The sequence below is a fragment of the Enhydra lutris genome, unplaced genomic scaffold, assembly GCF_002288905.1.
Source record: "Enhydra lutris kenyoni isolate GAN:26980312 unplaced genomic scaffold, ASM228890v2 scaffoldscaffold92, whole genome shotgun sequence".
In the NCBI taxonomy this organism is placed as follows: Eukaryota; Metazoa; Chordata; class Mammalia; order Carnivora; family Mustelidae; genus Enhydra; species Enhydra lutris.
The window spans coordinates 917,855-1,056,133 of NW_019154176.1; the positions used below are offsets into that span (position 1 = coordinate 917,855).

The 138,279-nt window shown below is 53.4% G+C and overlaps 6 protein-coding genes across 12 annotated transcripts in view; 1 reads left to right on the forward strand and 5 right to left on the reverse strand.

The window, feature by feature from the left end:
- LOC111162458 (chromosome unknown C19orf57 homolog) overlaps window positions 1–11,695 on the forward strand; it is a 21,250-nt gene extending 9,555 nt beyond the window's left edge. Inside the window, exons 5-11 of one of the 3 annotated variants that reach the window (XM_022526891.1) lie at window positions 79–160; window positions 396–506; window positions 3,548–4,846; window positions 8,314–8,424; window positions 8,671–8,759; window positions 10,775–10,867; window positions 11,085–11,695. In XM_022526891.1, coding sequence (XP_022382599.1) covers window positions 79–160; window positions 396–506; window positions 3,548–4,846; window positions 8,314–8,424; window positions 8,671–8,759; window positions 10,775–10,867; window positions 11,085–11,241 — 1,942 coding nt within the window. In that variant the 3' untranslated portion in view covers window positions 11,242–11,695. The remainder of the gene's footprint in view (window positions 1–78; window positions 161–395; window positions 507–3,547; window positions 4,847–8,313; window positions 8,425–8,670; window positions 8,760–10,774; window positions 10,868–11,084) is intronic. The other 2 variants (XM_022526892.1, XM_022526893.1) reach the window with 2 other exon arrangements.
- A 2,072-nt stretch (window positions 11,696–13,767) lies between these two features.
- On the reverse strand, window positions 13,768–16,435 carry LOC111162567 (nanos C2HC-type zinc finger 3). Its single transcript, XM_022527064.1, has 2 exons — window positions 15,970–16,435; window positions 13,768–14,033 (listed from the first exon to the last, which is right to left on the reverse strand). Exons 1-2 carry the CDS (start codon window positions 16,433–16,435, stop codon window positions 13,966–13,968), a joined length of 534 nt encoding a protein of 177 aa, XP_022382772.1. The 3' UTR covers window positions 13,768–13,965.
- A 31,354-nt stretch (window positions 16,436–47,789) lies between these two features.
- On the reverse strand, window positions 47,790–66,439 carry LOC111162501 (zinc finger SWIM-type containing 4). Of its 3 annotated transcripts, XM_022526958.1 has the most exons (15): window positions 66,062–66,439; window positions 63,913–64,114; window positions 62,066–62,422; window positions 61,298–61,446; window positions 61,041–61,191; window positions 59,698–59,865; window positions 58,944–58,955; window positions 58,352–58,669; window positions 56,893–57,030; window positions 56,290–56,544; window positions 55,639–55,774; window positions 53,170–53,324; window positions 51,791–51,954; window positions 50,219–50,300; window positions 47,790–49,807 (listed from the first exon to the last, which is right to left on the reverse strand). In XM_022526958.1, the coding sequence occupies exons 1-15, from the start codon at window positions 66,212–66,214 to the stop codon at window positions 48,948–48,950; spliced, it is 3,300 nt and encodes a 1,099-aa protein (XP_022382666.1). In that variant the 5' UTR covers window positions 66,215–66,439; the 3' UTR covers window positions 47,790–48,947. The 3 variants fall into 3 exon arrangements, with proteins under 3 accessions (XP_022382666.1, XP_022382664.1, XP_022382667.1); XM_022526956.1 differs by lacking the exon at window positions 58,944–58,955 and having other exon boundaries at window positions 58,352–58,711; XM_022526959.1 differs by lacking the exons at window positions 58,352–58,669; window positions 58,944–58,955.
- A 6,225-nt stretch (window positions 66,440–72,664) lies between these two features.
- On the reverse strand, window positions 72,665–75,725 carry LOC111162512 (chromosome unknown C19orf53 homolog). The gene is made up of 3 exons (XM_022526977.1): window positions 75,485–75,725; window positions 75,352–75,407; window positions 72,665–73,113 (listed from the first exon to the last, which is right to left on the reverse strand). The coding sequence occupies exons 1-3, from the start codon at window positions 75,579–75,581 to the stop codon at window positions 72,970–72,972; spliced, it is 297 nt and encodes a 98-aa protein (XP_022382685.1). The 5' UTR covers window positions 75,582–75,725; the 3' UTR covers window positions 72,665–72,969.
- LOC111162511 (methylthioribose-1-phosphate isomerase 1) lies at window positions 75,351–82,413 on the reverse strand. 2 transcript variants are annotated; one of them, XM_022526976.1, is made up of 7 exons: window positions 82,219–82,413; window positions 81,904–82,142; window positions 80,907–81,082; window positions 79,632–79,808; window positions 79,329–79,553; window positions 77,718–77,847; window positions 75,351–75,407 (listed from the first exon to the last, which is right to left on the reverse strand). In XM_022526976.1, the coding sequence occupies exons 1-6, from the start codon at window positions 82,348–82,350 to the stop codon at window positions 77,720–77,722; spliced, it is 1,077 nt and encodes a 358-aa protein (XP_022382684.1). In that variant the 5' UTR covers window positions 82,351–82,413; the 3' UTR covers window positions 75,351–75,407; window positions 77,718–77,719. The 2 variants fall into 2 exon arrangements, with proteins under 2 accessions (XP_022382684.1, XP_022382683.1); XM_022526975.1 differs by lacking the exon at window positions 75,351–75,407 and having other exon boundaries at window positions 77,620–77,847.
- A 1,225-nt stretch (window positions 82,414–83,638) lies between these two features.
- Window positions 83,639–95,706, reverse strand: LOC111162563 (coiled-coil domain containing 130). 2 transcript variants are annotated; one of them, XM_022527061.1, is made up of 11 exons: window positions 93,628–95,453; window positions 93,408–93,463; window positions 93,118–93,321; window positions 91,827–91,880; window positions 90,524–90,606; window positions 89,138–89,193; window positions 87,734–87,794; window positions 86,809–86,951; window positions 86,554–86,726; window positions 84,455–84,593; window positions 83,639–84,321 (listed from the first exon to the last, which is right to left on the reverse strand). In XM_022527061.1, exons 3-11 carry the CDS (start codon window positions 93,118–93,120, stop codon window positions 83,855–83,857), a joined length of 1,179 nt encoding a protein of 392 aa, XP_022382769.1. In that variant the 5' UTR covers window positions 93,121–93,321; window positions 93,408–93,463; window positions 93,628–95,453; the 3' UTR covers window positions 83,639–83,854. The 2 variants fall into 2 exon arrangements, with proteins under 2 accessions (XP_022382769.1, XP_022382770.1); XM_022527062.1 differs by lacking the exons at window positions 93,408–93,463; window positions 93,628–95,453 and adding an exon at window positions 95,661–95,706.
- Between the last annotated feature and the right edge of the window lie 42,573 nt (window positions 95,707–138,279).

The following is a 138,279-nucleotide window of genomic DNA, read 5'->3' on the forward strand; positions in this document are numbered from 1 at the left end:
CCTCCGTTTGCCTCACCACATGCACTGACAGCATCCCAGGACTTCCGAACCTCCCCTGTTTTGTCTTTTTCCATCCAGCTCCCATGATGAAGAAGCAGGAGCTCCCTCCAGGCTCCTCGGGCAACCAGAAAAGGAGCCAGTTCCTTCTCCTCTTTCCCAGGTGAGCCTGTTTTAGGGTCTCATGAATGAACCAATGACACTGCCTCCCTTAAGCTGGAATTCTTGTCTCCATTCCTCACCAGAAGGCTGACAGGTTGGTGAGACTGTGCGCTGGGGATGGAGGGCAAGGGCTGCATTTGAGGCTGCAAGAAAGAAACTGGTTTGGCATTTGTTTTCTGAAACCTCATTCCTCCCCTTATCTTTATTGCTGTTTTGTTCTTGTTTCCCCTTCACAGAACCCAGCCAGGAGGTTTGTCCCCCAGTTTGCAAAACCCAGGAAGACAGTGACAGGACAAGCAGAGCCGAGAGAAGAGGACCTCTGGGACGGAGCCCCTAAAATCAGCCAGGTCAGCCCGTAGACACAGCTTCTTCTTGGCCCATCCTTGGCGCTGACTTCAGCCGTGGTCTTCTTTGGCGCTGGCTAGACCCGCACCGGTCAGCGTGCCCCTTTCCAGTGCACCGCGCTACAGATGTCTGTGGAGTGCGCACCAGGCCTATGCGAGGTGCTCAGGACGGCTGTGCCTGCAGCAAAGCAGTCAAGGCCACAGCCCTCTTCCCCAGGATGCATAAGAGTAGTAAAAATGCAGAAAGACAGCCCATATTCTATCCCTGAACCCCTTTGCTTCTTGGAAGATTTTGTGTGGTTTGGGGGAGGAGGGTGGGTCTTAAAATATACTCTCTCGTCCTTTCCACTGTGAGCTCTGAGGGTGATGATGTCTCTGGCAACAGAGGCCCCTGCACAAGTGAGGGGTGGGCATTCCCAGCAGCTGTGTTTGTAATCATCCCAAACTGGGAACACCCCAGATATCCTTCAGGGGGTGAATGGCTAAACACGCCATGGTACACAACCCAGTAATTAAAGAGCAACAAACAAGTGAAACGCAACAATCTGGATGGACTTGCAGGGCATTGTGTGGAGTGGGAAAAGCCAGTCCCGAAAGGTGATACACTGCAGGGTTCCGTTTGCATGACATTATTGAAATGAGAAAATTATAGAGATGGTGGGGAGGTTAGTGGTTGCAGGGGGTTGGAGTGGGGTTGGCAGGGTGGAGGGAGGCGAGTGTGGCCACACATGGCAGCACAGTGATCCCATGGTGGCGACTTTTCGTATCTTGTCTGTGTGGTGGATGCACAGCCTCCACCATGAGAAGGAACTTCCTACACACATCCAAACAAGCATAACTCAAACTGGAAAGCCAAACAAGGTCGGTGAACTTTATCGACGTCAGCATCTGGGTTGTGATATTGTACTTGAGTTATGCAAGATGTTACCCCTGGGGGAACCGGGTAAAGGGCATGAGGAGTCTTTCCCATCATTTCTCATAACTGCATATAAATCTACAATGATCTCACAAAAAGTTTAATTTAAAAACAAGAAGCATTGGGGTGCCTGACCAGCTCGCTCAGTGGAGCATGTGACTCTTGATCTTGGGGTTGTGAGTTCAAGCCCCATGTTGGGAGTAGAGCTTACTTAAAGTTAATTAACTAGTAAGAGGGGTCCTAGCTTCACTGTTGACTGCGGGAAACACTGTGTAACTCAGCAGCTGGTTGCCAGTGGCTTCTCCGAAGCCAAATTGACAGGCTCTGGCCTTCAGTGGTCTGATACTGGCAGTGCAGACCCTCCTAGAAAGGCTGGGCTTGATTGGTGTAGGGAGTAACTCTGGCAGAGGTTTCTCCCTCAGCACTGGTCACTGCATGAGAGAAGTGTGGGAAGGTGGACAACTGCTGTCTATAGAGTGCCCTTGGGTACAAACCTCTGTCCCTACCTACCAAATGTAATTATTTGCTGTCCAGTTTGGAGGGAGACTTGATGGCATGGATGTGAGGGGAGGGAGTCAATGGAGGGCTGACTCCATGGTTTGGGGCCTGAATAGCTAGAAGGATGGAGTTATTGTTGTCGAGACAGGGAACCTCTGAGGGCACGCTCAGGAGCTGGTGTCAGCCATGCATCATCGGAGATGACTGGGAGATACCAGGTGGAAATGTTGGCTACCAGCATCCAGAGCTGGGGGAGATCCAGGGGCTGCAGTGCTTCTGGAGGTTTAGGCCTGAGAGCCTGGATCAAGCTGCCATCTACCTAAAGGACAGTTACATATCTACGTCCCAGCCAGAACCCTCCTTTCCCACCCTGCTCTGGTCATCTCTACCACTGTTAGGGACATTTCACTTCACTTCCTTCTCCCTCTTGCTCTTTTAAGTCTTTATCTTGAAATAATTATGAACTCCTAGAAAGTTGCAAAAATAGCACAGACCCAAGTGTCCATCAGTAGATGAACAGATAAACAAAATGTGGCATATCCATATGATGAAATATTATTCAGCCGTGAAAAGCAAAGACATTCTGACACCTGCTACAATATAAGTGAACCTGGAGGACATTATGCTCAGTGAAATAAGCCAGCCACAAAAGGACAAATACTATAGGATTTCATTTATAGGAGGTCCCTAGAGGAGGCAGGGGCTCTTGGGTGGCTCAGTTGGTTAAGAGTCCAACTCTTGATTTTGGCTCAGGTCATGATCTCAGAGTCATGGGATCAAACCCCACATCGGGCTCCGTGCTGGAGCCTGCTTAAGATTCTCTCCCTTCTCCCCCACCCCTCATGGTGCACACACACTGTCTCTCAAAAAAAAAAAAAAATTGTACAGGGAGAGAATAGTTGGTGGATACCAGGTGCTGGAAGAGAAGGGTGGGGAGTTGTTTCATGGGAACAGAGTTTCGGTTTGGGAAGATGGAAAGAGTTCTGGAGATGGATTGTAGTGATGTTTGTACAACAAAGTAAACGTACTTTATGGTGCTGAACTGTACACTTCAAAATGGTTAAGATGCCGAGTTTTATGTAATGTGTATTTTACCACGAAAAAACAAAACACTTCAGAGAGGTCTGTGTGTGCTCTCCTCCCGTTTCCTCCAGTGGTAACATGTTCTATAACTAGCATCTTTTGCTAGCACCAGGCAATCAACATGGGCACAATCCACAGGCCTCCTTGATTTTTGTATCCTTGATCTGTCCAAGAGCCTCTGTGTGCCTGGTGCTGGTGGAAAGGAGCTGATGGAAGGAGGGATTCCTGTGCTTCCTCTTGCCCGTGCAGCCCCTGGTTCTAACTATGGCCAGCACTGGTACTGAATGTTATTTGGGGATATCATGTGCAGCGTCTGAGACTTTATATGGGGGGTAATTACAACTGGAAAAGTCTTGGGACACCTGAGTGGCTCAGTCAGCTAAGTGTTCAACTCTTGATTTCAGCTCAGGTCTTAATGTCAGGGTCATAAGTTCAAGCCCCACATTGGGCTCCACGCTGGGCATGGGCCTACTTTAAAAAAAAGAAAAAAATCTTTAGAAATGGTTGATAATTGAAAGCTCGAGGCTGAGTGTTTTTCTCTCCACAGGAGACACCACCAGAGCCCAGTGCCCAGCAGGCCAGAAGCCAGCCGTGGGAGGAATCCCTAGGGCTTGCTCCCTGGGAGGCCAGGGAGCTGAGTGCCCAGACCCAGAGAGACAGCACCCACCCTGAGCACAGAGACCGAAAGCCCATGACACATGTGCCTGGCAGTGGGAACCCTCAGCCCTCAGCCTCCATTGATGCCTCTCCAGAATGGGGGACAGTGCCCTTGGCCTCCAAGAGGGCCAGCCAGGACCACGTGTTGGAGCAAGTAACAAACACACCAGAGGGTGAAAGCCGGGAAGGGTGTTGGGTTCTAGGCTATCATGGCCAGAAAGGTCCCCGGCTGAGCGGTGGTGCTGCAGAGAAGGAGTCAGAACAAGGGGCACTCCAGAAAGCAAGTCCCCGAGGGGGAGTAGGGGCTGACCTGCCTGAGGGGCATCAGGAGGAAGGAGACAGTGTCGTAGGTCCTATCACTCAGGGCCCGGAGCCCAGATCTGCAGCCCAGGGCCTCCCTGACACCTTGGATATAACCAGTGAGACTGGCAGGGAAGCAGAACAGAGTTGTAGCAGCCCAAGACACTCCTCCCTTGGGACCGTTGTCATCAAAGATCTGAGCACACACCCCACTGAGCCAGAACAGAGGGCTCTGGAGGTTATCGGGCCAGATGAGCAGGCCAACACGAGGGCACCTACTTGTCCCAGTGGGAAGGCCCCTGATAGAGGCTGCAGTGGGACCCTGCTCAGTGGCACACCTCTCACTGGGGGGACAGGACATAGAGGGGAGGCAGGGTGGGAAGACAAGCTCCCTGGCAACATTCTAGGGGGCCCTGCAGCCTGCCTGGCTCTGGGTCACAGGATAAGAGAGCCCACGATAGGTGCAGATTTCAGTCTTCTAGCCTCGGAAATGGGCCCAAGTATTAATCAGACAAAGGTGCCTGGCCTGGATCGAGAGGGGCTGGGAGGTGTGTGTGCACTGCCTTTGCTGTTGCAGTCCACAGGTAAAAAAGCAGTTGAGTTAGGTCGCCAGAGCCCTGAACAAGACCTTGAGGGATTCAATCTGTCTCTTGGAGCCTTTGCTCCACCGGTGCACAGAGAAGCAGTGGGTGGCCCTTCGCAGGAGACCAGGGCCTGCCAGGACAGCATAGATGTCCCTGCGGACCCCACAGGCTGGCATGAGCCCCCTCCTGGCTCTGCAGACCAGGCTGTGTTGGGAGAGTCCCCAGCCATGGAACCTGACTTCCTGCCAGACAGCCAGATACGGAATGCCCTGGAAGCCCCTGACTTCGAAGCCTCACCTGAGCAGGTAGGAGCTTCCCCATGTTGTGGCAGACCATCCCAGGACAGGTGTCAAGTGGCCATGAGCCTCTTCCAAACCACCCAGTAGGGGGTGCGTGGAATTTGGGGTGCATGACAATCTGTTTTTATGCCACACATATCTAGAGGAATGAGTTGCAGATTTGGTGGGTATGGAGTCAGTGATTTTCCAGAAAGGACAGACCTGCCTTTCTGTAAGGGGTCTGTTTGGGAGCTGAAGAGCCCCAGGCAGTGACCTGCACGTATTTTGTCAGCCTAGGCAGAGTTAATGGAGGTTCTCCCTTTCTTGACTGGAGCCCCCAGTTCTCTCCACACTTCAGGGCCTGACTCTGGCGGCAGGTTTCTGAGAGATACACAGAGACTGCCTGAGACCTTGAGCGATAACTTTGAAAAAACCAGCCATGTCAGGACTGGGCTTAGGGGAGAGGACTTCAGTCCCCAACTGGAAAGAGCCTTTGTCCACCTTAAAGGTCATTTCAGGGTCCTGATACGATTTTTTTTTTTCCAAACATAGAATTTTGCTTTCCTGCTGGAATTTGTAGGGACTCTGCTTTCCTTTAGGGATCTGCCTGCTCAACAGGCAGTGGGAGAGCAGCCTAGCATCTCCTTCCGCAGCTGCTGAACCTATGCAGGCCATTGGCATTCACCTGTCTGGGGCAGGTGGCAGCCTTGCTCTGGCCCCGCCCCCAGGGAAGCGCCACATCCCTCACCACTGGCACACGGGGTTCTGGGTTAAGTGCTTTGCAGTCACACCCTGGGAGGTAGGTGGTTCTCTTTCCACATCCTGGGTGTGGTTAAGAGGCTGAAGGAGTCCAGGCACCTGCCCAAGGTGACACAGCTAGGAGGGAAACAGGCTGGGTCTGCTCCCAGGTTGGCCTGATTCCATACCTGTGCCTCAGATACCTTGTCCTGGAGCACGGAGCCCAGCTTGCTTCACAAACAGCGGCCTCTGTTTTTCTGGCTGTCCTGTTGAGATCTTTAAAACATTAATTCAGTTACATGCTTATCAAGGGCCTGCTCTGCCAGGAGTCAGCAGATTAGGTGTGGTCCCTGCCCCTGCGAGGTTTGTGGTAGTACCGTTCCCACCTGCATCCCAGAGTGGCCATCCTGTACCCTATCATTTCAGCACTTAAAGAGTCTTTTCATACGACATGGCCCTGAAACACAGGCATAGTGTTTCCTCTGTACCGAGCCGAAGAAAGCCAGCTGCTCCAGCCGCAGAGGGGAATGTGGCTGGGTTGGGCAAATGCGGGTCTCCAAGGTGCCGCTTTCCCAAGGGAGGGCCAGGGGTCATTTTTGGTGCTTCACAGTGTTCACCTGCCAGGTGACGTCAGACCAGGCCCTCCCTGCTACACGGGGGCCCCCGACTCCTTGCGCCACCCATTTCTCAGTTGCCAGATGAGCAAGATCATGGGAAGCAAGTCACAGTGCAGTCCAGTCCTAGGGTCTGAACACAATCATCTAGGATATGTAGGCGTGCAGGTGTGGGCACAGCTGAAATTTTATAACTGGAGTCTCATCCATTGAACAATATAAATCCCTCCCTTGGAAAGAAAAGGCTGCTGGTCAGTGGCTAAAGGAGAAGCGGTTGGGACATTTAGCGGCATCCAGCCGGTAAAGGAGCAAGTCCTTCCTGATGGGCTGGCTACCATTGACTCTGGGCTTTAAAACACCAAGGAATCCGCAGGCAGGGAATGGCAGACAGCCGGGGTGGTCAGACCTGACAGGCCCTTCAGGGGCAGAGGCGCTGCCCTGACAAGATTGCTGACGTCCAGACACATTTTGTTTTGATACCGGGCGTTCCCAAACATGTCAGGGCGACCTCGGCATGAGCAGGTTCCCACAGAAAGGTACCAGATAGAGCCTGGCAGGAAGGCTGGTGGACAGGGACACTTGGGAACAGAATCAGGTGGATGGAGAGAGTGGCAGCAGTGGCCTCCCACCAAGAGGCCCTCCCCGACCACAGTGGGTCAGCTGTGAGCACTGCTTCGGAGGAGGCCTCACAGAGGTTACACAGCAGGGAAAGACCAGTGTCAAACCCAGGTCCCCCTACAGGAAAGCGTGGTATTTTCTTTTTATAGTAGCTCCCTTAGGATGTGACACTCACCACAGGGCTGGTGGAGCCTCTGTATGCCGCATAAGGAGTATCACTTAAAAGCTGATTCCAGGGCGCTTGGGTGGCTCAGTCGGTTAAGCATCTGCCGTTGGCTCTGGTGGTCCTGGATGGAGCCCTGCGTTGGGCTCTGTGCTCAGTGGGGAATCTCTCTCTCCTTCTGTTGCTCCCCCTGCTTGTGCTCTCTCGCTTGCTCTCAAATAAGTAAATAAAATCTTTTTTTTAAATTGTTTTAATTTTTTTAAGGTTTTGTTTATTTATTTGAGAGAGAGAGAGCATGAGCAGGCTGGAAGGGCAGAGGGAGAAGCAGGTTCCCCACTGAGCACGGAGCCCACTGTGAGGTTGGATCCCAGGACCCTGGGATCATAACCTGAGCCAAAGGCAGATGCTTAACTGCATTAACCAGGGTGCCCCAGTAAATAAAATCTTTAAAAAATACAAATTGATTCCAGGGCCCTCTTGGGTCTTACAGTGATGGCTTCCAGCACATTCAGTACAGGGACTGCCCTTTTTGTGTCAAACGTGTACACAGCCCAGGTGGGAGCAGTGGTTGGAGTGTTAGGAGAGGTAAGAGTCCTCACGGCTGAAAATGGTGCAGTGAGGTGGGTGAGTTGTATTTTAAACCAAAGAACCACTTACCTGGAACAAGAGGCCAGATGCCTGGGAGATACTGTATTGTCTACAGCAGGCTTCCGGTTCGGCACTGCTGCCAGATAGTTCTCTGTGATGGGGCTGTCCTGTGCAATTTTGGGTGCTGAGCAGTACCCCTGGCCTCTACCCACTGGATGCCAGTAGCGGTCCCCCCACCAGAGTGTGCTGACCATCATGAAGCACCTTGGGGTGATCGTCCCCCAGTGAGAACCATCGGGCTACAGGCAGTTCATCGCATCTGTTCTTGAGACTCAGGGACGATCCGGCTGTAAGCTGTAGCTCAAGCCGTCCATCCCATCCCCCACCCAGCAGGGGAGAGGGGCCTGCTTTTGAAATTATGTCTTTGGAACAGATCCCTTCTTACTCCACGACTTTGTCTCCTCAGAAGAGGCCGTGGACTGGCCACTCCACCCCAGCCTCTTTGCCTCTTCAGAGGGACCCATGTCCCCTCCATGACTGAGCTTGACATTTTCCATGAAAATTAAACCACGGTTGACATTTAGAAACTTAAGCTTCTCCGGTTCATCTGGCTCTCTCCCCTATTAATTATAAATTTCTCCCTTACCATGTATTTATAAAATCTTTCCCTGACACAAAATAGGTGGCTTACTTAGCCGGCCTCTTCCCCTCAACACCAGATGCCCACTTCGCCCCAGTCACCATCACGGAGGGTCCTCTCTGTACCTTTCTAGATACTGCAGGATGAGCAGGAGGCAGTGCCACGCCTCAGCCGCCAGGAACAGAGCCATCGTCCAACACGGATCAGCCCTACAGAAAGCACAGGCTCGGCAGGGGATACCAGGGTCAGGCCTAACATTGCCCTGTCTGCTCCTTCTGAGTGGGGAGGGCGAGAGCAACCCGGGTTGGTGGCCCCCAGGTTTAGCTGTAACGGTATCCTGTCCCGTCACTCATCACTTTTCTGCAGGGGTCTCTACCTCTGTGCTCCTGGCATGGCCCAGGAGAATTGAGAGGTTCCCTGCATGAGCTCTTCCTTCCCCGTGCGGGGCTCAACCAGCTAGGCCACTCACGTGTGTGTGCCCTCTTTACAGTTGTTTCCTCCCGGGAGCAGGCTGGCCTCTTGCTGGCCTGGCACAAGCCCACATGCTGATGGAAGGCTTCTCACGGAGCTCCAGCTGAGGTAGGCAAGGGGGAGGCTAACCCAGGACTCTTGTCCCAGCAGCAGTTGTCCCTAAGTCCCTGGGAGGGGAGAGTGTCACTGCTTTCCTGGCACTGGCACCCCGACACTCTCCCTCCATGGGCCTCCGTGAGGGAGCCGAGCCCCTTCTTTCACACTGTGCAGCCCTCATTCTACCCAAGTGCAGCGCTGGTGATCCTCCATCTACAGCTAAACCGGAGTGTCTCCCCGGGGCCCCTGGGATAGTACCCCCAGTTCCATAGGTTGTTTTAACAAACTAGGTGTTTTTCTGGAGAGAGGATCTAGAGCTTACCCTGAATCTCTGTGGAGGGGAAGGGGACCCAGACAGGGGTTAAAAACCACTGGTCTTGGGGCCTCTCCCCACTCTGGCATCCAGAGGGCCCTGCAGAGTTCCTGACTTGTCCCATCACCTCACTTGGCTCAGTGCCCTGAGGCAGGCTGCTTTCTCTCCCTCCTGCAGGCCATGGAGAGGGAGAGAGAGAGAGAGAGTGTGTGTGTGAGTGAGTGAGTGTGTGTGTGTGTGTGTGTTGGCAGGTCCTCTGTCTCCACCGCAGAGCCTCTCATAGTCCCTCACCTCCCTTTTTCCCAGCCCTGCCAGCCGTTAGCACTGGGTGACAGTCCTCTCCTGTTACCTTGTACTTGAACTGGCCTCTCTGCAGAGGCTGCAGCTTATCGATTATTCATGGCCAAGTTTCTGTTTGTGTCTGGCAAGAGGTGTGGAGGAGGGGTGAGGGACACAGCCCTTGGCAGAGCAGGTCTCCTTTCTCTTTCTCCTCCTCCTCCTCAGGGTAGAGGGTGACCACGTTCTCACCTCCCGCGCATGCACACATTTGTACATAGTACCTGCTGTACCACTTGTTGCCACACACATGCGCGCCGGCACGCACACACACGCACACACACACCCTGCACGGGATCAGAGGCAGTTTAGCTAGAGCGGCTCTACTACTGTTTGAGCAAAGAGAAGGGAGCTTCTTGTCTGAATCTCCAGTGGCCTCTGATATGACCCACATGGACATGTGGAGGCCCCCAGGCAGGTCATGGGTCTGGCGCAGTGGCCTATGGCTGAGTGAGACAAGCATTGGCTAAGGCCAGGCCCACATGCCATCTCGGGGTGACTGCAGTGGGTGGAGTGGAGCTGGAGTTCCTGTGGTGACAGCCCAGGAGACACTGGCATGCTGGGGTGGAGGAGGATTTAGGAACAGCTGCTGGCCGAGTCCAGGAGGGCAGCCCTCTGCCCACACCCACAGGCTGCATGCATTAGACACAGGGGTGCTGTGGTGCTTCTGCCCCTTCCATGGATACTAACGCCATCCAGTGCCAGCTCTTCAAGGAATTGCTGTGGGCATGGGCAGACAATGTGGGACAGAACACAGCTTCCCTCTGGTGGGGGTGGGAAGGTGAGACAAGCAAATTAGTCAGATGGTGGAGTGTTGAGGAGAAAGACAGTGAGGAAGGGGTTAAAATTTTAAAGTGTTGATCAGAGAAGGCTCCCTCCCCCCATCAGGAGGAGACTTTGGGGAAAGAACATTCCAGGGCCCTCAGAAGTGCTCAGGGAACAGCCAGGAATTCATTGTGGCTGGAGCAAGGGGGAAGGGGAAGGAGAAGGGAGGGGATGGGGGTCCGGAGGTGTTGGCAGATGGTGCAGGGGCTTTGAGGAGGGATGCTGGGCTGGGTTTCTGTTTTCACACCCCACTCCACCCCAGTGCTGAGTGGGGCACAGGCTGTAGGGGCAGGAACTGGGAGCCAGAGAGGCCCTGGCAACAGTCCAGACGGGGACCGAGGTGATGGGGAGAAGAGGCTGGATTCTGGGTGTGCTTTCGATGGTAGAGCCAGCTGGGTTGGCCATCAGGGCTCTGCCTCTGGTGGCTTCATATCTGGAAAAGGTATTAATATCTGGAGAAGACCACTCCAGGCCCTCCAGAAGCCCCCAGAACAGAGTTTGGCAGAGCTGTCCAGTGAGGTCAGACCTCCTGTCTTCCCTCCTTTCCCGCCAGGACCTGTGTACGCATCAAAGGCTGTGAGGCTGCCAGGATGGAGGATGCAACAGACACCGTGCTGGGTCTCGTTGTTGAGCTCTCCCACCTGAAGTAAGCCCTGGGCTGGGATCCACGGAGGAACCGGCTGGGAGGGGCGGCAGAGGGGATGGGGCCTTGGGGGATGGCTGGGAGGGCCCAGTGCCTGCCTCTGCTTGTGTGTGTGTCCGAGAGCTGTGAGTGTTCGTGTGTGTGAGCTTGTGCGGGGGCGTGAGCAGCCACTTGGGTGTCTGGTGGAGCCCACACAGCTCCCGTTGACGCTTCCATGCAGCCGGCTGATCATGAGCACCCACCGGGACCTGGAGGCCCTCAAGCGCCTCAGCTACCGGAAAGCGAAGGCGAGGCTGGCAGGGAAAGCCCTGGCACCCTATACATCAAAGGGGGCTGGGAATCTCCCTCCAGGGGAGCGGTCCTGGAGGGATTTGTAGATTACTTCCAGACACCACCTCAGAAGCACCTTGTGCTCAGCGCCTGTGTGCTTCTGCTCTGCGCTGGCCCCAGAAGTGCTGCTGCCAAACAGCTGGGAGCAGTCCCTCAGCAGACCCCAGAAAGCCTGCGGGGCCCTGTGTGCCCCCTGGTTTATCCTGTAAGATGCTCCAGCAGGCCCTAGTGGGCCCCGGAAGCCTCCCCTCAGACAACCCGGAAGTCTGCTTCCCATGGGAAACCTAAGAGGCCAGGCCCATGTCAACAGCCTCTGAGGAATGTAACTTGTTCCCTCCTGGGGCTACAGCAGAGGCCACAGGCACGAGGCTGGCTGTGCCCCCCGCACTCCGGAAGCCAGCTGCTTCTGAACAGAGCCGAGCCACCCAAATGTTTATCTGGATTTGCAAATTTCGTTCTTTATCTTGGAGGTTCAGAATTTGTTTTTCTCCTGGTAGAGAAAAGGGCTCCCTTTGTTGGTGGTACCTCTGTTTCTCTCCAGATTTCCATTTTATCTTTTCTGGTTAAACCATTAATAAATCATTCCCTGGTGTGGATCTGTGACCTGCTATTTGGGTTTGAGGTATTTTCAGTTCTTTAATGTTCCGCCCACAAACCTCCCTAACCACCTCTTTCTCCTTTTACTTCTCATCCTCCCCAGGAAGGCAGGTTGGGCTACTACAGGGCCCGGTGAATCAAGGGGTTCCCCACAAGTTACTGAATGTGTCAGAGTCTCCAGGAGCGGGTGGCTATGTGTGTGCACGTATGTGTACACATTCAAGCTCAGACACCCCTGTATCTGTGGAGAGCAAGCCCACTGAGACATCGTAGCCAATCACCCAACTGAAGAGTTGGCAGGTTTGCTTTTGGTGCTCTGATGGGCTTAGGTGGCCTTGCCCATCCTCCAAAGCACAAGCTGTTTCTAGGCCCCAGACTGGAAGGAGGCGGGCCTGGGGGACTGTTACTGATACACCGCTAGTGCCCGCAGGGTGCTGAGGGCAAGGCTTACACATCCCTGATGATGTTGTCCTAAGAGGTGCTGCTGCCAAACCCATTTTATAGAAAACTGCTTCTAAATTGCTTACCAAAAGGTTGGCCAGACCTGAGATTTTATTCGTCCTTTGGCCTGTGACTCCCACACCCCAATTCCTACAGTCAAGGCAGGTTCCCCCCCTCCCACTGCCTTCTTAGACCCTGGGAAACCCCATTCTGGAGGGAAGCGAGGCGGGGTCAAGGTCCTCCACCCCTTCTGGCTGGATGTGCAGCTCCTTCCTTGAACCTGCCAGGACATGCCCGTTCTCCTGGTTCCCTGGGTCTCAAACCCCAGCAGCTCTGGCGTATACAATCAGCACTTGCAAAGAGCTGGGGGCAACTGGGATGTTGTGTCCCCTAACTCAATTAGAAACTCTTAGGGCTGCTAAGGAGCCCTCCTCTGTCTTTCTCTTCCTCCCCTCCCCTGGGCAATAGGCTATCTTCAAGGGTTGTCTCCCATCCCCAGCTCACCCCAGTCCTCCTCCTTGGGTGGCCTCAGGAGCCAGTTCAAGTCCAAAAGCCAAGACCAGAGGGTCCTCCAAAGTCCAAATCCTACTCCCACTGGGAGACAGTGTGGGCTACTACGGATGGAGCCCAGGTCCCCTGGCCAGCCCTTGGCTTGGGGAAGAATTTGAACAGACACTTGCCACTTGCTGCCCTCTGGAGGCCAGAGGAACGGACAGGGAGGAGGGATTCCCACAAGCACAGCCCTGGCCTGGGAGAGCTGGATCACACTGCCTGGGAGGTGATAGTCTCCATCTCCTTCCCTTTTCTGCCCAAGCAGAGCCAGATCACCTCCATGGTGCCTCCTGCCCAAGGTCTTGGCTGGCCCAACCCCCCAGGACATATTCCCTTCTTTGCCTAGCCTCGCCCTCCCCTCGCCCAGTCCTTCCCTTTATCTGAAGGGTCTGGCATGTGGCTCTATGGCCCTGGTTGCTGCGGCATCTGTGAGGACCTTATCATTCACTGAGGGCCTCTTTGGTCAGGATGATTTGAGGGAGGAGGAGGGAGGGCTCGGTCTAATTGTCTCTCAGATCCCCTCTCAGATCAGGCCCCCCACCTCCAGTGTGGAGAATTCTACCCATGTGGCATGTCGTTGTGTGAGGGATGGCTGGAAGGGAGTTTGAAAATACCAGACATCATAGAAATGGCTTCATGGGCTAACCTAGTGGCGAGTGCCACGCTCAGAAGTGCTGGGCTGGGGTGACCCCGCAAAACCCCACAGTCCCCCTGTGGTGCCCACTTCCATTTCTCAGCATAAAGCAGCTCACCCAGTGCTCCAGGATGAACCAAAATCCAGGTAACAGGTGGGGAAAGTGGGGGTCAGAGTAACATCTGGGGGGCTGATGAGTGCAACCAGGATGGAAGAGCAGTGCCCCAGACCCCCTGGAGCTGTTCACGCTCCCTCATCCCAAGACCTGGCCTACTCCGCTGATCCATTCGTAAGCATTTATTGAGGGCTGACTGGGCGCCCAGTGCTGGGGAGGGAGGGCCAGGGGATCTGAGGGCCACCTCCTTCCTCATGGGGGTGCTTTCAGCTGTGCTCCCAGGCCCTGCTCTCTTACCAGGCCTCCAGGCTGGGGCAAGGGCCCAGGGCCAGGTCCTTGCAAGGTGGATCTTCCCCAAAAATACATCCTCCATGGAGCCTGGGTCCCCACACCAGGGGAAGGCAGCATCTCCATCCTCCCTGCACCAGTCTCCTAGGCAGAAGTGGAGGGGCAGCAGGAAGAGGGCGAAGATCCAGCTGATTTCCCAGCACCTTTGGAACCTGGATTTTTAAAAGTGGAGGGGAAAAGGAGAAAGACAGTAATAGGGTATGATTCAGTGCTCCCAAAGGACAGGTCAAAACTTTAGAACTGTTGGGGCTCTAGCGCCACCTGGAGGCCTCTCCTGGAATAGCACCCCTGTGACACTCCAGGCCGGGCCAGCCCAGGGTGGGATCCGGAGCTGGACACAAAGCACAGAAACTCTTAACTCTGGCTGGCTGTGCTGCCCCCTTGCGGCCGCAGGGCTCCGGGAACCCCAGATTTGTTACACCCAGAACATAACAGAAGGCTGGCCTACCAGGATGGTGGTGAGAGCTGCTCCACTCCACCCTCCATGCCTGGGGAAGGGAACTTTCCTGTTCCCTCCAACTTAAGAGAAAAAAGAAGGCTCTGAGACCATCATCTCTATGTCCCTTCAGCTTCCCCCACCTCCCAGGTGGGCTTCACTGAGTCTCTTGGGGGAATAGTATCTACTTGTGGAGGCACTCAATTCTTCCAACAAATGTTCACTGCACAGCTGCCGGGGGTGAGGGTGGGGTCATCCCGCCCAGTCACCTCCCTCAGGGAGCTCACACTCTGATGGGGAGGCTGTACCCACACAGGGCACCCAAAAGGGCAGGAATACGGCGCAGTCAGGCCCACCTACCCTGTTGGCTGACTTATGCAAAGACAAAGTTGCTAAAACAATTTCTGTTTTAAAACCCCACCTTTCGCATCTACAATACCATGTTCGCTCAGACTACTCAAAGCCTGCAGCCTCCTTGCTCCCTGGCCTTCCCACATGGCTGGGAGCTGGTTAGTTAGAAATGCAGGTCCTGGGGGCCCACCCAGACTTGCAGAAGACATGCACAACTGGAATCCTCATTTGATGAGACCGGGTGACCCCACACGGTGGGCCAAGCCGTGCGGGGAGAGCCAGACCGCAGGGAGGCTTCAGCCCCAGCTTCCCCCGCCCCCCAGCTGATGCACACACAGTGAACTCACAGTGTTCCTCTCCAAACACACATTTCCCCAGGTGCCAGGCCTCTCTCCCTCCTTGCTGCCATGGACACCTCTGCCTGGAGGACTAGTGTTCTGCCTTCCAGCACTCTTAAATCTGTCCCCGCAGTCCAACCAGTCAGCCAAGGTCGAACACACTCTAACATGCAGACCTCGTCTTGCCCCTTCTGTGGTTCCCTAGCGCCCAAGTCCAAGACCTATAGACTTTTCTCCTGTCCCCCAAATCTCTGACCCGTCCCTCTCTTCCACACATACACACACATTTTGTTCCAGATACACTGAATTTCACCAAGTTCCTGAACGAGCCCCAGTGCCTGGGCCACACTTCTAGCACTCCATCAAACCGAATTAGACTTCCAGAAGTCACTTTCTCCAGGAAGCCCTCCTGGACCCCTTCATCTGGATCAGGTGCTTTCTTTAGACTCCTCCATTCAGCACTCATCACAGTGTTCTAACTGCCATTCTCCCTTCTACCCTTTTCCACTGCTGGCACAGCCCAGCACTTGGCACAAAACACACACACGCCATTTGGCTAATGAGTGAACAAAGGAGGAACATGAGGAAATGGGTTCAGAGAGGCTGAGAACTTCTCTCAGGCTGCACAGCTCCTAAGTGCCAAGCAAGACTGGAACCCCTGCTTTCCCTAACCACAGATCCTGTCACAAGTCCTCATAGCCTCCCAACAGAGCACCCATGCCTGGAAAAAGACAGCAACTTCCCCATGGACCCAGAGAGGTCCCCTGCCCAAGGCCACACATTAATCCCAGCTCTAGCTTATTCACACTGGGCAACATTTCTAGAATATTGTGCTAAGTTTTCTACACTGATTTTCTACCCGCCCCCCTAAAGTGGGCACAGGGGTTAATCCTACTTCACTAACCCCAAGGGCTTAGCCACAAGCCCAGGGCTGGCCCCCTCCACACCAGGTCCCCCAGCCACCTGCACACGCTGCAGCTCCTGCGCCGCCTCGGCGATGCCCTGGATCCTGCATCCTTGCCTTGTCAGGCCGGGACACCTTCTTGCCAGCTGAGTTGCGAGTGGTGTAGCTGTAGACAGAGGTGTAGCCCTGGCCAGTAAGCGGGCAGAAACGGCGTGTGTGGGCACGGTCACGCGTGGCACCGCACTGGGGGCACACATAGTCACGCAGGATGGGACACAGCACGCGGCCCGCCTCATCCTTGAGCACGTGGGACTGATAGATGGCCCGGGACTCGCCGTTGTGTTTGCAGAAGGAGCACAGGCGTTCAGGAGCCGGTGACGATTCCAGGCTGGGTCTCTGACCCTCTGCTCCTGGAGTTGGCTGTGGCTGGGGGTCCAGCCTGGTTTCAGGCTCCTCTTCCCCACGCAGAGCCCCCACCAGGCGTGCCAAACCCAGGTAATCTGTCCATAGGTCAAAGGTTCCCATAGCTGGGCAACGCGTGCCAGGCAGAGGGGGCAGAGAGAGAATAAACCCTGCCTGCCCAAAGCTCGTCTTTCTACCCCTTCCTCTCTGCTCCTCCCTTCCCCTCTCTGGAGCCTTGGAGTCTGGGCTGTCAGTTCCAAGGGGGTGTGAAGGGGGAGGAGCAGGCTGTGGGAGGTTCCTTATTGTCACAGGGGGGCTTGCTGCTGCTCCCCCATAAAGGCACCTGTGAGGGGATGCATGGTCTCTGGGTGGGCTGGGGGCAACAGGGGGTGACAGGACAGTCTGCAGGGGGCACCTGCAATTGGGAGGCACACATCCCCAAAGGGCTTTGGGAGGGCTACCCCTGCCTTCACCTCTTTGGAGGAGGCCTGTGAGGCCTGCCACTCCTGCCCCACAGGCTTCCACACCCCCACCCCAAAGACAAGCATTGATGTAGTCAGTAACTTAGTAACTTCTTTCTTCCTTCCCTTGGGCTGGGGGAGGAGCAAGGTGCCCCTGGGCTCTTTGGGGAAGGGGGGAGCTACAGATGCTCCAGTTGTCTCAGGAAGGGGGATGGTGCCTGGCTCATTGTTGGGGAAAGGACAAGGATTAAGGCCCCTAGCTCAGGTCTCCCTCAGGGAGCTTTCACACCCATTATCTCAGCAGAGCACCCATTTAATGGATGAAGTCACTGAGGTATAAGGCCTCCTGCCCACACTTATTCACAAACACAAACACAAAAGCCTGTCTCCCCCATTCAGTTACCATAGCCCCCAGGGCTAGGTGCTGGCCCTAAGGTAGACAGGAGGTGAGACAAAACATTAAGGTGGGGGGGGGAGCAGAGACACAGGCTGGGCTAAGGATGGGGCTCCCAGCACTCATCAGTGCCTCATTCCTCACCCCCTCAAATGAGACCTCCAGGAGTTACCCAGGTGGGGAAGAGACTGGCAGATGGAGGGATCAGTGGGACACCAAGGTGTTAAGTGGCCAGAGAGTCGAGGGTAAAGTAGGGGTCTGTGGGTCCTGGGCAAGGAGAGGAAAAAAGCTGGGCCCAGGACTTGGATACAGAGAAGAGGAGTTATGCTGCCTGCCCACCCCATCCATCCATCCATTCATTCATTCATTCATTCATTCAAGAAACCTTTACTGAACCCTCTAGGAACAGGGCTCACCACCCCCTCAGAAAGATTTTTCAGATGCCCAACCCTGAGCTTGCTATCTGCCCTCCAGACTACCCCCCCCAACACACACCCAAGGATTTATCCCCCAAATCAGGCCTGTGTCCATCAGGATCCCAAATGCCAGCTCCCCCCAAGGGGTGAGAGGCTGAGATCAGAGCACTGTATGAGTGAGTCTTGTTCCCTAGCCCATTCCCCTCCGGCTGTGTCCGGCCCAGCCACAGTGACATTCATCCCTCGGTGGGTCTAGCCTCCGTCCTCACAACCCACCGACAACAATGAATGTTGATTGTGACCTTCACTGTGGCCTTAAAAAAGGGGATGCTCAGGTTGGATCTGGGAGATATCCTGGCCCCCCAGATCTGGAAGGTAGGGGTTATGATGGGTGGATGGCAGTTCCAGGCCTCGGGGTCCACTCAACGGTCGATGGTTTGTCTGAGCTGCCCAAACTCACCGACAGGTTGAATGTTCCCCCAAACCCTTGGCAACTTCTCCAGGGGGCCAAGACTGGGGGAGGAGGGGCAGAAAACCTAGATAGGGATAACATGGGGAAGGAGAGAGGAGGGAGGGAGGAACCTATTGACTCAGTAAGTCAGCAAGCAGGACCTGTCTGCTCCAGGACCTGGAAAAAGCACAAGATAAAATATAAATAATAATTATTGTAGATATTTCTGTAGCCTTTGCTACACATATGTAGCAGCACTGGGCGCCGGGCTTGCTTTTTGACACATTTACTCAAATCATCTTCAAAACGGCCCTAGAAGGTGCAGATTACTTCTACGTGTCAGTTTGAGAGTCTGAGGCCAAAGGGCTCTGCTAGTGAGAGGCAAAGGAGCGATTGCCAGTGGCCCCAAGACATCGGGCTGCCTGGCGGTTATTGCCCCCAGGACATCGATGAAACAAAGAGATAAACAAGTCATTTTAATACAATGTAATACCTTCCGTGAGTCTCCGTGTTCTGGCACTACTGTTTATGAATCACAACAACCCCGGGGGGGTTGTTTCCCTGTGCAAATGCCGGCCAGCAGTGGGGCTACTGTCTGGCCCTCCCCAGGGTCCACTTGCCCACAGGACCAGGGAGAAGCCAGAGGACTAGAGCGGACACCTACTGGCAGCCTGGAGAGTCTTGACACCTTAATTCAGGCCCTTCTGAGGTTAGTGCCCATGCAAACAGCAACGCGGGGAGGGGGTGCTGCCCTCTTGATGTGGGGGTACAGGGTTGCTCACCCTCGGGCTTCAACATAGGCGTCTGTCAAATCCCTGCTCCAACTCCGACTACGCGAAGATGCTGCCCCTCTATTCCCTCACCTGTAAAACGGGGCCCCAAGTGCCTCCTTCCAGGGGCCCACTGATTTGGGCGCCTGTCCCTTAGGGTCCCCCCTCCCGGCACGCAGTCTCAGGAAAGGCCGCCCCCACCTGGGTCTGGGGACCCCCAAGGATTGCCTGGGGAGGGGCCTTCAAATTTCCAGTCCCTTCCCACTTCCCTGGGGAATATTAAGTCCTAAAGGAACCCCCTGGAGTAACCCTAAAACGGATCAGGGATCCCAAGTGTGCTGAGCTTAAATGAACCCCAAAACGCCCCCTGGCGGAGGCAGATTGAACCGGCACAACTCTCCAAGCCCGGTCCCCAAGATCCCCACCCAGAGCCTGCCCACAGAGACAGGCCCCTCAGAAGCCAGGCCCTTCCCTAAAACCTGGCCCTGAACGCCCACCCACAGGTGGCCGGTTCTGAGGACCCGTCTTTTAAAGCCCGCCCGGACAGACTCCCATGAAGCCCGCCCCCAACTCAACCTTCATAAAACAGCCCTCTAAGCCTATCTTCAAAAGCCCAGCTCTCCGAAGGCCAGCCCCCAGACCCCGCCATCAAAACCCACCCCTTCTCGGCACACTGCGGGCCTCAGGAGCACCTAAGGCCACTGAACCCCGCCCCTCAGAAACCGCCTCTGAATCCTGCCTGCCTAGACTCCCACGGAGTCCCCAGGGCCACTCCCTTGAAGCCCAATGCCCCTAAGGTCTGCCTTGACAGGACCTGTCCCCAAATCAGAAACCTGTGGAGCCGGAACCCCTAAACATTCGCTCCCCGTGGAATTCCCTTACCTCATGAAGCCCCTTCCCCAGAGCTCACCCTCTGGCCCCTGGGCAGGGGTCCAGTCATGTTCCCACACTTGTCTGGAGTTCAGGGTAGAGAGTGCTCCCCCACGGCCCATCAACCCAGCCCACAGGGCTCCATTCAGGCGATGGGGTGAGGACTCCCCTTTGCCAGGCTCAGAATATCTAGGTCCTTCTAAGGGAGCATGTGGAGTCTCCTGCCTTGAAGATCCAAGTCCTAAAGACCAGAATGCCTAGAACTCTTAGGGAGAAGGGTAGTTTAGGAGGGCAGGGTTCTAATAATGTTTTACAGGGGCGCCTGCGTGGCTCAGTGGGTTAAAGCCTCTGCCTTCGGCTCTGGTCATGATCCCAGGGTCCTAGGATTGAGCCCCATATTGGGCTCTCTGCTCAGCAGGGAGCCTGCTTCCTCCTCTCTCTCTCTCTGCCTACTTGTGATCTCTGTCTGTCAAATAAATAAATAAAATCTTTAAAAAATAATAACAATAAAGTTTTACATACATCACTCTATTATTAGGATACCCATTTTATCGATGAGGATAGTCAGGCTCTGAGAGTTTGGAACAGAACTTTGTGATGACTGTAAAGCTAGAAGGAGGGGTCATCGGGCATGAGGTACTGGCCACATTGGTGGGGAACTCCTCAAGACATCTTTTTTCTGGGGCGCCTGGGTGGCTCAGTGGGTTGAGCCTCTGCTTTCGGCTCGGGTCATGATCTCAAGGTCCTGGAATCGAGCCCCACATCGGGCTCTCTGCTCAGTGGGGAGCTTGCTTCCCCCTCTCTCTCTGCCTGCCTCTCTGCCTACTTGTGATCTCTCTCTGTCAAATAAATAAATAAAATCTTAAAAAAAAAAAAAAAAAAAAGACATCCTTTTCCTTCTGTGCCTCCTCTCTGGCTTGCTTCCTTGAGGGCTCTGACCTTGACCTACCGAGGAGAGAAGTCTCTAGAAGGGTTGACCTCAGTCAAGGGAAGGACCATCAGAGGTACCTGGTCTACAGGGTCAGGACTGGGATAAGAAGATAAGGTTTCCAGCTAAAGGAAGGGCTGGGAGGAAACCCTGCAGTCCCTACCCGCCTTATAGGGGTCTGGCTGCCTGCCTTTGTCTGCGGTGGTCAGTGCAGCCTTCTGCCCTTGCCCTCCATGTCTGTCTGAGTCTGACTGGACTTCATGAACCAGTATTTGGGTCTCCCGCCCTAGGTGTGCTCATATCTCTGGCTGTCTGGGTCTGCCTGTGTGTGTCTGCCTCTTTACACCTGATCTGTGTCTGTCAGCCTGTCCCCTCCATGTCTGGGGCTGGCCCTAGGTGAAGGATGGCCTCTGTCTGCATCTCACTCTCTGGACTTGGGGCCGTTGGGAAGGTAGGAGAGGGGAGGCTGACTGTTCTTCCTGTCAGGCATCCTACCACCCTTCTGGAAGGCCAACCCGGTTTCCATTTGACTCTGAAGCCCAGCATGGGGGTGCGGAGCTGTCTCCTCCTACCCCCAGGTCCTGGTGCGAGGGAGGAGCACTCTTCAGGGCCTTATAGCTCTATTCTGCCTCTTCCTACTCCTTAGTCCTTGGGGTACCCCCCCCGCAACATACACACACTCCGCCACATCCCAGCTTGGGAGGATTTGTCTAGGCAGGGGGTTGGGAGTCATGGGATGAGGGGAGCCATCCAGAAGCCACATTGACCTGCCCCCACCCTCATGCTCACCCTGCGCTCCGGGAAGGCAAGGCAAAGGCAGCTGGCGTGGGTCTAGGGGTCAGAGTTGGAGGTGAGAGGTCCAGTGGAGCCAGATGGGGAGACGATAGAAGGAGGCAGCTCTGCTGTCAAGTTGAAGAACAGGGAGCAGGGGCATGAGGTCAGAGACACAGAGCTTCCAGAAGGTGTCTGGCACCCTGTGTGTCCCTGGATATATGTTCATGCACGTGTTCTTGTGTGCATGCCCCTGGATGTATGTCCCAGTGTGCAAGTGACCCGGGTGTGTGCTCTTGTGTGTGTGGATAGACATTGGTGGGGACATGCAGGAGGAGCTGGGGAGGGCCTGGCAGACAAAGAGGCCATGATGGAATATGTAACAAAAGTGCACCTGGGGGTCCCCAGCTGGGGTCCAACGGATGGCCCAGGCTGTGTAGGGGAGGGGGCTCCTCCTTTCCCTGCTACCTCCATGGCCTCTCAGGTTCCCGCCTGTCCTCCCCATGCTACCCTCCGGGCTTCCTCTCCAGCTGCCTGACCTTTCAGGTGGGGTCCTCTGCCAAGGGGTTCATCTGTCCCAAGACCTGAGGCCACCCAGTGGGCTGGGAGCCTGAGTTTCTGTCCCAAGGCCAGCAGATATGGGGCCAGGGGTGGGGGAGGCAAGAAGGCTCGGGCTTCTTCAGGGCTAGGGTTGGGCTTGCAGAGGGGCCTTGAGCAGGTTGATGGGAAATTCAGACACTTCTGCTGAGGTTCATGGAGCAGGGGGACCCTGGGTCTGGGTCCAGATGGACTCCATCTACCATAACACAGGCAGCAGCTACCGACGGACCTGTCACCAGGGGGCTGCAGTGGGCTTGGGTTCCACACTACTCGGGTGGGCTATTCTGGGGCTTCTGCGGGTGTCTGTGTATCCAGGTGGGTGTGCGCTACAGTGGGTGCCTGTCTCAGCGCCAGCGGCGTCTCTGTGTTGGCACAAGTGTTGGCACTCCCGTGGGCTTCTGTTTGTGTGTGGATGTCAGTGTGACTGTGGGTGTGTGTCAGGCTAATTGTGGGTAATTGCAGGTCGATGCGTGAGCCAGGGTGTGTGGGCGTCTGGCATCTGTCAGTGTCACCGTGGGTGACTGTCGTCTGTGTGTTACCTGATTGTGGTGCCCCCCATTCCTCTCCCTAAAATGCCAGCTCCAGGAGGGCAGGGATTTTGATCTCTGGCATCCCCGGGGCTAGAACAGGACCCGGTACATAGCAGATGCTCAGTAAACAAGTGTGGGGTTTCTGGCCATCCAGGCGACTGTGCATTTCTGCCTGTGCCTGTCATTTGCCTGTGGGTCTGTGTGCCATCGTGCATGCGATATTCTGTGTGCTGGCATGATGGCAGGCGTCCAGGGGTATAATCAAGTGTTAGGGTAAGTGACTATAGGTATAGTTACTGATAGACTGTTCATATCTGCATTGGGTGATTGTTATAATGGGTGTCTAGGAGGTCAGTTTTACCATGGGCAACCATGTGTCCTCATGTGCAATTGTGCTATAGGGGGTATAGGTGTGTATGTGACGATTACAATGACCTGAAGTCAGCATCTGTACAGGCCTCGTAGCATCAATGTGTATGTGTTGGGTATTCGGGTGCCTGGGTGACAGTGGTGATGGTAAGTCCCTGCTCAGGCAGGCACATGGATGCCAGTCCTTGTGGATAATGGTATCTATCTACCCCCGTGTCTGGGCATTTCATATATCTGTGGTAGTCCAGTGACCCTGGGTGACAGCCCTTGGGTGCCCGTGCAACAGCGAGTGCTCCGCGTGTGCAGTAGAGAGCCATGTGTGTGTCCGGGTTATGTGCAAGGCTGTGTCTACACTGTCGCCACCGTCTGTGGCGGCCGCATTTTTCAATGTGCAGTGTTTTCCAGCTGTCAGCCCTGGATGTCCTCCTCATTGTGGGTGATGCGTGCGCCCACGTGGCAGTCTTATTGTGAGGGACTATGTGCGCGAGCGTGTGTATGAGCATTCCTGCAGGTGATGTAATAACGGGGATGATGCCTGTCCACGTATAAAGTGTGGATTGGGAGACTTTGGGATTTGGGAGTGTCTAGCCGTGGCTCCGTAAATCTATCTGTGAGTAGTCCGGGGCAACGGGGAATGGGTGGGAAAGGAGATGGGGAGGATGAACTGCACTGGGGTGCAAGGGGGCCGCTTCTTAGCTCCTATCAGCCAATGAGAGATCTTCATCCCGCACCCTCGGCATGCCCTCCAGGGCGAAGTCCCTGTGAAAGGGGTCCTGTCGCTTTAAAAGGTCTCCTCAGCAGTGGGATTCTGGGCCATTTTTCCTTTCTATGGCTAGTTTTGGAGGGCGTGTTCCTGTTAGCAAACCTCGGCCCCAGTAAATACCCTGCAGCCGCCGCCCGTAATGACAGGACGGCGGGGAGCCCTCGGAGGGCGCTGAGGCTCCTGCAGGCTTCGCCGCCGCAGCCCCAGGACCACGGCCACAGCCAGGCCCTAGCCAGGCCCCCGCCGAGATCGATCTCCGAAGGGCCCGCGCAGGCCCGCGCGCCCGTGAACTTGGCCGGGGCCGCCTTTCCGAACGCGCGCGCTGAGCCGGAGCCTCTCCCAGCCCTGGATATCCAAGGCCCCCACCCGCTCGGCTCCCCCAAGAACAAAGCTCGCCGCCGCCCGGCCCCGCGGCCTCCCCGTGGTCAGGTGCCGGGCGGCCCGCGCTCCGCGTCCCCTAAGCCCCTCATCATGCGTCCCCGCCCCGCAGGGGCTTCTCGGCCTCCCCTCCCCCCCCCCACCCGGGGACTAGAGGGCCTGTCCTCTTTGGGGGATTTGGCCTTCCCCGCTCCCCTTCTCGGGGAAGGCTAGACGCAGAGATGCCGCCGGGCCCTCCCCGCCCCCCTTCTCCAGCCTCCGCAACAATGGAGGGCCGGGCCGCAGAGGCCGGGGCGCCAGCCCCCGGGCTGCGAGCAGGTGCGCGAGGGGGCCGCAGCCGGGTCCCGCCGCCGCCCCGCCCCGCCGCGCCCCCTCCCCGCGGGCGGCACTCCCGCCCGCCCGGCGCCCGCGCTCACCTCGTTTTGGGCCGCCGCCGCGTTGCCCCTCTGCTTTCCAAACCAGCCCGGAAAAGCCCCCTGAGTCGAGGCGCCTGCACGGGAAATTGCATTTCGGCGGCGGCTTCAGGGCTGGGCGGGGGGCGGGGGGGGGCAGGCCGCGGGCCGGGGGAGGGGGCCGCGGGGCTCCGGCGCCGGCTCGAACCCGCGGCCGCCGCCTCCCTCCCGCCCGCCTGTCTGTCTCGGTGACGTGCCCGCGCTCCCCGCCGCCGCCGCCCCCTCCCTCCTCCCTGCGCCGTGCGGGGCGGTCGGTCCCGCGGCGGCCGTGTGTGTCCTGAGGCCTCCTGCCAGGCGCACCGGGACGCACGCGGGGATGCCCACGGGGCGTCAGGACGCAGATCCCGGGGCCCGCGCGGGGGACACGGGGGCGCGAGCGGGCACACGCCGGGACCCAGACGCACGTAGACCTCAAAGGCGCACGGGGAGCACACGCGCACAAAGGCACGCGGACCACAAAAACAGGGAAGGGTGTGCAAGGGGTTTCCAGACACATACCCATGGGAGGGGATGTCAGAACATGTAAGGACACTGGGGTACCGGCCACACGAGGATATCCATAAAACCTAGCTACACACACAGACCCAGGGAGCACAGAGACACATGCAAAATGCAGACACATTACTTGCACAGGACGAGAGGATTGTCGTCAGAACTGAAATACACGGGGGGTTGGAGTGGCAGGGACGGACACACAAAATACTGACAGGCACGTGCACAGACTTCACCTGGCAGGGATGGCCTCAGAGCGCGTGCCGCGCGTGTACACACACACACACACACGGACAAGAGCACATACCACAAGATAGACAGGGATATACACAAAACCATCCTAGCTCCCCACCTACCAGGTGCACAGTCATGGGAACACCCCGGTGCACAATACCTGAACACGCATGGACATACACACAGAACAGAGACATGTCAGGCACACAGACACACAAGAATGTGCACAATACTCCTGTACAAAGGGCAGAGAGATACGCTAGAATTCATCGAACGGACGCTCATCCCCAAGAAACCCACCAGGCAGGTCCCCAGCACCACGGGGTGGGGGGGGCATAAGGACACGGGAAATACAGAGACTCTTGGGGACATGCGTCCCTGCGGCCATCTGGCATAGGCACATACACAGGCCAGATACACAGGCCACATACAGGAAGCCAACTCAGAAGTTGTACACACATCGGGGCTCCCCTGATCTCCTGGAGATGCTTACATGCTTACATGGAGCCCCCCATTCCCTCCCCAGGTACTCAAACACCCCCCAGTGGGAAATGGACACTTGCTGAGGCTCCATCCAGGGAGCCACATGCCCATAGTCCCATAAACTCCCCAACACACACACAGTCCCTGCCTGCTGTGGCCACGGTGGCTGGTGGCTGGTGGAAGGAGGTCACCTCAGGGCAGACTGTGGAGCCAGTGGCCTCCCATTGGCCAGGGCTGAGCAGACAAATTTCTCATTCTGTTTATTTATTCCCCATCCCAGTCTGACTGGGGGCCAGAGAAACCTTCCTGCACCCCACTCAGGCCCAGGCTTTAACCCTTGTTGGGCCATGGCCCCGCTCTACCTGGCCATCCCCTTCCCCATTCTGTCCCCCAAGACAGCCCTGCCTGGCTCTCCCTTTGACAGGTCCACCTCCCCACACCCTGCCCCCTTCCTCAGGTCTCAGCCCAGAAAGCCAAGCTCCAGCTGGCTCAGGCAGGTGGATGGCTCTAGGCAGCCCCCCCACAAAAGGCTTCTAGGGTGTCAGCCCCACTCTATCCCTAACTCCCCCTGAGAGGGAGGGCATGCAAGGAAGAGGATGAGGGTAAATAGTAATTGGGCCTTAGTGGGTGGGGTCATCTCCCTAGCGCTCCCCTCCCCTAACTGAGAAGGAATATACAATATTCATTCATTCATTGACAATCAATTCAGACTCTTCCTGGCGAGCCAACGAAGTGAATATTGTCCTTTGCCCCAGGTGGCACAGCCCAGAGGCAGCAGAGCCACGATCCTGGGCGAGCTTTGGCCATCTCCTTTCTTCCAGGGTTAGGCCTGAAGAAGCGCTCCAGCAACTCTAAGCTAAGCTTCCCGAGGCCACCAGCAGGGGGCAGCAGACTCCAGAGCCCTCTCCTCGTGAGGGAGGGCCGGGAGCTCCCGTCGCCTCCCACACCCCTTACTTCTCAGCAGCTGGGGACTGCGCCTGCATCCTACCCCCCAGGCTGGAACCTCCATTGCCAAAATCCAGCTGGCCCAGAAGGAAGGAGCTCTTCTTAAATAGAACCCCCCAGGAACTGAGGTCCCCGCAAACGGCGCCCTGGCACGTGGTCCCTCTTAATGGCTAGCTCTACTCCTTGCTGCAACATGTTTGTTGGGCGGGCAGCCTCCGCATTCCTGAACTGGGTCAGACTGGGAGAGGATTCCAGGAGCCGAGTCTAGTGGTCAGGCCCCCCCTTTCCCACTTCCTCCCCCCAGAGTCCTCTGAATATCCTCCAGAGCCCCGCACAGGATGGGAGAGGCAGTGGGGGAAGCCCCAGTGCCCCAACCGCCTGGTTCCTCTGGGCGTGGGAACTGCCCTCCCCAGCCCAACCCCAGCCCCCAGTTCCTGGGGCCCCTGCCAGTGCTGACTCATAGGGGACCCACGGCTGTGACTCAGCAGCGGCTCTTCTTGAACCTCCCCCTGAGAGATTTCCCACCCCATGTCACCTTCTGTCCACTCAGGGGTCTCCTTAGAGACTCGGATGTGGGCCAGGTGGGGGTGAGAGCCAGAAGGCTCTGCTCAGCCAGGAGGGCTCAGAGCCCCAGCCCCAAGAGGTCCACAAGGTTGTGGCCATGGATGCGCCTGCCAGGTCAACAGGGTATTGGGTGGTGGCCGCTGGTGCCCAGAGATGGAGGGTGTGTAGCTTGCACACTCAGGACACCTTCCTTTGTGCACCACCGGAGCCTGGACAGGGACAGTCTGGACGAGGCTCCGGGCAGGAGTTTTTCCTTCCAACCGCGAACCAACTTTTCCAGCCATCTTCTAGGTCCCCGGAAATGGCAGCTCTATCATTCCAGCTGCTGGGGCCAAAACCTTTCTCAACGAAATGTGCCCATGAACACCTTCAGTTCCTGTCCCTCCTAAATGCTCTGGGGCCCCCACCAAATCTCTTCCCGGTCCCATGCAGCCACCACCTCCCTGCTCCCCTGCCCCAGCCTCATACAGTCTGGTCCACCCACGGCAGCCCGAGGGCACCTGGGAACCCCAGAATTAGGTCGTGTCCCTCCTCTGCTCAGAATTCTCCATGGCTCCCATTTCACTCAGACCTAGCTCCCGTGCTCACCACTGCCCTGCACACTCAATCCTGTCCCACCCCCGCCACCCTCTCTCCCTCCGCTCCTTTCCTTGCTCACTCTGCTCTGGGTACATGGGTCCCTGTTGCTCAGACACACCCAACATAGTCTGGTCTCAGGGTCTTTGCACTGGCTGTTCCCTCTGGGAGAGACTCTCTTCCCCCCGATACTCCACTAAGCTGCCTCCCTCAGGTCTCTCTGCTCAAATGTCACCTCCTCAGTGACATCTTTCCTGCCTGTTTCAGATCACACCCCTTTGCTTTATCCTGCCCTATCTTTTCCATCACTCTATCACCTTTGACCACACTGTATGTTTTACCGCATATCTCATTTGTCGTCTGTCTCCTGCACTCAGGTGTCTGTTCCTTTGGGGCAGGAAGCTTTGTCTTGATCATTGTGGCACCAGAGTAGAGTCTCAGACAGTATCTGATGCATCGATGTATTGATAATTACCATGTTCCTGGCACGCTGAGGAACAACATAGACGTGGCACCCGCCTGCCACGGTCACAGAGCTAGCTAGTTGTAAGAAGGAGTTTTTAGAGAGCTGGAGGCGCACACGAGTGCAGCGGAGGCCTGGGGGCCAGCCTGCATTACAGGGTGCAATCGGGGAGGGCTCCTGGGGGAGGTGGGGTCATGCAGGGCCACAACGGCCGCAGAGGAGTTTAGATTTAAGTAAGACAGGAAGATTTGGAGGGTTTTTATTTTTAGTTCAGTTTCTTGAGGTAGAATTTACAGAGAGTAAAATTCAGCCTTTATACAAACTATGAGCTTTGATAAATAAATAGATCTGTGCAGCCACTGCCTGAATCACGAAAAAGCAGAGTCTTTGAGAGGTTATAAACAAGAACACGAGGTCACGTACACCAGCTCAAGCACCTTGCCAAGGGTACAAGGTTGGAAGCGGAGGGTTGGTGGAGATACAAGTGTGGCTGTCCAGGAGGAAATACATGGGACCGGACTAAGGGGGCTCTGGGGGACAGGTGGGAGTGGACAGCTTCGGGAGCTGGGGCCGACAGGGCTGAGGGATGGACCAAGTGTGGGGGTGAGGAACCAAGGAGGAAAGGTGGGGGTCCGCTGGGGTGGGGAAAGTCGGAGGCCCCTGTGGCAGGGGCACTCTGGGGAAGGCATTCAGAGAAGGGCCATAAATACACGGTGCCCAAAGCTATGCCTGGGGAGGATAGCACTTGGGAGGCATTTCACAAAGAGGACTGAAGAGGATGAGGGACACCAAGAGAACATAGTGTCCTGAGGCCGAGGCAGAAGAGACCAAGGAGGGAGGCCTGGGTGGCTCTGTTGGCTAAGTGTCGGCCTTCGGCTCAGGTCATGACCCCAGGGTCTTGGGATCGAGCCGTGCATGGGAGTCCCTGCTCTGGGGGGAGCCTGCTTCTCCCTCTCCCTCTGCCTGCTGCTCCTCCTGCTTGTGCTCTCTCTGTCGAATAAATAAATAAAATCTTAAACAAAAACAAAACAAAAAACAAAAAAACAAAAGACAGGTGACAGGTGTCAGGTGACAGGTGCTACCCAGAGATGGAGGACAGTGGTGACTGGGAAGTTGGTTTGACTGGGCAACTTGGTGTCAGTGGTGTGATCCGGCAGCTGCTGAAGAAGTCCCCCAGAGGGAAGGAAATGGGTAGCCAGCAGAAGGCTCCTGCAAACCACAAATGTGAGCTGCCACACGTGTGATTTTTAAAAACTTTTAGTAGCCACATTAAAAAAAGAGAGAAGAGGTGAAATGAATGTTAATAATGTATTTCATCTAGACTAACAGATCCAAAATAGTATAATTTTGACATGTAATCAAATAAAAAATAATGAAATTGTTTATATATATATATTTTTTTTTTTGAAATGTCATCTCTACAACTCAACGTGTGGCCTGAACTCACAACCCCGAGATCAAGAGTCGAGGGCTCCACCGACTTTGGCCAGCCAGGTGGCCCCGGTTTATATTCTTTTAAGGAAAAAAAATAATCCACACTTAAGACTCATCTCCATAGCCCCATGTGACCAGTGGTAACCTCCCCAGAAGGCTCGGGTCTAGGCAAAACCCGATTTTGCCCACTTATGACTCACCTCTCTCGCATCTCCCTAATACCAGCCCTATAAGATCCTGTCTTTATTTAACATGTTGATATTTTGGGGGGCACCTGGATGGCTCAGTCAGTGGAGCTTGTGACTCCTGATCTTGGGGTTGTGGGTTTGAGCCCTGGTTGGGTGGACAGATGACTTAAAAATAAAATATTTTGGCACCTGGGTGGCTCAGTGGGTTAAGCCTCTGCCTTCAGCTCAGGTCATGATCCCAGGGTCCTGGGATCGAGTCCCGCATCAGGCTCTCTGCTCAGCAGGGAGCCTGCTTCCTGCCCCCCACCCCACCCCGCCTGTCTCTCTGCCTACTTGTGTTCTCGCTCTGTCAAACAATTAAATAAAATCTTAAAAAAAAAATAAAATCTTTGGGGCGCCTGGATGGCTCAGTTGTTTAAGCCTCTGCCTTCAGCTCGGGTCGTGATCTCAGGGTTCTGGGATCGAGTCCCACATTGGGTTCTCTGCTCAGCAGGGAGCTTGCTTCCCCCTCTCTCTGCCTGCCTCTCTGCCTACTTGTGATCTCTCTGTGTCAAATAAATAAAATCTTTAAAAAAATAAAATCTTTTATGTATATGTATGTATACATACATACATATATATATGTATATATAATTTATGTATTTACTTGAGAGAGAGAGAGAGAGAGAGCGTATGCGCACAGAGAAAGAGGGAGAAGCAGGCTCCCTGCTGAGCAGAGAACCTGATGTAGGACTTGATCCCAGGACTCTGGGACCATGACCAGAGCCTAAGACAGAGGTTCAACCAACGGGCCCACCCAGGCGCCCAAAAAGAAAATCTTTTAAAAAAACCAAATAAGGGTGCCTGGGTGGCCCAGTGGGTTAAGCCTCTGCCTTCGGCTCAGTTCATGATCCCGGGGTCCTGGGATCGAGCCCCACATCGGGCTCTCTGCTCAGTGCGGAGTCTGCTTCAGCCCCCTGCCTGCCTCTCTGCCTCCTTGTGATCTCTCTCTCTCTCTCTCTGTCAAATAAATAAATAAAATCTTTGGGGCACCTGGGTGGCTCAGTGGGTTAAAGCCTCTGCCTTCGGCTCAGGTCATGATCCCAGGGTCCTGGGATCAAGCCCCGCATCGGGCTCTCTGCTCAGCAGGGAACCTGCTTCCTCCCCTCTCTCTCTCTGCCTGCCTCTCTGCCTACTTGAGAGCTCTGTCTGTCAAATAAATAAATAAAATCTTTAAAATAAATAAATAAAATCTTTAAAAAAAGATTTTATTTATTTATTTGACAGAGAGAGAGAGAGAGAGAGATCACAAGGAGGCAGAGAGGCAGGCAGGGGGCGGGAGCAGACTCCCCACTGAGCAGAGAGCCCGATGTGGGGTTCCATCCCAGGACCCTGGGATCATGACCTGAGCCAAAGGCAGAGGCTTTAACCCATTGAGCCACCCAGTTGCCCCTTTTTAAAAAAATTTTTTAAAAATTAAATTGATTGTAGTGGTGGCTGCACATTTCTGTGACTCCATTAAAAACACCGAATTGTATACTTTGAATAGGACAATCATAGGACATGTGAATTTTATCTCAATAAACTCTTCTAAAAAGTGTTTCGGGGTGTCTGTCTGGCACAGTCGGTAGAGCATGTGACTCTGGATCTTGGGGTTGTACATTCAAGCCCTGCGTTGGGCGTAGAGATTACTTAAAAATAAAATCTGTAAAAAAACCCCCCAAAAACAAAAGTTTCATCTTGACTGAGTGTGTGACCCCTGTGAATTCTGGGACCCAACCTTGCAGAGTGCCTCACTCTCCTTAGGTTGAGGATAGCTAAGGTGGGGAGAAGGCCCCATGGTAGGCAAGCGGGGAAGGCTGGGGGGAGTGGTGGTGAAGGGGGGGAAAGGAGGCCAGATGTGCCCACAGCACCCCTTTTCCTGCCAGAGGATTCCCTGAGCTGTAGGCTCCTAAGCAAGGGAAGGAGGGGAGCGGGAAGGATGGCTCTTCCTGGGGTTTCCACAAAGCCTGAGTCCAAGGGCCCCTGCCTGCTGGCGTTACCAGATGGCCTGACTCAGTTTGTCCACAGTGTGCATGTGACCCACTGTTGTCCCTGGAGTGACTCAGGCGGCCTGGAACCCCAATCCCAAGGGGACACCCCGCTGCCCACGGTCACTTCTCACAGACATGGCGGAAACAGGCTGTCTCCACAGACTGGCCTCCCTGGCCAGGCAGGCCTCCTGGGGGAAGGCCATCAGGGTCTTGGCCTCACATCCCAACCTCCAGAGGACCTAAAGGACCGGAGGAGGGGGTGGGAAGCTCTTCTCAAAGAGCCTTTGTGGGAGCGGCTGGGGGGGCTGCTGGGGGACCCCGCCCTGCATGACTCACGCCTCATTGCTGGGCAGTGACTCACGCCCAGGCCCCCCTCTGCCCGCCTGCGGCAGGTGCTGCCAGCTCCCACTTCGGGATGGGGGCCTTTGCAGCCCCGTCCATGCCATCCTACAGCAGGCCTGTGACCCACACCCATTTCCATAGGCACCCGCCCTACGCTGACCTCCTTGCCCTCCAGAGAGGGCTCAGACCACCGAGAAAACTTCCTACACTCCTTCCATTCCTTGGAAGGGGGCAGACCCCCCGGTACTGAGATGTGCCAGCCTCTGTCTCACTATTGATTCCTAGATCCTCAAACCACTCGGGAGGGAGAGAATTCTTGCCACATCCTTTTAAGGTGGGGAAACTGAGACTCCATGAGATTACGGAATTTGCCCAGAGACACAGGAGATCAAACCGAGTCGGGGATACCACAGCTGCTGCCCTGGAGTGTAACTGGGTAATAATGCCAGCTGCCTTGTGCACCTCTGGTGGGTTACTGCATCCTGCAACGTCGCCTCCATTTTACCGATGAGCAAACTGAGGCAACGAGCGCGTCAGTCACAGACCAACAGTGAGAAGCTGGGTCGGAATTCGAACCGAACCCGAGAGCTGGGGCCTTGCTCCACCGCTTCCCCATGGGCCGCGGGCACCCACTTGGGGGCTGGAACGCCCCTGCCGCCGGGCCCCTCCAGCCGCGGGGGCCGGCAGAAGCCGGGCGGCCCGCCAGGCTGCCGGGCGCGATGCCCGGCCGCATCACGCCGCGGTGAGTCACCGCGCGCGCCGGCCCCGCCCCCCGCGCTAACAAACAGCAAGTTGCCGGGCAACCGCCGCCGGGGGCCCGCCCCGTCAGCACGCGGGAAGCGGGTTCGAGCCTCCCGCCGGGTGGAAGCCGTGCGGGGCTCAGGGACCTGTGGCCTTACCGAGATTAAGGACCCCGATCATGCCTGCAGTCCTGGTGGGAGCACACAGGAGGGCTCAGGAGACTGCTGTGGTTCCGTGGGGGTCGGGGGACAGAGGGTGCGTCGCCCAAGGCCGGTGCGGGGTCAGGGGATGGTACTGTGCACTCGCGGTGGGGTGAGAGGAGCCCTGAAGAGCTGGGCCGGAGCTGTGGCCAAGGGGTCGGAACCATTTTTGTAGAGGGATTTAGGGTGCCTGCCTGGGGTTAGGGGATCAGGAGGACTAGTAGTGGGAAATTTTGGCTTCTCCTCATCCTCTCCGCGCCCCCTCCCCTTTAAAGGAGTTAACATTTAATGAATACATTGTGTTCCAGGCTGGTCTACACACGTGTGTACCTATGTATATTACCTAACTTAATGTTCACAATTGCCCTCTGACAGTTCACAGGTATTATTCCCACTTTACAGATGGGGAAACTAAGGCTCAGAGGCAAAATTCTTTGCCAGAGGATGGGGAGCTCCAAGTTTGAATCCAAGCAGGGTGTCGTGGGCTCCCATGCCTCTCTCAGCCAGGTGCATGCACGACCCATCCAGGCCGTGGTCCTACCTGGGGGAACTGGAGCAGAGGTACGAGGCCAAGTCCACCCCGAAGTTTAGGTGGGACATGCAAGGGTGTGGTGGGGCCTGTCGACAAGATAGTTGAATGTCTTCCCCTCCAGATGCTGTACCAGGCTCCATCCCGGACTGCCAGGCTATCTGAGGGCAGGGAGAAAGTTTCCAGAAGCCTGTTATCACTCCACTCTGGTTCCCCAGGACATCACCAAGCTGCCCACTGGACCCCTAATGGGTGGGGAACAGAGCAGGCACCAGCACTAGAGCAGGGTGGGGTGCACATGTGCCTCTCCCGACCCCCTCACCTCCACTGGGAAGTGACCATCTGTCTGGAAAGGGATCACCTCTGCATCATTTAAGAAAAAAATATATATTTTGGGGGGACACCTGGGTGGCTCAGTGGGTTAAGCCTCTGCCTTCAGCTCAGGTCGTGATCTCAGGGTCCTGGGATTGAGCCCCGCATTGGGCTCTCTGCACAGTGGGGAGCCTGTTTCTTCCTCTCTCTCTCTGCCTGCCTCTTTGCCTACTTGTGATCTCTGTCTGTCAAATAAATACTTTTTTTAAAAAAAGAAATATATATATATATTTTTCTCAAACGAGTGCATAAATTGCTCACATGGTTAAGTAGAGTACAGAAGAGTATACGGGGTTCCTGGAGAGTCTAAAGTTAGAGGGTCATGGAGGGAGGTAAGGAGGGCTTCCAGGAGGAGGTAATGCCCTAGGATTTCCAGGAAGCTCCGGAGCGGATAGGTGAGTGTGACTGGCTGGGGAGAAGTGGGGATCCGACAAGCAGGGCCTGTCCTCAGAAGAGGTGGGGATCACGGAGGAACTTTCTGTTCGGGATGGTAGAGGGAAAATGTGATTTGATTGTCTCCGGAGAAGGGGTGGAATGGGTAAGGCCAGAAGCAAGGAGATCGGGGAGGTGTCTGTTGGGAGTGTTTTCACTCCAGAGATATTGGTGGTTGCCAGATTCAGCAAATAAAAATACAGGAGACCCAGTTAAATTTGATTTTCAGGTGTAGAACAAGTAAACTACTTTTAAAGTATAAGTATGTCCCAAGTATTGTGTGGGACTAAAAAATGATGGTTTATCTGAAAATCCAAATTAGGAGGGTGTCTTGTGTTTTCTCTGCTGGGAGTACTCCAAGGTCTCAAGCTCCCTATTCTCCGCCTCCCCAGGGATGGGGAAAAGGTAATAGCTAACAATATTGCGCCAACGCACTTTGAGGGGAACACTATCGTCCCATTTTACAGATGGGTAAACTGAGGCCCAGAGAGCTTTTGGTAACCCCTCTGTATAATGAGTGACCCAAGCGAGCCTTGTTGGTTGCAGTCCACCAGCGGGTTAAAACTGGCACACCCCCTCCTCCACGGGGTGGGGGACGGGGTCAGGACACTAAGGTTCCCTCGGCTTCTCGTGGCCCAAAGGCAACAGAATCCTCGGTCCCCTCCCGCAGCCTGGGATCTGTGCCACCCGCCGCCCCTTGAGCCCCTCCTCCCAGGACACCGAGGCAGTGGGAAGGACCGGAGGCGGCCTCTGGGGGGCTCCTCTCTCCGGCTTCGGCTCGGCCTCGCCCTCCTCCAGGCCCGCAGGATCCGCCGTCTGCGCCCGCCGGCAGGGGGAGGGGGAGGGTTATTTTTACCTCCCTCCAGGCAGCCGGGGCGACAGGAAGTGAGCGCGCGGCCCGCCAGATGTGGGGAGCCAGGCAGCTGGGAGCAGCCACAGCTGGACTGGTGGCCGGCCGGGGTCGGGGCGGGGGAGGGGGAGCATGGGGAGGCGGGGTGTGCGGAGGGAGGATCCCAGGCGTCGGGTCCCCCTTTGTTCCCCGCCGCCCTAGCCTAGCGTCCGAGGTACCCCCTCACCCCCATCCCCCGCTTCTCCTGGTGGTGGCCTCGCTGTCCCCAATCTGTGCCCCGGTGCCCTCGGTGTTCTAGGGTCCCGGGCGGGAGAGGCGGGGGGAAAGTGCTCCCCGCCGTGGGGACCCCCGGGTCCCAGCGGAGTGAGGGGTGGGAGGGGGAGACGTCCTCTCGTCGGCCCCGCCTGCCACCGCCATTGTTTACCCGTCGGCTGCCTCCTAGGAAACTTAACCCGCCCGCGGTAATTTTATTTGGGAACTTCGGCCAGTTGCCATAGCAACCCCCAGTGACGTCAGAGGGGCTGGGGCCCGAAATCCCCGGGAAAGGGGGGGATGGGATTACGGGGGAGACCCTCAGGAGGGCCCCTCTTTAACCCTGCGCCTGCCAGGCCCCAGTCTGAGGGGAGAAGACAGCCTGATGGGACACCTCTTGGGCGCCCCCATTCTGGCGCGGCGCCAAGTGAGGGTGGCCGGCCAGGCCCTGATGTCATCTGGTGCTGGGTGGGTGGTGAGTCAGTACTCCGGTGGGGGCTGGGCCAGGCCTGGGGGCTATTCCTGTCTGACTCACCCCTCCAGTGCCCCGGAGCAACACCCAGACCCTGCCCTAGGGATTTCAGGCGCCAGGCTGGGGGGAGGGGGTCCCCACAGGTCTCTGGGGCCTCTGCTTCTCTGAACTCTAGGTGGGTAGGCCTGGGCTTTCCTGGTGCTCCCACACGGGTGGGGGGCGCTGAATGGAAGGGTGAGCGGCGGCGAATCGGGCCGCCTCATACTGTCCTTCTCCGGAGCCCCAGTGCAGGGTACAGGTGGTGGGATCCCTGCTCACTCCTGTCACCAGGGCGATGGGAGGCAGGGGCCCTGACTGGCAAGGAGGAGCGCGCGCGCGCGAGCGCCAGGGGGGCTGGGCTGGGAGGAGCCACGCTAACCACAGTGACGTGGGACTTCCTCGGCAGGGCCTGTTTGATGTCTCTGTGTGCTGCGTTGCCATGGGGCCCGGCAGGCAGCCCTGCCTGTGAGCTGGGGTGACCTACAGGGCGGCTGGGTCTATCAGGGTCCCTTGACCCAGCGCCCCCATCCCAGGTCTACAGGAGTCCCTCGACCGGGTACAGCTCTACGCACACACTTATCCAACTTTCACCCCACCCAGGCCCTGGGCCCAGAGGGTTCTCATCTCCTCTCAGAGCCTTGTGACAACTGCAAACTGTACATTTTCGAGATGAAGAAACTGAGGTTCATAGAGGTGCGATCATTTGGCCAAAGATATTCAGCTAGAAAGTCAGGGAGCAAGCATTTGAAAGTCGGTTCTTCTTCCACTCTGCTCCCCTCCTCTCTCCAGCACACTGGTCTCCTCACTGTCTCTCAAATCCCCCAGCATGTTCCTGCCTCGGGACCTTTTCACTGGCCGTTCCCTCCACCTTGGACTTTTCCTCCAGATGTCTGCAAGGCACCTCCTTCACCTCCTACAAATCTTTGTTCAAATGTCACCTCCTCCTCATGCAGCCTGTCCTGACCTGGTCCCCACCGGCTCCGTCCTCATCTCCTTTGCCCCCTTCTGTCCTCCCTTAGCACCTAGCACCCAACACGCAGTATATCTTTACGCTTATCTGTTTCTGTGTGTGTTTATTTCCTCTACAGATATCAGCGCCATGACGGCAAAGATTTTTTTCTGGCTTGTTCTCTGCTGTGTCCCCAGTGCCCAGAACAGTGCCTGGCACCCAGCAGACACTCAATGAATGTTTGAAGAATAAACAAATGGGCGTGTGTGTGTGTGTGTGTGTGTGTGTGTGTGTGTGTGTGATCCCTGTCCCACTTGACCACTTAACCTGGTCTCACCGGGCCCTGTCCCCCTACCCCTCCCTGTCATGACAAAGGATCATCTGGCCAGTTTGGAGAGCTCCTATCCCTGTTGGCTGCTGTCCCTGGGTAAATTGGCCAGCCCAGGACCAGGGCATGTAGGGCAAACGTCGGGGGATCCAGAGGGAGGCTGGTGGCACTGGGAGGTCCCTCCAAGCTTGTGCTGAGGGATGCTTAGTGAGCTGGGGTGGTCTGAGCCATGGGCAGGTAATGGCTTATACAAGGCCATGGCACAGATATCCCTGGAGGACAGCATGGAGGAGGCATTTCTCCTAAATGTGTGCCCAACTGGATTACTAACGGAAGAAGGATGGCTCTGGATGGGAGGCTTTGTCTTGGGGTCTGAAGGAAGCATTCTGGAGGGGCAGCATGGAGGGGGAGCCCTGTTGTAATTTGGTCACTTTCTATTTAGGCAATGAGAAGCCTGTGTGTGTCTCCACAGGGAGACCCTGGACCCTGAGAACTCCATTCCTCTGTTTGTAGCTGCTCAGGAGGCCATGTGGCAAGTGCCCCACCCCTCTCCCGGCCCCACCCTGAGTCGGGGAATTCTGTGCCACCCCAAATCTTCCCCCAGGGCCCCACAGGCTGCTCTGCCCCCTCTTGCCCCAACCTGCCAGATCCTGCAGCTTGGGCCAGCCTGCCCCTTGGGCCCCACAGAGAAGAAAGACCCAGGAACCCCCCAGGCTGGGTCCCATGGGATGGTAGCTGGGTGTGGCTTCTACCTGCCTCTCCCCATTCCCACTAAGATCCAAGGTGGGAGCTTGCTGAGCTGAACGGAGGAAATGGAGGACTCTGGAGTAATTCTGGGGTGCGAGGTGACCCAGAGGCTTCCAACCAGCTTCTCTGATCCCCTGCCTGGGCCTGCTGCTGGGTTCCCCACTCCCTAGCACTCCTCTCACTGCCCAGGAGGAGGGTGGTGAAGAATCTGACCCCCAGCGCCCATTACATGACTTCAGAAATGTTGGGGAGTGGGTGTCAAAAAACACTCCCCCGAAGCAATGCCCACACAGGTCGGCGAAGGGTCCTTTGGCTCCAGAACCCAACCCGCTGTGGTGTTGGTGGCGGCGGTGGTCTGGCGGCCATCGGCTCCTGTCCTATCTTGTAGAGGGCAAAGTGGCAGTCAGGCATGCTCAAGGAGGCTGTCTTGGCGGCAGAGGGCACCCCGCCCCTCCTTTGCTTAGTTTTGTTCCTGGCCCCCCACCTGGGCACAAGGCCAAGCCCCAAGGCAGGGCCCCGTCCTGGGGAACAATGCAGCCGTGTTTCTCCGTGTTTCTCCGGGTGGAGGGGAGGTCGGCGGAGGATGTGGTGGGACAGACGCAGGCAGGGAAGGAGGGAGGGATCCAGGCAGGGACTCTATCCCAGGGATACTCCAGGAGCTGGGGAGTTTCCCAGAGCCCCTGGGTAGGTGGGGGGCAGGGAGGCCAAAGTGGGGAGGGAACCTTGATCCTGGGACCACCTGAACTCTGGGCAGAGTCTTCAATGGCAGCAGAGGAGGGTTGGGTGGGATAAAAGGAGGGACTTCCTGGGGTTGAAGAAGGCTCTGTGGAAGAACTGGAGGAAGTGTGGGTTGGTGTTTGGCAGGAACCCAGAATACCCAGGCCCATTGGCAGGAACCCAGGATACCCAGGCCCATGCCCTTCCAGGGAGAAGGGTACACAGTAGCAGAATATACTGGGTCAGGCGCCTTGCCTCCCACCCTCCATGTCCCTTGTCCCTTGTCCTTGCCCATGGCCTCCTGGGTTTCTCTTCCTGCAGGGGCAGGACTTCGCCAAGAGGGGTTTGGGGGTGCAAGGGGGGATTAGGACCCCTGCTTCTGTCCTCCCTGCCGCAGGGAGAGCCTTCGCTTAAAATCTGGGGCTGCTTCCAGAGTCCAAGACCGGGAGGGGGAAGCTGGGCTGCGTTTGGGGCCCCAGGTAAGAGTCGGGACAAGGAGGGAGAAAGTTGGGGCTGAGTTGGGGGACCCGAGAGAGAAAGTGGGGGCGGACCGGCTCCGGGGGCAGATGACGGCGGCGCCCGCCCCGCCCCGCGCCCGCCCCCTGTCCGGCCGGGGGGAGGAGACGGGAAGGTTTTAAAAGCGATTCGGCCCCGCGGCGGGCCGGCCAGTGAGTGGGATGGAGCGCGGCCGGTTACCGACCCCGGCCCGTCTCGGCCCGCCGCCCGCCCACGTCTCTGCCGCCTGGCCCCGGGCGGCGGCCCGAGCCCTGAGTGCCGGCTCCCCTCCCCCGCGGGTGAGTAGAGGAGGGAACCGGGAGGGAGGCGGCGGCGCCGCGGCGGCGGCGGCGGTAGCAACTTTTCCGCGCCGGACTCGTGGGCGGAGTGGGGGGTGCGCCCGGCGGGTCCCAGCCTTTCGCGAGGGGGAGGGCGCCGCCCAGCCGCCGGTGGCTGGGGGGCAGCGGGGATCGCGCATCTGGCGGCGGCGGCGGCGGCGGCGGCGACGGCGGCGGCGGCGGCGGCAGAGTCCTGGGGCGCCCCCTACGGAGCGGGGGAAGGGCGGCCCAACCTTTATCCGCTCCGCGGGAGCCCAGTGGGGACCCCTAGCCACTCCCCCCCCACCGGAGACCCATGAGACCCATGAGAGCGTGGTGGGGAGGGCGGGTCCCCCAGACACTGGGGCAGGTCAAGGTGGGCAGGGAGTCAGCGTCAGGGTGGGAAGGGGGAGGGCATATGCCCGGTTTGGGGTTAGAAGGGATGCATGTATGGTTCCTGGGCTCCTGGGGGGCCTATCAGGCCTTCGGTGGGATGGGGTGGAGGAGTGTGTAGGGGTCTCCAAGAGTTCCATGGATGGCGGGTCACAGTCAAGTTCTCGACATGTCAGCCAATGAGTGGAGCGGAGTCCTTCCATTGAGGAGATGGGGTGGGGGCCCAGCATTGTAGCCCCAGCTTGGTGGAGACTGGGGGACCCTTTTCCTCCCTCCTGGCTCCTCCTGGCCCAGGGTTTGGGAGAGTCCTGGAGGGCTGACTCGCCGACCCTGTGTAGCCGCAGTCCTCATGTCCTTGGGCTGCGGGAGGGTGGAAGGGCCCGAACTAAAACCTGAACCTTGCATTCTAGCCCCTCACTGACCTCTGACCTCAGCACTGGATTTGACTGCCACCAAAGCCCCCGGCCCTACACTGACTTGCCTATCCAGCCCAGCCGGGCTGAGCCAGACCCTGTGGCCTCCTGAATGCCTTGAAGGTGCAGCTGGCCCTCTGTCACCTGCCCCCTCCTGCCTCAGCCCTAACCAGCTGCCCGCTGGTGGTGACGGGTGGTATGTGAGGGTAGGGCTGGGGTGGGTGCGGGACCCCTGGCACGAAGGGTGTCCTCTGGCAGCCGGAGCTGGAGGGCAGTACCCAACAGGTGCCCCGGCTTAGAGGCGAGGTGCTGTGGGACACACCCTGTCCGCTCGCCCACGCACCCTGCCCAGGCCAGCCCGTGCGCATGTGTTCACATGCCTCCGTCCTGGGAAGCCACGGGCCCTGGGGCCTGCTGCCAGCTCTGTCCTAGCTCCCAGAAGGGCACCCATTGGCCTCTGCCCTTGCAGGATGTCCTCTGGGAGCTCCTTCAAGACCCCAACAGGCTAGCCTTGTCTGTGGGCCTCAGAGGGGGCCCAGAGCCGCCGGCCTGGCCCAGGGCTGGCACGCGGAACACATGCGTGACAGGGCGTGTCCAGGGGGTCGGGCCTATCTGTGCTAGCCCGGCCTCCAAGTCGCTGCAGACCCTTGCTCACTGGAGAGCGACAGTGGCAGCGGATGCTCCAGGGGTCCTCCCGGGAACCCACGTACGCACCCCTGCCTGCTGCTGAGAGAAGGCCAGATGTCCTGTGCAGGCTGCCACTGCTGGGCAGATCCCTGTCCCATCTGCAGTCCTAGGGTGACTGGCCCTAGGCTCAGGGTGGGGACAGGGGCTCAGGGTGCCCGGCTTGCTATGGGCCCAGGTGGTGGTGCTTGGATAGACCTTAAGGTGTTTTTCAGAGTGTGCCCTTCACCTTGGGAAGCCAAGTGGAGGGAGGTCTGTTTGCGGTGAACCCTGGGAGGGTCTTCAGAAAACACCTTTCATACCCCTCACGGCACCGGCTGGCCAGCCCCTTCCCACTTAGATACATTTTCTGCCTGGAGCCATCCTGACTTTTCCTTAGATTTACTGCCTGACCTTGGGCCTGACTCAGAATTTCTGTGGGCCTCAGTTTCTCCATCTGTAAATGGGGAGCGTTGGAAAGCAAGCAGAGAGAAGCGCGCTTCCCCTCCCTGTGGCAGGCCCTTGCCTTCAGATTCTTTGTGGGGTGCTCTGGCCCCCTTCCCTCCTGCCTTCAGGTGTCCTGGATGGACAAGGAGGTGTGTCTGGAGAAGGCTGGTCACCTGGGAAGGACAGACGCGGAGGGCAGTGGGCGTGGGCGTGTGGGAATCCTTGGGCAGAGAAGGACGCCGCCATGCTGGGCACGGCTGAGTCACGCTCCAGCGGCGCCTTGCCCCAGGGTGCTGGAGCTGGCGCCACCCTGGGTGTGGTCACCGAGCTGTGGCCCTGGGCAGAGAAGGACTGGGTGGTCTGGGATGGGGGGTCTGAGCGGCAAGCAGCCAGGAAGCTGACTTCTGAGCCTCTAAGACCCTTGGCCTTCCCCTGGCCTGGGTCTGGCATCACCATCCAGAACTGTGGTCACCACACCCTTAGAATGCTTTGAAGATCCTGGGGGCCCTGAGCCCTGGGCCTGGGAATTTTGGGGGTGCGGAAGGAGGACGAGACCCAGAAGCCAGTGATTTGCCTTGAGGCCAGTGGTCCCCCGAAACGTAGCCTGGGGCTGGGATGTGGACCTGTGAGGACAAGGCAATGGGTGAACATGGCAGAAGGGTGTGCCCCTCAGTTAAGGGCTCTCAGTGTGGACATTAGGGGGCCCCTGGGAATTCTGTGACTGACCCAAGGGGGATTAAAGTTGAAGGCAGGGGTTGGAGTTTGGCGTGGTGGGGCTGGGCGCAATGGGGCCTGGGATATGACTTGCATGGCTCCCCTATTTATAACAAGTGATTCAGTGCTCACTTACTCACCCCTTCCTGGGACTGCCCCCTCCCCCCCAGCCCTGGGTGGGCAGTGGGGGCCCACCCACTTGCCACTGTCCTGCCCTCCTCCACCCAGGTGCCAGCCTCCCAGGGCTTTCCATCGGGCCGGTTGTCATGGCCGCTGTGCTGGGACCGGGGTAATGCATGGGGGGCTGGTGGTCAGGCGGCACTTGGCTGGGCAGCCCAGGTTGGCGGCTGGCTCTGGGCCCGGCCCAGGGAGCCTCTGCGGAGAGTCTAGGCCCATTAGGCAAAGCGTTAGTGACAGGCTGGGAGGGCGGGCGGTGGCGGGCAGGGCGGGGCCTGTAGCCCTTGGTATTTTCCGATCCCAGCTGCTCCGAGAGGGTGGAAAGTATTTGGGGACCAGGCTTGGGGGCGGCGGTGGTGGCGCCCCTGGCGGAAGCTGCTCCTGATTCATTCTTGGAGCCCCGGGGTTGGGGGGGGGGGAGCAGGCCTGCCCGCTCTCCTCCTGCCTCCACGCCCTGTCTGCGGCCCATTCTCTGGCACACACACGTACATGCATACATGCGTACGTCGGTGTGGCCTGGGGCCTGCTTTGCTCCCTCGGCCCAGGGGCCCATCTTCTCCCCACGCCTCTAGCTGCCAAGAACTTGGCCTTGCTGGGACACTGTCTCCCGTGAGCCCAAGAGGCACACATGGGTAATGGGGGTCCTGGGCACCTGCGTGGCCATGCCCCATCCATGAGAGACCCAGGCCTTTTGTGCCTTTGGGAATGGGGAGTGGCCTTGGCCACGGCCCGGGGCTCCGTGCAGGGGAAACCCCACAGGAAACGGGCCTGGCCAAATGGCCGCCCTTCCCGTTCTCGTCCCTGGGACATGAATGTGCTGTCTCACTTCCGGAGGCGGCCCAGGGAGGCCAGCCGCCCTGCAGGGCCTTGTCTGTTCCCGGTTGGTGCCCCCAGACCCTGAGGGGACAGGGTTGGGCAGGGGCCTGCTAGGAAAGCGGGTGGCTGGGGTCTGTGTGTGAGTGCAAGGGATGGGTCCGGGAACAGAGCGGGACATCTATGTCCACCTGTCTCCCAGCGGCGAGTGCCTGGTGCCCACCTCTGGGCACCAGGGTCCCACCCGTATCCGGAGTCCTCATTTCCACCATCTTTTCTGTTTCTGCCTGATGATGACAGCATAGCCCCATCCTAATTACACGTGTCACTTCTGAGATCCTTACCACGACATCATCCCTGGTTTGCGGACGGGGAAGGGGAGGCCCAGAGAGTGAATTTCTAGGAGTCATCTAGCTACAGAGCTACAGAGCTGGGGTTCAGATCTGCCCAGACTGGCTCCAGAGTTGGGGGTGTCCTAGCCACAGGGCTCTTGCCATTAAGGAGATCTCCGTTTACTGAACATAAGGCAGCTTCACGGGCTTGTGACTGTGCAGCTCAGAGGGTCTCCCCTGCTCAGAAGGACCTGAGGCTTGGATTAATGATCTGCTGTCAGCGTCTTGACATTCTTAACTTGTGAAGAAGGAGCCCTACGATTTCATTTTGCACTGATTCCTGAAATTTCTGGAAGGTGGTCCTGGTGCCTGGGCACTTGCTGAATGACATACACACTCTTGGTGAAACCTCCCTGTGCTATGCAATTGGGGCCTTTGGCTTTGTTTTACAGATGGGGAAACTGAGGCTTGGAGGGCATTTGGGAAAGTGCTAAGTGGGTACGTGCACTTTGAGCCTGGGTCTGGTGCGCTTGGGGATGTGTGTGCCCAAGGCAAGAGCTGGACACCCACTGCCGGCATCCGCTCTGGTGGGGTGTGGGCTGAGGCCTGGCCACTGAGGAGACGGGGCCACGGGGCGGGGGGCAGGCCCTGGTGGTTTCCTCCTGCCCTTCAGGCTTCTAGGAAGTGGCGCCAGCTGGGGTGAGATCACTTCCTCACCCGCCTGCCTGCCACCCCCTCGACTTCCTCTCTTCATGGCCCCATTTAGCCCGCCCAGGGCTTGCTGGTGGTGGGGGGGGGACGGGAAAAGGGGGGGACCTGGCTCTGGGAGTCCCTGCAGCCTCCTTGGGATCCTCCAGGATCCCTTTGGGCCTTTCTCCCTCTGGGACTGTGGGCATGGCTGCGGCGGGGGTGCCCGGCCTGGTACAGGTTTCCCTTCGGCTGCCGCTGCGTTCGGGGAGAAGGGCTTCCCTCAGTGGGCAGCAGCAGGTGGGGCCCTGGAGGACAGCCGTCTTCAAATCTCATTACCTCCTTTGCTCTCTCTCTCTCCCCCAGGTGTCAGTCGCTGGCCCCACCCGGTGCCCCCCCACCCCTGTGCCACGGCCGGCTGGGGTTCCTGGGGATGGGATTTGCTGCCTGTCTCAAATCACATTGCCAGGGATTTCCAACCGACCCTGAGCCCTGCCTCTGGGGCTGCCACCGCCGCCGCCACCGCTGAGGACCCTGCCCGGGGACGGGACTGGGGCTGGGTGGCAGAGAGGCTCCTGCTGTCCATGTCTGGCCTGGGGAGCAGGGCTTAGCTGCTTGTGAGCAGAGTCCACAGCAAGTCGTGTTCACAGTGGCTAAGTTCCGCCCCCCGGGACCCCGCCTCCTCTGGCTCTGCCTCTGCGCCTGCCTGTCCCGCTGGCTGTCGGGGCCTCCCTGGGCTCTGCCTCCCGTGCCTACTGAGCTGAAACACAGTTGATTTGTGCAGACTGGCTCAGTTCAGCAGGAACAGGAGTCAAGCCCCCTTGGAGTCTGTGGCGCCTGCCTTCCTCGGGTGGACTGATGCCTGTGGCTGGGAGGGGGAGACCCAGACCTGTGTCTGGGGGAGGGACTTGGGGAGGGAGGTAGCCTGGAATGGGCTAGGTGGACCCAGCTGTCTGTTGGCCCCCTCTCCCAGCTCTATGCTTGGGGAGGGCCTCCCCGCTGCATAATAATACCTACAGCTGGGCTGCACTCCTGGGGAGGTTGGCCCTTCCACGAATAAAGGAAAAGCTGTGTCTGCACCCCGCGCCCCCCACCAACACTCCCAGCCTGGAGCCTTTCTCTCCCAAGCCTGGTGGGGCATGGGCCAGGCCTGTACCTTCCCTGCAGCCAGTTGTTACTCAAGAGGAAGCTGCCTTGGGCCCCCAGACCGTTAAATGCCAACTCCAGCTTCCGGAACCAGGCTGGTCTGACCTGAGTGTGCCTGGCCCCTTCTCACAGAACCCTGCAGCTTCCAAACTCGGAGGGAGGAGCCGTGACACCCTCCTGGCACGAGGGGAGGGGAGGGGAGTGGAGCAAGGTGCCTGTGAACCCAGAAAGGACATAACCGGGACTTTTCAGTCCTCTGGTGGTGCCAGGGTGTCTAAGAGTGGAGGAGACTGTCCAGAATCAGATGGGATGGGGCTCTTTTTGGAGTGAGACTGGGGAACCAGAGAGAAGCCCCCTAAGGTGTCAGGCCTGGCCCAGGGTTCGTGTCCCACCCAGGGTAGGGGCAGGGTCTGTGTTGTGTGTGGTTCCTGTTGTCCAACTAAATAAAAGTTGCCCCCTGCCTCATTCCTGAAGGTCTGATCGTTTGTGTTTGGGGCTTACTCCTTCCTCCCATCCCCGCAGTTTTGGCTTTTTGGGTGGGGAGGGTTGGAATTTGGGTGGGGAGGGTTGGTGGCCCCCCACACCCTGAGCTCCTGACCTCCCAGATCTCCATTCCTGTCCCAGCTGTTCCGAGGAAGGCCACAATTTATAGTCACATGGGCAGAGAAGGCTGGAAAGGTGACCTTGAGGGGTGTCCAGGGATTAGGGGGTGACCCTGAGGGAAACCCTGGAGCGGAAAGACTGACTTTCAGAGCTGTTGTGATGATAGGCAGCACTGTTCTGGGAAGGACCTAGATGGGGTCATTATGAGGAATGCCCCAAGCCCAGGGCATTGACCTGAATGTGCCTGGCCCCAGCGGAGGGGGGATTGAACCCAATCTTTGGTGGCAGCCAGCGGTGACTCTGAGGGAAACACTGGGCATTCAAAGATAACTGGGACCGGAGGATCTTGAGCTAGTGATATTTGGAGGTAGCTGAGACATAAGGGACAACTCAGGAAGATCTGGGGTGCTGGTATCTGGGAATGCCGGCAAGGGACCTGGGCTTGAGACGTGCATGTGTCACGAAGAAATCCCCAGGCCCAAGAGGGACATTTTCGGATAACTTTGAGAGCTGAGGGGCACAGTACGAGAGGGAGCCAAGTCCGAGGACGGCATCTGCCCGCAGTTGAGACTAAAAGGGTGAAGGAAATGCTGAGCACTCCGGGGCTGCCGCCTCTACCCGAGCAGGCCTCCAGGCGGCGCAAAGAAGCACGCTGGTCCTCTGGAGTCCGCGAGCACATACCTGCGGGAACGGCGGGGAGGGGCCCGTCTCCAATTGGCCCTCTTTGGCGGAGGGCGTCGCCACGAGCCAATCGCTGTGCCCAGCACTGTCGATACCCCGCCCACGACTGCACGCGCGGCCTTGTCGCCCTCTAGCGGCCAGCCCCGCCTAGCACCGCTCTGTGCCCCGCCCCTCCGGGAAGTTTGTCCTCGCCTGCCCCGGCCCTGACAGTGACCCAGACACACTTTGTTCACCCATCTGTCACTCTACAAAGACAGGCAGATCGGAAAGGAGGTCCTGCTTCTCAGGGAGCCAGGGAAGGAAGGCAACCAAGAGCCTTCTTTGCAGTCTTCCAGACCACACCGCTCCCTCTAGGTGGGAACTGGAAAGCCTCCTCCGCAGTGTAGGAATCCAGGGCCGCACCCGGGCCGCGCCCATCACTGACCACGCCCACCCTCCTATCGCGGCAACGCCGGAGCCCGCCCACCATGCCCAGGATTCCCATCTTTGTGTGTTGGGGGTGTGGGTGGGAGGAGGGGGTGTGTCTCCCCCACCCAGGTGCACCCAGCACCTGACACGGCCCCCGTGCTCAGCAGCTTGGGAGACAAGTAACCCCAGGAGCGGTGTCTGGAGCCAGGGCACCCTCTAGTGGCCATTCCCAGCACTGCAAGGGCCGTGAAGCCTGAGGTGGCCAGGGTCAGTGGCAGCCGGCATAGTACCTAATCAAGCTATGCCTCTTCCTAAAATTGGTACCCTTTCCTTAAACTTTGGAACCCCCGTTTTCTCGTCTGTAAAATGGAAGGATATTCTTCCCGACTCATAGGGCCGTTGGGACAGCAGTTGTCACAGGTGACCAGTATAAAGCACTCCTCTTGGGGGTTTGCACTGATAGTATCTACATTCCAGCCCCTGGGTGAAACCAGCAGTCTGCCCTCCTTCCACCCCTAGCTTGAAGTTGTGCCCCGAGCAAGCAAGGCTGGAGATTTCCTGTGGAGGGATCAGGGAGCCCTGGCCTGGGGTTAGGGGGAGGGAACACCCCTCCATCTCAAAAGCAGTGTTCAGTATTAAAAAAAAAAAAAAAGAAAAGAAAAAGGAAATACAATATACGGTTCAATAAATAGAAAAAAGTTACAAAAATGACATGATTTTGTCCTTAATTACAAGAGGAGAAGACAGAGGGGGTGATTGGGGTGGGACACTCTCCCTCCTCCTCCCTGGGCCAAGGTGGGGCAAGGGAGACCCGAGAGAGAGAGCAGTAGAGATTCAGAGCCACAAACAGAAAGGCGAAATAGAGGGAAATATGGAAAGGGAGAGTAAGATGAAGGGGTGGAGCAGGGACATGGAGGAGGAGAAAGGCAGAGCCAGAGCCAGAAAATGCCAAGATGCCAACCTCTCTCCTTTCCAGATCTGGGGGGTGGGGGGGTCCCCGGCTCTCCTGGGCTTGTCTCCCTCCAACACCAGGTTTGGAGGACAGCGTGAGCCTGGCTCAGTTCCTGAGTTGTATGTCCAGTGACTAGCAGGTAGGGGGAGGGACAGTAGTGACCCCTCGAGCCCAACCTGGGACCCTGGCATCCTCGGGAATGGGAGTCCTGGCTGGACAGGGTGGGGGGTGAGGTATGTGGCTGAGGCCCGAGGCCTCTTTAAATCCTTCAGTGGGGATGAGCCATCGGTCCCAGCTGGGCAGCCTGGCGAGGGCACAGGGCTGCGAAATGGGGCCCCTGAGGCAATGAGGGGAGGGTATAAAAGGAGATTTAGACACCCTAACACAAGTCTCCTGGGCACCCAGAGTGGAGTGTGGGGAGGGTCTGCTACATTGACTTTAAGAGCCAGTTTCTGGAAAGTCCTGCCTTGCAGCCCCCAACCCTACCCCCAGTCCAAGCCAGACCTGCAAGTTTGGGGAGGGAGAGCTTGCCTATTGCTTTTGGGGTGCCCAAGGTGGGGTCAAACCAGCTGCCCAAGCACACACCCCCTTCCAGGCCTCTGGGTGGTGGTATGGCTTCTGATCCTTGAGTCTCGAACACTCACTTAAAGACTCCTAGGCACGCATGTGGCAGGATGTCACCTCCCCCCCCGCCCCCTGCCATGTCCTCCCTCCAGCAGGGCCTGAGGGGATGGCAGGCAAGACCACCTAGCTCCAGCCAGGCTCCTTCCCTGACTTAATACTGAAATGCCGCATGGGCCTCCAGTGCTGAGGCCCCTGATGGAGAGCCGGTGCCACAGAAGCAGGGGCTGAGGAGGTCCCCACTGCCGCCCGCTGCCCCTCAGCCAAAGCGCTCCCGCACCAAGAGCATGAGCTTCTTCTTGCCCTTGTAGGTCTGTTTGAGGTTCTCCAAGAATTGGGCGAACTGCAGGTGCCCGTCAGGCGCCAGCAGGAAGGTCTCACGGGCCTGGCCCAGGAACTCGATGAAGTCGCCGTAGTGCCGTGGGCTGATGTGCGTGAGGCGGGAGTGGCTGGTGGCGATGTAGGCGGCCACCGCGGCATCCAGGAGCTGGCAGAGTGGCGCCCGGTCGGCGCCCAGCGGCTTGGCGGCTCGGCGGGCCCCCAGCGGCCCCAGGCCAGGGGCCGAGAGGGTCCAGCGGCGCAGGATGTCGGAGAGCATGGGGGCGCAGTGGATGCTGCGGATGATGAGGGGGACGATGGCGGAGAGCTCGTGCCGGCCCAGAGAGTGGCTAAGCGAGCAGGCCCAGAGCACATCATTGACGGCCGGGTGGCTGTCCTGGTTGAAGGCGATGCTGAGCTGCGCCAGGGCCAGCGTGGCCAGCTTGTAGGCCCGCAGCGGCAGGCCGCGGTGCTCCATGTAGCGGGCCACCGTGAAGAGGTGGGCATGGCCCAGGCCGCCAGCCGCGGCATCCAGCACAATCTGGTAGGCGGCCTCGAAGGCCGCGTGGTTCTTCTCACACAGCGTGAGCGCGGGCAGGGCGCAGTTCTGCGGGTCCTTCATGGCGCACTGCAGGGCCAGGGTGCGTGCACAGGCCCAGAGCTCCTCCCTCCGGGGTGCGTCCAGCTGCAGCCGCGACAGCGTGGCGTGCGTGGTGCCCGTCACCGCCACGATGGTGGCAGCCTCCACCGGTGTGAATAAGGAATACCAGTTCTGCATGATATTCATCAGGGCTTGTGGGCCTGGGGGATGCAAGAGGGCAAAGCTGGCCAGGAAGGACAGGGACCGCTCCCCCATGCGCTCGGGCTTGCCCTTCCGCCGCCATCCCCACCAGCCAGAGCTAAAGACACGATCCCTCTGGTTCTGCTCCCGAGCTTGACAGAAACTGCCCTTCCGAAGGAAGTAGGAAACTACCTTTCTAAAGAAGCAGGGGGCAGCCAGACTGGGGAGGAAGGGCACGCGTGGGGCTATGCTTCCAGGCTCCTGTCCCTTCTCCAAGCCGCTTCAGCTTGGCCAGCTCCCAGGCCTTTGTCTAGCTCCATCCCCAGCCCGCCTGCCCAGCAGCTCAGCCCTGAGCTGGGGCTGGGGCCAGGGAAAAGGCTCTGCTTCCCCCTCCACAGGGACGCAGGTGGCAGGTTTGCTTGGGAACTCACCGATCTCTGTGGCACAGCTGACCAGCCACCGCACCATCTCCCGGCGCCGCCAGGTCATGGTATTCAAGGTCATCCGCATCACCTGCGGCACAGGAGGGGAGAGAGAAGGGGATCACCCCAAACCTCGCGCTGGCCTACGTAGGGGATCAGGGATCCTGAGGGGGCTGACTCCGTGGTGAGCCACGTGATCTGGGCAAGCGACCTCGCCTCCTGGGCCTTCAGTTTCCTCTTCTGTAAAATGGGCATCTAAAACCTCTACCTTGGGCAGGGCGCTCTTCTGAGAATTCAGTGCAAATTTTCATGTAAAGATTTTGTACAGGGGCGCCTGGGTGGCTCAGTTGGTTGAGCGGTGGCCTTCAACTCAGGTAATGGTCTCAGAGCCTTGGGATCGAGCCCCACGTTGGGCTCCCTGCTCTCAGAGCCTTGGGATCGAGCCCCACGTTGGGCTCCCTGCTCAGCGGGGCATCTGTTTCTCCCTCTCCTTCTCCCTCTGCCCCTCCCACTCGTGCTCACTTTCTCTAATAAGCACATCTTTAAAAAATAAATAAATAAATAATAAAGTTGTATTAAAAAAAAAAAGATCTTGCACAATATCTGTGGCTTGAAAGCGCTCAGCCCCTGCCAGCCGTTACCGTTAACTGCTATCATTGCCGGTGCAACCCTCAGGCCCTGTGGCGCCTACCCCAGACAGCAGTCCAACCTGTCCCTTCTCTCTGGAAAGTTCCCTGCTTCATGTCAGCAGATTCCCCTCTGCGGCTCCCAACAAAGCACTTGCCCTACAGGCCCCTACCTTCTTCGGTTTCTACCCCCAATAAGCACCCTCCTTGTTTGCCTCCCTCCAGGTCCTGTCTGGTGGACTCTGCCTTCAGCAAACTCCTAAGGAGTGGGTCTCCTTCCTCGTGTCCCCTCCCCATGCCCCCTCCAATAGTTCCACTCCCCGACAGGAGATTGTTGGGGATTAATTCTGCCTTCTGCAGGCCCGCTGCTGGCCAGTTCTCCCTGGGAAAGTATTCCCACCCCCACCCCATCCCACAAGCCTGCCCCAAACTGTTCTCCATTCTTACTTTACCTTGGCCACAGTCTGAGGCCCCGCCCCTCCGGGTCCCACACCCTGCAGGTGACTCCTCACCTACAAGCAGCACCCATGCCGGCCTCTGACTTGCCCCAGCAGGACAGCCCTTGCCTGGCCCCTGGGGATGGCCCCAGCTCGCAGGTCCTGCCTCAAGGACTTTCAACCACAGACCTCATCCGCTTTCAGGACCCACCCTGGCCCCACCCCTCAGCAGCAACCTTTCCTTCTAGGCTGGTCCCCCACAGGCCCAGCTCCCACCATGGTCCCTAACAGTGGGCACAGCAGCCCCAGGCCCCATACCAAGGCCAGCACCCTAGGCCCAGCTTCCTGTTGTGGCCCACCCACTCATGGGCAGGCATCCTCCTCCTCAGCCACGCCCCCAGGAGGGGTTGCTCCTCTTCCGACTCTGCCCTGGGAGTCCCCCACTGGTGACCCCCGTCCCTCATTCCTGGGACCTGTTCAGGCCTGTCCTCAGGCAGCAAGCCCCCACTGACCCTCACCTGCAGGCCCAGTTCCAGCGCAATGCCCAGCAGCGTGGTGTCGGGAGGCGCACTGGCCGGGGTGGCCGTTTTGCAGGCGTCCTGCGCCAGCTTGAAGAGCAGGGCTGGCGAGTGGATGTTCTGCTGGATGGAGCCCAGCACGGCATGCAGCCACTTGGGGTCTCCTGGGGTGGAGGGAGGGAAGACGGCAGGGTTGGCCCACAGGACACCAGCCCCAGCGGCTGCCCAACCTGTTCGCCCACCTGTTCGCCCACCTGTTCGCCCAGGTGTACCCGTGTGAGGAGGCAGAGGCAGCTGGCAATGGCTCTGGGAAGATCCAGACCACTCTCGGCACTCCCTCTCTTCTCTCCTCTCCCACCACCACCCAGCGGGAGCAAGCCAGCTAGAGACCCATAATGGTCAAGGGCAGTTGATTCTGGACCCAGAACACGAGGGTTCAATCCCCACCTCGCCATTCACTAGCTATGTGACACCCAGCAAGTCACTTGACTTCTCTGTGCCTCGGCCGCCCCATCTGTAAAATGGGTTATACTAATGCAATAGTACCTGCCTCCCAGGGCCACGGTGAGCCCGTACCTGAAAGGCTTTTATGGGACAAGAGCTGTACAACTGTGAGCTTTTATTGCTATTATCGCTGGCCCAGAAGTTACAGTTTGGTCACTTTGCTTTAGCCACATGGGCTTCCTCTGTTCCTCAAACATACTAGGCATGGTCCAGCCTCAGGGCCTTTGAATTGGCTGTTCCCTCTGCCTGGAATGATCCCTCAGCCTGGACACAGCCCTCCCCAGATTCCTGGGGAAGCCCTCATCCCCAGCATAAAGGCGTGAGTGTCCTCCTGAGAAGAGGAAGAAATCGGGAGTGCTCTCTTTCTCTGCCTTATAAGGACACAGGCAGGAGGGCGGCGGTGTGCAAGCCAGGAACAGAGTCCTCCCTGGGAACCCACGATGCGGCACCCTGACCTTGGACTCCCAGACCCCAGAGTTGTTGCTGAGGCCACCTGGTCTGCAGTGCTGTTATGGTGGCTCAAGGTGACGAGGACACCAGATGCAGGCAAGAGCTCCACCCTCTCGGCTTAAGCACTGGCGGGCTTTCCCCACCCGCCGCAGCCCTGGTTCCATTCTTGCTCATTGTGTGACGTCACTAAGTGTTTGACATTGCTTAAGGTCTGTCTGTCCTCCCCGCCAATGGAACACTGAAGGCACTGGAACAGGATTGTTCACGCCTCAGCACCTGGGACAGTGCCTGGTCTGTCTAGAAAGTGCTCAAGGAAAACTGAGAATTTGATGAAAGGATAAAAAGTAGAGGGAAGGGATGAGGGAAAGGAGGAAAGAGAAGGCAGAGGAGGATGGCAGGGGGACGGGGGCAGCTTCCGTCCTCACCCTTGGCGGCTGTCAGCATGGCAGAGGCCAGCTCGCACTGGCGCGTTTCCAGGTGACCGAGGATGAACCAGCGGGGGAAGCGGTTGTTCATGATGGAGTCCAGCGGGCTGGGGTGCGGTTCTCCGGCGGGAAACGCTGTCTCCAGCACAGGCAGCCTGGTGGGGGCAGAGGGGGAGAAGCAAGCCCACGGTGAAAGGAGGCTAGGGCCTCCTGCCTCTACTGGAGCCTCCCTGCTTGGGCCAGCAAAGCCACAGGCATGTGGGATGATGGAGGATGTGGGTGCCAGATGTTCACTGGAGTACTGTTGGTGCACATCACTTGGGGTTGATTAAATAAACAATGCTCTAGTCATGCACCAAGGGCTGACAAAAATGTGAGACCATGTCCTGATGCAGCCTTCCGGTAGTCCTTCGGTCACCCCCTTCCCTTTCTCACTCTGCTCCAGCCACTGTTCCCCTCAATACCCCTCAAATACAACCAAGCAGAGTCCTACCTCAGGACCTTTGCCTATGCTGTTCCCTCTGTCAGGAACACTCTTTCCCAGACATCCTTGTAGCATCTCCCTCACCTCCTTCAAGTCTCTCTCTTTTTTTTTTTTTTTAAGATTTTATTTATTTATTTGTCAGGGCAGGCAGGGGTGTATGTGTGTGCACAAGCAGGGGGAGTGGCCAACAGAGGGAGAAGCAGACTTCCTGCCAAGCAAGGGGCCGGTTTCGAGACTCTATCCCAGGACCCTGGGATCATGACCTGAGCTGAAGGCAGACACTTAACAAACTGAGCTACCGCGGCGCCCCTTACTTCCCTCAAGTCTTTACTCAAATAATTTTCAGTGGGTTCTTCCTTGAGACCCCTCCCTACATATGAAACTCCCACTCCCAACTTCTCCCAGGCCTTCTATGCTATAGGTCACCACCTGACACACAACATAGTTTACCTACTAATTTAATATTTATTTAAAATAACGTATTATTCTATCTCCCTCACTGAAACGTCTGCTCCATGAGGGCAGGCATTTCTGACGATTCCCTTCACTGCTGCATCTCCAGCAGCTAGAACAAAGTCTAGTACACAGCGGGCAGATGGACAGCAAATGTTTTTTGAATGACTACACGCCCACGAGGGGTATATTGCTAGACGGGCCACTCTATGCATGTATTTTGTATTTAGAAAGTTCTTTAGGGGCGCCTGGGTGGCTCAGTCAGTTAAGCATCTGCCTTCAGCTCAGGTCATGATCCCAGGGTCCTGGGATTGAATCCTGAATCGGGCTCCCTGCTCGTGGGGAGTCTGCTTCTCCCTCTGCCTCTGCCCTGCTCATGCTCTCTCTCTCTCAGTTTCTCTCACTCAAATAAATAGATAAATAAAATCTTAGGGAAAAAAAAAGATTACATGAGGTAATGTGAGGATTTGGACCAGGGATCAGGACCATTTTTTTTTCTTTTTTGCACAGGTTCAGACAGTCAATATTTTTGGCACTATAGGGAGGCCATTTGGTCCCTGTCACAACCATTCAACTCTGCCATCGCCACACAAAAGTAGCCCCAGACAATACCTAAATGAATGAGCGAGGTTGTGTGCCAATAAAACTTTATTGCTCGACACTGAACCCTGAGTTTCATATGACTTTCCACCTGTCACAGAATATTCTTTTTATTTTCAAACACTTAAAAATGTGAAAACCATTCTGATCTCATGGGTTTAAACGTGGCAGGCCACATCTGGCCCAGGGGCTGTCACGTGCTATTTCCTGGCTTAGAAATCACAGCTCTTCACAGATTTTTTCCAAATATTCTGGAAAGATGCATGCTAAATTGCTACTAAGCATCTCTAGATGATGGGATCAGAGATGGGGACAGAATTCACCTTATTTGCTGGGCATAGTGTACTATCCAGAGGGTCTTTAAAAATTCTGCTTCTGTGGTCAGTTGGTACACATGAGAAATGATAAGGTTATTCCCAGCAACACTTTTTGGGAAATATGTCAACTGTCTATCTACTTTAAATCAATTCTTTTATGATACCTCCTTACAGCAGTCCTTACCAAACTTTTAAGATGCCAAGTTCACTGAAAATAAGGAGCAAGGAACAGACATGGGACGCATCATGGATGTAAAAGGAAGACCAGCCTTCAATTTCCAGATTATGGGTTTGCAGAAATCTTGATTCTTGTGGGATAGATAAGAAGAAAGTGGTGACATGGCTTGTCTCCAGAGAGATTTGGTAAGCAGGGACAATGTTTGGAGAAGAATTCTGAATTCCCTGTGGATCTCTCTCAAATTTGAAATAAAAATACACATGTATACTTAAAACAAAACAAAACAAAAAAAAAAGCACAAGGCAAACGGGGACGCCAGCCTGAGGGAGATGGAATTAACGAGCTTGAGAGTTTCCGGCGGGCAGATGGGGGCTCTGAGGGCGACTCTCCAATCCTGCCCAGTCTCCTGGGCCGAGTCCCCAGCAGCCCGTTCTCACCTCATGGCCCTCAGCGCGAGGCGGTAGGCCAGGTCGGGGTCGTGGGGCAGCAGCGCCGTGAACAGGTAGCGGGCACAGGTGTGCATGGGCACGCTCTCCCGGAACAGCACCTCTCCGAAGCCGCTGAAGGGACCCCCTGCAGGGGCATCCTGAGCTCAGACCCCAGGCACGGGCTCATCTCCACCCCATCCGCAGGTTTCCTCACCTCCCAGGCTCTGAGGAGGGGAGGGACTTGCTCGGGAGAGAGCCGCTGGGGCTAGGGGTTGGCGGGGTGCGGGAGGTAGTACAGGGCTGAGACAGAAGAGAAGGGCAAAATCTGAAGAGGAGACCCGGGAACCCCCTGGTGGGGGGCAGGACGCAGAAACAAGGCGGGGCCGGAAGGTGGGGGTGGGGCTACATCTGCTCCAGGGGTGGGGCCTCACAAGGACCAGGCCCCTTGACGCCAGTGGCGGGGTCAAGGGGCGGGGCCTCCTTCCCAGGCCAGCACTTTCCAGGGAGCGGAGCTAAGGGCTGGCTCACCTTTTAGGTACCGCCAAGGTAGCAGCGAACTGTAAGGGCCAGGAGACGGGGCCTCCTGATCCAGCAGCCGCGGGGCCACTGGAGAACAGGGGACAGGGCCCCTCCCCTCCCCGTCTGGGGGCGGGGCCTCACCTTCCAGCAGCAGCCCCGCCTGCTTGCGCAGCACCTGCACCAGCCGCTCGTCCAGCTCCACCTCCTCCAGCAGGGCCAGCAGCTGCTCCTCGCTGCGCACCACCTTGTCTTGGGCGTACAGTCCCTCCGGCAGGGCCCGCTGCTGCCCCAGGCCCAGCAGTGCCACCTCAAGGGCCAACGCCAAGTAAGACTCCCCGGGGCTCCCGGGCACCGGCACATGCTGGTAGGCCGCCTTCCGCTTCTCGGGGCCAGAGTCTGTGGGAAATGGGTACCAGGGCTGCTGAGGGGGGGGTGCCCCCCTTCTGGGGACCCCAGGGGCCCTTCAATTCAAACATGGAGACTGGAGGGCGTTGGGCTTATGTGGGGGAACCCAGCAGATCCCAGCACTGACCAGAAACCTTCTACCAGCAGATAGGTGGGTCTGCGGTGGCCTCGCTTTCAGGAGAAGCAAAGTCTGTTGGCTCCTGGCACTGGCCAGGGCATGTGGCCAAGTGTAGAGACCTGACCAAGGATAGGAGTGTGGCCCCACTTTCTTGGGGTACTGGGCTGGGAAGGGGTAAGGGGAAATGTCCCATTTCTTCCCAGGGGCCCCAGTGTGGGTACCTGGGTAAAGAGCAAGGGTTTCCTCTTCCAGGCGGCAGGCTTCCAGGAGCGCCCTGCAGAGGCAGCCGATAGGGTCCAGTGGGTGGCCTACCCATCCTTCCGTGTTGGTGATGCAGGTGTTACCTTTCTGCAGCAGCTCTGCAGGCAGTACGAGGGGCTCAATGCCTACCCTCCACAAGTCTGGGTAGGGGGCCTTCTCTCCTTGAACCCCCAGCCCAGCCTCCCAGTGCCCACCCACTACCTGGTCGACTGTGAGCCATCCTGTCTGCCCATGAGCTCTGTAGCAGCCCTCACCTCCACAGCCTAGGCCTCCTGTCCCACAGCCAGACCCCAGCCTGGCAGGGACACATGGGTAAAACTGCACGCTTTCAAAAACATCCACCGTCTTTCTCCTAGCTCCCACCTCTCTTGAGCCTAACTGGCTTTCAGGCCCCCATGTGGCCACCTGCTCCATCTGAAAGTCCCATTTGCCAATCTCCTCCCATGAGCCTAGCTCTCTCCTGCCTCTGGGCTCCTGCCCCTGCTGTTCCTTCTACCTAGAACACTGTTCCTCCCTCCCCTTCTCCTGGGAAACTCCTATACATCTGTAAGATCTCAGCATAGCTCTCACCTGCTCTGTGAAGCTTTCCCTGTGCCTCTAGGCTGGGTGGGGCAGGACTCTTCTGGGGTCACAGTTCCCCCAGAGTTCCATGACACCTGGGGTTCAATTTCCTGATAACATACCTATTACCCAGACAACAAAACTGGTGGCCTCTCTCCTGCCTCCCCATAGTTCATCAACAAACATGTTCTTTTTTTTTGGCCCATACAGCGTGGCTTTTTTTTCCCCCAATGCAAATTTGAATTTGTTTTCCATGTTTAAAAATCAGTAAATTGCACATCACATAATGCAGATTTCTGGCCTGTCCTGAAAAATTGGAAGATCTGGCCACACTGGGTCCCTATTCCTGAAAAACTTGTAACTGGCACCGGCTCCATAGCACAGAGGCTGGAAGCTTAGAAACTACAAGTCCCAGGCTCCTTTGGGTGAGGCGGAGGCAAGGACAGGAGGAAGCCCTGATTCTCCTGTAGCCGCCATGAGCAGGTGTGCAGCTGTCCACAGGGCAGAGACAGGAGGCTTTGCCAGCAGGTTCAGAGTGCTCTCTTGGGAACGGCTCCCAGCAGGGGCTGCAGGCTGCTGAGCTCACGGTCAGCAGTTTGCTGCAATCCGTGTGCTTCTGAAGTTCAGGTTCTTGAGCAATGGCATCCCCGACTTTCAATCCCGCAGCCCTTGCGGTACTTTTATGAGCCCCCAATCTCCTGTATTAAATTCTTTTTGCTCAAGATTCCTCCAGGTGGCCTGGCTTTCCCAGATGGTGGGACCCCGAGCGGAACCCACAGACGTCAGGGGTGCCATGGCTCCCAGCAGTCAGTGTCTGTGTCTATGGCCCCGGGGGAGTAGGGCAGTCATGGCACCCACCTTTTTTCTGCTGCTTATAGCTCTCGAGTTGATGCCGCCGCTGCAGCCGGAGCGTGTTGACGATGGCACCTGCCAGGCGCAGGGCCTGGCGGGGGTATCCGTGGGCACGCAGGGTGTCCACTCGGGCACAGGCCGTGGGGAAGGGCTCGCCCAGCCACAGTGGGCGGCCCTGGGGGTCAAAGGTTGGCTTTTCACTGCCCATGGTGCCTGTGAGGCTGGGGCCGTAGGAGTCGCTGGCCAGGATCCGCTGTAGGTGGACGTCACTCCAGTGCAATGACCCAGCCTGGAGGGCGCGGCCAAAGACAGTGTGGCGGGAACCTGCGGCCACCACCTCTTCCTCTTCCTCCTCCTCCTCCGGACCTGCAGGAGGGGCACCCACATGGCCTGGTAAGGGGGCCCTGGCATTCAGGCTGAAGCCAACTTGGTACTAGATTCTGGGCACAGTGATGGGGGGCTGTGTCATCTCCCCAAATCCTTTATTTTTTAATTAATTAATTTTTTAGATTTCATTCACCTCTTTGACAGAGAGAGGGAGGGAGAGCACAAGCAGGGGGAGCGGCAGGCAGAGGGAGAGGAGAAGCAGGTTCCCCACTGAGCAGGGAGTCTGACACGGGGCTCCATCTCAGGATCCCAGAATCATGACCCAACCCGAAGGCAAATGCCTAACTGACTGAGCCACCCAGGCGCCACTTCCCAAATCCTTTATTTTTTTTTTTTTTTCTTTTCAAAGATTTTATTTATTTATTTATTTGACAGGCAGAGATCACAAGGAGGCAGAGAAGCAGGAAGAGAGAGAGAGGGAAGCGGGCTCCCCGCTGAGCAGAGAACCCGATGCGGGATTCGATCCCAGGACCCTGAGATCATGACCCGAGCCGAAGGCAGCGGCCTAACCCACTGAGCCACCCAGGCACCCCCCCCAAATCCTTTAAATAGCCCTTTAAACGTGTGTGTGTTATATGTGTGTGTGTGTATGCGTGCGTGTGTCGGGGAAACTATTAAATCCCTTCATGCCAATGGACTATGGAGGTTGACGAACTGTCCATGTCTGCCCACCCTGCCCCTCCCCAGACTCCATTCCTCTTTTCCTCCCCCCACCCCATCTCTCACTCCTCTCCCCACTCCCTCCATCTCTGCCTCTCTCTTCTCAGTATCTTTTTCCTTTTCGCTCAGTCACCCCTGCCCCCAACCTCCCTGGCCAGGAGGAGGCCAAGTCAGGAGACCAGCCCAGAACGACCAGCGTCTTAAACATTTCACTTCATGTGCCTCCAATTGCCCGCCGCCCCTGCCTGGGCCCTCACTCCATCCTGGTGGGGAGGACAGACAAGGGCCGAGGGCCCCTCTCCTACCTGGGCTGAGGGCCACGCTGGGCTGCAGGCTGGGCCCATCGAAGGAGTAGTTGCCCTCTTCCAGTGGGCACACGTCCAGCTTGTCCCACTTGCCAAGCAGCTGGAGCCAGCTCACCCGCTCCTCTGGTTTGCAGTGGGGGCTCAGGACAACACACACCCACAGGGCCCCTAGGGACAGAGGGCAGCCGGTAAACGTGGGCATGAGGGAGGCTAGACATTCATGCCAACAGTAGCCTACTGTGTGCTGGGCACTGGTCTCTGCTTAGCCCTCATCTCGAGCCTCTGAGATTGCAACTGATAATCTCTTCCCATTATAGCACAGAGAGGTAGAAGCAGTTGCTCAACATCACACAGCTGTGAAGTGGGAAGTCAGGATTTGAACCCAGTCCCTCAGACTCCGCTTGCTGTTGCCACCTGGTTTTGAATGGCCTGCAAGCTAAGATTTACTCTTCCATTTCTAAATGGTGGGGGGAAATACATCAGAGGAATATTTTGTGACTTGTGAAAATTATGCGAACTTCCCATCAATAGTGTCTGTAAGTAAAACTGTATGGGGTGCTGCCGTGCCCATCTGGTGGCGTGTCTGTGGTTATTCTCCCATGGCAACGGGCAGGATCGAGAAGCCGTGACAGAGACCAGTGGCCTACAAAGCCAAAGGCTGCCGGCCCTTACAGAAAAGGAATAATGCTGGGAGCCTGGGTGGCTCAGTCATTGGGTGTCTGCCTTCTGCTCGGGTCATGATCCCCGGGGTCCTGGGATCAAGCCCCATGTCGGGCTTCCGGCTCAGTGGGGAGCCTGCTTCTCCCTCTCCCCACTGCTTGTGCCTCTCGCTATCTCTTTCTCAAATAAAATCTTTTTTGTTATTGTTTTAATATTTATTTGAGAGAGAGAGGGAGAGAGAGTATGAGCAGGGGGAGAGGCAGGCAAAGGGAGAAGCAGGCTCCCCACTAAGTAGAGAGCCCAATGTGGGGCATGATCCCAGTCCCAGGACCCCAGGATCATGACCCAAGCTGAAGGCAGATGCTCAACCAGCTGAGCCACCCAGGAGTCCCTAAATGAAATCTTAAAAAATAAAAAAAAAGAGGAAAAGGACTAATGCGTTTATAGTATTTCTTTGTCTGTCTCCCCAACAGGTGTCAGCTTCAGGAGTGCAGGGGTTCAGCCCCTTGTTTCCTGCCCAGCCCTGCACCCGTACAGTGCCTCCCGCATCACAGGTGCTAGTGAACACGGAAGGGATTCAGGGGCCGCACGCTAATGGCGGGGTGAGCCTGACCTGGCAGCCAGAGCCCGCTGGGGCGCCGAAGTCCCGCTGTGCACCCGGGCCTCCCCCGGCCAGGCCTTACCCAGCTCGTCCCACAGCTGCCGGCATTTGTCGGTCATGCCCGCGCCCTGCTGCCGCCACAGGGCCAGGCGCGGGTCCTGCAGGAACTGCTCCGTCATGAGGATCAGCATGCGCGCCCCGTTGGAGTCCCGCATCCGCAGCATCTCCCGCACCTGTGCCAGGATGAGGGCAGGGACGGGCGGTGAGGAGGGGGCGGGGCACAGGGGCCAGAGCCTTCGGTCCCCTGCCAGCCCACCCGCCCGCTGGGCCCCGCGGCACCTTGCAGAACATGGAGCGCAGCTGCTGACTGGCGCCGTAGTAGCCGCCGTTGGACAGCAGCTGCTTCACCTGCTCCTGGATCTGCTCCTCGTCCAGGTGCCAGCAGTTGGCATCCTCGATGCCTGCTCCCGCGGTGGGGTCTGGGGCACCTGCGGGGAGGGCGGGAAAGTGAGGCTGGGGTTTCCAATCTCCCTCTATGCCCTCTGCCCACCCCCATCAGTCCACCTTGATCCCAATCAAAGCCCCTCCCACCTGACCCCGCGGAGGCCGTCAGTCCCGGCAGCTCCGCGTTCACCTTCCATCCTACTTAACCGTCTGTCCACTCACCCCATCCGCTTTTTCACACCTGCAGGTCACCCTATATCCCATCACCCACCCATGGCCATCCTCAGTTATCCATCCCCTCATCCATCCCCCCACCCTCCATCCTCCCACAGCCTCTCTTCTCTCCAAACCCTCCCCAGAGCTCACAACACCTCCAGGTCTATCCCCCACCCATCCCCCACCCGACACCCACAAACGTCCACACATACCCTTCATGCCCTCCACCCACCCATGCTCAGGCGGCTCTTGTGCTCTTGGGGCACCCCCACCTTGGGGTTGAAGCTCCCCGTTCCCGGGGCCAGGTCAGATCCAGGATCTGCCACTTAGTAGGTGTGTGACCTTGACTTCAGGCCGCGGTGCTCTCCCTACCCCAGCTCAAGGATCCAGGGGACCTGAGGATTCCAAGACGGAAGCTGCCCCCCTTGGGCCCCCAGGTGCCCTCACCATGCACCAGGTTGATCTCGGAGCCCAGCAGGAGGATCTCGTCAGCCAGGCGCTGGGCGGTGGGCAGCACCTCGGTGTGGTGGGCGCTGATGAGGTACTGCACGAACTTCTGCAGCTGGTCTCTGTTCATCTGGGACAGTGTCTCAGAGATGGGCAGCCGCAGCTCCACCTGGCGCGCATGTCGAATGCGGTACAGAGACAGAGCCACCACGTGTGCACAGTAGAAGAGGTCACGGTTGTCACAGCCGCAGCTCACCGACGTGATCTTGCAGCGGTCAAAGCTGATGGAGACGTGGTAGAGGCGCTCGGGCTCTCCAGGGCCCCCCAGCTCCCGGATGTTTCCGCTCAGATGGAACCCTAAGACCAAAGCCAGGCCAGCCACTGCTGGGTCACCCCCAGATAGCGGTGCTCGACCACGGCACATAGCCAGACCCAGGTGCCAGTCCCATGGAGTAACTAGCGCAAGCCACTCAACCTCTCTGTCCAATGGGAACGGGTAGTGACCTCTTCTTCATGTGTTTTGAAGAGGATTCAATGAGCTAATATTTGGTAAGTGCTTAGAACCCTGTAGGCATACAGTAAGTCCTAAATAAATGCTTGCTCCTGTTCTAATTCTGAAGAACATTATAGTGATGATGCTGAAGGTGGTTTTCTCAGCCCTTGGGTTACTGTGGATACAGCCTGGGCTCCAGGATCCCCGTAACTTCCTGGGAAGATGCCCAAGGCCTGTGACACTTGGGGGTGAGGGGCTGATGTGGCAGCCGAGGGGGCCAGGCTACCCCATCACCCCCTGCCCCACCCTGGCCCCTGGGGAGCCCAGATGCCAGGCTTATCCAACTGGTTGGGCAGCTCAGGCCCCAGCTGGCCCTGGCTGCGTCACGCAGAGAGACGGCGGCTTCCTCATACCGGCCGAAAATGGCCAAGCCTGTGGCGGGCTGGGCCATGTCCAGGCAAGGGGGGCCCCAGGCTGACAGGGTTCAGGGAGGGTCATCTTAGCCAAGCCCCTGCCTCCAGGTAGGAGGTGAAGTGTTCCTGGGCTTACTTGCTTTCGGGCTCAACCTCTACTTGCCCCCTTCTGAGCCCCACTCCCTGAGGTCTAGAATCTTCTTCCACCTTTAGTTCCAAACTTCTGGCCCCTACCCTCCCTCACTGGACTCCACTGCCTGAGGTCTAAGACCACCCCTCACAGCTGATCTTAAACTTCTACTCAAGTCTCCCACCTAAGCCTCATTGCCTTAGATGTAAGACCATCCCTAAACATCTGATCCCAATTTCTAGTAGTTTAGTCCTTCTGCCTGAGGTCTAGACTACTTCTCACCTCAGGCTTGAAACCTCGGCCCCACAGCATCACTGGGTCCCTCTGCCTGAGGTCTGAAACCTGGTCTCACTTCTGGTTTGCAAATGGTTCCTCGGCATTGCCCCAGACCAGCCCTCCTCCCTGTGTCCCCAAGTCTTCTCCCGCCCACCAGTCAAGCTGTCTGAGGACCACCTTTGCCTTTAGCTCAGGATCAGGATCCAACCCCCACAGTGGTCCTCCACCTAGGATCTGGAAATAGCCTCAGTCCTCCATCCTTAGCTGGTCCCTGCTGCCTAAATTCTGGGACCTCCCCTCCGCCCTGCTTTCTGGTTCACTATCCTTCCCTCCAGCCCCGTCTAAGCTCCCTACCTGGGGTCTAGGCAGATCTCTGACCCTAAGCTCAGAATATCTTGTAAAACCCTCTCTGGGCATCAAAGCCAGTGGTCTGGAATGTCCCCTTGCCTCGGCCCAGGCCCCCCTCCCTCCCTTTCCCTCCCTGCCTGTGCTGGACCCCCTGGCCTCCCTGGCAGGGATGGGGGCGAGCACTCACCCACTTGCAGCACGCGGTCTACGGCCCCACTCTGCAGCAGGTGCAGCCCGCGGGTGAAGGGCACGCGGGCGTCGTGCTCGCCCTCCGGGGGCTGGTAGCCCAGGGACGAGTACATACAGATCTCCCGTTCACTGCGTGGGAATGACCAGAACACAATGCGCTTCTGGACCGGCTCTGGCACCCGGGAGAACCGCTCCTCCACCTGTGGGAAGGGTGGTAGGTTAGAAACCCAGCTTGAATCCTGGCTTTGCCACTTACGAGCAGTGTGACTCTGGGCAAGTCACTTGGCCTCTCTGAGCTTGTTTTCTCAAGTGCAGGTGGGGATGTTAACAGCACCCACCTCCTGAGTATTGAGCTTGCAATAACACCTGGCCTGTACTTAGTGTTCTAGAACTTTCTGCTACTTCCCCCCACCCCATGTCAGATCCCAGGTCCTGATGTAATGTAGTCTCCCCTCCCAGGCTTTGAAGGGGCAGGAGAAAGGGAGACAACAGTGATAAGAATAGTGATCAGGCCTCCATATTCTCAGCCTACACTATGCTAAATGCTTTGTGTATGTGATTCCCCATAATTTTGCAGCCCGGACATTCGGAGGCTCAGAAGTGGGGTGAATGCACTTGCTCGGTCTTGCAGCTGGTGAGCTTCGAGTCCCAAGATAGGCTCTGTTCTCAGCTTCCAAGGGCCTGCAGGAAGGGAGGGGCGTCCTCACCACCCCTGTGGGCTTTGGGCAGCAAATCAAGCTGGTTGAACCAATGTTCCAATCTGGGCTTGCTACTCCCTGGCTGAGTGACCTTAGGCAAGTTTCTCAACCTCTCTGTGCTCCAATTTCCTCAAAGTGGGAGGGAGAACAACAACTCCAAAGGGCTGCAGAGGATTCCAGGAGCTTCTGAGGGGCAAGAGCTTTCCTAGCACCAGGCCTGGTCAGGGCAGGCACATGGGAACCACCAGAGATGGTTTCAGGATTATGCTGGGTATCTCATGCACAATAAAGGGGCAGTGACCTCCCAGAGCTCCCAGTCCTGGGTTTCTGGGGGAAGTGGGAGGACCAGTGACTGGCTCAGGTCTCAGGGACAGTTGGCAGATGACTAAGGAGGGATTTTCCAGGCCATGAATCAGAGCTTGTCCCATCCACACTTGGCTCAGACTCATCAGTCCCGGCAGACTTCCTAACTCTGGACAGGCCAGGGAGCAAAGAACACCCCCCAAAGCCAGATAGAGGACAGAGCCTATGGGACTGCAGAGGGCTTGCTCAGAGCCCGGCCACATCTCCACTCTTCAGAGGCCCATTCTGAGGCTGGAAAAGGGGACTCTAACTACCCCAGCCCTGGGCCATCGTGGTAGAACCCCCAGAAACTAACAGAGGTCCAGGTGCACCTGTACAGGTACTATGACCCAGGCCTTGCCCTTGCTGCTGACCTATGGAAGGACTAGAATGGCTGGGGGACAGAGGGAGGGTGAGCACCGAGGAAATAGGGGAATGTGGGAGGGTACCCTGACATTGGAGGGGCTGGGCAGCCTCAGGTGGGAGGTGGTCCCAGAAGTATTGAGGGAGGGAAGCAGGACTCCAGGGAAGGATCTGGAGGAGGAGGGGGATTCCCCAGGGGACAAGGGCTCTGGAGCACAGATCGGGGACAGAAAGGAGTATCTTGGGGCTGGGGTCTGTAGAAATGGGGGAGTTCTTTACTGGAGGTGTGGGGAAGAGATCTGGAGTCTCCAGGGGATGAGATGGGGGTGTCCTCCAAGTCGGGGTGGCTTGTAGGAGTTGGAAAGAGGAGTGAAGATTGAATGGGGTGTCCTAACTGAGAGCTGAGGTTGAGGTGGGAAAAGAGGGTACCCAGGGTTGTGCGAGGACCCCGGGGCAGGAGGAGAAGGAAGTGTCCTGAGCTAGGATCTAGGGCGCTGAGGACATCCCTGTGTCCTGTGGGCTGGAGGGCTGCGATGGCCAGGAGGAATGGGGGTGGGTCATAGGGCTTGAAGGAGTGAAATGGGAGGATGAGAGGGTGTTTCGGGGCGGACTTAAGGATCCTGGAGGGGATCTCTGGGAGTGTCTCGTATGCGGGCAGGTCCGGAGGCTGGGGGTTGGGCAGGGGAGGAGAAGGCTAGTCGGATAAGGGGTTGGGGGTGCGTCCCTCCCCCCACCCCTCGTCACCTGCTCGAAGGCCCAGGTCTCGGCTACTCGCTTGGCACTGAGGTCCAGCAGCGCCTCGGGCCGGCCCCGGCCGCGCACGGCCCCGGCCCCGGCATCGCGCTCCTCGGGTCCCGCGGGGCAGCCCCGGCTCCGTTTGGCCGCGGGGGGGTCCATCGACCCGGCCGGGGCCGGGGCGGGGCCTGTTGGGGGGTCAGTCCGATGCCCGCTTTGCGTCGCCAGCTCCCGCGCCCTCTATCCGCCTTCCAGTTCGTCTTCGGCGCTCGGCTGTCCCGGGACCCCAGCCGCACCCACCCCCGCCCCGCGCCGGGCCGGCCGGGTGACGCGGCCCCTTTAAGACTCTTCACAACAATGAAGCTGCCTCAGTCGCCGCTTTATCCTCCGCCGTCGTCCCGCCCCCGCCGCCCGTCCCCATTGGCCCCCCCCTCGGCCTCCGTGGCTCTCCTCCGCTATTGGCTGCACTGCCAGACACGTCCTCAAGTTCTCGCTGTTCATTCGTTAAATGTGCTGCTTGTCCTTTCGAGGAAGCCCAATCAGAACGCTCATGGGGCTGTGCTGTCAATCATGGGGCGCCGGCGGCCAATCATAGTGGGAGGACCCCCCGCGGCTCCGGCCTTATGCGGAGTTTCGGGGCGGGCCCTCGGTTCATTCACAACATTCCTCTCCCGCCCCCCTCCGGCTGGACAGCGCGCCCGGGGCAGCTGGGGCTGCGCCCACACACGGCTTTGTTTACTGAGGGTCGCTTCCGGGCTCCGCAAGGGGACAATCAACACGACTCGGCCGGGGAGCGAGACTGAGCTGCGGGATTCCAAGGCAGCCTCTAAGCCCCTCCTCCCTCTGGGCTGTGCGAGGCGAGAAACTCTCTCAGCCTCTCTGGGCGTGGAGTCAAGTTTTGATATTTGTGGGATTGGGGTGGGTGGGTGGAGGGGATCACAGGCCCCTCGGTTGAGCTCTTGGGGGCCACAAACCTGTTCTCTAGAAATAGAGCCCAACCCATGCCCCAAGCTAAGAACCCTCAATCCATTCTGTGCCCTGAATATTAAGTTGAGTCATATGAAATGGCTGATTTTCGACCTACTAAGACGGCAGTTTCAAAAGGTTCAACTAATACCTATCACATCCGATCGTCCAGGCCACCCTCTCTTGCAGGAAGCCGCCCGTGGTCTTGATCGCCAGCCCCGCCCCGCGGCCCACGCCATCCTTCCTCTCCCGCTGTCCTTAGAAAACCCTACATTTACCCTTCGCCATACTTTTCTCCGCGATCGCTACATTTCTTTACCTAGTTCAGCACTTGCTTGATTTCTGTCTCTTCCCTCTCCACCGAGACCCCCAGTGGCAGAAGTAAGTGTAATTGGTGCATTGCTACGCCGCCGGCACCCGAACAGCACCGGGCATACAGCAGTGACTCCATGTGAATTTACCTACTGAACCAACTCATAATCTGCTCCATTCCGCTGAAACGTCTACGAAGCGGAACAACCCAGGTTGGTCCTTAAGTGTGGCCTGATTGCTGCCCCCAGTATACCCACCGTCTATGGAAACTCTGGCTTTTTCCTTCCAGGAATTTCCAGCCGCACTTTCTGGCCGGTCCCCAGCTCCCCATTCGGGAAACTCCCTCCAACCTGTGCTGTCCAGGAGGGTCACCACTGACCACAGGTGGCCTCTGAGTCCTCGAAATGGGGCTGGGCCGAATTGGGTTATGCTATAAATGGAATTTTCAAGGACTAAGTAGGCAAAAAAAAAAAAAAAAAAAAAAGTAAAATAGCTCATTAAGCATTTTTGATATTGAAAACAAGTTTTATATTGATTACATATCAAAAAGATAATATTTTAGGTAAGTTTGGGTAAATAAAATACATTATTCAAATTAATTCCACCTGTTTCCTTTTATGTTTTATATTTTATGTGGTATCAGGACATTTAAAGCTGTATATGTGACTTGCATTGTAACTTCTATTGGACAGCGGTGGTCTTGAGGCACAGCCTGCCACACAGCCTGCCACAGTGACAGCGCCAGAAAGGACGCGGATAATGGCAATGGCGTCTGACTGCTTCGGTGGTGCCCTCGCTGCTCCCGGGTGTTACTGCAATTCAGCCTTCCACCAGTGCTGCAAAGTGGAGAGCGCAGGCTCCATTCATCAGACGAGGAAACTGAGGCTTGGAGGGGGAAGTGCTTGCTTGAAGTCCCCCAGACCAGGAAGCCCTAGACTTACTGCCCTGTGCCTTTCTTACAAAGGATTGGCGGCAAAGATGGACTGATATGGCATCACTGGGGTGTGGGGAGAGGTATGGAGGACTTCAGCAAAGCCCCATGTCAGCTGCTCCCCTCGCAAACAGGACCCTGGGGCTGCCCTTACCAGCGGTCCTCTTCAGCATCTGGTGCGTGGCTATATCAGCTAAGCCTGGGTCCCGGTCCCCAAGAATGCTTCAATGGGTGTCTTAAGATGTTGAATCAGAGAAGTCATTGGAGGCTGCTCTGGTCTGTTGTCTGCTCTAGGAGGAACCAGGACTGGGCTTTCACTGAGTGAGGATGTTTATTGTCTAACAATAGATGCTAACGTTGTCAACATCCCCATCTCCCAGATGAAAAAAACAGGCCCAGAAATGTCAGGTGACATGCCCGAGGCCCCCAGCAGGGGAAAGATAGGGCCAGCATTCAAGCCCTGTGGGTGGGCTGGTTCTGTCACATTGGCTAGGGATCAAACGCACAGAGTTTGGGAAGCCCCAACATTCTGTTCCATTTTCCCGATTTTATGGATGAGGGGAATGAGGCCCAGAGAAGGTCAGAAAGTTGCCCAAGGCCACACAGTGATCTCCAGAGAATATATGAGGTCAGAAAGGACCCTGGGAGTCTCTCTTGGCTAGATCTCCTCCTAGCAACACTTTTAGTTAGGAGATTGGGAGCAGGGTTCCAGCCATCCACATGTCCTGCCTTCTCCATGCAGCCAGGGAGCTTGGGCTGCAGGAAGATGGAAGGCACGTTTACCCCGCCAGGCCTCTGTGAGCTCACTGTCTAGGCATCCACAGCTCCGGATCCCAAACCCACATGTCCTTGAGACGCATGGGAAATGGGGTGGCCCTGGAGACTCAGTTGGAGGGGAACAGCCCCCCCCCTCCGGCAGCTTTGTGGCCATCCCACCCTAACTTTCCAGGGTTCCGGTCTTTGGCCAGCCCCCCGCACAACCCGTGCCCTTGCTGACTCAGGCAGGAAACCAGCCCGGGCAGTTTCACTTCCTGGTTCAGATGCAGCCCCTCTGGCCTGCCCAACTGGCAAGATTTACTTCTTTCGTTTCTTTTCTTCCCTTTTGGAACACAGGTTCATGGGCTAAGCGTCAGGGCCTCGTTGGGAGAAGTGGGCATTCAGGCGGAGGGGGATGGCGGACACAGGAGAGGAAAGGCTGAAAAAGCCACATCTAGTGACTTCTCTGGCTCTGTGGGGAGGGCCAGTGTGACAGGCAAGAGAGGACAGGCTGAGTGACTAGTCTTGCTCTCCACTCTCTGGACAAAGGCAGCTCTCACAGCCCTCAGGCTCCAGAAGTCTCCACACTGAGGAAAGGGTGTTAGCATCCCCATTTTACAGATGGGCAAACAGAAGTTCAGAGAGGTGACAGGACTTGCTGAAGATCACACAGCCAGGAAGGGGCCGAAACTGGCACTGCACTCAAGGTATAGGTATTTTCCAGAGTCTGGGGCTCTTGGTTTCAGCACCAGTGCTGGGCTTCTGTGGACAGGGGGAAGGAACAAGCATAGAGGGAAAAGTCATGCAGGGCAGTGAGGCTATTTGGGAGGCCAAGGGAGTGGGGAGAAGGGGGAACAAGTGGGTTGACATTCCAGACCTCATACCTGTTGCGCCTGAATGCCCTTCCTCGCCCCTGGGGTCCTCCTCAAAAGGACTGGCATTGTCCGGAGGGTCAGAGGGACATAGGGAGGTGGTTTACAGGAGTCCCTGGCCCACCTGGGCACCACCGGCCGTGGTGGGGTTGGCCTGGTTTCCATGTGCCTCCTGGTGGCCCAGGGAGGGACCAGAAGACAGTTGGAGCTCACCGTGTCCCAGTGCTCGCTCTTCTGAGATTCCAGATAAAGGTTAACAATTTCCAGAAGAGGGAATAATCATGATTCTCATAGGCACATAAAGATGGACACAGGTTAACATTTTTATTGAACTCATGTGGGAACGAGGCAGATGTTATACGGCTCAAAGACAAGTCTGGAGAGCAGGCACTTCACATTATCAGACTATTTGCGCAAATAAACGTGCAGATGGGGGCAAATTGTTTTTTCTGTAGTGGAGGAGGGTTGTCAACGAAACCTCTGATGGCCGGGATGGAATTTGCATGTCTACAGATAAGTGGTTTTATATTGCTATCAGTTGCTTACAATTTACAGAACTGAGAGTTCAAAGACAATGCTATGAATCAGATAACCCGGAAGGGTGTGTTGTATAGAGATGATGCACTGAATAATCAGAACTGATTCATTGAAATGCAAAATTTTCCTCGCAAAAAAAAAAAAAAAAAGGGAAATAATTCATGACTTCCTTCATTCAATGAACACCTGTTCATTAAGCACCTCCTGCACCGTCCTAGGTGTTGGGGACACAGCAGTGGACAAAGACCCAGAGAAAAGCCTAGAGCCATGTGGAGTGACCACTGCTGGGGGTGGAGGTGCGGGAGGGCAGAGGAAGGGTCTCTGAGGGGACGTCCGGGAGGGGAAGGGAACCACAGCAGGAGGCAAGACCGAGAAGAAGCAGGGGTTTGCAGGGGGCAGCCTTGGCTGGCTTTCCCAGTTTTCTGTTTTCCCCACTAGGATGCCAGTCCTCAGCTCTCCCTCGCTGAGATTGGCACAGAACAGGTAGACAATAATCTGCTCAGTGGGCAGAGGGGGTCCATCTCAAAAGGCAGAAGCCACTCACTGCCTGCTTAGGGGAGATGCCGCTGTGCTGTGAGCAGATGGCACAGGCATTGGGGTTGCCTGAGTGGGGCTAAAGGAAAGTGTGCGGGTGTGCAGGTCATACGCCTGAACGCAGCCCTGCCCTCCAGTCCTGCAGCTCCTTTCCCCCAAGCCCACCCCCGCTGAAACCTGAGCATTGGGTCGGGGGAAACTCCAGGACAGTCTTTCCATCAGTTTGGGCACAGCTGCTGCAAGTTCTGGTATTTCAAAATGTAAATCCGTATTTTTTGTGTGAAATTGCTCACTGTATGTATAAAACCAATCTTTTTTTTTTTTTTGACAGAGATCACAAGCAGGCACAAAGAGAGGGGGAAGCAGGCTCCCTGCTGAGCAGAGAGCCCGATATGGGGCCAATCCCAGGACCCTGAGATCATGACCTGAGCCGAAGGCAGAGGCTCAGTGGGGAGCCTGCTTCTCCCTCTCTTACTCTGTCAAATAAATAAATAAAAATCTTAAAAAAAAAAAAAAAAACACCAAAAACCCAAAACATGACTCTAGTACCCATTAGCAATTGCGTCAATCATGGATCCCCCCGCCGCCCCCAGTCAGGGTCTGCTCTCTGTTGATTTGCCTGGACATTTCACATCAATGGAATCCTACAGCCAATGGCCTTTTGTGGTTGACTTTTCATTCAGCACATCTTTGGGGGACATCCATGTTGTAGCACGCTGGAGCTTCCTACCTCTTTACCACAGAAGCATAGTCCTAGTGCAGACACGCATGCTACCCGCCCCCTGCGTTGTTGAGGGCTACCTGGGTTGCTCCTAGTTTTAGGTGACCGTGACTGACACTGCTGTGAACATGCACGTACCAGCTGTTGGCCAAGTCCCTGCTCTCAACCCTTCTGGGCATGTGCCTCGGAGTGGAACAGCCGGGGCAGGCGGTAATTCTAGGTGAAGCACTTTCCACAGTGGTTATCCCCGACCTTGTAGAAAAATGTTGGTAGTTCAGAAGTCTTTGACCACCACCATGTGGGACCAGAAAAGCCGTCTGCAGTGGGTTCGCTGGCTGGGGGCCAGTCACTCCCAGGCGCCGCCACCTCCCCCAAGGCAGCGGCTCAGTGTCACCCTGACTGTGGCCTAATTCACCACCAAGCAATGATGGAGGGGCCTAGGAGAAGCAGGACAGAATCTTGGTCTGGAAGAGACAGCAGCTGGTCGGTGGGGAGCGGGGAACCTGCTGGTGGTTGTGCAAATCTCTGCTCTGTACTGTCGACGACACGACCTAACCAGGGCATCACGAGGGCTGAGGTGGCGTGGAAAACACTTGAACAGTGCCTGGACCACTGGTGGTACTACATGAACACAAGCTGTTAGGGCTTTCAAGAACCCGAGTGGTTCCCAGGTACATTCTGGTTAGACTGGCACTGAGTCCCTACCAGGTGGCTTCAGCATCTGTCCTACAGACGGGAGAGTGGCTCCCTAGGACGCCTAGCTTATCTCAGGTAGAGGTGGTGACCCAGGCATGCCTGCTGATGGTATACAGGCAAGTGAGGAGGTTGGTGGGGTCACCCAGGATGGGAGGGGCGAAGGTGCAGAAGCCCACTGGTCCCTCCCTGGGCACATGGCTGGTCTCTGGTGGGAACTGATGGGACTCACCTAACTGGGGCACCTGGTCCCCAGCCCCAGCACTGGCCCACTCCCAGGAGCACGGGAACACAGGAGGAATCACAAGTTTATTGCTCTGGGTTAAACCAGTGGATAAAAGACCGGAGAAGGGGGACGTAGGAAGTTGGTGAACATTTCCTTTCCTTCTGCAGCCCCTGGCACCCTGGGAAGCTGACCAGTCCACTCCAGGTCTGCTGATCACCTGCTCACGGGCTAGACCCCAAATGAAACTTGAGGTACATATGACCCAAGGCTCCGGGGAACCCAGCTCCTCCTTGCGGTGCCACCTGTGGGGTCACCTGCATAGGGCTGAGCATGGAGGCTGTGTCAACGGCCTCCAATGGGCTGGTGTCCTTAGGAAGGTGTCTTGGTGGAGGAGGAAGAGGCTGCCTCCTTCTTGGCAGGGGCCTTCACCAGTGCCAGCCTCTTGGGCAGGCTGCTGTAGGCTTTCATTACCACGTCGTGTTCAATCTTCTTCCGGATCCCAACCTCCAGGTCCTGAGGGGGGGAACCACAGGGCACTGAGACTGGGACCTGAGGTGGAGGGAGGGGAGCGCCTAACCCGCCATGCTCTCTGCTGAGAATGCACAGGGGGCTGGATGAGCAACTCCCCACAAAACAGTATCCGAGGGTCTGGGGTTTAAGTCCTGCTTCTGCCCTGCACTCTTTGGGGGCGTTACACAGAAAAAATCCTGTTCTTGTCTCTGGACCTCAGCTTCTAAACCTCCGCTCAGCCCCATTTTACAGATGGAGAAACAGGTTCCTGTAGTGAGGAGGCACTTGCCCAGGCCTCCCAAACAGGTGAGGGATGGGAGATTGGAACATGCCCAGAGCCTTCGGTCTCAGCTTCCAGGCAGCAGTCCCTGCCGGCCCATGTCATCTCTGCCTGGCAGATGGCAGACTGGGGCTCTGAGACACAAACATGTGAACAAGCAAAGGCACAGAGGTTTGGGTCCAAAAGTGGTAGTTTGATTATATCTCCCAAATCTCCCTGTCCTGCCTATGAGTTCCCACAACTATGACCACCATGATTGTCACATAATTGTGGGTGCAGGACAAACCACAGCAAACAAATAAGACAGAAAAATCTCTCCCCTCTGGAAACTGGCACTCAGCGTGTGTGAGACGACATAAATGTCCATGATTCGCTAGGGTAAAGTGAAGGTAAGCGCTGCCAGCCAAGAAAGAACACAGGATAACGAGTGAGGGGTGCGTGTTACGGGGGACAGCTGCTCAGAAGCACTGCCTGCAGTCAGACTAGACTGAGAAAGGGAGCCGTGTGGATTTCTGGGAGAAGAATCCGGGCAGAGGAAACAGCTGGTGCCAAAGTGCTGAGGTGGGATAAGAACTGTTAAGGGACCAGTGAGCAAGGGAAGAGTGGGAGGAGGGCAGGGAGGTGACAAGGGCAAATCATGCAGGGCCTTGTGGGCCATGGAGAGGATTTGGGCTTTTCTTGAGGTGGGAGACATTGAAGGCTCTGAGAAGAGGACCAGGGGGCACCTGGGTGGCTTAGTTGGTTGAGAAGAGGACCAGACTTGGGTGCTCACTGGCGCCCTCTGGCAGCTGTGGGAGGAGGCAGGGGCTCAGGGAGGATGTCACCGGTAGTAGTTGATGGGGTGGGACCAGGTAGGCGGTAAATGGGTGGATTCTAGATTAATAACAAACACAAAAAAGGATGAGATTATACACAGAGATCAGAGAAAGAGAGAATCATGGATGATCTCGAAGGACAGAATCTTCCTGAATCAAGACTGTGGCAGGGTCATGTCGGGGAAGGAGAGGGATCCGAGCTTCGTTTTGAAGATGCTGAGTTTGAGATGCCTGGGAGACAGCCCGCCTCTCGCAGCCAAATGGAGGTAAGCAGATCACTGGGTACCCAGGTCTCAGAAAACCGAGGCTCTGGGAGAAACTTAAGAATTTGCTCAAGATTACATATTAGGTAGTGTGGAGTACAATTTGAACTCAAATCTGACTCCAGTAAAACCAGTTTCAAATCTCCTTAAACTTCTTTATAAACTCAACCCTACCCACCTATATAAAGAAGCTGCATGTAAACACAACCACAAAAATGTCAACCAACGCAGGTAATGTTCATTTGTGTCCTGTGCTGTTCTCGGCGCTTTACAAGTGCCCCGTGGCATTAAATTCTTACAACTGTGGGAGAAAGGTGTTATTACTATGACCATTTTACAGGTTAAGAGACTCAGGGTGAAGAAATACTAGCCATTGGGGCGCCTGGGTGGCTCAGTCATTGGGCATCTGCCTTCTGCTCGGGTCATGATCCCGGGGTCCTGGGATCCAGCCCCACATCGGGCTCCCTGCTCAGCGGGAGGCCTGCTTCTCTCTCTCTCTCCCCCTGCTTGTGTTCTTCCCTCTTTCGCTGTCTGTCAAATAAATAAATAAAATCTTAAAAACAAAAATAAACACTAGCTGTTAATAGGGCTTCCAACACACGCAGCACTGCCTTTCTGCAAAGCTGGGGTTTCGACTTTGCCACGCCACCTCCCGTCCGGACTTCTTTTAAACAACGGTAACAGCGACAGCAGCTAACGTGTGTTTAGACTTTCTGCGGTCCTTGCTCCTCTGAGGCCCGCTGAATGTGAATGTGATGTTCCTATACCCATGACACAGGGGTCAAAACTGAGACTCGGAGACCTGAGTTCTCCAGACTCCTCCACCGGGTGCAGGTACCCCCCTCCAGGCTCCTTCCCTGGCCGCTCGCGCACCCCCACTCACCTTCTTGAGCTTTTGCTGCTGCACGATGCGCGCCTTCTTCGGGGCGATCACACGACCTGAGAAGAGACGCAGTCGCGTAAGGCTGGGGAGCCCTAGGCCCTCCTCGCCCCCCAGACCCCTGACAGCTCCTCACCACCCTTCCTCGGTCCCCGGCTGCGCTCGGAGGCAGCTGCCGCTGCTTTGCTCTTCGCCGGCTTCCGTGCCTGGAACTTGCGCTGTCCCTGCGCCATGATATAGGATGCACCGGAAAAGGCGGGCTGTACGCAAGCGCAGCCGGAAGGCGCAGGGCACGATGGGATACAGTGGGGACGTGGGGCGAAAAGGCTCACGGGACGCAACGTGGCAAAGCATTAAAGGGATAAACGCCCACAAAAGCCTATAACGCAAACCTTCGCAAAAACTTCCAAGTCAAGGTTATAATATTAAGATAACATTTATGAAGAGCTCGTTTGTTTTGTAAAGCATAGTTTTATGCCCTTCGTACACAAAATTTAGTCTAGACTAGGGTGAGGCGACTGAGGCAGTCACTGGTGCATACTTTAAGGGTGCCTAAAATTCAGTAATTGATATAGTATTCTCAACATTTAAAAATAAAATTTTAGGGGACGTCTGGGTGGCTCAGTCAGTTAAGCCGCTGCCTTCGACTCAGGTCATGATCCCAGGGTCCTGGAATCGAGTCTCACATCCGGCTCCTTGCTTGGCGGGGAGACTACATCTCTGCCTCTGCCTGCCACTCTGCCTGCTTGTGCGCTCTCTCTCTCTCTCTCACAAATAAAGAAATAAAATAAAATCTTAAAAAAAAAAAAAAAGAAAGAAAGAAAAAAAATTTTAGGAGCGCCTGGGTGGCTCAGGTCATGATCAGGATGGCGCCCCATGTCTGGCTCCCTACTCAGCGGGGCATCTGCCTCTCCCTCTCCCACTCTGCCTGTGTTCCCTCTCTGTGTATCTCTGTCAAATAAATTTTAAAAATCTTTAAAAAAATAAAATCTTTGGGGCACCCGGGTGGCTCAGTGGGTTAAAGCCTCTGCCTTCAGCTCAGGTCATGATCCCAGGGTCCTGGGATGGAGCCCCGCATCAGGCTCTCTGCTCAGCAAGAAGCCTGCTTCCCGCTCTCTCTGCCTGCCTCTCTGCTTACTTATGATCTCTGTTTGTCAAATAAATAAATAAAATCTTAAAAAAAATAGATAAAAATAAAAAAAAAATTTTTTTAAAATCTTTAAGAAAAATACAATTTTGGGGCGCCTGGGTGGCTCAGTGGGTTAAAGCCTCTGCCTTTGGCTCAAGTCATGATCTCAGGGTCCTGGGATCGAGCCCCGCATCGGGCTCTCTGCTTAGCAAGGAGCCTGCTTCCTCTCGCTCTCTGCCTATTTGTGATCTCTGTCAAATAAATAAATAAAATCTTAAAAAGAAAAAAAAAATACAATTTTAGGGGTGCCTGGCTGCCTCAGTGGAGCACGTGACTCTTGATCTTGGGGTTCGAGCCACAATTTTGGGTGTAGAGATTACTTAAAAAAATTAACATTAAAAAAATAGAATCGGAGGTACCTGAGTGGCTAGTTGGTTAAGCATACAACTCTCGATTTCAGCTCAGGTCATGATCTCAGGGTCTGAGATCTAGACCCCCATGCTGACCATGGATTCTGCTTCCCTCCCTCTCTCTCTGTCCCCACCCCCACTTGTGCTTTCACTCTTCTTCTCTAGAAAAAATAAAATAAAAAATATTTCACGAAGCTATTACTTATCTTGATTACTGGGCTTTTTAGTGTCCCTTTAAAATTCCGTACCCCACACACTGCCCTAGTTCTGGCCCTGAAGCAACCTAAGAGGGCAGCGCAGTACTGTCCCCATTTTATAAATGCGAATACCAAGGCACGGAGAGGTGAAGTGACCTGGCCATGATCACACTGTAGAGAAAGCGGCTGAGGCGGGTTTTGAACTTGGGCAGGCTGGATCCAGTTACAGTGCTCTTAAGAGTCATGCAAAGGGGGATGCCTGGGTGGCTCAGTTGGTTAAGCAGCTGCCTTCGGCTCAGGTCATGATCCCAGCGTCCTGGGATCGAGTCCCACATCGGGCTCCTTGCTTGGCAGGGAGCCTGCTTCTCCCTCTGCCTCTGCCTGCCATTCTGTCTGCCTGTGCTCGCTCTCTCTCCTTCTCTCTCTCTGATAAATAAATAAAATCTTAAAAAAAAAAAAAAAAGAGTCATGCAAAGGCCCCGTGTGCTCTCCCTACTCTAGGAAGAAGGGTGGTGGGAAGAAGGTCAGTTTAGGGGCAAGCCATTCAATAAGTTTATTATAAAACCTAAGGGAATGGGGGCAGGATATGGAGAATGACGTTGATTGCTTCTGGGGTCCATCTAGGGTCCCTACCCTCAGGAGACGGTGGTACTTAGGGCCGCCTGGAGCTCCTCAGGAGCGAAGACCCCCAGCTCTGTGATGATGCCACCGGTGATGAGCTCATGGGGGGTGACATCGAAGGCAGGATTCCAAACCCCAATGCCTGTAGGAGAACGGGGAGGCAAGAAGGCAGGTATGTGGCTGTGTGAGAAGTTCTCAAGCTCTTGTCACCAGTCTCCTCCATGGTGGTTCAAGAGTTGGGGAATCCATGAGAATCTGGGATGGCTCACTCTCTAACCACATGAAGGTATTACATGGGGCTTTAGCCCCTACTATCCAGTTCAGACCCTGCTCCCCACCATTCCTGGGCTGTCACTGTCCAAGAAGGCTTGGAACGCTTAGAGACATCTATCCCACTTTTGCCGGCTCCAAGGGTCTTTGTAAGAAGCTCTAAGAACCCACCTCAGAGCCTTTGCACAAGCAGTCCCCTTTGCCTCCAGTAGGGACGTGACTCACGGTTTCATTTCCTTTAGGTCTTTGCTCAAATGCCCCTTCCCAGAGAGGACTTCTCCAATCACTGTCTAAATCTCCCCGCATGGACACTTCCCATGCCCGTCCTCACCTTGTTCATTTCTCCTGCGCTCATACCCACTTCTTACACGGCGGTTTTGTTATTTATCTTGTTTGTCTAACCCTAACCCTAACCCCCTCTGGATTGTCAGCTCTGCGAGTGCAGAGGCATTTCCATCTTTTTCACTCCCGTATCCCCAGCGCCCTAGCACAGCTCCGAGCATTGGCCAGGTACTCAAAAATATTTGCTGAGTGAGTACCAACCTTCTACACAAGAGGCTGCAAACTGGTGGCCTGTTTTCTCTGCTCACAGTGATTTTGGCCAGTGCTCATATGCCTCCAGGAAAGCAGGGGCACGAAAAACAAAATGAAGGAAAAAAGTTTATAGAATTAATATATCTGTTTTTAAAACGCTGTTAAGAAACTGGAGCACAAAACAACAGGATGTTAGGACTTCCCTCCGCTTAGTTGTATACTGTGATTTTTACCGTGGCTCCACACTTGGGAGTCGGGTGGCAGCCCCACGGTATTTTCAGTGCTTGAGGATCTTAACTGGTCCTTTTTATAAAAGTATTTTCGGTCATAACTGTTACTATCTAATGAGTGCTAAGCAAGGGTCAGGCACTGTCCTCCACGTCACATGGATGAACTCACTGACCGCCCCAGGCTTTGTGAGCTGGATGGTGGTAAGAGCTCATCTTACAGATGTGAACACTGAAGCCCTGGGGGATGACAGAAGTCAGGCATCTTGCGCATGGCAGGCGGGTGGCATGGGGAAGCTGAGAACATCAGTGTCTCTCCGAAGGCACTAGATGAGACAGTATTCTTACTTCTTCTTCAAGGGAGGAAGCCCAGATGGACAACTTGCCCTCAGTCTCTTAACTCATTAGTTTTACACTCTGACCTTGAATCTGACCTTCAAGATGTTTCTGTTCTAAGAAATGGCTGGAAGGAGAGCTTTATGCCCCAGAAGGCTGATTCTACCCTAGATCCACCAGACCCCGTGAAGGGGCCACAGTGCCTAAGGGGAGGTGCCCAGGTGCTGTGTGACCCCCCTATAAGGGGACAGCTTACCGGGGGCTGCAATCCTGACCCCGTTGACATCAGTCAGCTCCTGCCCCGGGCGCTCCTCAATGATGATCTCCCTGCCCGACTCCAGATGGAGGTCACACGAGGAGCTGGGGGCAGCCACGTAGAAGGGGATGCCGTGGTGCTTGGCAGCGATGGCCAGCTGGTAGGTGCCCACCTTGTTGGCCGTGTCACCGTTGGCAACCACCCGGTCGGCTCCCACGACGACAGCTAGGGAGCAAGAAGCTGGGAGTCATAACCTGGCCGAGGACACCTGGAGCCCTGCCCACTGGTGCCGCGCCTACTGACCTGACACGCCCCGGTGGGCCATGGCTGCTGCTGCCATGCTGTCGGCAATGAGGGTAGCGGGGATCTGCTCATACACCAGCTCGAAGGCAGTCAACCGGGCTCCCTGGTTGTAGGGCCGGGTCTCTGTGCAGAAGGCATGATCCAGACGGCCCAGGGTATGCAGTGAGCGGATCACACCTGTGGGGCCCGGCCCACCAGGACATCAGGATGAGACGGAGAGCAACACACGGGTGGGGTGGCTTGTTGTTTAGAAGCACAGCACAGGGGCACCTGGGATCAGGTTGTGATCTCAGGGTCGTGGGATCGAGCCCTGTGTTGATTCTCTCTCCCTCTGCCTCCCTGCTGTCTCTCTCTCAGAATAAATAAATAAAATATCTGCACGGTTCGCCAAAGGCTCACCAGGCACAGTCCCATCCCCAGGCGCCTGCAGTAGCTGTTCCCTCTGCCAAGTACGTGGGTGCTCAGAGAACATCTTGGTGAGGCCTTCCCTGATACCTCGCTCTCCCACAGCAAACCCCACACCTCTTACCCCTTCCCAGCTCTTTCTCTTTAGTACTTATCACCTCTGAACATAGTACACACATTTATTGACTGGTTGTGTTTGTTTCTCCTACTTTCCTATTCCTCGGGGCAGAGATTTTGTCTACTGTGTCCACTGGTGGGTCCCCGGTGCCCAGAACTGTGCCTGGCACACAGTAGGTGCTTACTAAGTGCTGAATGAATAGAGGAATGCATGTCTGCAGGAATGGTGGGGCACCCTGGTTCTTCATTGATATTTGTTGAGTGAATAAATCAGTGTCTTGCCATCAAGGCCTCAGTCCCCAGGCACAAAGGCAGGGCTATCCCAATCTTTCTTTTGGGGGGCCCCTCCCTTCTCAGCCCTTGCATCCTCCCATTCTCTAGGCACGCGGCTTGGGCTGGACTGATTGATCCTAGAAAGGCAAATGACCCCACCAAAGACCCTGAGATATGAGGAGCCTTTTCTGCACTGTCAGCATAAAGAGCCTTGGCTTTTCATTATCTGAATCCCAACAACCTTCCTGCTGACCTGTGGAGCCTAAGAATGATGCCGCCCTGGAGGGCAGAATTTAGGAACAGGGACAGATGGATCCTGATGCCACTATTTGACCCCTGGACCCAGCCATACCTGAAGCTAAGGCCCTAAGCACCTGTATACAAGAGTAAATTCACATCCTTTTGCAGGTAAAGTGGTTAGGGTTTCTTTCTCTAGCATCCAAAAAGGGCCCATCCCCACTCCCATGGACACCCACTCACCCAGAGCTGTGCCATAGCCAGCAGTGGCCAGTGCGCCAGTGTTACAGTGGGTCAGCACGGTCACCCTGCCACCCCCAGGAGCTGCCCGCTCCAGGAGATGGCGGGCTCCTAGGTCCCCGATGCTCCGATTATCCTTGAGGTCTTTCTCCAGCATGTCCTCGGCACAGCGGATCACTCTGGGGCCGACAAGGGGCTCTCAGCTCCAGCCACCAGGCCTTGGGACCCAGGTAAGCCCCTCCTCCCTGGCCAATGCTACTGTGCAGGAGCCCTCTTGCTTAAAGCCTCTCCAGGCTATGTCCAGGCTATGGGGCCTACACTCTTCTGCCATTGTCACCGTCACACCATTTGCCCACCACACAACACATTTATCTCATGTGTGTGGGACAGCACAGCAATGAACAGGATAAAAATCTCTGCCCCTGTGGAGCTCACAGTAGGGTGGGCAAGTCAGGCGGTGAACAGTTAATGAAGTGAAGGAGAAGGCAGGAGAATCAGGGGACAGAGCAGGGGCGGTGAGCTGTGTTACATGAGGGGTTGGGGAAGACAGAAATCAGAAACCTCATGGAGTTGGCTCTGTGGATAGCCAGCCTGCAGAGACAGCACGTGCAAAGACCCTGAGACAGGAGTAAGCTTGGTGGGGTCAAGGAACACAAAGGTAATCACTTAGCTTGAGCAGAGCAGAGTGGAAAAACAAAAGGGCAGGGAAGAGATCAGAACTGGAAACAAAATTCCTCAAAAGCAGAAACCAGGAGAATGAAATGGCTCTGAAAAGGACCTTTAAGACAGAAGGGGCTGGGCGTGTTCTGGTGAGGCAGAGTCAAGGGATTGAAAGCAAAGATCTTGGGACCCAGCCACCTGGGGTGGACTCTTGGTCCTGCTTGTGTGGCCCTGGACTGACGTGCCGTGCCTCAGTTTCCCTAATGTAAAACGGGTCGGTCTCGAAGAAATAAGTTAATAGCCTCTACGCAGAGCAGCGCCTGCCACAGGGTCCCCCTACCTCTCCCGGACCGCCTCCTCCGTGGCGCCCTCGCGTTCAGCTTCCAGGGCTGCGGTCTCGACCAGGTGGCGGGCAGCACGGGCCATGTTGACGGCGGTGGGCCGGGCGGTGACCAGGAAGCCCAGCGCGTCACGCACGAAAGCCACCAGCGCGGCGAGTCCCGGTCCCCCCGCGCCCGCCTGCAGCTCCACGGCGAGGCTGAGGCAGCCCACGAGCGCGATGGCCGGGGCGCCGCGCACCTGGAGGGGGGATCCTGGCGTCAAGCGGGGTCGCCACCTCCCACCCCGGCCCCGCAGCTCCGCCGCATGGCCCCACCTTCATGGCGCGGATGGCCTCCCAGGCCTGGCGCACCGAGCCCACTGCCTCGTAGCGGCTGTGCTGGGGCAGGAGCAGCTGGTTGAGGATCTCCAGCGAGCCCCGAGAGTAGCGAATCGCCTCCAGGGACATGGTATCACCCTCTCGCTCACGGTCGCTCAAGAATCGGTGAAGGCGACCAGCGCACGCGAGACGAGCTTGGAAGAAGAGGGGGCGGGGCGCCGGCCCCGCCCCCAAGGAGGCGCACGCGCACAGCAAATCCACAGGACCCTCCGTCCACGTGACTAATCCCTCCCTACTTTCCCGTAGTCTGGGGAGTTAGTCGCGTCCTGAAAAGCACAGGTGGCACCTTTTATGGGGCAACTCCTGGATTTTGGGCTCTGTGTTCAGCCAGCCAGAATCATAGCATGATCCCCCAAGTCACCCTTAGGCGCCTGACTTCGGCCAGAGCGAGTGCTGAAGGTGGTCTCAAGTATAGAAAGGCCCGAATTGGGGGATTCCAAGGACTAAGGGGTCTTACTGTTGCCCTGAAACCTCCCATCCCAGCAGGGAGCAAAGGCTGGTGGGCTGGGGACAGCCACTGGGGCCACCAACTCCCCTGAGGGACAAGGCCAATAAGAATCTGGCCAGAACCTCAGCCCTGAGAGGGCAGTGTGTCTGGTATCCCACTGTATCCCCAGGGCCTAGGTTAGTGGCCAGCACACTGTAAATAGCCTATCAATTTTTGTTAAATGATTTTCCTTTTCCACGGTTTGGGAGGAGGTGGCAGGCTGGGAGGATGGCCTGCTGTTTCTGAGCCGTTTTCTGCTCAGTTTACCAGATACCTTCAAAAGATGCATTATGGGGCACCCAGGTGGCTCAGTTGGTTAAGCGACTGCCTTCGGCTCAGGTCATGATCCCGGAGTCCTGGAATCGAGTCCCATATCGGGCTCCCAGCTCCATGGGGAGTCTGCTTCTCCCCCTGACCTTCCATCTCATGCTCTCTCAATTTCTCTCTCAAATAAACAAATAAAATCTTAAAAAAGAAAAAAAAAAAGATGCATCATGGTAGAGAAGTGGGGGAGGTCTTTCAGGACCTTCCAAGGCATCCCCACAGGCTGGGGATAACAGAAACCCCACACCTGCATACTCCAGGCCCAGCTGCTTCAGGCTCCGCCTGTGTTCCCAGCCCTGGCCTTCCCTGTGTGATTCCCACAGCCTGGTTCCCTTTCCACCCTTCACACAGCCTGTGCTGCCTCCTCTGGAAGTCTGCCTTGACTGTAGACCAGCTGGAGCCACCACCTTGAGTCATGCCAGGTGGGGGTCATGGCTGAGGCCACAGTTGTGGCGGCAGCATCACACTGGCTGGTGAGAGTCCCCAAAGTTCAGTTGGCTGGGGGTGGTGGACAGCCCCTGGGCCTGGCTAGGAACCTGAGGCAGGGACAAAGAAGCAGGTCTTTAATGTTGGGATGATGTCCCACAAGGCACAAACACCCTCTCCAGCACCAAATAAATAACTCCACCGCTGCAGGAAGGCAAGGTCTGGGGAGGGGCAGTATCGGAGCACTCCGGGGGCTGGTGGACAAGCAGGGCTGCAGTCCCACGGGCCTCCTGGGCGAGTCGTAGCCTCTGGAGCGGGTCTGGTCCCCAGAACCACTCACTCGCTCTCTGAATCGGAGTAATCAGCCACAAGAGAGGAGCTGAGGGTGCACAGGTGTAGCATGTCCTCCTGAGAGGAGCCTGGTGGGGACTGGGGCCTGTCCTGACATTTCCCCTCCTGCTCCCGAGGCCCCCTGCTCTTGGGGGTCTCGGCCGTCTCCGGAGAGCAGTCTCGGGGGGGTGTGGGCCCATCCTGGGTGTTCCCCTCTGGCACCCATGGCTCCCCAGACTTGGGGGTCTCCGTTGTGTGCTGGGGGCTCTCTGAGACCTCCCGGGACCGCCGCCGTACGATGCCCAGGTCCTCTACAGTGATGGGGGAGCAGGCCGGTGCTGATCTGCGGTTCTGGGCCAGCTTCTTCAGGACACTGCCAGCTTTGCTGCTGCTGGTGGCGGGTCCTGGGGTGGAAGGGAACCAGGAGCGGCTGATGATCTCTGTCCGCTTGAGTTTCTGCTTGTCCTCGTAGGCTGGGGGTTGGGAGGGAAGAGAGGGAAGGAGGTCCAAAGCTGCCCTCTGCCCTGGCCTGCCACGGCCCACTTGTGGCTGAGGACCCCCATCTCTGCCCGCCCAGTCCCCCAGGCCCGCTGGCTCCCCACGCACAGTCCAGGGTGTGGAACTTGAGCAGGGCGGCCAGCCTGCGGTCGTCCTCTGTCTCGGGCACCAGTGGAATGGCCAGGCTCGCCTTAGCCTGCAGCGCCTGGTCCCTCTCTTCCTCCTCCTGCATGGCTTTTTTCTTTTCCTGTGTGGTGGGGGACAGGGTGCGGGAAAGGTGTCAAAGACCTGCCTCTTCCTTGCCCGCTGACGTGGGCTGTGTTCCTCTACTCAGCTTCCTGCACTTCAAGCTCGTTTGAGGAAAGGGCCTCCCACAGGGCCCGGGACACAGAAGTCACCCAACAAGCGTGAGCTGCGAGCGTCATTAACACACGTACTGTTCAGTCCTCTGCTCATTCATTCCATGAAAATTTACAGAATGGCCAGCTTGTACCAGGCCTTGTTCTAGGCACTCTCTAGTGAGTGCAGCAGTGAGCAGACACAAACCGTTGACCTCAGGGTGCTGACATTCTAGTGGGTGACAGATACAAGGTGGCAAGGATAAAAAGAACACTGGGAAGGGGGTAGGGAGCGAGGGGTTCAACTGTAAATGTGGTGCAGGAGGGAGGGAAGGGTCAGGCAAGGTCTCCCCGAGAAGGTCACATGTGAGAAAAAACATGAATGAAGGAGTCATATGCATATCTGGGGGAAAAATGTTCCAAGGTAGGGGGAACAGCCTGTGCCAAGGCCCAGAAGCTGAAGTGTGCTTGGAAGAACAGTGAGGAGGCCAGTGTGGTTGGAACAAAGTGAGTGAGGGGAAGGTGGGATAGTGGGGAGGGGAAATGAGATCAATCAGGCTATGGGCTATGGGGAGGACTTTGGCTTCTATTTTAAGTGGGAACCTTGGAAAGTTCTAAGCAGAGAGAGGAGTATTCACAGGTGCCTCCTGGTGGCCATGTGGGGAACAAATACTGCTGTGTGTTGGTGGGGGTGGGGGTGGTGGTCAGGAGCCTAGAGACGGGGGCAGAGAGACTGTGCTGGTCCACGCGGGAGATGATGGGGCTGTGGGAGTGGTCAGACCCTGAAAAATTTGCCAACAGGAGACAGAGCTGAGGGGGAGTCAAGGTCGACTCTAGGTTTCAGGGCCTGAATCCCTAGAAGGACAGAGATGCCTCTATTGCTGAGAAAGGGAAGATGTGGGTGGGTGGCTCAGGGACAGATGGGGGCTTGTTAGGGTGTTATGTCTGAGGGTCCTTAGACACCTCATGGGGAGATGCCCCAAAGGCAGGGGACACATAGCTCAGGGCACAGGCCTGGCGGGAAGCACATGTTTTCAGTAACAAATAATTAGTAAGAAAACTAGCAGTTTTACTTCTAATAATGACCACAGAATGATAAGGAAAGAAAGCAGGAAGGAACAAGAGCTGGAGAATGGTGACAGCTGGAGCCCCATGGAGGTTATTGGGGGAGCTCCTGCCTGCCTGGGGGGCACAAGGCAGCCCATAGAGGGAGGGAAGAGGGAAGGTTCTCGCATCCTGCAGGATTCTCCAGTGCCCCTCCGGATGCCCGAGAGGGTGAAAAATCCATTCATGGTGCCCTCGGACCCTGGGCCCGACTCCCTGTGATGGGACTCCAGCCAGTATCTTTCGTACAACTTCGGAAGTTACTGTGGTCACTGACAACAGGGCCCTGGGGTGTCCTGGAGGCAGGACTATGTCCTGGTCGTTTGCCCCTGCACCCTCAGCGACTCGCCATGTCAGGACAGGGGTCTTGGCCAAGCATTTGTGTACTGAAATATGCACGATTACATTTCATTGTAGGTGACTTTCTCTTAAAAAAAATTTTTTTTTAACCACCAGACACTGAAGAGAGGACTCTGATAATTATGCAGGGGTGGGTTGACGATCTACGGACTTTGTGTGGGGATAGCTGAGTGGACCCATGAAATATGTGTTATGAGCTGAGCTGTAGGTGTGCGCCTGGTAAGCCAGGGCTCTTCATGGGTGCCGGGAGGTGGGGGTGTGGTCAGATGGGGAAACTGAGGCTCAGAGGGCTAAATGACCCACCTATAGCTAAGATGTAGTGGGGCGAAGGCCGCCCCTGCGTTCTCTCCCTTCCAGCATCAGTGCCCCCCACCCGCCCCTCAGGGTCCCCCCGCCCCTGCTCACTCGGAATCTCTTCCGCAGCATGCTGTTGAGTGCGAAGTCATCCTTCCAGGCGCTCTGGGCCTCCTGGATGTGGCTCAGGGTGGGGAGGGCTTTCTTGAGTGTGCTCCGGTCTGCCTCGCCGTGCTCCAGGCGGAACATGGCATCTGTCTCCAGCTTCTGCTTCTTCTCGTGCTCTGCAGCGACCAGAAAGCAGCAGGGCCTTGAGGGTCCTGCTCAGGCTCTGGGCTGGCCTTGGGGCCCGCCCCCCGCGCTCACCTGTCGTCAGCACCTGCTCATTGTCCGCCATGTCCCAGCGCTCCTCCTTGCGCTGGGCGCCGCTCACAATCACGTAGTCGCAGTTGGCGGGGTCTGTCTGCATCTCGATGTAGTTGACGCAGAGGTGGCATTTCATCCGGAACCTGGTGGGCAGAGGGCGGAAGTCAGGACACTGCAGTGGCCCCAGGTCACCCGTCACCCCTGCCTGCTTTCTTCTGTCATGTGTCACGTGACAAGTGTTCACTGAGCACCTACCCACCAAGCTCTGCATCTGGGGTTAGAGCTGCGGGTCAGACAGACTGACGGGCTGTCTGGCGTCTGCTCACTTTTCACTCATGTATCCAACACACCCTCCCGAGTTAGGCTGCTCTGTGGCATGCTGAGTGGCAGCTGCTGGGGACACAGCAGTGAGGGACGCTAGCCTGCTCTTGGAGGGACTGACCTTCCAGCAGAGGCCACATAGGCAGCAAATGCATGAGCAACCACTGTCCGGTGGTGAGCGCTGCTCTGGAAAAGGCCTGAGAGGCAGTGTTGGGGCAGAAACCCAAGAGGAGGGAGCCTTGTAGATGACTGGGGAAGAGCATTCCAGGCTGAAGGCATCCAGGTGGGGGCCTTCCTGGGGTGTGTGAGGGACCTCAAGGGGGAGAGTGGGACGAGATGAGGGTAGGGAGGGGATCGGGCAGAGCGCGCAAGGCCTTGTGGGCCATGGGGAGGGCTCAGGCTTTTACTCTGAGGAGGTGGGAACCATGGAGAGTTCTAGGCAGAGGGATATGCCCTGACTGACAGACCGGGACAGTGTCCAGGAAACGACTGCAGGGAATGGCCATCACGGAATGGCCACCCTCTGACTCAGATTCCTCTGGAGCCCCCTCGCCCTGCAGCTATCTGATGCGTCCCTCGGAGACGCCCGCCGGGCTGCCTGTACCTGTAGATCGGGGTTGTGTAGTAATTGCCAACCTTCTTCTTTTCGGCATTGTAGCGAACCCCTGGGAGGAGAGGGAGAGAATGAAGGCTCAGCATCTTTTCCCTGGGTGGGGGGGCAGAAAGGGGTGGAACTCCTCCAGACACAGCTCTGGAGGACCTTAAAATTCAAGGTGGGAAAGAGCCATGTCCAGGCTCCACGACAGGTGCTGAAGCCACAGAGGAGGGTGGGTGGTAGCAGGAGGGCCCGGGTTCAAATCCCAACTCCACCGCATTCCAGCCAGGCAACCTTAGGCCGGCTACTTTGGCCCTCTGGGCCTCAGTTTCCCCATCTGTTCAACAAGGAAGACTATAACGCCCACGGCGCAGTGATGTTATGGGAACCCCAGGAGCTAACAGTACACACGGATCACTTAGCACAGGGCCTGGGACGTGGCAAGTGCTCAAGAAGTGTTGGCTTTTATTATTAATGTCTGTGTTTTTTTGTTTTTTCCCTAATTAGATGACATATACTCCTGATCTTGCTCATGCGGTGAAAACAGCTTCAACTACAAAAACAGAGCTTAGGCTGGTGGGTGGTGTGGCCTGAGTTCTCCCTTCCTGGCGGTGGCTTCGGTTGACGGCCCTGAGGGTGACCTGCCTCTGGCATCAGGCTACATCCTGTTTCTGTCCCCTGAGCACTGGTGGCCTTCACTGTAGATGCCCCTGGGCTGGGTCTGATCGGGGGACCTACTGGCAAGAGGGGGGTGTCACACATCCTCCTCAGCAGTGGGGTGGCCCAGCCCCTCCTTCTTCTCTTCCGTGGCCCCTGGGAGAGGGGCTGGACCCTCGTGCCGAGAGCCACCACCACGCTTGCTTACAAAGCAAGCTGCTGCCCTGGGCCAGGCACTATGTGAGAAGCTGAGGGTCCCTGTGTCACAGAGCTGGGAACGGAAGCCAGGCGGGTCAAGTTACCGCCCCGTGGTCTCAGAGCCGCCTCTGGGACCACGGAGCCATGCCTGTCTGTCTGCCTGTCCATCTGTGGCATGGACAGGGTCCAGACCTTAAAGGTAAGAGCTGGGGCAGTGGCAGTGTGAGTTCATGAGGCCTCGCGTGTGCTGTGTGCTATATACTTTGTATGCCACATACATGGGGCGCGCACACCACCTGAATTTATGGCTGGGTAAACTGAGGCCCACAGAGACTAAGTCACCTGCTGAGGGTCCCCCAGCTAGGAAGTGGGAGAGCCGGGCCTCCTCACTGCTCTGCAGCGAGGCGCCCACAACCCGCTGGTCACTGGGATGCCTCTCTCCTCTCATATTCCTGATCGGGGCCCCCGGTGTGGACGGGCCAGGCAGGGAAGGGGCTCGCCGCCTGCAGGGCGGGACGTTTGGGGGTGGGGTGAGGAGTGGGAGCAGGCGGGGCTCACCCATGCCGATGTGGTTCTTGCAGCCGTCACACCAGATGTTAAAGGGCATCTCAAACCTATGCGAGTAGAAAACGGCTCATCAGCACCTGTCCGCTTGGGCCCTGCCTGAGTGTGTGTGCCCGTGCCTCCTGCTGCAGCCACGAGGCAGAGGGCACATGCATGAGGAGGACAGAGAGTGGAGGGCACCCCTCGAGGCAGGCCGGTCCCATCATTCTGCTCTCCCGCTGGCTCAGCCCGTCCGGGTGAGTCCCCGCCGCTGCGGCCCTATCTTCACGCCTTGCCCCGTGAGTGACCCCAACTGGAGGGGGGCGGTGGCCCAACCAGAGTTGAGCAGAGTTGCTGTATGGTCCCTGGATTTTTCTGTGGTCTGTCTGCAACACATGATCTGGCCATCCATGTGCAGGAGTGACAGAACTCGTGCTTCAAAATACCACGAAGTGATGAATGACGAGGCGAAGTCAAGAAGCCTGAGGCGGCCGAGCGGGGCGGGCTCTGGGGCTGGAGGTGTGGGGAGGGGTGTTTCGAGGTCACCTTCATCTTGGTGCCTCCCCAGGCCATGATGGCACTTGGATCTTGATTCTTTTTCTGTTGACATTCCTGCCTCTCATGACTGTCGCTGGATCCTCTGCTCAGGCCCAAGGTGCACCACAGAGACTGAGGTCAGTGTCCATGACGCAGAGAAGGGCTCATCCTTCTAAGGCAACACAGGCTGGCTTCTGTTTCCTGTCGCCGCTGACCCACCGGGGCGTGGGCCACAGACCAAAGGAGAGCCCCGAGAGAAGGGCCACTGTCCTGGCTCGATGCGGCCATGGCTGGGATTATTTATCCTCCCCCTACCCGTACCCTTTGCGATGTGACTCTACAATGCTTCCTGTTAAGAGGTGGGATGAACGGTCCCCACCCCCATAACATGACTGGCTTCGGGCAATCGATGAGACAGAAGGGACAGTGTGCCCGCTCTGGGGCTTGGCCTCAAGAGTCCTTATATACCTGCGCTCGCTCCCTTCTGGAACCTGGGCGCTGCCATGTGAACCAGCCCAGGCCATCCAACTGGAAGAGGAGACACATGTGGGGCAGAGCCTAGTCGTGCTGGCCCAGCCAGTCCGCAGGCAGGTGACCCCCGAACAGGTGAGAGAGCCCAGCCCGCGTCAGCCAAGGCCAGGGAAGGCCAGCAGAGGCAGCCAGCTGAGCTGCAGAACCGCGAGCAACATATGATACCTGCTTATCATTTGATGATGTGGCAACAGCGGACTGACAGGCCGACTTCCTGCTTCCTGGAATTGAGACCCCGTGACACGGGGCAAAATCAAAAGCACCGAATTCTCCTAGAGCCTGATGCCGGGTGGTACAAAGAGCAGGGGTCCCCAGGTGGGGCCGGGGCCTTACCTGATGATGAGGATGCCTTGTGACAGCTTCCGAGCCCGCTCCCGCAGCGGGTGGCTGTTGTGGTATCGGTTGAGGGAGCCATGCTGCGCGGAGAGGACAAGGGGGCGGGTTAGCACAGCCACGCAGGCTCTCCCAGGCCGAGAGAGGCTGCCTGCTCATGTCCTGCGGCGGATGCGAAGGGCAAACCATGGGGGCACTGAAGGCTTGGGGAAGCGAGCAGGGCTGGATCAGGAATACAGGAGACTGAATCTTTGCTCTTCCGTTTAGGAGATGAAAGACCTGTGTAACCCCGGGGAGTGACGTTGCCTTTTGCCTGCCGACGTTGCCTTTTGCCTGCCAACCTGTTTCCCCCAACTGTCGACCGGGGCGGTGACTGTACTGGCCTCTGGTGCTGCAGAGTCAGTGAGGTGAGGGGACAGCACTGGTCAGCGCTTACTGGCCACTCCACATGCCTCATCTTGGGTTTTTCGTTGGTTTATTTGTTTTTAAAAAGGTTACTTTAAGATTTTATTTTTAAGTCATCTCTACGCCCAATATGGGGCTCAAACTCACAACTCCGAGATCAAGAGTCACAGCTCTACCAACCGAGCCAGGGATCCCATGACATTGGGCTATTTTTCTATTTCCTCCTTTGACATATGGGGAAACTGGCACAGTGAGGCCAGTTATGTGCCCTGGATCACGTAGCTGGGACAATTCGTTCCCGGGCCCTTACAGAGTGCCTACAATGTGGGACCACAGCTGTGAACGAGACAGATAAACACCTCTGCCCTCAGGCAGACGTTCTAGAAGGGGGAGACGGACAATATCCAAATGAATGGATAGTGCATCAGGGAGCTATAAGGGCCACAAAGAGAAATAAAGTACTAGGTGATGCACAGAAAAGGAGATGGTGGTCAGGGAGGCCCTCTGTGGGGAGAGACCTGAAGGAAGGGAGGGAGCCTGTGGACAGAAGAGATTCCAAGCAGTGGGAACAGCTGAGGGAACAAAGAGGAAGCCAGAGGAGCTGGAGCTGGGAGAGCAAGGGGATCTGACAAAGAGCATCAGACCTCCCGACCTTCGCTGGAAATACACCAAGCTGGGTGGGTCCAGCATAAAAGGTCACTGACGTCACAGCCACATTTACCACTGGGAACGAAGGCTGCCCTGAGCCCGGGTGACACGTGCACAGCAGCGAGTCCTCAGAGGCCACCCACACTCTGCAGCCGTGGCTCTGACTCCAGGAGCGGATGACGGGCCATGCGCCCCCTGCTCTATGGAGTCTCTTTGCTGTGTGGACAAGGGGAAGGGAACCCGCCCTTACCTTTTCAGGATTGAAATCCGGAGGGTAGTACTTGTTTACACCTTTCCTTTCACCCTGGGAAGCAGAAGAGAGACGGGACTCAGAGAGGGTGATCTGGAGAAGACCTTGTCGCACAGCCTCAAGAGGCGGGGTCCGGATGAGGGAGACCGAGGGACATCCTAGAGAAGCCCTGGGCTCTGAGGGTCTCCACAGAGACTGTGACTTGGGGACTAGCGAACCACCACTGTCACCGTGGAAAATTCCACAAGAACCAGACTCTCCTAAAGCAAGGGTGCTCAGTGTTTTGGGGACCATGACTGACAGCCAGACGCATTTAACACTGCCACTGTGCACAAGCACATAACCCAGTGAAGCCCAGGGCAGGTTTTGTGAAAGAACGCTTACCCCCGCTGCGAGGGTCTTGCTTTCTCAATGCTGGCAGCCGCCCCATAAACTGAGCTCGTCACCCACCAAAGGAGTAGGTCTCAAACTGGGCTGAACATTATATCCCCCTGAGGAGTTTCTAAAATACTGATGCCTGGCCCCCAGCCCCAAAAGTTCTCCTGACAGGGGCTGCTTTGAGGTGTGACGCTCGGACAGGGGGCTTTTAAAAAAGCATCCTGCAAAACAGGTGTTTGGACAAATCCTTGTGCACACATGCTCACGGCAGCACTAATCACAACAGCCAAATGGTGGAAACAAGTCAAACGTTCATCGGTGGATGAACGGATACACAGAATACGGCTGTTCCAGATGGGGGAACATTACTCAGCGGTAACACGGAATGAAGTTCTGATTCTTGCTACGATGTGGAAGAACTCAAAAACACTATGTTCAGTGAAAGAAGCCACACGTGAAAGGCCACATATTATATGATTCCACTTACATGGACTGTCCCAAACAGACGAGTCCATGTAGACAGGAAGTGGGTTGGTGGCTGCCAGGGGCTGGGGAAGGGGATCTGGGGAGTGACTGCTCATGAGGACAGGATTTCCTTTTTGGGGGACATGGAAATGCTCTGGAACTAGGTAATCAAATACTAAATGCCACTAAATCGTACACTCTACAATAGCTCATGAATTTCACCTCCTTAAAAACCAAAAACCAAAAAACAAAAGAAAAGAAAAGACAAAAAAGCTTCCTGGATGATTTTAGTGCATGGCAAAGTTTGAGAACCACTGTACCAAAAAGATCACGATCTGGAGTTTGGAAATACCACCTTATAGCTTGGGGAGGGGGAGGGAAAGGGCTACTTTGGGGGCCTGACAAAGACCAGAAGTGAAACTCAACAAGCACAAGGCTGTCCACTCACCATCTTGGCAACTGCCTACCGGTCCTCACCCTCAGCACGGCTGATCTGAAAACACAACGGGACACGGATTGTGCAGGGTCAGCCCCCTGCCCAGCGCTGCCCTCCCAGGGAGCCTGGTGGAGGGGCCAAGTCTTCCTGCCGAAGATGCCGTGGGCTGTGTGTGGCAGCAGCGGCTTAGACGGTCCTCCAGAGAGCGGTGTTTGTCTGTTTAGAAAGACAGTGTCCTCTTCACTCTCCATCCAACATAGATTTCACACCTGACACCTTCTGCAGCCCCCATCGTGGCTTACCCGAACCGCAGCTGCTTCCTCTCTGGTCTCCTGGCTCTGCCCTTGACTGCCACAGTCTGTTTTGCCCACAGGGACCAGAAAGAGATCTTAAAATCTAAATCTGAAATATTGTTCTTCTGCTTAAACCCCTCCAGTGATCACCATCGGTTTGAGAATCAAGTCCAAACCCTTCCCATACCCTTTGGAGCCCCTGCCTTGGCTCTCCAAGCGTGCCTCTTACCCCTCTCCCTCCCTCTGTTGCAGTTGCACTGGCTCCCTGGCTGCCTTCGAAGGCTCAGCAGGTGCAGGCCAAGGGGCTTGAATGCTCTTCCACAGGCTGTCTGTTCTCTGTCACAGATCTCAGCTCAAATATCATCTCTGGCGGAGGCCTCATCTGACTACCTGATCTAAAGCCACTTCTCCCCTGGGGTTCCTATCACATGGCCCTGTCTATGCAGTCTGTCTCCTCTGCCAGGTTGCACTGTGTGTATCTCCAGCACCTGGGACAGTGCCTAGCCCCTGCTAAATGCTGACAGCGTGAACCACTCACGGTTGAAGTTTCCTAAGTATTAATGCAGGTGACACATGACAGATGGAAGGTTCCTTGCGCTGGGGGTGGGTGACCACCCTCCTCCTGTATATTTGCAGGAGAGACTTTTAGGTAAAATAAAACAAAGTTCTACTTGACACCAAAGAGAGATGCTACGAGGGACTGAAGCGTATTCTAGAATGCAGATTGGCAAATTTTCTCTATCGAGGACCAGACAGTAAATATTTCTGGCTCTGCGGACCAACTGCCTCTGTCCCAATGACTCAACTCTGCCGTCATAGCTGGAAAGCGGCTGTAGACAATATGTAAATGGGTGTTGGCTGCATTTCATCAAAACTCTATTTATGAACACCGAATTTTGAATTTCACATGGTTGTCACCTGTCACAAAATATACTTCCTTTTGATTTTTCCCAACTACTTATGAAGTCAAAACCATGCTTAGCTGTCAGGCTGTACAAAATCAGGCCGTGGCCTGGTTTTGGCCTGTGGGTGTAGTTATTTGGCTCCCTGTGCTAGAGTCAGGAAGTATCTAATTGTTTCTGCCACTTAGCTGTGCACCCTCTACCAGTTACTGCATGCCAGGCGCTCTATCCAGTCTGACATCACTGCCTTGTTTCATCTGTATTAGGTCACTATTATCTGCAGTTGACGAACGAGGACATGGGGGCTTAAGTAACTTGCCCAGGCTCAGAGGCGAAGCTGGGGTGCAAAGTTCCAGATGTAAACTATTCCACCATGACCCTGAACATCTCTTTACCACAGATCCTCCATCTGTGAAGTGCGTCCCTGGACCAGATTTTCCCAAGGTCATTTCCAACCTAAAAATGCTTTTGTCAACCAAACAGAAAAGTGCCCACTCAGGCTTTGGGGCACAGTTCCCTGGGCCTGCATCCCAGCTCCACTCCTTCCTAACTGGTGACTTCAGCCAGTGTCTGAGGGTCTCTGAACTTATACTTCCTCATCTGTAAAGAGTCTATGATGGTGACAGGACTTTCTGAGGTTCGACGAAGTAAGACACTGGGAAGTGTTTGCAGGGTACCCCATTTTTAGGAGCTGGGGCTCTTACAGGGGTTTTTACCACCCCAGTGACTGGCACAGGTGGGGCTACAGGATGAATGTATAGAAATTTCTAGTCCTTGGTGTCAGTAGTAATCATAACCCCTCTGGCTTAGGGCACAGTGCTTGGGCTTGGATCCGGACTCTGCTTGCTAGCATTTTGACTTTTGTTAAAGCATTCCTCTCTGAGCCTCAGTTCTCTCATCTATACAGAGGGCTTACAAAAGAGTCAACCTGATAAGGTTGCTGTCAAAACTCAGTGAGTTGAAGTACTTAGTCCAGCGTCAGATGCGGAGTTAAATGTTGGTACATTCGACTATTTCTCATGCCAAACCGTTCTACAAGCATCAAAATCTTCACCATAACCCAGTAAGATAGGGGCTCACTGGCCCCGTTTTTCAGATAAGAAAACCTAAGGGCCCTTCAGGCATAATACGGCCCGGGGCTGGGACTGAGGTCGCGGCCGGGGCCCGGGGATTTCAATAGGGGGTCGCGGCTGGGACATGGCCCGCGGACATGGGGCTCCGGAGATGGGCCCACAACCGCAGAGCCCCACGGCCCCCAGGGCGCTCGTCCCCCATCGGACGGCTCCGAGGTCGCGGGAAGCAACGACCAGACCCCGGACCTTCGCCGGGACCGACCGCCCCTCCGCCCGCGCGTACTTACCTGCCCTCCTCCTGACGTCACGCCGTGCCAGCGCCCGGAAGTGAGTGCCGGGTGCGCAAGGGGGCGTGGCGCACTCCCCGCGTAACGCGGACGCTGGCGCAAGGCGGGGCTAAGCCTCACCGCCGCTCTGATTTGACTGGCTGAATGCCAAAAGAAGTGGACCAATCCGGGATTTCCCTTTCCAACTGTGGGGCGTCACGATGCTTCTCAGGCCCCGCCCACTCTGCCTGGCCCAATGCGAGCCTCGGTTTCCCGGGAGCGCAGTCGGGGTAGGCGAGCGGTAGCTCGACGTTGGGTCGCTTGCGGCCCTCGGGCCAAATCATATCTGCTCTCTGCTCTTGGACGGCTAGAGATCCAAGAATTATTTTTCCATTTTATATTTGAGAGAGAGGGAACACAAGTTGGGGGAAGGGAGAAGGACAAGCAGACTCTGCGCTGTACACAGAGCCCAAAGCGGTGCTCGATCTCACCACCCTGAGATGGGTACCTAAGCTGAAATAAATAGTCCCCCACGCTTAACTGACTGAGCCACCCAGATGCCCTTATTTTTCCATTTTTAAATGGTTGTGGAAAAAAAAAAATCAAAAGAATTACCTTTTGTGATTTGTGAAAATACTACGAAGTTCACATTTTAGTGCCCATAAATAAAATACTACTGGAAGACAGCCCTGCCCATTCATTTATCCAGTTGTCGCCTGCTTTCCCATTACAAGAGCAGAGTTGAATAGTTGCAATAGAGAGCGTGTGACCCACAAAGCCTCAAAAATTTGCTCTCTGGCGCTTTGCAGAGGAAGTGGGTCGGTCCTTGCCTTTGAGTCTTCAGACCATCCTGGAGGCACCTTCTGCACAGAGGAGTGGCTTTTGAGTTTACTTTCATGCCCAGTAGGGCCCAACAGAATGTTTCTTCATTTGGTCATTCAGCAGCCGTTTACTAGGTGCCTAGTGTATGAGATTCAGAGAGCCAATGACACATTCTTTCCTCTGATGAGGCAGACACTTTATTATTTTTTTTTAATTTTATTTATTTGACAGAAAGAGATCACAAGTAGATGGAGAGGCAGTCAGAGAGAGAGAGAGGGAAGCAGGATCTCCGCGGAGCAGAGAACCCGATGCGGGACTCGATCCCAGGACCCTGGGATCATGACCTGAGCCGAAGGCAGCGGCTCAACCCACTGAGCCACCCAGGTGCCCCGAGGCAGACACTTTAAATGGCAATTTATCAAGGCAGTGTGAGAAATGCTGACAACACTACTACCACTGCTACTATATTGTTCGCTGCTAGGCCCTGTTGTAAAGCCCACACAAGCCAGCTCTTATGTGATTATGGTGCAGCCTATTAAGTGCTCATAACGCTCCAGGCATCTTTCATCACACTCACCACTCACTTACAGCTATCATCTCGGTAATGCTGCTCCTAGAAAATGGATACTCTATCTTTCATATTTTACAGATGAGGGGACAGGCCCAGAACAGTTAGGTAACTAGCCCAAAGCCACACAGCTAGTGAGGGGTGGAGGATTTTTTTTTTTTAATTTATTTGACAGATCACAAGTAGGCAGAGAGGCAGGCAGAGAGTGACAGGAGGAGGCAGGCTCCCTGCTGAGCAGAGAGCCCGATGCGGGACTTGATCCCAGGACCCTGAGATCGTGACCTGAGCCGAAGGCAGAGGCTTTAACCACTGAGCCACCCAGGTGCCCCGAGGATTTTCTTTTTAAAAGATTTTATTTACTTATTTGACCACACACACACACACACACACACACACACACACACACAGATCGCAAGTAGGCAGAGAGGCAGGCAGAGAGAGGGGGAAGCAGGCTCCCCGCTGAGCAGAGAACCTGATGCAGGGCTCGATCCCAGGACCCTGAGATCAGGACCTGAGCCGAAGGCAGAGGGTGAACCCACTGAGCCACCCAGGCGCCCCGAGGGGTGGAGGATTTGATTTCCATCTGCTGATGCTACACTTTGTTCTTTTAACCTCTGAGCTATGCTGCTTTGGGTTGTATGCCCTAAATCTAAGGGCCATGGGAACTCGGAAGAATCTTTAACAAGAGTGGAGTGTTTGGGTGTGGACAGGCATGAGACAAGACCCCTGGGAAGGGTGACTCCTGAGCTGGATGAAAAGGAATGAATCAGAGAAGGGACAATGGGGCAGAGTAATGTTCATAGATCCTGATGGACAAGATGGAGCTGCAGAGCTGCGTTCAATCCCAGAAATCTTGCTTACCACATCTGGATTTTTTAAAAAGATTTTATTTTATTTATTTGTCAGAAAGAGAGTGCACAAGCAGGGGGAGCAGGAGGAAGAGGGAGATGCAGGGTCCCCGCTGAGCGAGGAACCCAACATGGGTCTCAATCCCAGAACCCTGGGATCATGACCTGAACCAAAGGCAGATGCTTAACTGACTGAACCACCTAGGCATCCTCCACATCTGCATTTTCCTTGAATCCTTGTCCTGAAACTGAATGAAGAAACAGTGTTGGAAAAGCCATAAAATTCCACCTTGTACCATTTAGAGGAGGGGAGATATGAGAATCTTTGGCTGTCAAGGGACAAGTGCAACCTCTTTTATCACTCACACACAAGGCAAGTAATGAAACCCAAACATCAGCCTGAGATATGAAGAGACTGTTCTATAAAGATGTCAAACTCGAGCCCAGGGATGTCCTGTAGGGCCAAGGGAAGAGGAGGGTAATCAGCCAGTCTGGGAAAGTGGCAGGAAGGGAGCTGAATTCTAACTCTGGGGACCTCAACTCTGTTTGCTCAAACATAAAGTGGAATATCTTGGCTCTGCTCATGGGAATGAATGCAATGAATGCCATAAATGTATTTGTAAAACACTTTGAGTAAGTAAAGAGAATGCTGTGGGCTGGGAAGGGCATTCCAGAATCATGGTGCAGCTTTTGGGGATAAGGGCAGAATGATTAAGGAGGAGGCAGGATCTATGCTTCAGGAAGTTCTTGACATAAAGCTGAAGCCCATATCCCTGCTATTGGCAGGATCCTATTTCTAAGGTCAAGGGCCTCTTAGTTTGGGGACCTGGGGCAAGTCATTAACTACTGTATGCCTCAATTTCATTAGCCAAAGATGGAAATAATGACCCTTAATTTGTTGGAGAGATTTCACGGGATAATGTTGGGAAGGCACTTAGCATGATGCCTGGTCCTTCTAGATTCTGTGTGTGGTGAATTGGCTTAGCAAATAGGCTCCCCCCTGACTTTTGCATTGTGTAAATTAAAATTTTTTTTTTCATTTGTATTTATTTCTTTGAGAGAGAGAGAGAGAGAGAGAGAGCACAAGCAGGGGAAGAGGCAGAAGAAGGAGACTCCCCAGTGAGCAGAGAGCCTGACGTGGGTCTGGATCCCAAGATCCCAGGATCACGACCTGAGCTGAAAGCAGACTCTTAACCGACTGAGCCAACCAGGCGCACCTTACACTGTATAAACTAATTGATGTTTATCGAAGATTAAATGAGAAAACCAGTACTTTTTTAAAAAAAGATTTTATTTATTTATTTGACAGACAGAGATCACAAGTAGGCAGAGAGGCAGGCAGAGAGAGAGGGAAGGAAGCAGGCAGAGAGCCCAATGCGGGGCCCAATCCCAGGACTCTGGGATCATGACCTGAGCCGAAGGCAGAGGCTTTAACCCACTGAGTCACCCAGGCGCCCCAGTACTTTTAACTTTTGGTGTTCTGCATTGAGGACACCTTGAGGTTGAGTTACTATTTCCATTCATGATAGTAAACATTGTTCTGTAGAAGAATTGGCCCCAAAGAAAAGAATTGTGTCCAGGATATCACCTTTAAGACCATGATTAGGACAAATAAAAATCTTTTGAAAATGTGTGGGAGTTAGGTTTGATATAATTGTTATGTTCAGATAACTGAAATATGAAAGGGCTGGAGTCCCCCTACCTGTATCACCCTCTGGGACAAATACAGATTTTTACTACAGATGATTCTTCACCTTAAGGAATCATCATCCAGGGGTGCCTGGGTGGCTCAGTGGGTTAAACCTCTGCCTTCGGCTCGGATCCTAATTTGAGGGTCCTGGGATTGAGCCCCGCATCTGGCTCTCTGCTCAGCAGGGAGCCTGCTTCCTCCTCTCTCTGGCTGCCTCTCCGCCTACTTGTGATCTCTCTCTCTCTCTGTTAAATAAATAAAATCTTAAAAAAAAAAGAAGTAATTGTCCAAAAGAAATGAGTACTATTGACATTTTTTAAGAGGAAGTCTGTCCCTTTGTTGCTTCTGTGATGGATTCTAGTAAAAACATACATAAAGATGCTAAGAAACAGGATCTGACCCCTTGGGTTAGAAGGCATCAGCACGAAGTTTGCTTGTGAATTTCCATTCCCAAATGACATTTCTTCATTGCATCCACCTGTTTGGCGTTGTGTGTGATAAGGTGATGTTTCCAAACAGCAAACCGCAAACTTAGGGAGCAAACTTCTGGGATAAGACCAGGGGCAACATGGCAAGGGCGGTGTGCAGGAATCAGGTTTGGGGACCACAGAAATGCCCCTCCCTCCACCCCCACCCTCCGTCCTGTGTAATAGGGCCACCAACAGGGGTCTCTGGCCAGGTGTCTCTGGCCACCAACAGCACATGTAAATACAGCCCTCCAGAAAGGCACTGCTCACACAGAGGGGACCCAATGAGGCAGGAGATGCTTTGTCAAATGAGTATTGGTGAGGGTAACAGAAAAAAGGTGTGAAATGAGGGGAAGGGGCAAAAAGAGAGGGAAATGTCTGTACACCGATTCTTTCTCTTCTTTTTCTTCTTTCCTTTCCTTTCCTCCTTCTCTCTCTCTCTCTCTCTCTTTCTTTTTAAGATTTTAAAGATTTTGTTTATCTATTTGACAGAGAGAGAGAGAGACAGTGAGAGCAGGAATACAAGCAGAGGGGAGTGGGAGTGAGGGAAGCAGGCTTCCCGTAGAGCAGGGAGCCCTGGGATCATGACTGGAACCCAAGGCAGACGCTAAACAACCCAGGCGCCTTCACCAATACTTTCTAGAACACAGTCTCAAACTCCAAGCAAAAATGTTTAGATCGCCTTGATTCATTACTTACCCAAACAAGCCAGGTACTCTTCGTTCCTTCATTCATTTGACAAGTATTTATTGAGTGTTACTAGGTGTTTAACATTGTTCTAAGCACTGGGGATGAAGCCGTATGCAAATCTGTCTTTTTTCTTTTTTTTTCCTCTTGAGCTTACATTCTGGTGGGTTCAGGTTGGATTGTCCTGGGCAGACCATTCTCTAGGAATAAGATCTCGATTCCTTATTTCAAGTTCCTGTTCTTTGAGGAGAGGACATAGAATTTTCTGAGCTATTACCCCAACCCGGCCACTGCAAAGTACATAGAAAGGCAGGTGGGTGCTGAAGAGAATTAACTAAAGGGCTGATCTATGGCTTTTTGTACAAATCCTAGTAGGTCAGAATAATTTATGTGGATGCTTGGGACATTCCTATAATTTAGCAGCACATGATGGAGCATTTTACAAGGCCGGTGTTTAATTTCATTTTATTTTTCCTCACAGAAACACCAGGGTGTCTTGGGCTTAAATACCACAATTTCCCACAAACAAGCCCCTGCCACTGGCGTGTTAAACACCACCATAATTTACTTGTTAGAATCAGGAATAATACTGAATTTGTCTGAGTGGTAACAACAACCTGGAAAAACTGACTCTGAAAGATGTGTCTGAGGGTCCAAGCCTGGGGGCTGAGAGAAGTAACAAAAGACATTAGAGGGTGAAGAGGACACTGGGAGGGAGGTGGGTAACCTTAATAACTCCAAGGAGTGGGAGGGAAGGGGAAGATCTTGTCAGAATCTGAGCACTTCAAGGGGCTCCTGGGTGGCTTCATGGGTTAAGGTTCCGACTCTTGATTTCAGTTTAGGTCATAGTCTTGGGTCCTGGGATTGAGCTCAGGGTCAGGCTCTGCGCTCAGCAGGGAGTCTGCTTGTCTCTCTGCCCTCCTGCGCCCCTCACCCCCCAGCTTGGGCATGCTCTCTCTAATAGATAAAATCTTAAGAAAGAAAGAAAAAAAAAAGAATCTGAGCACTTCCAGGTCCTTAGAAATCATCTCACTATTTTCATCTGACAGAGGGGGAAAAAATGAGTCCAAGGAGGTTAAGTGACAAAGCCATAGGGCCTGTAATGGCAGAAATGAGGACAGACCCAAGGTTTCCTGTCTTGGCCAATGCTTGGTCTGCCCAGTTGAACTGTCCATGACAATCATCCGCTGTTTCATAAACTCCAATTGGACAACTAGTTTCCAGAAAATCTGGCTATTTTAAGAATCTGCCTATCATTTAGAGAGAATTAATATAGCATATACTTCGGAGCACAGAACAATGGTGAGAGAATTTAAAATCTATTTAGTGAAAACTGACAAATATATCTTTTGATTTTTGGCTCTGGTCAGGGGTTCTCAACTGGGTTCTTCCCCCCCCCCCCAGGGGACATCTGGCAGTGTCTGGAGATACTTTGGGTTGGTTGTGACATTTGAGGGTTGTAGTGCTCATGGCATCTAGTAAGTAGAGGCTGGATAAACTCCTAAACACCAACAGTGCCCAGGACAGCCCCACTCCTGCCCCCAAAGAATGATCTGGCCTTAAATGCCGCTAGTACTGATGTTGAGAAACTCTGCAGTAGAGGCACAAAACCCAGAATGGGAGCTCGGGTTGGAAGACTGGGTAGGCTGCCTTGACCATGGTGGGGGATGCCAAGTGGGCTGAAGAATTTGCCAGCAAAGGCACTGTTTCAAAGGTTAGCATCTTTGGGTTCCTAAATCCAACGCTGTCCCCCATCCTGATAATGGTCCAGATGGTGTCCAGTGCATTCTGGGCTGCTTTTTCCTGCTCTCCTTCTCCCCACCCCTGCCAAACCACAAAGGCTCACCCCACCCCCAGATTCTCTAGCGGGGTTACCCTAAGGTGGGCATCTTCCCCTCCTAGTCCTGCCAGGCACTAGCTGAATCCCTTGGGCGGGCCCCTTCACTTTTCTAGGCCTCAGTTTCCTTCCCTGTAAAATGGGGAGAATGATAACACCCACCTCTTATGGCTGTTTTAGGAGAGCACTTCACTCTATCACTCCCGCTACAAAGGCCTCGCGAGCGCTCCCCACGGAGGCCGCCTTGATCTCAATTTTCTAAATCTTCAGCTTCTGAGATGGGGCTGTGAACCCACGTTCTACAAATGGGGAAACTGAGGCTGGGGGAGGGGTTACCGAACTGGAGCACTTTCTCCTATCTTTGAGGGAAGGGGCCGGGCTGGAAGGCGGGGGGTTCTTCTCCAGAGCTCTCCGAAAGGCGCTCAGCACCAAGGTTGGAGGGGTTAACGAGCTTCTCCCTCCTGGGCCCCTGCAATCCCACTTCCCCGCTGGGCTAGGCTCCCGGCGGCGGGGACGCGGGCGGGGACAGCCTGGCTGGGAGCTAGGGGCCCGTGGCTGGGTCCAAGGCGCATGCGCGCGCGCCTGAGGCTCAGCCCTGGCGTCGGGCCCGGTTATCCGGGCAACCGGGGCGGGGCGAAAAAGCCGCTGAGTCTCTTTGGTTCGTTAATGGTCGGTCTTTTGCCTAAATTCTGTGAAACTTCTTCGGGTTGTTCATCGTCCCTTCGTTCATTCACTGCCAACTGGACAAAGGTTGATTTCCTATCTCCAGGAGCATCTGCGCTAATTAAATGAAAACCACGGTCGGGCGGATCCCGGCCAGGATTAGGTGCAGGTGGAGACCACTTTAAGAACTCCCAGAGTCCATCCCATTCACCTTCACATGTCACTTTTTCTTTCCTCTTCTGCCTTTGAGTACTCTATAATTTATTAACGGCATCTATAATTTATCTGACTTCTCCGGCCAGATCGTGCTTAGACCAAATCACGAATCTGAATTTTGCAGAAATGACTCAGTGGTGACTAACTCCATTAGGAAAGAGCAGTCTCTGCAAAGAAGTTCATAGCAGAATTTCTTTAAATAGAAAACGTCCTCAGTGCCTGACAACTACTCACTTTATATAAAATTCATTTAGATACAAGACCTCTCCCTCCCCTTGCTCCCCGCCCCCCACCCCGGCCTGCTTTTGGCATTTAGACATAAGCCACTGTATATGGTTGGCTGTGGGCAACCTGGCTGAAGGTTGTGCCTGGCTGAGAGAACGGGAATCCATCAGGATTTCAGGGGCTGAAATCCAGAGTAGCTATGTTCCCCAAGTTGGAGGACAGCGCACCTTCTAGCTGGTCTCTTAGAGTGGGTGCCTTTTTCTGTTTGCATTAAGCTGGGAAGTTTCTATATGTGCCTTGCTGCACATAACTTAACAGTAACCAGTTGCATGGCTTCAGGCTTTATGGAATGCTTATAACAACCTTTTTAAATGTCATTCCAGGGGCACCTGGGTGGCTCAGTGGGTTAAAGCCTCTGCCTTCTGCTTGGGTCATGATCCCAGGGTACTGGGATCGAGTCCCGCATGGGGCTCTCTGCTCAGCAGGGAGCCTGCTTCCTCCTCTCTCTCTCTCCCTGCCTCTGTGCCTACTTGTGATCTCTGCCTGTCAAATAAATAAATAAAATTAAAAAAAAATGTTATTCCATTTAATGCATGTCACAGGTTTCTTGTGGACCCAAATCTTTGGTTAAAAGCAAACACAGTGCAAAGTGGTGGGTATTAATTCTCTTTCTCAGCTCTACCAGGTCCTCTAGGGCCTCAGGTTCCTTTCATCTTATTGTTCCTCTGTCCCCTAGGGCTTGTCCTCATCTACATGGTAAAAGCTTGTTTGCCTTCATTTCCAAGTTCAAACCAACAGAAAGGGAGAGGAGGAAGTTAGGGCAAATAGCTTGTGTTTAAGGAGATGACCTCCAACTTTCTCGTGTGTTTGCTGGGATCACATTGACTCAAACATAGTTCCATAGTCACATCTGGCTGCAGGGGTTCCTGGGAAATGTACTTTCCAGCTGGGGCTCATGCATCCCCCCTAACCTAAAATAGGAAGTTCTATTACTAAATGGAATAAAGAGATAGTGAATTGTGGGGACAGTTCGCCATTGTAAGCCCCTTGAAGATAAAGACTGGGTCATCGCATTTTTTGAAGAAACACAGCAGACATATTTTGTGCTTGGCTTTTGGTTGAGGAGGAAGGGTCCTGTTATAATTGATAAGCAGCACTGCATAGTGGAGAAGCTGGGATTTTAAACCTTGCCTGTGCTACTTACTGACTGACTGTGTTGATCCCAAATTATATCACCACTCAGCAACAGTTTTTCTAATCTGCAAAATGGCTCACATACCCACTCTTCACAGGGTACAGTGAGGGTAAATGGGGAGAAACATGTGAAACTCATAGCACAGTGCTCAGAACTTGTGATCCATGCACCACCCTACCCTTAGCTATGGTTAAAATATTTTACCTGTTCCTTCACAAATACACTCTTATTTCCAGGAAGTTGCATAAAAGCATATAGCTAGAGAGAAAAGAGGCAAGAGTGTTGAAATGTTAGTGTCAACACCTTATTCCTATTAGAAAAATATGTGGAAACCATGTCTATCATTTAATCTGTTGCAAGCAAGAGACTGTTAATGTTAAAGGAAAGAAAATTAAAATGCTATTATAAAAACTGATACAAACATCAGACAAACCAATTTGAGGTATCAATATTTTACAAAATATATCACAAATAATCTTTTTTTTTTTTAGATTTTATTTATTTGAGAGAGAGAGAGAAGAGAGAGCACAGGAGTGGGGCACAGGGGGGAAGGGCAAAGGGAGAAGCAGACTCACCACTGAGCAGGGAGCCAGACACAGATTTTGATCCCAGGACCCGAGATCATGACCTGAGCCGAAGGCAGTTGCCTAACGGACTGGGTCACCCAGGGGACCCTGTTACCAGTAATCTTAAAATAAGAAAAAAACCAAGGAACTGCCACAGATTGCAGGAGACTCTCCTTACAGTCTGCGCAACTCTTCTGAAAATCGAGTGATTCAAAATAACAGTTTTCAAAAAAGCGATACACAGAGAGAGGGCTCCTGGGTGGCTCAGTCGTTAAGAGTCTGCCTTCTGCTCAGGTCATGATCCCAGGGTTCTGGAATCGAGCCCCGCATCAGGTCCCCTACTCCACGGGAAGCCTGCTTCTCCCTCTCCCGTTCCCCCTGCTGTGTCCCCTCTCTCGCTGTATCTCTCCCTGTCAAATAAATAAATAAAATCTTACAAAAAATTATACACAGGTTTGAATTTATTCAATTATTGCCTTTTACCCCACTTTTGGCAAAGATGGCAGCTGTCTTCCAAAAATCTGTTTCTGTTTGCTTTCCTTCCATAATGATGGACCTGTTGCTGCTTACCTCGCAGGTGGCTGTGGGACACCTGTCTCTCCAGTAGAAAATGAGCAGGGGTGAGTAAGATGTGCCATGTCTGGTTGTGGCCTTCAAAACACCAGGTATAATGCTCTTCTGTGCTTTCTTTCCTTTTCCTGGAGCTAGAACACGGGTATCCCCCCAGCCCAGCACTAGTCCTGCAGTGGGGACGGTGCCCTTGGTGACAGCTGTTATGAGTTGCATTGCGTCCCTCCAAAAGATATGCTGAAGTCCTAATCCCTGGTACTGTGAATGTGACTGTGATTTTGTGATCTAAAAAATAGATATTTGGTTTATGTCCCCGGTTCCTGGCACAGAGCTCTTAAAACCCATACAACTTCCTGAGTGATAGCGGTGATAGAAGCATCTCTTGTTAGAATATTGGGTTTTAGTCCCTCATTCTTGACACGAGACCCATCTACGACCGGTGGAATCTCCAGAGTGATGAGTGTCTTTTTTAATCTAATGAGGTGACTGGGGGCCGGGGGCCCCTAGGTAGCTTCAGGGTGGGGGGTGGTTGCCAGAAAGACCAGCCACATGATTAGAGAGAGGGTTGGAACTTTCATCTTCATCCTCTTGAATTCTGTGGAAGGGAGAGGGGCAGGAGGTTGAGGCCATTACCAATGGCCAGTGATTTAATCCCTCATGCTTACGTCATGAAACCTCCATAAACCTCCCTACATTATGGGGTTTGGAGAGCTCCCAGGTTGGTGAGCACATGCGTGTACCAGGAGGGCGGTGCCGCCTAACTCCACAGGACATAGCCCCTGCCCTTGGAACCCTTCCAGAATTCACCCTGTGTACCTCTTCATCTGTGCTCATTTATAGCCATAATATCCTTTATAGTCAACCAGTAATAGTAACTAAATCATTTTCCCTGAGTCATATGAGCTGTTCCAGCAAATTACTGACCCAAGAAGGGGACTGCAGGAATTCCTAACTTCTAGACGGTTTGTCAGAAGTATGGGAAGCTTGGGACTTGTGATTAGCATCCAAAGTGGGGACAGTCTTGTGGGACTGAGCCCTTAACTCATGGGGTCTGACGCAAATTCTGGGTAGTTAGTGTCAGAATTCATTTGAATCTCTGGACACCCAGTTGGTGTCCAAAGAATTAGAAAATTGGTTGTAGGTGTGGGAATCCCCTCCCCCGCCTTGGTAGTGACCTTATTTGGAAATAGGGGCTTTGCACATATCATCAAGTTAAGATGAGGTCTTTAAGAGGAGGGCTCTAGTCCAATATGACTGGTGTCCTTATAAGAAGAAGACTTTACAGAGACAAATGGAGAGAAGAAGGCCATGTGGAGCCGGAGGTAGAGGTTGGAGTGGATGTGGAGGAAACCCCTGGGGCCACCAGGAGTGGAAAGAGCCCAGGAAGGATCTTCCCCTAGAGCTTTTGGAGGGAGCATGGCCCTGCCAACACCTTGACTTCAGACTCTTGGCCTCCAGAGCTGTGAGAGAAATTCCTCATGTTTTAAGCCACCTAGTACATGGCCCTCTGTTACAGAAGCCCTAGGAGTTGAACACAGTAGCAGAGCAAGGAAATGGAAAGAACATGGGCCCCACGGGACCAGAGGGGCACAGCACACACCCCTGCCTCACACATCTGAGGGCCATCACCTGACATAGGTGGATACTTCTATGTTCTTCAGTTTTTTAAAAGATTTTATTTATTTATTTGTGTGAGAGAGTGTGAGAAAGAGAGAGAGAGAGAGAGATCATGAGCAGGGGGAGGGGTAGAGGGAGCCCCAAGCAGGGAGCCCCATGTGGGACTCGATCCCAGGACCTGAGCCAAAGGCAGACGCTTAAATGACTGAGCCACCCAGCCACCCACTTCTATGTTCTTTAAACTGCCCTGTTTCGGGGGTGTCTGTTATAGCAACTTAGTTTTTCCTTCCTTCTCTCCTCCCTCTCTCACTCCCTCCCTTCCTTTCTTTCTTGGCTTGTTAATGAACTTCTTAACACTGAACATGGAACTTTCTTTCTCCATCTGTTTTAGAAAGTAAACTTTCTCTTCTCTTGGAATATCCCTCATTTACTACTCTAGCTTTGCCACTGACTGCTTCTGAGTGTTGCTTTCCAGGGAGAATTGTAGAAATTGTAACAGATAGATGTGACAGAGTTGGCATTGTGGAACACCAATCAGAGTACCCGTTTCTTTCTTTTTTTTTGGAGGTGGGGGGAAGGTCTTGGAGAAAACAGCATGAATCAACCTCAATTATTTGTAAGTAAGATTAGAGTAGTTTCAAGCTGTCACTTTTCTCTGCTTTACACACGTTATTCAAATAAGTTAGCAGAAGAACGCTGTTTGGGTTTGTATTAGGGAGTTATGGGGATATAAAACTGGGTCTAAGTAGGTGAAATTTAAAATGGAGAATCCTTTAACGGTTAGAGGTGGGCTAGTGTGGTCATCAGGAGGGCACATTCTGGTGCTGGGCCATCACCCAGCACCAGCCAGTGCTTTACCTCTTCCATTTCCTGGCTGTGTGACCTTGGGAGAGCTCCTTAACTTCTCTGTGCCTTGTTTTCCTCATGGGGTGCCAAAGAAAAGTCCCATGGGGGCGATTTTTTTTAAAAGATTTTATTTATTCATTTGACAGAGAGATCACAAGTAGGCAGGGAGGCAGGAGAGAGGGGGAGGTAGGCTCCCTGCCAAGCAGAGAGCCCAATGCGGGGCTCAATCCCAGGACCCTGAGATCATGACCTGGGCTGAAGGCAGAGGCTTAACCCAAAAAGCCACGCAGGCGCCCACATGGGGGCAATGTTAAACAGGCAAGGAAGACTTTATTCAAGAGTACTGCAATCAGGGAGGGCGAAAAATTGAACTTGACTCCTGATACAGTAGGGGAAGTTGGGGATTTATAGTCAATGGGCAAGGTAGAGGAATCAGTGGATGGACAGTCACTAGGAGGAACTCTGTTAAGTGTCAAGGGTCAGGGCATTCTTACTAAATTGGGCTCAGCAGGACAAGGACGAGGCCTAGTCAGGAAGAGAGCTCTGAGAAACCTCCCTACAGTTTGGTAAGGGAGCGGTCCTCGGCAGACGTAACCCCAAGGAGTAGGAAGAAGAGAGCTGGGAGACTGTGACCAAGAAGGAAAAGCCAGGGCGCCTGGGTGGCTCCGTTGTTTGGGCGACTGCCTTTGGCTTGGGTCATGATGGAGTCCCGGGATCGGGTCCTGCATCGGGCTCCCTGCTCGGCGGGGAGTCTGCTTCTCCCGCTGACCTCTCTCCTCTCATGCTCTCTCTCTCATTCTCTCTGTCTCACTCTCAAGTAAATAAAGAAAATCTTAAAAAAAAAAAAAAAAGGAGGAGGAAAAGCCAAGAGAAGGTGTGCCACTGGGGTCACTGCTGTGTGTCACAGGACAAAGATTTCTCCCAACAGTAGAACCATAGGGAGAGCTCAAAGCAGACACTTGAAAACTGGAGCCACAAACTTTTGTCCACTGGATCACATTCTCCATTGGTTGAGGGTTGAAACCTGGAGGCTTTCTTCTTAAACTCCCTGTTTTGAAATAATTTTACATTTATGGGAAAGGTCCAAGGATAAGTCCAGAGAGATCAGCATGCTCTTTAACCCAGTCGCCCATGTGTTAACATCTTACAAAACCAGAGACCGTTCATCGAAACCAAGAAATCTACCCTGGGGTAACGCGACTAACTAAACTAGGGACCTTCTTAAGAATTTGCCAGCTTTCCCACTAGTGTCCTCTATCTCCTGTATCTGGTCCAGGAGCCCAACTAGGACACCACGTTTCACTTAGCTGTCATGTCTGCTTGTCTCTGCCGGTCCATGGAATGCCTTCAGGCTTTACTGATCTTAATATTTTTGAAGCTTTCTGACCATGTATATTGTGGAATTTCCCTCCTGATGTTTTTCTCACAATTATATTGAGGTTGTACCCTCCCCCTTATTTACTACAACTGCCTGCAGAAATAGGACCCTAGTTTTATACCTGGAAAATCAGTTTTAAAAATTGCGATAAAATAGACATAACATAAAATTGACCTTTTTAACAATTTTTAAGTGTCCAGTTCGGCCGTATGAAGTGAATCCTCACTGTCGTGCAGTGGTACCCGTCATCCATCTCCAGGACTCTTGTCAATGGAAACTCTGTCCCTGTGAAACACATACTCCCCGTCCCCCCACCCCCGCCAGCCTCTGGCATCCACTGCCTACTTTTTTGTCTTTAAAATACAAGGACCCAAATCCCATGCTTGAGGGCTCTGCCCTCCTGACCTAATCACCTCCTAAAGCCCTCACCTCTGTCATCATGTTGGGAGTTAGTTTTCAACAGGCCCATTTTGGGGAGACACATCTGGTGAACAGCAGTCTGCTTAAATGTATCCTACTAGGAGACATGCTTTATGCCGATGTGATCTGCAATCCGTACACCCACTTTCTTTAGTCCCCACTTTTGAGCTGCCCTGTGGAGCTGGAAGGGGTGGTAGGGACTGGGTATCCATGTGGTGTAGACTTGAGATGTGATACCGTCACCAAGAGGTGACTCAGAGCTTGTAGGAACTGTCCCCTTACGCTGAAAGCCGAGGGGGCTGAGGGGAAGGGATGCGGGTCACCAGAGGGTCTGCTGCAACAGAGATAATGATGAAACAGCCTACCAGCTCATGGTACGGTCAAGTTGAAATGGGTTTAGGCAGTGCTTGGTACAGAGCAAGCCCTCCTTGGGGGTTAGCCAGTGCCACGAGTGTCCAACTTCAGGCAGTGCCTCTCAGATCCTCGAACGGGGGACGCCACCAACTTGCCCAGTGGCAGCACCCTTATTGCTGGGAAGATCCCAAGACCAAGGAAGCTCAGTCACAGTAACACCCAGACCAAACCAAGAAATAATTCAGAAATAACAGAAGTAAAATGATTGACGCTCTAGGATCTAGAAGGCTCCAAGTTTCTGCTCTTGCCTGGTTGTAGAGTGTATTCTCCACACAGCAGCCAGAGGGAGCCTTTGTTTTTCCTTTTCAGCAAGGTTTTCAAATTTGTAGGGTGGTTTTTTTTTTTTTTTGCTTTAAAAATAAAAAAGCAGAATTCACAAAACATAAAATTAACCAGTTTAAGATGAAAAATCCAATGGCACTGAGGACGTTGACAGTGTTGTGTAACCACCACCTCTATCTAATTCCAGAACATTTTCATTACCCCAAAAGAAAACCCTGCTCTCAGGAAACTGAATGCCATAACCAGAACCCCTATAGTTATAGGGGTTCCCCTAAGGTGTTGTATGCATAGGGTTGGGGTTGCATCTTTTGCCATGCTCTAATACTACTATTCAACTTTGCTTTTCTCCCACTTCTCACTTAAGTGCAAACTGAGCAAGTAATTAATTAAATTACCCATTCATTTGTTTGTGGACAATCATTTATTTTGCACAGGCAGTGGACCAGATGGTGAAGACACAGGGATGGAAAAACTTGCCCTTGCCCTCAAGGTAGTTACACTTGATAGAGGAAACAGATGAAGCAATTAAAACATGGTATGTACCAGAGGCCAGCTAACTATGGCCCTACGGCCAAAACTGGCCCCCCACCTATGCTTGTAAATAAAGTTTTATTGGAACACAGCCATGTTCACTTATTTATGTATTGTCTGGTTACTTTCACACTGCAAGGGCAGAGTTGAATCACTGTGACAGAGACCATCTGGCCCCCAAAGCTGAAAATATTTACTCCCCAGACCTTTAAAGAAAAAGGCTTGCCAACTCTTGGTATATATATAACTATGGCAAATTTAAAGTGTGGACAGAAAGCCTTGGAGACTGAGAAGGGGCAGTTAGCTCGAGGTGGGAAGAACTGCAGGGGTAGAAAAAGCTCTCAGTGCTAAAACTTAGGTCCATAAATACATAACTCTGAAGCATACGTCTTGATGAATTTTTACACATGTACATACCCATGTAATCACCACTAAGATCAAAACAGAGGATTATCTGCAGCCCCCAGGAGGCTCTCCAAACCCTTCGGGTAAACCACATTCTGCTTAAGTCACGCGTTTCATCCAGTATTTCACTCTCAGGCTGCTGCTGTGTCGTCCCAGTTTGCCTGCCCTCCTGCTGCCTGGAATCGCACTGGTGGAAAGCATGCTCTCGCCTGCAAAGGCTCAGAGCCCCTGCGGTTCTCACCACGTGGACTCAGAGCCATGCTGGGATTCCAGCGCGAGGCGCCCACAGGAGGGCACAGGAGATCTGTCACTGTTGTTGGATTTTCAGCCGCTGCTTCAGGAGGAAAACTTTGACTTACCCCTTTCTTCTTTTTTTTTTTTTTTTCAATTTTTTAAATTTTTTATAAATATATAATGCGTTATTAGCCCCAGGGGTATAGGTCTGTGAATCGCCAGGTTTACACACTTCACAGCACTCAACATAGCACATACCTTCCCCAATGTCCACAACCCTACCACCCTCTCCCGAACCCCTCCCCCTTACCCCTTTCTTCTAATTGGCTCCAGGAGTGTGAATTTCTTCACCACCCCTACCTGGATGACCACGACGATGATGATGGTGATGATGATTTTACATTTTGTTTGGAAGTAATCTCAGACTTACAAAGACATTGCAAAAATAGTGCAAGGAGTTCCATTCATGGGCATATACCCCACAAAGTTGGAAACAAGTATATTGGAAAGAAAAACGGGTACATAAATGTTCACAGCAGCGTTATTCACCATAGCTGAAAGGTGGGAATGCCCATCAATGAACGAACAAAATGTAGGAGTTCATAGAATGGAGCGGAATGTTATTCAGCCATGGACACAGGCTATAATGTGACTGATCTTAAAACATTGGCGGAGGGGGGTGTTGGTGAAAGAAGTCAGACACAGATCTCACATACTCGAGGATTCTCTTTATAAGAAATGTCCAAAGTAGGAAAATCTACTGAGACAGAATGGAAATAGTGGTTTCCAGGGGTTGGGGGAGGTGGGGATGGGGAGTGACTGCTTCGTGGACCCAGGTCTTCCTTTGGGATGATGGAAATGTCCTGAAACTAGATAGAGACAACGATTGCACAACGTTGTGCACGTACTACATGACTTGTGCACTCAGAACTGGTTAATTTTGTTCTGTGAGTTTCCCCTCAGTAAGATAAAAAAGCACGAAGAATTCCCATATATTGTTTACCTCCATTTCCCAAATGGTAACCTCCTATAAAACTAAACTATGAGACTCAGAATGAGGAAATTAATATTGATGAGATACTCATATCTAGTGGACAGACTGGTTCAATCCCAGTATTGTCTAAGAAAACTTGGTTAAGGTGGTGTCTACTAGGTCTCTCCACTGTGAAGTTTGTAATATACTGATGGTCTTGCAGAGAAAGAGAGATGCTTTGAGATTTTGCAAATATCCCATTTCTCATTAAACTTCTGATCGCTAATTTTAGCATCTACTGATGGTTCTTGCCTGAAACAATGTTTCCTTTCTACCGTTTTTTTTTTTTAAGAGATTTATTTATTTATTTGAGAGAGAGAGCAAGTGAGAGGGCAAGCGTGAGCTGGGGAGGGGTAGAGGGAGAGAATCCCAGATTCTCAGCTGAGCACGGAACTGACTCGGAGGTCCATCCCACCACTCTGAGATCACGGCCAGAGCAAAAATAGGAGTCGGATGCTCAACCGACTGAGCCACTCAGGTGCCCCTGTTTTTTTCTTTTCTTTTTTTTTTTTTTTTTAAATTGTGGTAAAATTTACATAACATAGAATAAACCACTGAAAACCATTTTTAGGCTATAGTTCAGTGGCATGAAGTACACTCATGTTGTCATGCAGCCATTACCACTATCCATCCCCAGAGCTTTTCCATCTTCCAGATCTAAAGCACTGTTCTTGTGAAATGCTGACTTCCCTTCCTGGCTCCCTCCCCCCTGGCATCCACAGTTCTCCCTCCTGTCTGTATGAATTTGACTCCTCTAGGGACCTCATGTAGGTGGTATCATGCAACGTTTGTCCTTTTGTGTCTGGCTCATTTTACTTATACCTGGATTTAAATTTATTATTTTTTTAAGCAGAGAAATTATATTTTTATTCCCTTAGAATGAACACAGGTGGGATGGGTTGGCCCCTAGGTATGAATTCATATTATGAAGATTTCTCATATTTTTTCATGTCTCCTTAGCAACTCTGTTCTCTTCATTATCTCCAATACCTCTACCCACATGCTGGAAGAACAGAAAAGACAGGTAGAAATAGAGGGAGCCCATTTATATGCTCTCTCTGTAAATTTGAATTAGCTCACTATTTTCAGAATAGAACTAAATGCTTCCCCTTTTGCCCTGGGAAGGGATTTGAAATGGCTTTCATGGGCACCTGACTGGCTCAGTCGGTTATGTGACTGGCTTCTGCTCGGGTCATGATCTCGGGTCCTGGGATGAAGCCCCACATCGGGCTCCCTGCTCAGTGGGAAGCCTGCTTCTCCCTCTGCCTCTGCTGCTCCCCCTGCTTGTGCTCTGTCTCTCTCTCAAATAAGTAAATAAAAAATCTTTAAAAAAATGAAATGGCATTCTTTCCCCCAAATACCTTTTTATTTGCTTGTCTCATTATGACGGTTACTTGTGATCTTTCCACGGCATTTGACATTATGATCACTCCTTGCCTTTAAAAGTGTTCTTTTCTTTCTTTCTTTCTTTTTTTTTTTTAAAGACTTTATTTATTTATTTGACAGACAGAGATCACAAGTAGGCAGAGAGGTAGGCAGAGAGAGAGGGGGAAGCAGGCTTCCTGCCAAGCAGAGAGCCTGATGTGGGGCTTGATCCCAGGGCCCTGGATCATGAGCTGAGCCGAAGGCAGAGGCTTTAACCCACTGAGCCACCCAGGCACCCCTAAAGTGTTCTTTTCAAAGGACATATCAGATAAAGGGTATCCTTTATCTATATCTAGTATCCAAAATCTATAAAGAGCTTATCAGACTCAACACCCAAAGAACAAATAATCCAATCAAGAAATGGGCAGAGGACATGAACAGACATTTCTGCAAAGAAGACATCCAGATGGCCAACAGACACATGAAAAAGTGCTCCACATCACTCGGCATCAGGGAAATACAAATTAAAACCACAATGAGATACCACCTCACACCAGTCAGAATGGCTAAAATTAACAAGTCAGGAAATGACAGATGCTGGCAAGGATGTGGAGAAAGGGGAACCCTCCTACACTGTTGGTGGGAATGCAAGCTGGTGCAACCACTCTGGAAAACAGCATGGAGGTTCCTCAAAAAGTTGAAAATAGACCCAGCAATCACACTACTGAGTTTTTACCCTAAAGATACAAATATAGTGATCTGAAGGGGCACATGCACCCGAATGTTTATAGCAGCAATGTCCACAATAGCCAAACCATGGAAAGAACCTAGATGTCATCAACAGATGAATGGATAAAGAAGATGTGGTATATATACCACATCTTGGAATATATACAATGGAATACTATGCAGCCATCAAAAGAAATGAAATCTTGCCATTTGTGATGATATAGATGGAACTAGAGGGTATTATGCTAAGTGAAATAAGTCAATCAGAGAAAGACAATTATCATATGATCTTCCTGATATGAGGAAGTTGAAAGGCAACGTGGGGGGTTTCGGGGGTAGGAAAGGAATAAATGATACAAGATGGGATCGGGAGGGAGACAAACCATAAGAGACTCTTTTTTTTTTTTTTTTTTTAAGATTTTTATTTATTTATTTGACAGAGAGATCACAAGCAGGCAGAGAGGCAGGCAGAGAGAGAGAGGAGGAAGCAGGCCCCCCGCTGAGCAGAGAGCCCGACGCGGGGCTCGATCCCAGGACTCTGAGATCATGACCCGAGCCGCAGGCAGCGGCCCAACCCACTGAGCCACCCAGGCGCCCCACCATAAGAGACTCTTAATCTCACAAAACAAACTGAGGGTTACCAGGGGCAGGAGGGTAGGGAGAGAGTGGTTGGGTTATGGACATTGGGGAGGGTATGTGCTATGGTGAGTGCTGTGAAGTGTGTAAACCTGGCTATTCACAGACCTGTACCCCTAGGGCTAATAATACATTATATGTTAATAAAAAAATAAAAAAATTATTTAAAAATTATAATTTGGTGAATGTGAGCCAAATTTATAAAAAATAATTTTTATAAAAAAATTATTAAAAAAATAAAAATGAAAATATTCTTTTTCCACAGTATGGAGGCCCCTCAAAAAATTAATAATAGAACTACTTTCCAATCAAGTAATTGCACTACTGCTCATTTAACCAAATAATACAAAAATATTAAATTGAAGAGATACATGCACCCGTATATTTGTGCAGCATTACTTAAAATAGCCAAACTCTGGAGTCAGCCCAACTGTCCATCAACCGATGAACAGATAAAGAAGATGTGGCATAGATACACTATGGACCATTACTCAGCCATAAAAAAGAATGAAATCTGCCATTTGCAACAACATGGATGGGCCTAGAAGGTCTAATGCCAGTCAGAGAAAGACAAATACCGTGTGATCTCACCCATATGTGGAATTTAAGAAACAAGACAAATGAACAAGGGGGAAAAAGAGAGAGAGAGAGAATGAGAACCCAAAACCAAACTCTTAGCTCTAGAGAACACAGTGGTGGTTACCAGACGGGAGGTTGGTGGGGATGGGTGATACAGTGGAGGGGATTCTGAGTGCAGTTACCATGGTGAGCACTGAGTGTTGCATAGAAGTGATGAATCACTGTACTGTACCCCTGAAACCAATATTGCCCTGTATGTTACCTACACGGGAATTAAAATAAAAAATACAAAAATAAAAGCATTCTCTTCTATTGTGTCTTAGTTTCCCTTTGCTGACAGTTTATTTGGCAAGTGGTTTCAGGAAGCAGTAGGGGAGTTGACAGAGGGAGGCAGGTTGGGAGGGAAAGTTAATATGGGGAGCATTATTGAGTCAGTTCCCACTGGGGGTACCTGGTAAGGACACATTCACCATGGCCATCGGCGGGATGGGGCAGAGTCTCATTCACTGACTCTTCTCTCTTTCTCTCTCTTTTTTTTTTAAGATTTTATTTATTTGCCCCGCATTGGGCTCTCTGCTCAGCGGGGAGCCTGGTTCCTCCTCTCTCTGTCTCTGCCTGCCTCTCTGCCTACTTGTCTGTCAAATAAGTAAATAAAATCTTTAAAAAAAAAGGATTTTATGTATTTATCTGACAGAGATAGAGAGAGAGAGGGAGAATACAGGTGGGGTGAAGGGCAGAGAGAGAAGCAGACGCCCCACTGAACAGAGAGCCCCATGCGGGACTTGATCCTAGGACTCCTGGATCACAGCCTGAGCCACAGGCAGACGCTTAACCAACTGAACCAGGGGGTGCCCTCATTCACTGACTCCTTCTCCACTGGCTCTGCGTTCCTGCTGGGGGCCTGGATCCCCTCTTGCCTCTGGCCGCACCTACATGGAGAGTAGGCTTTTGAGGCTTCAGAAAAGCTTTGAGGCAGATACAGGAGTTGCCACGGAGTGCCCTGAGGCGGGAGGCACGGCGGAAGCGCAGAACTTCTGCACGGTGATGTTCTGCCATTTCTGGGCTGAAATCGGAGGTGAGCCAAGAGGCCAGGACATGGGACCAAAAAGGGCCTGGCTCAGCATTTCAACTTACTATCTGTCCAGGGTTGAAGAGTGTCCCCTCAAAAGTCGTGTGCCCCTGGAATCTCAGGATGTGACCTTAGAAATAAGGTGTTTGCATGTGTGATTCATTAAGAGGAAGCCATTGTGAATCAGGACGAGCCTTTATTTGTGACAGTTCTCCGGAGAAACAACTCATAGGACCCCTGTCCATAGCCATCCCCACTTCTCTCTCTCTATGTATATATCAACAAATATCTGTATCTATATAGGAAGACCTATATTATAAGATGTTGGCTCACATGGTTATGGAGGCTGAGAAGTCCATGATCCACCATCTGTGAGGAGACCCAGGAGCTCCCCATGTGGCATCGGTCAAATTCCTGAGACCCCGACAGCCAACGTGTGTGTTCCAGTCTGGGGCTGAAGTCCTGAGAACGAGGAGCACGGAGGGTGGATGTCCCAGCTCAAATGGTCAGGCAGAGCGAGGGAAAGAGCAAATGAATCCCCCCCTTACTCCATTTTTTGCGGTTGGGACTTGGTTGCTGCTGGTGGGGGTCTGCTGGGTGGCCTTGACTCACCCTCAAGCTTCTCTCTGCAATTGGGTTCAGCTCTATTCTGCCTGTGTCTATTCTGGGGCCTGGGCCAAAGGAGTAGCTCTCCCCAAGATGGTAATGGAGAGGAGAGGGCAGTTGGAAACTCCTCTCTAGAGGTCTCGGCTGAAACTGACACAGGGATTCTTTTACTACATTTCATTGACTGAAGCTGGTCGTGTGACCCAAGGTCAGGGTGTACTAACCATGTCTTTTATTGTCTATATTGTGATGCTCTGACATCTGGGGTCTTGCTGACCTGGGAGGGACTGCGCCTCCCAGGCTTAGCCTATTCCTGGAGATAGTAAACAGTTTGCACCTAAAGGCACCTTTCATACGCAAACCAACCAACCCAGAGCTCACATCCCAGCCCCCCTGCTCTGACCACCAGCCCTAATCACCACCTCAGGGGCAGGTATCAGACAAGAAGGGGCAGCCCCAACGCCCCTCAACCTGCTGAAATTATTCAAACCTGCCAATCCCCAACCTTGCCTCGCCTGTTTCTTCCCAGAAAAATCACAAGAAAGGCACCCGACCTGCTCATACTCTCCATGCCTCTGCCTCCTGGTTGACCCTGGTGCCTCTCCTCAAACCCCTGGTGCCTCCACCCACACCCAATGCCTTGTGTGGCCCTGCTTGGCAGGTGTGCCCTCTCTTCCTGGAATCTTCAAGTAATAATCGTCTTGTCAGCAGGAATCATCTGATCTATCGGCCTTACTATATGTTAAGCTTTTTTTACAAAGATTTTTTATTTATTTTATTAGAAAGAGAGGGACTCTGCATGAGCAGAGGGGAGGGGCAGAGGAAGAGGGAGAAGCAGACTCTCCTCTGAGCAGGGAATCCTGGATCCTGAGATCACGACCTGAGCTGAAGGCAGACCCTTAACGGACTGAGCTACACAAGCATCCCTAAGCTTCCTCTTAATATGCAATATTTGAAAACACAGGGGCAGGGCCTCTGCCTCCAGTGAGGGACAACGGAAGCCCATGATTCAGGGTGTGGGTCGGGGGGAGGGATGAAGAAGTGGGACCAACAATTTAACCCACCCGTTCTCTTTCCCTCGCTGGACAGGAACGGGGAGAATCCTCTGTGATTTTCAAAGCTTAGCCTAACACCCGGAACACAAGCACCCTACACACGTATGCCAAACAAATCAATTAATAATAGGAAGCCCGACCATCTCAGTGCCCTGGGAGACGCGGATCAGATGCTGTAACTTCGCAGACAGCTGAGAAAATTGGCTTGGTCCCCCAGCTGGGTGTTTTGACCCAGATACGGCAAGAGAGGAAAGGGTATATTTTCTTGTGTAGCTTCTGCTCCCTTTTGTCTTCCGTCTGCACTCGACATTCAATCACTCCGGGCTGTTACAGTCCCCACCCGGCATTTGTCCCGCATGCTGTGAAAGGGCCTTCTGAACAGCTGTCTTTTGGGATGTTGGCTGCGTTGCCTCCGCACCCCTCAACTCCCTCCACTCAATCTGTTCTCACAGGGCGGAGAAGTGTCTACCCGTTGCCAGTGTTGTCTGGGGCCCCTGTTGCAGATGCCTCCACGTGGACATCCTGTTTTGCTTCCTTCCCCACACCCCCACCGCCCATCCCAACCCTCTTCCACCACCCCAACTCCACTTGACTCAGGGCTCTGTCCCAGGACCCTGGGATCATGACCTGAGCCGAAGGCAGACGCTTTAACCCACAGAACCACCCAGGCGCCCCGACATTGATTCTCTTGAACAGTGAAGGTCAAGTATTTTGTAGACAACCCCTTGGTATGGGTTTGTCTGATGTTTCCTCCTGATATACATGTTTTGGGTAGGAACGTCGTGGGAGTGGTGCTGTGCTTGCCTCTGGGCTTGAATGGAGGCTTGTTGGCTACTGTGTGTCCTTGGGTTTTGTCTGCAATGGGTATCAGTGAAGATAGTGCTAGTTTAACTATGAATCCAAAGAGCCCAATCTGGAAGTTTACTGGAATGGGGGTTTGGTAACCTGCCAGGGACATTTAACTCAGTTGCTCTCAGCCTGGGGTGGGCTTTGGCCTCTGGGGACATTAGACAAAGTCTGGAGGCATTTTTAAATGTCAGGAATGGGGGCGGGGGGGAGGCGCTGGCATCTGGTGAGTGGGGGCCAGGGATGCTGTGAACATCCTATAACGGTCGGGCTGGCCCCTGCTGCAGATGATGATCTGGAAACCCTAAGTGTTGAGGCTGAGAAACCCTGGTCTCTGATTATGTGAAACCTGCAGAGCTGTTGTTCCCCCAGGAAGGCCCAGGTGTGAATACTATTCCTTGATATTCTGGTTTAGTAAAAATACAGAAAGTTGGAGAGCGAGGCCTCTATAGTCTGTAGAGGGAGAGAATTCTAGAGGACGGAGGAATGGGGTTTGGGGTCCAACAGGATACAACAGAGAGGAAAAAAAGAAATTAAAACCTATTCAAAAGTAAAAAAGCCAACTTTGAGGTATTCCAAAGTTAGATATTCCAAACCAGGTCTTTAATTCATTGGTTCACTCATTCCTTCAACTAATGTGAGCCACCACGGGCCAGGTGTTTTCCAGGAGACTGAGATACAGGGGTACGTAAACAAAGCTCCTAACCTCACAGGGCTTCAATTTGAGTGAGGCGAGAGATGGACAATAAATACAAAAAAATAAGTGTATGTGTGCTAAAGAGGTGGTGAGTGCTATGGGAGAAAGAATCTGGAACTGGGTAAAGGGATCAGGGTGTGTTGGGGGGTATGTTGCAGCTTGGGTAGTGAGACTTCATTGAGAATGTGTGAACTGAGTAAATTTGATGCACGTGAGGGAGGAAGTTGGGAGGAAGAGCTTTCTAGGTAGTGGGGACAGCAAGTGCAAAGGCCCTGAGGCAGGACCATGCCAGGCAGATTTGGGCAACAGGGAGGCCACCGTGGCTGGATGGGATGAGCCTGGAGAGAAGAGGAGATGAGGGCAGGACGGTGACAGGAGCAGATGGTACAGGAGCTTGTGAACCGTGGGAATGACTTTACACTTTACTCCAAGTGAAGTAGGAGCCATGGAAAATTCTGAGCAGAGGAGGGATGTGCCCTGACTCAGGTGTTCACCAGCATCCTCTGGCTGCTGCGGGGGGAGCAGACTAGGGGGCAAGGGTGGAAGCCAGGAGACCTGGGCCAGGTACCAGCCCAGGGGGACATGATGGATGCTCAGACCAGGGTGTTAGCATTTGTTTGGATTATTTTCGATTTCACAGTTTAGTATAATAGCTGCATTTTTATGTACCACATATTTATTGGAATGGTCTGGGCAAAGGTAATCACATATGCAGAGAAAGTCAGGCAATTAAAATGAAGTCCAGTGTTGCTACATTTAATATATGTACAACTTTAGGACTTGTGCCTGAGCTGTTATAACTATTTTTCTTTTGAAAAAAAAATTTTTCCTTCTTGTCCTGCCTCAGGCACTTAGGCATTTACATGAAATGTTTGCGTGACAACCTCTCCTACTCTAATGTGATGAATGTGACCTTTCAAACTGAGGATACAACAGCAGACAGGAGAGAAAAAACTCGAAGTAAATTTGGATATAATCAGTTATGTGCACGGAACCATTCCCCTACTGAGGACAGACCAAACATAAGCAAATAGGCCATTTGTTAATTTCAATGAGTTTGTTGGCAGAAAGAGGCACGAGGGTGTTGCCAAAATCTCTGCCAAATTTAAATTTAGGACAGCAGGTTCCCTAGGAGTTGAGAAGTTTTTAGAAACCTTGCTCCCATTCACACTATAACCTTTTTGTGATCTTCAGGGATTGCTACATGAAAGGAAATTATTCCCAAATTTCCTTCCTGCTCTCCTTTCCCAAACTATCCAGACAGAAATTATAATCAAGGTTTTTGTTTTGTTGTTGTTGTTGTTTTGATAAGTGAATGGATTGCAGAGACTTTTCCATCCAGCCTTCCAGATGGGGAAACTGAGGCCCAGAATGGCAAAGTGACTTATGTGCATCACTCCTGGGAGAGATTCTTGGCTACATCCCCCTTTAAAGAGACCCCTTGGTGGTCACTGTGTAATAAATGATTTTTCCTCTCTCATGAAAACAAATGGAATCAGCAAACCGCTGCCCACTGATCTTGGTCCTTCACTAAGTTGCGTAAGTTCTTCTTGCAGAATGAATTATACAAATCGTAGCTGTGGAAAATGAAACGTAACGTCTGTAAAATGTCCCCAAGAATTCTTCCTTTTTCCAGAAAGCAGGCTCCTGAGTCAGTGTAAGGCTTCGTTCAGTGGCAATAACAAACAAATTGGAAACTTCAGTGGCTTCCCTCAGAACATGCCTGCTTCTCCTTTCTGTAAAGCGGGTTAGCAGGGCTTGCCTCCACGCAGTAACTCAGAGAGCCAGCCTTCCTGCACCAAGCGTCAGCCCCACCTCTCCCCTGGCTCTCCTAGCCCCTCGGGACAGGTGCATCCGCTCTTCACTACTGCCACCCCAGTCGTGATCATCTATTGGCTAGAATGAGTCACGTGGGTCTATCCCAACTGCAAGGGAGTCTGGGAAATGTAGGAGAACATAGGTGGCGAGGACCAAACACGGCTTATTCTGTCTGTTCTAGAAAAGAGAGACCTGCCTTTTAGTACCTTGAATATGGCAAGAGAATGGTGTTTGGATATCTCCAGAGTAATGAAAGGGGTCAGAACACTTTCTCTTTTTGAAAAGCCGACATCTAAAGATGCCATTGCTCCTAACTGTCCGTAGCAGGCAAACCCTGCCTATCTTCTAAGACCAAGTAAATCATATTTGTTTGAAGCCAGTGTTCTGCTCAGATATCTGAAACCACAGATTTGAGCAGAGGATGAACACAGTGAGGACAGGTCTGTCAGGATAGGCTAAATTTTAGGGGCTTTAAAACAACAGTTTGTCTCTCTCCTATACTACCCATTTGAGAGTTAGCTATAGCTGAGTAAGGATTTGTCCTCCAACTCAGTGGCTTAGAACAATTGCGACTGTAATTTCTCACGATTCTGTGGTTGACCAGGCTCAGCCAGGCAAGGAAATTATGTGGAGTGAGAAAAGCCAATCACAGAAAAGCCAATGACTCCATTTATGTAACATTTGTGATAAAATTACAGAGATGGAGGACCTGTTAGTGGCTTGAGAGTAGCAAGACAGAGTCTTGTAGTGCCGGTACAGTCGAGTTTCTTAATTGTGCTAGTGGTCATGCAAGACTGTGCATGACAAAATTGCATAGAGCCACACACACCCCAGACACACACAAGACACAGGCACACACACAGTCATGAATGCATATGTAACCGATGAGATCTGAATAAGCTCTGCCAATTGTAGAATGATACCAGTGATGTCAATTTCTGATTTGATGTTGTATTATAGTTATGCAAGATGTTGCCCTTGGGAGACGGTGGGTGAAGGGTGCACGGAACCTCCCTGTACACTTCTTTGCAACTTCCTGGGCATCTGTGATTATTTCACAATCAAAAGGTTAAAAATGTAGGCAGTGGGTTTCTAGAGCTTGTCCTGTTCTACAATGATTTAATCACAAGAGCCCCATCTCTACCACCAGCACCACAAAAACAAACAGAGCACGCTGAAGAATGTAGCAGACAGAGTGCAGTGACTGGAAGAAAGTTTGTCTGAAAAAAAGTTGCAATGTTAGTGTAATGAGATTATGGATATTTTTCTTTTTACATTTTTTTCTTCTCCTTTTTCTCCCTCCAGCTCGAGTTCCTCCAAAAGCCGATTCCAAGACAAGGATTGGATCAAGTAGTTTATTTCGGGTGAAGGAGAGAAGACAAGGAAAGGTTTGTGTCAAGGAATTACCTGTGGAGAAAATGAAGCTTCGTCCTGCTGGGGACCTCTGGGAGCCAGCATAGGGCACATGCCTCCGAGCTGTCTCAACTGGTGTGCAAGAGAGCTGGGGTATTTACCCACGCACTTTGGCTTTGTCAGTTACTGCTAGAGAGCTGCTCCCCGGGAGCATTAATTCCATGGTCTGTGTGTGGCAAAGCAGGATCCGGCAGCAAATAAAAGCCCTCAGTTTGGGCAGTTGGAAGACAGGCTGGTGGTGTGCACTGAAGGGTAAGGACAGGGGCATGGGATAGAATCCCTGTGCGAGAAATAAAAACCAGAAGGAAAATGCAACATGCTTAATGTGCAGACTCCTTGCTTACTACATCCTCAATATCCGTCCTTTATTCTTTGTTCCAGCGGAAACAATCTCACCCAGGCAAGCATTTGTTGGGGATGACAAGAAGCACTGTGGCCAGTCAGGAGGCAGAGAGAGCAAAGAGAGCCTTTATTGTGATTCCTGCAGATGGGAACATGTGAGGCAGGACAGGCAGGCTCAGAATTGACTAGTCTGAATAATTTCAGTGGGTTCTGAAGCATAAGAACTGTCCCTACTGGTCTGCTCTTTGGCCCTGTGGTTAACAAGGCAGGTAGAGAGTGGCCCAGAGCGGGAAACCCAGGAACAGAGTCTGTTGGGATGTGGAATCTGGATTGGAGCCCTTTACTGACTCTAGGAGTAACCCTGCAAGGGGCAGTCTTTCCAGGCTCAGCCAGGCCCCCAGGGTCAGAGTATCAGAAATGTGGTTCATCCAAAGCCCTTCCCCAGGGACCATCCATGCACCTTCCTGCACTATTTTTCACCAGACCCGTTAACAATAGCCAGCAGACTGCATAGTTTACTTCCTTATTATATTGTCAGAGTCCCTGACTGGGGTGCCAGCCCCATGAAGGCAGGAATGTTTTTCTGCTTCAGTCTCTGTGGAAGTCCAGAACCTAGAACAGCGCCTGGGACAATGAACTGAATGAATGAGTTGATCCATATATTCCTCAAGTTAGATATTGACTGTTCTTCAGCAGTTTGTAGTGAAAGTTCAGAGCCTCCATAGAATTTTAGTGGCCTCTCCAATGGACCCTGGAGCACTGTGGTTTTTTGCAAACCCAACAGAGCAGGAAATCTGTGTGGCATTCAGAATCCAATATTGAGAGAAACCATGTCGTGTGGCCATCTACTTCTCAGACTTGAACCATTCACAGGAGTGGGCATCTCTGAGCAGTGGGCGAGGCCCCTGGTCCTGAGCGAGTGAAAGTCTCCCTGAGATGACTCTTGGTCACATTTTTCCTTCACCCCCTCCTCTGTCCTAAAATTAGCCAGGATCCTGGGAGCGGTTGAGGCTGCCTTGAGCTATTTTTAACAGATCCAGGAGTTGTGACTAGACTGGGCTTAGCTATGGGGAAGGGATGTCAGTGGGAGGTCTCACTTCAGAGAGGATTGTGAGCCTCCCTATAATGTGCAAGTTCCAATTTCTGACTTGATAGATGATGTAAACTGAAAGTTATTGGGGGGGCATGGCTGCCTCAGTTGGAGGAATGTGCCCCTCTTGATCTTGGGGTCATGAGTTCGAACCCCATGTGGGATATAGAGATTACTTAAATAAATAAAAAAAAATTTTTTTTAAAGATTTTATTTATTTATTTGACAGACAGAGATCACAAGGAGGCAGAGAGGCAGGCGGAGAGAGAGGGGGAAGCAGGCTCTCCACTGAGCAGAGAGCCTGATGTGGGGCTCGATCCCAGGACCCTGAGATCATGACCCGAGCCGAAGGCAGAGGCTTAACCCACTGAGCCACCCAGGCGCCCCTAAATAAAAATTTTTAAAAAGAAAGTTATTAGGAGAGAAGCAGAGCAATGAGTGAAATACAATCATTCATTCATTCATTCATTCAGTGTCAGGCTCTGTTCTGGGCACTGGGAATAGAGGAAGTAACAAAGACAAAAAAATCCTCTGTGCCCTGGAAAAAAGAAGAAGAGGTTAGAATATCTACTCATAACAGAAAGCAAGGAAAGAGCTTTCAAAACTAAAGAATTTTGTCAAAAGAATACATGAACTAGATTGACGGGATTCCCACTTGTCACAATTCAGGTACCTTTGTACTCTGTTAGTCAAAAACCAGTGTCATTAAAAACCTTGCTTATAGATGTTAAATGCAATTTAAATTAAATTAAATTAAATTAAATGCCCCATTGGGAGGCAGGGTTTTCGTTTGCATGCCCCAGAAATGGGTTTGGTGAGTCTTACATTTAAAGGATGGGTTAGGGGTGCCTGGGTGGCTCAGTGGGTTAAAGCCTCTGCCTTCGGCTCAGGTCATGATCCCAGAGTCCTGGGATGGAGCCCCGCATCGGGCTCTCTGCTCAGCAGGGAGTCTGCTTCCTCCTCCTCTCTCTCTGCCTGCTTCTCTGCCTACTTGTGATCTCCGTCTGCCAAATAAATAGATAAAATCTTTTAAAAAAAAAAAACGATGGGTTATATAGAAATAATATCAGAGGTGCTCAGCATTGACTGGAAACTGGAGAACAGGCTTGGAAAAAGGAGAGAAACGGAAGGAGGAGCTCTGGGAGTCTAATGGGCACTATGAGGGTTGTGCATTGCCGATGATAATGATGCATGGCTGTAACTCTCAACAGATAGTCCTGGTCCGCATCTGCTTGCCCAACGGCCTTGCCTAAAGTTGCCAAAGGCTACACAGCGGGCTGGAAGTGCCTGTCAATGAGCAGCTACATCCCACTCCTGCCACCTTCAGCAGCCCTCAGCCCATGACTGATAGCAGCTGGTGTTCCCCAGCAGAACTGGGCCCCAGGGGCCTGTGGGGTCATCTTTTTATCAGTGCACCTGTATGGGCTGCTCTTCTCTTTCTGTTTCACATCCTCAATCCCAAACTGGCATTTCCTGGAGTCACCTCCCAAATAGATGATTTACCCATGAGCCCTTGGGTCAGTGCCAACTTCTGGGGGGACCCAAGTGAAGACAACTGCATTCCATGGCAGAATTCTCCAGATCCAGGAATTTAGAATCCACTTTGAGAGGAAAGGGCTGAGAAGTGGTGTCAATATCAGCATCTAGATGTTTCTCCCAAGTTTCCTAGTTGCTTGGAGACAGCAGCCCCTGATATAGGAGCTGGGCACAGTGGGTTTCCCCAGGACTGGGAGCACAGCTCTGCTCTGAGTTCCCCTTCTTTCTGTTAGTACTCAGCTACCACTGGACACCATGAGGAGTGGTTAGGGAGCTCCCAGCCAGGGTCCAGTGCATCCCTTCTCCTGGTCACTTATGTATTATCACAGGATGCCTGTGCCCATTCAGGCTGGATAAAAAGTTTATAGGAAGTTTATCCTCAGCATGTCTATGTTTGATGAGCCTTCCTCCTTGGGGGCCAGCGAGAGGATTCAGAGCCAAGGTCACACAGAAGACAGCTCTCAACACGTGCTACCCTTTCAGACATTCCCAAATGACTATGGGCCACTCACCCTGGAGCCAAAGCAAGGAGCTGGGACAGGGGTTGGCCAAGCATGGATCTCTTGTCTGCTCCAGGAGGGGACACTGGTGTTGGAACAGCTTTTGTGCCTTTGCTACTCTCAGAGGAGAATTTCCTGCCCCCAGGGAAAAGGGGTGCTAATAGAGAAGTAGAAGGTTAGATGCTGGATAGTCAGAAATACAGCCAACATCAGCTCTCCAGAGGGAATGAGGTGCTGTCACCTTTGTGATTTCTTTGTTGCATTTACAACAATTTTACAGAGATTAAAAACAAACAAACAACCCTTCCCCCAAATCCAAAAAAATCATATCTTGCTCCAGCATGTCACTGCTTCTCCTCCCACCTTGGACTGCCTTGGAATTCATGTGCAAGCCATTCCCTTCTCCACCAGCAACTGCCTTCGGCCCTCTGGACTGGCTTCCTAGGGCTACTGTAACAATCGACCACAAACAGTGGCTTTATAAACAGAAATCTCTAAGTTCTGAAGGTCAAAAGTCCAAAATGAAGGTGTTAGCAATATTGGTTCTTTCTGGATGTTCTGAGGGAGAGCTCATCCCATGCCTCTATCCTGGCTCTTCGTGGTTCCCCAAAATCCTTGGCATTTCTTGGCCATATCATTCCAGCCTCTGCCCCTGTCATCACGTGGCTTTCTTCTCTGTACCTATCTGTGTGTGTTACCTCCTCTTCTTAGGAGGACGTCAATCACTGCTTTTAGGGTTCACCCGAAATCCAGGATGATCTCATCTTGAGATCCTCAATTACATCCTGAAAGGTCCTTTTTTCAAATGAGGTCACATTCACAGGTTCTGGGGTTTGGGGTGTGGACATTAAGGCCCTGGTTCTCAGCCTGTGTGGATATGACGGTCTGAATGTTTGTGTCCCTCCAAGGTTCATATGTTGAAATCCTAGTCTCCAGTGGGATGGCATTTGGAGGTGAGACCACTGGGGTGGAATTAGGTCTTGAGGGTAGAGCCCTCTCTAATGGAATTCGTACCCTTATGAAAGGACCCCAAGGGACCTCTTTCTTTGGCACCAACAGCCCCTGTTTATACCAACAACTCCCTTCAGCTCTCTGACTGTGTTAGTCCATGTGAAGACAGAGCAGGGAGTCAGCTGTCTGCAACCTGGAAGAGGCTGTCACCGAACCTGACCATGCTGGCATTCTGAGCTTGGACTTCCAGCCTCCAGAACTCTGAGAGACAAACTTCTCTTGTTTTCAAGTCACCCAGTTTATGGCAATTTGTTGTATTAGCTCAAATGACTTAAAGAGTAGGCAAGTCAGAAGGGCTGTAAAATGAATACCCCCAGACCCTCAAACAATGTGGGACCGGCGCTGATAGAAAGATGTTCCTTATGTGTCAGTGGGACAGCCCTGGGGGCATCTCTCAGAGCATCCTGGTGGGATTGAGTCCTCCTTGCTAAGAGGGGGAATGTGCTCAGGACTCATAGACTCTAAGATGGTCCCTAATGGTGCTTGCTTCCTGCTACTCACATCTCATGTCATCCCCTTCCCTATAGGGTGGATGTATTATTGGCTTCTAATCAACAGACTGTGGCAAAGATGATGGCGTGTCAGTTCCCTGGTTATGGTCCATAGATAGTCCCTTCACTAGCAGGTTCTCTCTTGCCGGCTTTGGTGAAATATTCACTATGGTGGGGATAGCTGTGTGGCAAGGAACGAAGGACCATGCTAGTCAACCACTGGGAAGGAACTGAAATCCTAAGTCTAGCAGCCTGCAAAGAACCAAATCTGGCCAAGAACCTATGATCTTAGAAGTGGATCCTTTGCCAATCAAGGCTTTGGCTGAGACTGGGGTGCTGACTGACATCTTGGCAGCCTGTTAGAATCCCTGCCACGGAGGGTCCACTCAAGACATCCCTGGATTTGTGACCTTCAGAAACTGTTGGACAACAAAGTGTGCTGTTTTATTATTATTATTATTTTTTAATTTTTTTTAAGATTTTATTTATTTATTTGACAGAGAGGGAGAGATCACAATTAGGCAGAGAGGCAGGCAGAGAGAGAGAGAGGAGGAAGCAGGCTCCCTGCTGAGCAGAGAGCCTGATGCGGGGCTCCATCCCAGGACTCTGGGATCATGACCTGAGTCAAAGGCAGAGGCTCAACCCACTGGGCCACCCAGGCGCCCCTGTTTTATTATTTTTAAAAAAGATTTTGTTTGTTTATTTTAGAGAGAGAGAGAGTGGGGGGTAGAGGGAGGGGGAGAGAGAATCCCAAGCAGACTCTGAGCTGAGCATGGAGCCCAATGTAGGGCTCGATCCCATGACCCTGAGATCATGTCCTGAGCCGAAACCAAGAGTCAGACGCTTAACCAACTGAGCCACCCGGGTGACCCTAAAGTGTGCTGTTTTAAATTGCTAGGTTTGAGGTAATTTTTTATATAATAACAGCTAGCCAATATCATGCTCATCATCACACCTTTTATTGACGTCCCTTCTCTATCTTGCTTCACTGCTCCTTTACCCAGCTTCCTGGGATCACTCCCCAGTAAACTACTTGCACTGAAGTATTTATCTCTAGGGCTGCTCTTGAGGACATCCAGACTAAGACACCTGGCATTAGGACTATGGGCTATCTACTTTTGTTTATAAAGAAGTCAGTGGCATGTTGGAAAATGTCAAAGAACAGAAAGTGTCCTAAAGGTTTTGCTAGTGTTCAGTGTAGGTGGATTCGCACCCAGCATCCATCCCAATGTCCTGATCTGTTTTCTTGTAATGCAGAGGCTGGACAGCAAAACGTGTTACTTCAAAGAATCCCTTGCAGCTAGAATGCTGGAGGTGAATCATGTCCAACCAACTGGAAGCCCACTAGGTTTGGAAAGTATGGTGAGTTGGAGGCCATCTTTTCACGGCTTCGGCTGTTAGTACTGCTATGGATGACTGGTGAGATCTTGGTTTCCCATTTTTTTTTTAAAGATTATTATTTATTTATTTATTTATTTATTTATTTATTTGACAGACAGAGATCACAAGTAGGCAGAGAGGCAGGCAGAGAGAGAGAGAGAGGAGGAAGCAGGCTCCCTGCCGTGCAGAGAGCCCGATGCAGGGCTCGATCCCAGGACCCTGGGATCATGACCTGAGCCAAAGGCAGAGGCTTAATCCACTGAGCCACCCAGGCACCCCCTTGGTTTTCCATTTTTATTTCCTAGCAGAATTCCAATGCCCAGGGCCTAACTTTGGGAGTTTCAAGAGAAGTTTTGGTCCAGCTTCCTGGTCCCTGAATCATGACCCAGGATTATGGTTTTGCAGTTAACATTTTGGGAAGTGACCTCTAATAGATACCCTTCTGTGTTAATTAAGGTAATAATAGTTGCTGTAACAGCTGTGTTTTAGGGCATCAGAAGGATGATTTTTGCTCATGTGGAGTCAGTGGAGTGTTTGACAAATGGTTTCCCTTGTGAATCTGAAACATCCAAGATGTGGAGGTCAGGATGAGATTAGCTATGTGAGAGATTTGTTAGGGATGGTGAGGATGTGGGGAATCGAGTGAACAGTGACCTTTCTTTCCCTGGGAGCTTCTCTTGCAGCCAGAGTCTGTTTTGCCCACACTGTGGCAGTTGGAAATGCTGGGGAACCAAAGTCCCCTGAAAGAAGACTTTTAGTAATGACTGACAGAAGGTGGTGGGTCAGTATCCCAGTTCCCTCGCTCCTCAGGGGGCCATATTCTCAGGGGCATGTTCTACACTGGCTCCCAGACCTCCCCAGAGGGATTAAGCTGTAGTTACCCGCTAGTAGTAACTAGGATACCAACACATCCTTTACTATATGCCTTCTCTCTCTCCATCCTACTTCCCTGTTTTCTAGTTATGCTTCCCAGGGACTGCTTCTTCTTCTTCTTCTTATTTTTTTAAAGATTTTATTTATTTATTTATTTATTTTGGACAGAGACAGAAATCACAAGTAGGCAGAGAGGCAGGCAGAGAGAGGAAGAAGCAGGCTCCCTGCTGAGCAGAGAGCCTGATGCGGGGCTCGATGCGGGGCTCGATCCTAGGACCCTAGGATCATGACCTTGACCTGAGCCGAAAGCCGAAAACCCACTGAGCCCCCCAGGCGCCCCCCAGGGACTGCTTCTTAAACACTTGACTTATCCTCAAATCCTGTCTCAGGGTTGAACTTCTGGGGGAATTCAAATGAAGACACTCTCAAAATAGACTGAATATGTTAAGTCTATCCAACCTGAACTTGGTTGTGTGTGTGTGTGTGTGTGTGAAGAAAGCACAATTTGGAAAGGCAAACACCTTACAGAGAGTTGGTACTGCCCCTGCACAAGACTTTGTTTTGATGTCTCCTCTAGCTCCTGGAACAGAATCCCCAGTAAAGCCATGTGTCCTAGAAATGGTTGAGTTGATTTGTGACTTGAAACGGGGAAAGAAAACCAAAGAACTGCATTTGCTATCAGCTCAGAATTGCTCACCGTTCTGTTTATATTCTGAAGTGGGTCGAGGAGGAGTTGACAGCTCCTTGTTTCCCCTCAGCATGCAGCCAGATAGCACTGCAGACTTTTCTGGTGCAAAGAGCAAATGCACACCCATTATGTGCCCACTGACACCATCCAAGAATTTCCCTTTTCTGACCCTACTTGGAAAATGACAAGGCTGTCAATATCTGTAAGAGTCTGAACAATTTTTTTGCTAAACACAACTTCAACTGGAAGAAAACCATTGATTTTCTTCCAGCTCAGAAGCACCTGCAGTTCTTGGCACCACACCTGGCGTGGCTGCTCTGGGGGATAATGGAGTACTGCCTGCCCTCCTGAGTCACAGCCTCTCTGTAGGCACACACCATTGTCAGAGGCTGCCAGTCTGCTGATAGGAGTCTCATTGCCTCTGTGCCAACCACTGACTTCCACAGAGCCCAAGACCTGAATCATTGCTTCTTCATGGGGGATGGTCAAGAAATAGAAGCAGAAAATGGATTCTTTTTTATTGTACAGAATTGGCTGGCTTTCAAGGCGAATGCTCTTAAGACAAATGCTTAACTGGGCTTTGTGCAGAACATTCTCGTGTTTTTGCTCACTCTCAGAAATCAAGCAGGGGAACAATCTGGGAGATCAACCAGGTGTTGGCAGTATTTTGGGACCATCTGAATGAGGGTAAGTCAAAGCTCTATGGTTACCGTTATGGATTTTGTGAAAAATCTGAGAACTCTCTTGGTCCAATGGCCACACTGTGAGAGATCAGAGACTAACTCTGTGGAAATTTTTGACTCTAGCAGAAGACTTCTGCAGCCTGGTATGGAGTGACAGAAATCTGCAAATACACAATTAAAATTTACTTCCCTCAGGGGCACCTGGGTGGCTCAGTCAGTTAGGCGTCAGCTTTTGGCTCAGGTCATGATCTCAGGGACCTGGGATAGAGCCCTGACTCAGGCTCCCTGCTCAGTACGGTGTCTGTTTCATCTCCCTCTGCCTGCTCGTGCTGATGCTCTCTCTCTCTCTCTCTCAAATAAATAAATAAATAAAATCTTTCAAAAATTTACTTCCCCTGTTAAAAGAGATTCATAAGCTGTTTCTCACTGATACAACACCAGAGTATCAGGAAGTACTCGACCCCAGCTCTGTGTGCCCATCCCCCAGCTTCTTCAAGCTTACCTGCTATCTGTTCACACCTGTGACCTTCAGAGGGTCCTTTATGGGCACTGGAGCCAACCGGAGGGCCAGAAGTGCCTGGGAGTTTATCTTACCTTGCCCCCGCATCCTGGGTGGCCAATTGCTATTGGGTTTAGGAGGCTGTTACGGACTGTTTGTGTCCCTGCAAAATTCACATGTTGAAGCCCTATCCCCAATGGGACTATATTTGGAGATAGAAACTTTATGAGACAATTAAGATTAAATGAGGTAATGGGGCACCTGGGTGGCTCAGTGGGTTAAAGCCTCCGCCTTCGGCTCAGGTCATGATCCCAGGGTCCTGGGATTGAGCCCCGCATCGAGCTCTCTGCTCAGTGGGGAGCCTGCTTCCTCCTCTCTCTCTCTCTGCCTGCCTCTCTGCCTACTTGTGATCTGTCAAAAAAAAAAAAAAAAGATTAAATAAGGTATTAAGGGTGAGGCCCTGGTCAGATAGGGTCAGTGTCCTTCTAAGAAGAGAAAGAGAAACTAGAGCTCTCTTCATGCATGCACCAAGGAAAGGTCATGTGAGCACACAGTGGGAAAGCAACCATGCACAACCCAAGATGGGAGCCCTTGCTAGGCTTCTACCCTCCTGGCACTTTGATCATGGACTTCCAGCCTCTGGAACTGTGAGAAAATACATTTCTGTTGTTTAATCCCCCCAGTCCGTGGTACTTTGTTATAGCAGCCCTAACAGATGAATACAGGGTTCCAAAGCCAAGCTCACTTGCCTGAGGCATAATTTATGCCCTAGAACTATCTGTTGGATCAGTCTGAAGTCAGAACTGAACTTGGCATTGTGTATTTGTGTGGCTTCCTCCCTTTGCCTGTCATGATGCCCCAATCCCTTATCAGTTACCTGGGAGTGCTTTCTTTTCTTTCCTTTTTTTTTTTTTTTTTTTTTTTAATGGGGGAGGTGCCGGTGCAGAGGAAAGGGCAGAGGGAGAGGGAGAGGGAGAGAGAGAGTCTTAAGCAGGCTCCACACCCAGCTCAGAACCTAATGCCGGGCTTGATCTCAGGAATCTGAGATTATGACCTGAACCTAAATCAGGAGTTGGCACTTAACCGACTGTGCCACTCAGGTGCTCCAAGCACTTTTTAATAAATCACTTGCACTTGAGTTCTTGTCTCCAGTTCTGCTTCTGGGAATATCTGACCTAAGAAATTAGTGATGCAGAACGTCGCCAAAGGTAACCTGAGTACTGAGTTGAGGACACAGAAACTGCTTGGAAATGAATTTCACATGCAGAGATTTGGTAGTTTCTATTAGTGGGAGTTGCTTGGGTCAGATTAAGCAATGTCAGCTGCTACGGTAGGCAATTCCTGAAATCTCAGGGGCTTTACACAACAAAGGTTTATTTATCACTCACATGCACTCTGAGGTAGGTTGGGCAGCCCATCTTCCACCTTTTATCAGCACCAAATGGAACACATGGTTTTTGAAGTTGTTGGACAGAGGAGAGACACCAGTTCTTAACTGTCTCAGTCTGGAAACAGCATGAATCATTGCTGCTCACAGTTCTTTGCTTGAAACTAGCCATCGGATCCTAATCAAAATGCAACAGGTAGGGGGCAACTGGTTAGCTCAGTTGGTTAAGTGTCTGACTCTTGATTTTGGCTCAGGTCATGATCTCAAGGTTATGGGATCAAGTCCTAAGTCAGGCTCCCTGCTGAGTGCAGTGTCTGCTTGAGATTCTCTCCCTCTGCCCCTCCTTCTACATGCGTGCTCTCGCTCTCAATAAAATCTTTTTAAAAATTCAAGGGGTGGGGCGCCTGGGTGGCTCAGTGGGTTGAGCCGCTGCGTTCAGCTCAGGTCATGATCCCAGGTCCTGGGTTCAAGCCCCACATCGGGCTTTCTGCTCGGCAGGGAGCCTGCTTCCTCCTCTCTCTCTGCCTGCCTCTCTGCCTACTTGTGATTTCTCTCTGTCAAATAAATAAATAAAATCTTTAAAAAAAAAATTCAAGGGGTATTATGAAATGTAGAGGAGCACATGGGTTGTTTGGGGAACGAAGTTTGTTCTTTTTTTTTTCCCCAAGATTTTATTTATTTGAGAGAGAGAAATTGAGAGCAAGAGAGCATAAACAGGCAGAGGGAGAGGGAGAAGCAGATGCCCTGCTGACCAAGGAGCCCAGTGCAAGACTTGATCCCAAGATTCTGGGATCATGACCTGCACCAAAGGCAGACAGTTAGCTGACTGAGCCACCCAGGAGCCCCCATGGTTTTTCTTACAGTGGAGTTGCACCTTATGTGATGATTTGGTTTCTGAAGGCAATGAAAAAGGCAAAAGCTGCATGTGACCCAAATTGCCTTTCAAAATCTTTTAGGAAGGCAACATCAAAATGATTTGTAGGCTCATATTGACTTTCATTACAGAAAATAATAACAGAACATGTCTTTCTTCTGCATTTGCAGGCAAAAATTAATAAATGCTCCTAAAGTTTTTGAAATTTTGCTAATTAAAGTGAACTAAAATTTGAATATACTTTGTGAATTTCAATGACAAAGCATATGGTTTTGCTTGAATAAGAAGCTGCATTAAACCCCAAATACATGAACTATAAAATATTGACAAAGTTAGACTTCATCAAGATTAAGAAATTTTCTGGGGCACATGGATGGCTCAATTGGTTAAGTATCTGCCTTCAGCTCAGGTCATGATAAGGCAGTTCAGGTCATGATCTTAGGGTCCTGGGATCAAGCCCTGCATAGGGCTCTCTTAGTGGAGAGCCTGCTTCTTTTTCTCCATCTGCCCTTCCCCACCAATCATTCACTCTATCTCTCTCAAGTAAATAAATAAAATCTTTAAAAAAAGGATTAAGAAATTTCCTTCATCAAAAGAGCCCATTGAGAGAACATAAAGTCAAGCCATGTAATTGGAGAAGATAATCTAGATTGCATATTCTCAAAGGACTCATATTCAGAGTATATAAAGAACTCCCACAAACCAGTAAGACAAATACATGAAAACAAAATGGGCAAAAACCTTGAACAGGCTGGGTCATTTTGCTTCAGGCTGTGGATTGTCTGGGTTTGGTTGGTGCCAAGTTGAGGACTGGGTTTACTTTTCTCCAGGTCTGTTAACTCTGTGGCCCCAGATAAAGGGGAAGCAACTCCCTAGGCCATGTTCTTTTCCTAAAAAAGAATGGCCTGCAAGAGCCAAATTAAATCATACAGGAACATTTAAAACCTTTGTTCACATCTGCTAAGATCCATTGGCCAAAGCAAGTCATCTGATCAAACCCAGCATCAGTGAGTTGGGGAAATACACTCCACCCACAGTGGAAGGGCACTGTATGGTCACATGAAAAGGGTGTGGATGTATTGCATTTCTAGAAGTGCAATCCCATCTACCTTAGCAGTCATGGTTAGGTTATGGGAAGGAGGGAATTCCTTACCCAATGGACAACAGATGTGAGAGATAGTATGAGTTTTAATGACATCTTTGGCAGCTCTGGATCTAGTAATTCTTGAAGCTGGATTCAACTTTGGTCTTCCCAGAGTTACCAACTGATACATCCCCCTGCTGCTTCCCTTTACGATAAAGCTATTTTGAATCAGGATCCTGTCACCTACAAACACATGATTCCTAATGTACACTCTCCCTCATGGTAAATTAGAGTGCTCATTTCTTCTCACCAACAACAGCACTGGGTGTTAATATTCTTTTTTGTTTTTTGCCTATTTTCCAGGTGAAGAATGGCACCTTGTTTAAACTTCAATTATTTGCCAGTAATATCAAATATCTTCCTATACTTATTGACCATTTGTATTTCTCCTCTGTGAAATGAATTTGGCTTACTATTGGAATGTGCTGATTTTTCAGGCTGGAGTTGGGTTTGCAACAGGGATACATTTTCTAAGTGTTTGGGGGGTGCTGAAATGGTTTTGCTATTGATTATAATATCCCTCCAGGCTGAGAATGTTTCTACTTTTATGTAGCCAATGTTTCTTCTTGAAATGAGCACAGAATGACTTGTGTCAACTTTTTCATAAAGACTCAATGAATTATTTTGGGTTAGAGAGCAAGAATAAGACAGAGGGTGAGATAGCTGTCACAGTTCCCTGGAAAGTGGTATCATATATCACAATTTTATGGTTACTGTTCTTTGGAAGTGTGGCACCTTCCTGGGAGAAATCCAATCCTTGAAAAAAAATCTGCCTATTAAAAAACCCCTGAATATATGAATCCAACTAATTTCCAGAATAGGGGTATGGCACAGAAAGAGGAACATTTTTTAGGAAACAATTATTGTCATGTGTGAGATCTCAGACTAGAATTCGGGCATCTGGACACTTAGCTCCTAATTCTTAGGGAGAGGCAGGGGCATGAACTGGTTGAAATCCTTGCTCGGTAAAGTGTGTTTTGTGGCTTAGCAACATCAGCAACACCTGGGAACTTTCTAGAACTGCAAATCTCCACCTCTGTCCTGGATTACTGAATCAGAACTTCCTGGATAGATTCTGGAGCATGATAAACCTCAACAAATTTCAGCTCTGTTACACATCACTTTTACTGTGATATTTCTCAGTCCAGAGACACTCTCAACTTGCAACCTGGCCACGCAGATTGTGGTAGATCACAGGTGCGACATATCGTTGCCTCGTGCGACATATCGTTTGGCCAAGGTGGTTATCCTGTTCTTTGTAATTGGTCAGGAGGGAGATGGATAATATTGCCGTCACCATGGGATTTAGCAGCAGTGGTGAATTTAGAACACTTCCCCATGTGTGGGAGGCTGATTAGCTACATTTGCTAAGTACCTAAGAGCTGCTATTAGCCTTTAATGATCTTAATTCCCAAAGTAGCTTGGTGGCAAAGAGAGCCATTGTCAGATTTTTCTCTGCCAAGGTTCCCAAGGGACAGACATTTGCTTTTAGCATCTGTGTGTTAGAGACCCAAAAGGAATGTTTTCTGGGTCCTGAAGATTTCTAACCAAGGGGGTTAGTAACAAAACCCATATTTGGCAGGAGGATTAAACCCTGAGATTAAAATTGCTCTGAATGTATCTCATGGGCAAACAGACTATGTTCTCTCAAAGCGTTTGCCTTTAGAGATGAAGCAAGGAGAAGGCTTTTGTTCTATGTTCAAGAGCAGTTTGCCTTCTTTGTACTAAATTCCAATCAGGTGCTTTGTGAGCTTTCTTGTCCACAGTTCTGGGAATGCCCTTGGCATCCCTCCACATAATTGCTTTGCAGGTGAA

Bases quoted from the DNA above. Each gene is read 5' to 3' on its own strand.
- LOC111162501 (XM_022526956.1), bottom strand. From the start codon at position 66,214: ATGGACCCCCCCGCGGCCAAACGGAGCCGGGGCTGCCCCGCGGGACCC. The intron at 58,712-59,697 runs GTAGGAGAGGGG...CCCCTCCTGCAG, and splicing joins CAGCGTGGCCCTCAGCCCAG to GTCCGGAGGAGGAGGAGGAA. The intron at 55,775-56,289 runs GTGAGGCCCCGC...ATGCCCCTGCAG, and splicing joins GGCGGGGCTGCTGCTGGAAG to GGGGTCCCTTCAGCGGCTTC.
- LOC111162567 (XM_022527064.1), bottom strand. From the start codon at position 16,435: ATGGGAACCTTTGACCTATGGACAGATTACCTGGGTTTGGCACGCCTG. The intron at 14,034-15,969 runs GTGGCTGGGGGA...TTAAAAATCCAG, and splicing joins AGGAGCTGCAGCGTGTGCAG to GTTCCAAAGGTGCTGGGAAA.
- LOC111162512 (XM_022526977.1), bottom strand. From the start codon at position 75,581: ATGGCGCAGGGACAGCGCAAGTTCCAGGCACGGAAGCCGGCGAAGAGC. The intron at 75,408-75,484 runs GTGAGGAGCTGT...GTCTCTTCTCAG, and splicing joins CCGGGGACCGAGGAAGGGTG to GTCGTGTGATCGCCCCGAAG. The intron at 73,114-75,351 runs GTGAGTGGGGGT...TCCCCCCCTCAG, and splicing joins AGCAGCAAAAGCTCAAGAAG to GACCTGGAGGTTGGGATCCG.
- LOC111162563 (XM_022527062.1), bottom strand. The intron at 90,607-91,826 runs GTAAGGGCGGGT...CTCTCCGCGCAG, and splicing joins CGGATTTCAATCCTGAAAAG to CATGGCTCCCTCAACCGATA. The intron at 84,594-86,553 runs GTGAGCAGGGGC...CCCACCACACAG, and splicing joins TGCTGCGGAAGAGATTCCGA to GAAAAGAAAAAAGCCATGCA.
- LOC111162511 (XM_022526976.1), bottom strand. From the start codon at position 82,350: ATGTCCCTGGAGGCGATTCGCTACTCTCGGGGCTCGCTGGAGATCCTC. The intron at 81,083-81,903 runs GTAGGGGGACCC...TGTCGGCCCCAG, and splicing joins GAGGAGGCGGTCCGGGAGAG to AGTGATCCGCTGTGCCGAGG. The intron at 77,848-79,328 runs GTAAGCTGTCCC...GTTCTCCTACAG, and splicing joins GGTCAGGATTGCAGCCCCCG to GCATTGGGGTTTGGAATCCT.